At 36.9% G+C, this 144,179-nt stretch overlaps 3 protein-coding genes across 6 annotated transcripts in view; 1 reads left to right on the top strand and 2 right to left on the bottom strand.

The window, feature by feature from the left end:
• LOC127454542 (palmitoyltransferase ZDHHC11-like) overlaps window positions 1-9,907 on the bottom strand; it is a 15,257-nt gene extending 5,350 nt beyond the window's left edge. Inside the window, exons 1-5 of the mRNA XM_051721840.1 lie at window positions 9,651-9,907; window positions 5,522-5,743; window positions 2,323-2,501; window positions 2,077-2,178; window positions 1,867-1,991 (exon numbers count right to left, since the gene is read on the bottom strand). Coding sequence (XP_051577800.1) covers window positions 1,867-1,991; window positions 2,077-2,178; window positions 2,323-2,501; window positions 5,522-5,743; window positions 9,651-9,659 — 637 coding nt within the window. The 5' untranslated portion in view covers window positions 9,660-9,907. The remainder of the gene's footprint in view (window positions 1-1,866; window positions 1,992-2,076; window positions 2,179-2,322; window positions 2,502-5,521; window positions 5,744-9,650) is intronic.
• A 1,241-nt stretch (window positions 9,908-11,148) lies between these two features.
• On the bottom strand, window positions 11,149-44,625 carry LOC127453641 (bromodomain-containing protein 9-like). Of its 4 annotated transcripts, none has more exons than XM_051720190.1 (17): window positions 44,489-44,625; window positions 42,802-43,016; window positions 41,617-41,706; window positions 41,400-41,541; window positions 37,020-37,077; window positions 34,343-34,487; window positions 31,311-31,421; window positions 29,942-30,123; window positions 21,996-22,128; window positions 21,566-21,638; window positions 21,391-21,486; window positions 19,013-19,145; window positions 18,813-18,924; window positions 16,497-16,547; window positions 16,300-16,396; window positions 16,043-16,213; window positions 11,149-11,373 (listed from the first exon to the last, which is right to left on the bottom strand). In XM_051720190.1, the coding sequence occupies exons 1-17, from the start codon at window positions 44,538-44,540 to the stop codon at window positions 11,279-11,281; spliced, it is 1,956 nt and encodes a 651-aa protein (XP_051576150.1). In that variant the 5' UTR covers window positions 44,541-44,625; the 3' UTR covers window positions 11,149-11,278. The 4 variants fall into 4 exon arrangements, with proteins under 4 accessions (XP_051576150.1, XP_051576151.1, XP_051576152.1 ...); XM_051720191.1 differs by having other exon boundaries at window positions 29,942-30,063; XM_051720192.1 differs by having other exon boundaries at window positions 29,942-30,060.
• Window positions 44,626-62,142: 17,517 nt separating this feature from the next.
• Window positions 62,143-126,544, top strand: LOC127453659 (protein naked cuticle homolog 2-like). Its single transcript, XM_051720222.1, has 10 exons — window positions 62,143-62,368; window positions 62,582-62,608; window positions 62,697-62,782; window positions 112,509-112,569; window positions 112,738-112,859; window positions 115,382-115,477; window positions 119,030-119,180; window positions 122,890-122,965; window positions 123,087-123,199; window positions 125,560-126,544. Exons 1-10 carry the CDS (start codon window positions 62,344-62,346, stop codon window positions 126,147-126,149), a joined length of 1,347 nt encoding a protein of 448 aa, XP_051576182.1. The 5' UTR covers window positions 62,143-62,343; the 3' UTR covers window positions 126,150-126,544.
• Window positions 126,545-144,179: the final 17,635 nt, after the last annotated feature.

The following is a 144,179-nucleotide window of genomic DNA, read 5'->3' as shown; positions in this document are numbered from 1 at the left end:
ATGTTTTAAAGCATGGTTGCCAACTCTCACACATTTGGCGTGAGACACATGCTTTCAGGCTCTGTCTCATGCTCTCACTCTACCCAAGTGAATCTCATGCCAAATAACAAGAAAACGTCATTTAAAAATAAAATAAATATAACATAGCAACAAATCTTCAATTTGGATTTTTCCATCAGCACGAGACTTAAATTACCGGCCGCCAAAGCAAATTTACCACCGCAATGCACATCAGCATGCCCCAGAGACTGGATAACCAGAGCTCTCGGGTAGTACAGTTCACTCAACACGCATTCGATATCTCGCCGCACGGACGCCACAATACTAATGCACTTAATATGAATTCTACAGAGAACCATCTAATTTAAATCATTGGGGAAGAAGTAAAACCTCTCAAACTGCTAGACAGCCCCAACATTATAAACAGCACTGATAAGGTAAAGAGGAGACAACACCACACATCCACATCAATTATAAGGCTTTTTAAAATACAAATCATCACCCTTACTAAAATGTATCGTGTTTATTCTGTAGAAAGACAGTGACAGAAAAGTTATAGTTTCATATTAAATCTATTAGGTGGAATCCGTTTAACTTTATTTTTATATTATTTTATTTTAAGTGCTTTATGTACGTGTTTAGGCTGTTAGTTTTTTCCATGAAAAATACTGGTTTATTTTTTTTAGAAAGACTAGCTACATTGACCTAACTAAAGTCATGATGAAGAGCCATCCATTGTGGTTATGGCCCTATTATTAGGCTAACAATTAAACAGTGGAAGAACTATAACGGGCTAAACATTCATAAGGGCAAGTACAAATTGTAGAACAAAGTTTTAGATTTACAGGGATAGTGCACATCAATTAACATTTCTGTATTTGTGCCAGTTTAGCTATTACAGCTCATTTTCAACTGTAGTCCCTGGGTAGGTATTCTATTAATCTATTATTCTATTAATTAGCAATTGATGACAATTATGGAGTATGATCATAAAGTTGATTTTCTTTTAACCATGATTTTAAAGTGCATATGAATGAGCGATAGGTTTTACAAGCCCTTATAGGAGCAAGCAAGATATTCCAGGTCTGACTTGCTCTCACAGCAAAACTGGACTGTCCAAAAGCTGATCTTCGTATAGGTACTTCACAGTCCCCTCGAAAAGTCTTGTACTGCTCAGATAAAGGAACCCATTTTTATTAAATGAGGAAAATATCATAGGAGGGTTAAAAATGTGTAACGGATACATGTTTTTTTTTCCTCCCCTTTTCTCCCCAATGCCCAGTTCCCAATGCGCTCTAAATCCTTATGGTGGTGTAGTGACTCGCCTCAATCCGGGTGGCGGAGGACGAATCTCAGTTGCCTCCAGGTCTGAGACCATCAATCCACGCATCTTATCACGTGGCTTGTTGAGCGCGTTACCGCGGAGACCCACGCTATTCTCCGCAGCATCCACACACAACTCACCACGCGCCCCACCGAGAGTGAGAACCACATTATAGGGACCACGAGGAGGTTACCCCATGTGACTCTACCCTCCCTAGCAACCGGGCCATTTGGTTGCTTAGGAGACCTGGCTGGAGTCACTCAGCACACCCTGGGATTCAAACTCGTGACTCCATAGGTGGTAGTCAGCATCTTTACTCGCCGAGCAATCCAGGCTCCCCAATGGATACTTTTCTTAGCGGTTGACCTCACTAATCAACTAGTTTGTTCTTGCACGACTAGTCGACCATCCAGACTCATCCCTTGACATAACCATTTCTTTCCAAGGGGGAAAACAGCTCAAATTCTGCTTTGCAATGGAAAAATGACATGAGACAATATTTCCGTTGAAGTGCAACGACAGATAACAGGAAACTGTCTTACTCTGAAACTGTGGTGCAGTGCGCAGAACAGCTGGATTCACATAATGACCAATGAAGACAAACAACACCACAAGAGTGAGGAGAAACATTCCACAAACAGCAGATGAGATGGTTATGAAAAACAGCCTGGAGAAAAAGAACGACTTTATGAATATTCAGCCATTGTGAAATTTTTAAAAGAAAACAAACATCAAAAGGCACTTCTGCTCACCGGTAGTTCCTCCCTCCAACACAATTGTTCAGCCATTTACAATGATGATCAAAGTCTGCAATGCATTTGTTGCAGGTACTGCAGTGTTTGGCTTTAGGTCCCCTGCGGAAAGAGACTGCAATTATTCCCTAAAGCATGTAGTTCAAGAGAACATTTATATTTGACAACAGACACTGTCCTGATATTTCTATAATTTAGGGTTATTCCTTTTTCCATAGGATACACCACCATGATAATGCTACTTACACGTCCACCTCGCACAAGCTGCAGTGCAGATTGTCGATGACGTGTTGATGTTTGGTGTTGTCAAACACACGCATTGGGCTGGAGTAATCCTTCCTGGTGCGAACGCTGAGATCAGCAGGGTCGATTGTTACGGCCGCCACATGAGTGAACAAATGTAGGACAAAAGCTGCGCCAATCAACTATACAAGAAGTGTTAAGATTTAACAACACATGTGAACATGTAAAGCCTTCACTGCTTCTTATATTGAAAGACAGACAATATGCAATTTGCACTCCACCAAAACAGCTCTGTCCCGCCGAGTCATGGACTCTACAAGACTGTTGAAGTTGTCCTGTGGTATCTGGCACCAAGACATTAGCAGCAGATCCTTCAAGTCCTGTAAGATGCGAGGTGGAGTCGCCGTGGATCGGACTTGTTGGTCCAGCACATCCCACAGATGCTCAGTCGGATTGAGATCTGGGGAATTTGGAGGCCAGGGCAACACCTTGAACTCTTCATTATGTTCCTCAAACCATTCCCGAACAATGTGTGCAGTGTGGCAGGGCGCATTATCCTGCTGAAAGAGGCCACTGCTATCAGGGAATACCATTGCCATGAAGTGGTGTACCTGGTCTGCAACTATGTTTAGGTAGGTGGCACGTGTCAAATTGACATCCACATGAATGGCCGGACCCATGGCTTCCCAGCAGAACATTGCCCAGAGCATCACACTTCACCGGCTTGTCGTCTTCCCACAGCGCATCCTGGTGCCATCACTTCCCCAGGTAAACGGCACACAGGTGCACGGCCGCCCACGTGATGTAAACAAAAACGGGACTCATCAGACCAGGCGACCTTCTTCCACTGCTCCAATGTCCAGTTCTGACGCTCAAATGCCCATTGTAGGCGCTTTCGACAGTGGACAGGGGGTCGTCATGGTTACTCTGACCGGTCTTCGGCTACGCAGCCCCATATGCAGCAGGGTGCGATGCACTGTGTGTTGACACATTCCTCCCGTAACTTTTCTGTGACTTGTGCCACAGTAGACCTTCTGTCGGTTCAGACCAGACAGGATAGCCTTTGTTTCCCACGCTCATCGATGAGCATTGGGCGCTCAACACCCTGTCGCCGGTTTGTCCCTCCTTGGAACACTGTCGGTAGGTACTCACCACTGCTGACCGGGAGCACCTCACATGCCTTGCCGTTTCAGAGATGCTCTGACCCAGTCATCTGGTCATAACAATTTGGTCCTTGTCAAAGTCGCTCAGGTCTTTAATCCTGTCAATTTCTCCAGCATTCAACATGTTGACTATGAGAGCTGATTGTTCACTTACCATCTAATCTACCCAGACCTCGACATTTGGCCTTGTTAGGAGATGATCAACGATATTCGCCTTACTTGTGAGGGGTCATAATGTTTTGGCTAATCAGTGTATATATACAGTATATACAGACAGACAGACAGACGGAATACATGTAACAGGATTATGTATTTAAAATACAAAATATAAGAAACTGTATTTCACTACAGTTACAATTTAAATCATTGGTAATTAGAATACAGTTACATTCAAAAAGTATTTTGATTACTGAAGAGATTACTTTGACATTTTATTGTCATTTGTTTCATTTAATGTTTAGTCTCTTCAATTGGAAAACATTTTAACATATAAATGATGCAATCCGAGGAGTGTTTGAACAGCAGTGAAACACTCTCTTAAGATGTGTTACGGAGCAGACAGAGTAAGTTTGGAGAAGCAGAAATAGAAATAAACATTGTATAAATTCTCATGTGCTCAGTTAGCTTTATGCTAAGCTAAAATGCTTTTTCTAGCCATTTTACATGCACCTATTACCAGTCTTTTTCTTTCTTTCAAGAAAATCCACATTAGATCATAATTTTTCTTCCTCTTGTAAGACCTTTGATATTAGGGCAAAAAAGTTATTCTTGATAATAATTTTTGTATTGTTTTCCTGTAAAAATATCTAAAAATCCTTAAAACAAGATCAATTTGATTTATCTTGTTTTAGAAACAACACTGCGTAAGATATTTCGGTTTTTCAGAGAATGTATTTTTAACATGTGTATTTTGTCTTACTGTACTGGCAGAGTTTTTATAGTCAAAACAAGTGAAAAAATCTACCAGTGCGGAAGAAGTAATCCAAAGTATTTAGATTACATTACTGACCTTGAGTAATCTAACGGAATACATTACAAATTACATTTTACAGCATGTAATCTGTAATCTGTAGTGGAATATATTTCAAAAGTAACCCTCCCAACACTGACTCTATTTTAGTAATGAGAATCTAATGACAATAATGGGAATTATTATAAAAAAATAAAAATAAAAAATAAAAATCATAATATTAATAAAATATGTATTTGTTATTTATTATAAAATTAAATTAACAAAAGATTTACCTTTGAGAATAATGGGAATTATAACAAAAATACATAAATTATTATTAATAATAATGATAATACATATGAGTAATGTATTAAATGAAATAAATATTTTTTTATAATATAATATATTTTTTAATTAAATTATTTCACATATTATTTAAATCAATTCAAAACATCCGAAGGCATCATTGTAATGAGAATAATCGTCGGTAACGCGCTCAACAAGCCACGTGATAAGATGCGCGGATTGATGGTCTCAGACGCGCTAATTGTCTAAAATTACTGAAAATAATTTAAAAAGCAAAAATCTTTTAGGTGCTAAAAATGCTATAGAGTGTATATTTTGTCTCAGTGTGGTCATGTCAGTCTTTGGTTCATTCAAGTCACTGTCAGCAGAGAATCTTCACAGTGGTGAAATAAACAAACTGCTCGACTGCATGTAGAGTTTCACTGTTCAAGAGGTGAGATGCTGTCTGACTAAATCAAGCCTTCAATTAGCAGCATAAACACCCACTGCTGACATCACCCTGTAATTGACCCCATGCTGTTGTGTTAAACCGCACATCTGCGCTTACATAATTACTATCTATCTGTCTGTCTATCTATCTATCTATCTGTCTGTCTACCTGTCTGTCTGTCTGTCTATCTACAGTATCTATCTTGTCCAGCGCTACATAAATATAAATTAAAGAGCGGAACTGACAGTGAACAGTGAATGTACATGTAACAATCAGACACATTTTTAAGAAATATGCTATTTATTACCATGAAATCATTTTGTTTTTTGGGGAATTATTTGTAAAGGATACACCGTACGCTGCAAATCTCCATGGCGATGGCAGAAGAGGAATATAAATCCCGAATCCTACGATGGCCATGAAGCTGTACATGAGCCATGTGATCAGCTGGAAACCATGGAGCGGCAATGACCAGCCATTAACCCTGGAGTGCATCGGCGCTCTGACCAGCTCATTCCTACTGTCTGCATGTTGAGGGGCCGTTCGTCTCTGGTGACACCCAGAACAGTTCAGCTGGAATCACACAGTATGATCTTTATCAATATACAGCCTTAGCAAATGCCTAGCAACACCCTAGCAACCAACCAACCACAACACCCTAGCAACTACATACCTTTTAATCTTGAAGTCTCTCTTTAAAGTGTTTTCACGAGATGAGGAATTTTCCAACCAACATTCAAAGTTTGTCTTTTAAAACCTTTTCTTTTCCAGCTCTGACTTCATGACCTCAAAATTCCACATTTTGTACCGCACAACTGTGTATTTCAGCAGATAGTATTTTTATGGAAGCCCATTTCTGCCACATAAACAAACAAATTGCTTTGGTAAATCATAATTATCAGATACCAAGTCATAACTATGAGATTATTTTTTATCTCATAATTTCGATTTTTAATCCAAATCATAATTACGAGATGCTAAGTCATAACTATGAGATACTAAGTCATAACTATGAGATGACTTTTTATCTCATAATTTCAACTTTTTATCTCAAAATTGTCTTTTTATCTTATAATTATGACTTTTTATATCATAACTATGATGTTAATCTCAATTATGACTTTTTATCTCAAAAATAAAATTTGTAACACATTATTTTGACTGTATTTCAACATAATGAATTTGTATCTCATAATTATTACTTTTTATCTCATAATTATAACTTTTTTAATCTTATAATTGACTTTTTTAATTTATAATTATGACTTTTTATCACAATTATGATTTTTTTTACCTCAAATCATAATTTTGAGATGCTAAATCATAACTTTGAGACATCTTTTTATCTCATCATTTAGACTTTTAATCCAAATCATAATTATGAGATGCTAAATCATAACTATGAGATACTAAATCATAACTATGAGATACTAAATCATAACTATAAGATGCTAAGTCATAACTATGAGATACTAAATCATAACTATGAGATACTAAATCATAACTATGAGATACAAATCATAACTATGAGATACTAAATCATAACTATGAGATGCAAAGTCATAACTTTGAGATACTAAATCATAACTATGAGATACTAAATCATAACTATGAGATGCAAAGTCATAACTTTGAGATACTAAATCATAACTATGAGATGCTAAGTCATAACTTTGAGATACTAAATCATAACTATGAGATGCTAAGTCATAACTATGAGATGGTAAGTCATAACTATGAGATACTAAATCATAACTATAAGATGGTAAGTCATAACTATGAGATACTAAATCATAACTATGAGATGGTAAGTCATAACTATGAAATACAAATCATAATTATGAGATGCTAAGTCATAACTATGAGATACTAAATCATAACTATGAGATGCTAAGTCATAACTATGATACAAATCATAACTATGAGATGCTAAGTCATAACTATGATACAAATCATAACTATGAGATGCTAAGTCATAACTATGATACAAATCATAACTATGAGATGCTAAATCATAACTATGAGATACAAATCATAACTATGAGATGCTAAGTCATAACTATGATACAAATCATAACTATGAGATGCTAAGTCATAACTATGATACAAATCATAACTATGAGATGCTAAGTCATAACTATGAGATACAAATCATAACTATGAGATGCTAAATCATAACTTTGAGATACTAAATCATAACTATAAGATGGTAAGTCATAACTATGAGATACAAATCATAACTATGAGATGCTAAGTCATAACTATGATACAAATCATAACTATGAGATGCTAAATCATAACTATGAGATACAAATCATAACTATGAGATACAAATCATAACTATGAGATGCTAAGTCATAACTATGAGATGCTAAGTCATAACTATGAGATACTAAATCATAACTATGAGATGCTAAGTCATAACTATGAGATACTAAATCATAACTATGAGATGCTAAGTCATAACTTTGAGATACTAAATCATAACTATGAGATGCTAAGTCATAACTTTGAGATACTAAATCATAACTATGAGATGCTAAGTCATAACTTTGAGATACTAAATCATAATTATGAGATGCTAAGTCATAACTATGAGATACTAAATCATAACTATGAGATGCTAAGTCATAACTATGAGATACTAAATCATAACTATGAGATGCTAAGTCATAACTATGAGATACTAAATCATAACTATGAGATGCTAAGTCATAACTATGATACAAATCATAACTATGAGATGCTAAGTCATAACTATGAGATACTAAATCATAACTATGAGATACAAATCATAACTATGAGATACAAATCATAACTATGAGATGCTAAGTCATAACTATGAGATACTAAATCATAATTTGAGATGCTAGGTCATAACTATGAGATGCTAAGTCATAACTATGAGATACTAAATCATAACTATGAGATGCTAAATCATAACTATGAGATACTAAATCATAACTATGAGATGCTAAATCATAATTATGAGATACTAAATCATAACTATGAGATACAAATCATAACTATGAGATGCTAAGTCATAACTTTGAGATATTAAATCATAACTATGAGATACTAAATCATAACTATGAGATGCTAAATCATAATTATGAGATGCTAAATCATAACTATGAGATACAAATCATAACTATGAGATACTAAGTCATAACTATGAGATACAAATCATAACTATGAGATGCTAAGTCAAAACTATGAGATACTAAATCATAACTATGAGATGCTAAATCATAACTATGAGATACAAATCATAACTATGAGATGCTAAGTCAAAACTATGAGATACTAAATCATAACTATGAGATGCTAGAAATTACTTTTGGGTGGGCCTCAATAAAAATGGATGGATCAAGTTTTTGCCCAACTTTTATTTTTTTTACCACATTTTCCATAACAACAGAGACAAACAGTTCTTCACACTTTCAGAAACCAGAATGTATCTGTTTTTTAACGTTTCTATAAATATATATTTGAAGTCAAAGAATATTTCTGGTATTATGGGTAGGCCCAGGCCCACCCCGGCCCACCCTTAGCTACGCCACTGCTTGAACTTTCTAATGCACAAGTCGGAGTCATTTTGTGTGTTTCCTGCTCAACATGAACAAAATGATTGTGTTGCCTAGCAAATGTGTTCATAAATGCAACCTGATTATCCCTTCAGAGGAAAACCAGCTTTGCACACAGTGAGTAAAGTCATCAAACATTTGTGAAAACAGTTTAATGAGTAGGCTAACTTCCTCTTGTATTATAAATAAATAGAAAATTTACCCTTGAAGGTAGAGAAAACATGTTGCTTCTTTATTCAATAACTTTAATAACACTAATGGACAATTAAGTGATGAATAAATATTATAATAAAACATTTAACCATAAGTTTGTACACACATTTTATTTATTTATTTTTTAAGATTTACGCATTTCAGTTTCACAACAAAATTCCATCAAATTGAACGGAGTAACCTTAAAATAATAATAATAATAATATTTTAATTTGTATTACTTTATTATTGTTAAAACTTACACAATTAAATTTGATGGAACTTTTTTATGGAATTTTAATTTGTAAACCTTAGTGTCTACTTTTGTATTTTATATTATACAATATATAATAAAATGTGTTATATAAAATCAAATATATTTTATTGTATATGTATTATTGTGTACTATTATTATAAACACTTTTACAGCATTTACAAAATCTTGGCTTATGTTCATCATGTTGGTTAGTGCACAATGATCTTAAATGAACTAACACTGAACAATAGTATGTTTAGAACTTGACAATAACCAAGATTAATAAATGCTGTAAAATATTTTAGTTGATATCTCATGTTAACCAACGTGCTTTAATGTAAAAATAAATAAATAAATAAATGTACATTTAAACAATAAGAGATTCTAAGGAATATAAAAAGCAATACATCTGACATATATTAAGCATGCATCAAATGACACTCACATTCGTCATTGTAGAGCGTTCTGTTGTTTTCTGTTCTGTGTTGTTCTGTGTGATGTCTTGGATACAGTTTGCTGATCCATTGATTTCTTAATGATCACATCCACTCGAATACACTTTACAACACAGAGAAGAGTCGTTGTCAAAGGCTTTTTCCAGTCTGAAAACGTTTCATACCCTACCAAACTCTTTCACGTATCGTATCAAATCTTTACGTTTATTATTCGTAAAGAAACATGAAAAAACTACCCACGCGCGCAGTGCGCATCTATCTCCGATGTTACGAATATCACCAATGAGGATGCTCAACTCATGAATATTAATCACGTCAAACATACGTTATTTAGTAACCGTCCAATGGAGAATGCCACCTCATAAATATTAGCAGTATGATGACGTTTCTTGGAAACGTTCTATGAGCGTAGGCCTGGCTCATTAATATTAAGTGTCTACTGTGTTCATGTTCAACAAGAACAAAACAAGGCAAAAATGTTTAAAAAGAATTAGAATAAAATTAAATTTCATACATTTAGCCACGTTGTAACAACGCATTCACATCAAACTGCACGGAAATTCTCACACCTCTGTCAGCGTGTTAACATCATGAATACAAGAACTTTTTTCTAGTTTTATTCAATGTTTCCATTGCATTTATTTTAGATAAATTGTCATAGTGATCATGTTATGACTCTTGCACTGCTGCCTGTGTAATGGCATTACAGGAACATCTTATTGCACCCTTTAATGCTTTTTTTCCCTGCCAATGTGTGCATGCATATAGCTGTTTTGCATTCATTTGCTCTTAGGACCAAAAAGTCTGATTGCCCACTGACCTTCTAGACATTTAAGAGTCTCCTGTTTTGCATATCCCATTGTCTATATAATGCATCCAAAATGTCAGTAACTGTTAAAATGCTCAAAAGTCAAAACAGAATTTAAACTTCTGAAAAATGCACACTTATTGTGTTCCTCTGCAATGGTTTGAACAATGTGGAAGCAATAAAACTAACATGGAAGTTCTCTGGGTGGCACGTTTTTACTGTAACCTAGTTTCCACTAGAAAATGCAAAGCCGAATGTAAACGAGAGCTCTCTATGAATGTTAGGAGGGCTTAGCACATTTGATATGACTGAAGTCATTCCTACTTATGTCTTAATATATTAAGTGAAATATTAAACTCACAATTTTAGGGTAGTGAAATAAAGAGGCTCATCAACTTTTAAAGGGAGGAAAAAAACACATCCTATATCTTTTGTTGTTGATGTCAAAGGTCATGTCAATCAAACGCGACAGTATTTAGTCACCTCAGGAAAAACCATGAACACAACTACAAAGTAAAAGAAAATAACAAACAGTAGACATTAAATACAGGTTCGGTCTTATTCTAATCGTCTCAAAACACACATTCAAAACAAAAACTTTTTCTAGAGATGTAAAGTGCTCCTTTCTAAAACACAAGGTGAGAAAGAGAAGTGCCCTATTATAAACGTATATGTGCAGAAAAAACTCAAACAACCATTTAAAAAAGGAAACCAGGCACAGAGCTTTTATTAAAAAGAAAACAAATCACAAACAACACGTGATGCAATAAACCCATCTAACAGCACAGAAGTCAGCTGATCTTCACATCATCAGCTGTTGGCGGTGGATCCAGGCTCTGGAGACTGCAGGAACTCATACGGGTCTTGAACCATCTCTTGTGCAACCCCGAGATGAGCTGGACTTCCTGATCACAACACATGAGCAGCAAACAGAATGAGAGAAATTGCATGACTGGGCGAATCTCATTAAAACATGTTCACGTCACATTTTATATTACGGTTAGGGCTGCAAGATATATTAAATATTCATGATATAATCATACATTTGCTGGCCTTTTATTTCCTAAAGTACAAGTCATCATTGTTTCATAATTTGCGATTAACAGCATTAGGACAGAGTCTGTTTCGGTCACTCAGTTCAAACTGACTGTTTAAGTGACGCGGATTAAAACGCAGATTAAATTATTTGTTTCTATCACTAAATGCTTTCTTTGTGTGACACTTTTTAGGAATGGAAATGTTTTAGTAAAAATATATGTAGGTAAAATATCAGGGACTAAAAACTTAATTGTTTTTTATTTCTGTATTATTTCCGCTATTAGCGGTTAGGTCGATTTAACATGTTAAATCAGTGTGATTCATTATATAAAAAATAACGCGTTAAAGAAATTAACGCAGCAATTCAAGCTTGTAGTACCACCTGTTTCCTCCAGGGGGCAGTAAGCGAAACTCCAGCTGTATAGGCAACGTGCAGCTTATACAGAGAACAAACAAAACTCACCAACAACAGACAGAACAACAAACACAGCTTGATGGAGCGCAAATCCGAACACAGGGATCTCAAAACGCGTTTTTCAAAGTTTCAAACTTCGTTTAACTTGACACAGCGACCTAAAAATTGTGTTTATGATGCAACCCAACCAAAGTGAGACACACCAACAGCATCCATCTGACGCAGGTGAACACTGACATGCCCCGACTGATATACGAATTCAATTGCAAAATGGACTGCTGTGGACTGTAGATTAATAATAAGCTTATATATATATATAAACAATATATTGTATTCTTAAGACACTTTTTGTATTGTCTTATCAATGCTTAACTTGCCTGCCACAATAATGTAATGCATTTTAATTATCTGAATAATTATATATTTTATATTATACAGGGCTGTGAAAAAGTCTCCTGATTCCTTCAGTTTTTGTGTATATCTCATAATAAATTGTTAAACAAAATATAAAACATAAAACAAAGGCAATCTGAGTAAACGCAAAATACAGTTTTTACATTATAATGTTATTTATTGAAGCAAAAAAGTTATCCAATACCAACTGGGCCTGTGTGTAAAAGTATTTGCCCCCTTAGTTACTAAATCTTCTAATCTATGAAACTGCATTCATAATGGGGTTCAGCTGGACTAGACACACCCGGACCTGATTACTGCCAGCCCTGTTCAATCAAATCAACACCTACATAGAACTTGTTCAGCAGTGTGAAGTTGGCTAAAAGGTCTCACCCAGTATGCCAAGGTCCAAAGAAATTCCAGAAATGATGAGGAAAAAGGTGATTGAAATACATCAGTCTGGGAAGGGTTACAAAGCTATTTCAAAGGCTCTGAGACTCCAAACAACCACAGTGAGAGCCATTATCTCTAAATGGAGAACACTTGACACAGTAGTGAACCTTCCCAGAAGTGGCCGACCTCCAAAATTCCTCCAAGAGCACAGCGACGACTCATTCAGGAAGTCCCAAAAAAGCCAAGGACAACATCCAAGGAACTGCAGGCCTCTTTCGCATCAATAAAGGTCACTGTTCATGACTCCACTATCAGAAAGACACGGGCCAAAAATGCCATCCATGGAAGAGTGTTGAGACGAAAACCACTGCTAACCCAGATGAACATTAATGCTCGTCTGAATGTTGCCAAAACACACCTTGATGATCCTCAAATCTTTTGGGAGAATGTTCTGTGGACTGATGAGTTGAGAGTGGAACTGTTTGGAAGACAGGTGTCCCGTTACATCTGGTGTAAATCAAACACAGAGTTCCACAAAAAGAACATCATACCTACGGTCAAGCATGGTGGTGGTAGTGTGATGGTGTGAGGATGCTTTGCTGCTTCAGGGCGACTTGCTATTGAGAGAAACATGAATTCTGCTCTCTACCAGAAAATCCTAAAGGAGAACATCCGGTCATCAGTCCGTGAGTTGAAGCTCAAGCGCAACTGGATTATGCAGCAAGACAATGATCCAAAGCACAGGAGTGTAAGTCCACCTCTGAATGACTGATCTCCAGTTATCGGAAGCGTTTGGTTGCAGTTGTTGCTGCTAAAGGTGGCACAACCAGCTATTAAGTTTAAGGGGGCAGTTAGTTTTTCACATGGGTGATATAGGTGTTGGATTACTTTTTTGCTTCAATAGAAATATGTATTTATATATATTTGAAAAGTGTATATATTATATATATTTGAAGAGTGTAAGACTCAGGTTGCCTTTGATGTTGTATCTCATTTGAAGATCTAAAACAATTTAGTATGAAAAATACACAAAAATAGAAGAAATCAGGACGGTATATATTTTATTTATAATTATTTCATCGTGATATATTAAATTATTGTTATTTAAGGGACTTTCTCTGCAAATATTTATGCAATTAACTGCAATTGATTCGATTAATTAATCGGCATACCATGTAATTAATTTGATTAAAAATGTTAATCAATTGACAGCCCTATTTTAAAATCATAGCAAGCATAGTATACAGTAGCCTATATAAAATAACATAAAAAAAGATATTTGAAATATATATCTGGCCATCTAAAATCAATTAATATCCTAAACCTCTCTCATGCATACACGCACACACTGCATAGGCATGTTTGGACTAAACGTCATCTTATGCAAATTATTAAATAATTGTTTAATGATTTTATTTTGTTTTAATTACAGATCTGCTTCTCAGTCAAAACTCAGCAGCATCAAATCAATATTAATGCTTCATATCTAACAATAATCCAGTGAAGACTTGGAAACAACTGAATACCTCCATATTTTTCCTTGCATCTGAATCATGCATGTATATGTAGTAATTATATATAGCTGTCTAAAAGGTCTTTAGTATGTCACGAAGAGCTACATCCAAAATGTGCATTAAAGGAATATTCCGGGTTCAATACAAGTTGAGCTCAATCGACAGCATTTGTGGCATAATGTTGATTACCACAAACATTATTTTTAACTCGTTCCTCCTTTTCTTTAAATAAAAGCACAAATCTGTGTTACAGTGAGACACTTACAATGGAAGTCAATGTGGCCAATTTTTGAACATTAAAATACTCACTGTTTCAAAACAACAGACACAAGACGTGAAGTGTAAACATGATTTGAGTGTGATTAAATCACTTACAAACCTTTTCTGTGTAATGGTATCCACAGTTTTCCTGATCAACCACTGGGCAGCACCATGATGATTCTAATTGCCTGTTTTGTATTTCTGGTCTCGAGACGGCAAGTAAAAACTGCCAAAATGAGCGATCCAGAGGAGAACAGCAACCAGTGAAGTGTTACTTGGCGTAAAAATGAATTTCAGGCTCAACTTGTGCAGTTGTTGGCTGTCATAACAATTCAGAATAATTAATAAAATCAACAAGTTAATAATCTAAGTGCTTTAATAAAATTATAAGCTTCACATTTCTGTGTTTAAACCCTCCAAAAACTGGCCCCATTCACTTACATTGTAAGTGTCTCACTGGAACCTCGATTTTTCCTTGTTTTTTTCTAGTTTTATCCCCTTTTCTCCCAATTTGGAATGCCCAATTCCCACTACTTAGTAGGTCCTCGTGGTGGTGCGGTTACTCACCTCAATCCGGGTGGTGGAGGACAAGTCTCAGTTGCCTCCGCTTCTGAGACTGTCAATCCGTGCATCTTATCACGTGACTCATTGTGCATGACACCGCGGAGACTCACAGCATGTGGAGGCTCATGCTACTCTCCGCGATCCACACACAACTTACCACACGCCCCACTGAGAGCAAGAACCACTAATCGCAACCACGAGGAGGTTACCCCATGTGACTCTACCCTCCCTAGCAACCGGGCCAATTTGGTTGCTTAGGAGACCTGGCTGGAGTCACTCAGCACGCCCTGGATTCGAACTAGCGACTCCAGTGGTGATAGTCAGCGTCAATACTCACTGAGCTACCCAGGCCTCGATGTTTCCTTGTTTTAAAGAAAAGGAGGAACGAGTCTTTGTGGTAATCAACATTATGCCACAAATGCTGTCGATTGAGCTCAACTTGTATTGAACCCAGAATATTCCTTTAAGACAAACAAATGTCTGATGCAGCGGTTTCCTTCAGAATCAAAGCTAAAAAGAGAGAAGACCAATTTTTTGGGCAACAGGAAGTGGAGTAATTCTGAAAATGTATTGTGATAAACCCTTTGGTCTTTGGTTTACTTAAAATAATTATCAGAATGAAATTAACCAGTTAACAGCATTTACAAATTACGTTTTCACTTCAGAACAATTGAAAGCGACTTTGTTCCCGTTTTTGTTCCTTTTCGGTTTTCGTTTTCATTCCTTGAACCATTTTTAGTCCCTGATTATTATATTGGTGCTAATTTTAACTACATTTTTACTGTATTTTACTTCATGCGATAAACATTTGGAAACTGCTTGACAACAGTAGCTGATTGGTTGAAATTATGGTTCCTCTTATTCAAAAAAAAAAGCAATTAAAACCCCTAAAAATACTCTTTAACCCAAATACTATTCAGTACTACAACATGAGTACATCACCCTTGTGAGCACCACCTGATGTCAACATATAGCACTGGAAAGATGATCGAGTACCTAAATGGTGCTGGTCCCTCTCTGAAGAGTTTGACAGGGAAGACAGATTTGAGGACGGTCTGGATCCGACCCGGTCCACCGCAGCGTCCTGGAACTCCTGCAGAAGTTTTGCTGTGTCTTCAAAGTGCTGGTGGCCGTCATCATGATCGGGCTCCTTCTTCACACATTTTCCTACAGATGAGAAAAACACAAATATTCAATGGAGAATGTAAGTGGTTTTGATGTGTAATATAAGAGTCCACCAGCAGAGGGTGTACCTAACGTGTTGAGCAGATCTAAAGACATGTCTGGGTAGCTCTTCATGGACATGAAATCCAGCACAGATCCAGCTTCTAAACCACTTCCATCTGCTCCCTACAGAAACAGTTTACAAGAGAAAAATGTCATTAATTGGTACTTAAAGGTGTTTGACACTTTAGTACATAAAACAAATGATTTCTAGCAGAAAGCGTACCGGCATGTCACATAAACCAGACTTGGCATCATCAATCGGCAGGTTCCTTTTCTGAAATACAAAAATTATTTACCAAACGGACAGTTCGGACTCATTTGAAGCAGTCGTGAAAACATCAATAAACCCACACATTATATTACTTGGTGGACAAATTGCTTATCCCGAACTATTTTCCATTGGTGTCTTTAATCATACTGATACGATGGTTAAAACTTCAACTCTGGTGTATTTTTGGGCTGCCGCCTGCAATTTTTTACACCCAAATTTAAAAGCTCACCTTACACACGTACTGTGGACTAAATGCAAAAAAATTGGTCTAATTTTACAGAAGACCCTGCAAATTTTAAGAAACAATTGCAATAATTCATAAATAATATTGAATATGTTTACAGTCTTATGATGAACATATTTTGTATTTTTTTTGCCTAAGTTTGCAAGCATGTAATTCTGGTTTTGTTTGCTCTATCTCCCTGCAAAAAGTCTTATTTCATTCCAATCGATGGCAGCAAGTACTAGGAAATTTTTTTTTTCCTCTTTCACCTTCCCTCACAATATACTGATCTGAAATGTAGGTGGCGCTCTAACACAACTGAGCACTCACACATGCGCTCCTCCATAGACATCCAGTGTATATTTTGAGCACATAGAACTTCCTCACCGTTTCATCGAATATCTTTGCTTCTGAGTTTCCTAGAAGCTCAATACTGGTGTCAATGGAAAGCTGAGATCCTTAGCTTTGCGATGATTTATAACATTTCATCATCAATAGTTAAAGGGATAGTTCAACCAAAAATGAAAATTCAGTCATTGTTTACTCACCCCTGTGTTGTTATATCTCTATATGATAAAATGTTGTGCTCAGTGATGTCATACAGTGGCAGTTTATGGTGACCACCTCTTCAAGCTTCAAAAGAACACAAAAGTATAATTCAGAAGTCTAATAAATTATAGGACATGAGAGCAACAGCTCACCCAGCCCCCTTGGGACATTGGGGCGTTCAAGCCAAAACTAATTTTGTTTATCTAAAAACAGGTCGTCCACAGAGATAGTGACAACAGAACACAACACAGCTGCACACAAACAGAGAACAAAACTTACTAAACATGTCTGAAGAGTTTGTAGTCCAAGAATTGATGCATTTCTATGCCCAGCCTTATTTTTATAATTTTTTTTTGGACGTGTGCCAGTTCACAGCAGAAGGAGTTACCCGTGCGATACCGAAAATTGAAAACAAGCGATCGATAGAATGTCCCGTCGCTCGTCACTGCTGGTTAAGACAAAAACTCTGATTAACATAGAGAATATAAATTTTATCGTGTGTCGTTTGCCGTCAAGTTAGGACACGGTATAACTGTGGCTGCCTGTAGCCTCTTCTATGTTTCTGTTTGATTTCTGAAAACTCTATATATATAAAAAAAATAAATAAATAAGGCTGGGCATAGAAATGCATCAATTCTTCGACTACAAACTCTTCAGACATGTTTAGTAAGTTCTGTTCTCTGTTTTGTGTGCAGCTGTGTTGTGTTCTGTTGTCACTATCACTGTGGACAACCTGTTTTTAGATAAAACGAGTTTTCGCTTGAACGCCCCAATGTCACGAGGGTGCTGCGTGAACTGTTGCTCTCGTGTCCTATCATGAACGCACACAGGAGATCAACGGTCAGTGAACATTTTCACTAAATAATACATTTGATTTCAGTTTGTTTCTCACCAAATCTTATTGTATGCTTTCATAACAATCATGAGTCTCATGAAATAATTTATTAGACTTCTGAATTATACTTTTGTGTTCTTTTGAAGCTTGAAGAGGTGGTCACCATAAACTGCCATTGTATTACATCACTGAGCACAACATTTTATCATACAGGGTTATAACAACACAGGGGTGAGTAAACAATGACTGAATTTTCATTTTTGGGTGAACTAATCCTTTAAGAACATATTTTGCCGATGATTTGTTTATCATGTTTTTTCTACTGGACTGCATATTTTGTTCTGAACTTCTAAGACATAACATTGAATTATTTGCCTAAACAAGCTCTCAAACAAGTAAACAATGACTTGTTTTAAAGAAAACATCCTAAGGTAGGAGTCAATATAGAGTTTGTTGCTATTTGGGGCTTAAAGAAGCAGTGATAAGGACAGACATGAGACGTTTGTATTTACTGTCTTACAGTGAGTTAAGTGCCTTGCTCAGGGACACAATGGTGGTGGCTGTGGGGATTGAACCGGCAACCTTCTGCTTACCAGTTCTGTTCTTTATTAACCATAATAGTAGTTAGTCAAAAGCACATTTCTTGAATATAAATCAATACCTGTCTGATTTGTATGACTGCCTTTGAGTGATCACCAGCGGTCATTTTATCCAGCAGTTCATCAACGATTCTCTTGGTGAAACTCCCACAACCCTTCACAAACTCCTGCAGACTAAAATACACAGACAATCCCTTCAACAACACAGTGTAATGAACAACAATCCAGTTTAATAAGACTGAAACCGGTTTGGAATAAAGACCTGAGAGCGCACTGGACGCCAGTCTCATCTCCATAAGCGGAGTACAGTGTGCCCATTTCCTCTGGCATCAGGTCAGGATAAATTGAATTGTTCTGAAGGGTTTGAGTGTTGTAAGCACTGCTCAAGAACGTCACTGAAACAAAACAACAGGCAATATTTGTTGCACAGAAATTCTTTGATGCAGTATTCATTTTTACACAGTATTTTTGTTTTAGTAATAGTTTTAGACCTTAAACAAAAATACCCTTTAACCCTTTAAGCTCGGACGGACCAGCGAGAAAAAAAAATTGCCAAAATATTACCAACTACAGTCTTGACCAACACAAAATAGGTATAGTTTGAAAGCTTAGAAGCTCTACTTCACAATGCATGCAGGCATTATGTCTAAAACTGAAGAAGTGCTTTGAAATTTGCAGACAAATCAGACGTGTTCCGTTTTGGTAATTTATAAAAAACAAATTGCACTGTACAAATGACTGCAATCAGTAAAAATATCAGACTCGTCAAATAGCCATGTATTGTATGTTGTTGGAAAGCACCCAAAAAGTAGAATACAACCTATTTATTTTACTCACAGACAAAAATATAGTGAGTAATAGCTGTGTATGTATATGACAATTATGTTAATGTTGCTTGTATGCCGCGTTTTCGCTTATAACTTCACGAAAAATAAACAGAACATAAAATATGTTTAAAAGCCCAAACACAAGGTAATCAGATGCATAGATCATTAGATAATCCACATGAAGCACAATGTTACATTTGGCCACCAGGAGATGGCGCCAAATACACGCCATAGACTCAATGATGACTCAAATGGCACCGAATGAAACTCATTCTGTGAAATCTCATTAATAAAATCATGTCTCCATGCTATGCAAACCTTTATTTACTGTTGTGTTTGCATGTATAATTAGTTCTTATGTACAATTATTATGTTTTATTTGTTTGGAGAGGCTTTGTTTAAATTGGCTTCAATTTGTTTATTATATCACTCTGTCATTTTGTTTGTTTGATCTGTAAAGCACTTTGGGTCAACTTCTGTTGTTTTTAAATGTGCTCTATAAATAAAGGTTGACTTGACTACGGTGTTTGGCCTGTACAGCGTTCCTCCAAATCAGTTGAAAGCAGCGCTGCTCTTCCGGGTGTGTCGCGCATGCATCACTTCTCGCATCAACATGCCAACGCCAATACGTCACACGAGAGACCACATGACCTCAGCCCTATCGTGAACGTGCATACTGCTGCTTACCGGACGCGATGATTTATAGTTAAAAAGTAGTTAAATATTGATCTTTTTCACACCAAAAGTGACCGTATCGCTTTATAAGACATTCATTTAACCACTGGAGTCGTATGGATGACATTAATGCTGATTGTCTGTGCTTTTTGGAGCATCAAAAATTGTGTTACCATCCACATCCATTATAAGGACCTACTGAGCTGAGATATTTTTCAGTTTTTCTTAAAATGTGTTCTGACGAAGAAAGGAAATAATATACATCTGGGATGGCATGAGGGTGAGTAAATGATGGGAGAACTTTCATTTTTGGGTGAACTATCCCTTAAAGTCTCACAAGTCTTAAAGGGACAGTTCACCCAAAAAAATGAAAATTCTCTCATCATTTACTCACCCTCATGCCATCCCAGATGTGAACTTTGAAGCTTCCGAAATGCACATAAAGGCAGCACAAAAGTAATCAATAAGACTAGTAATCAATCAATAAGTGGTTTAATCCATGTCTTCAGAAATAATATGATAGGTGTGGGTGAGAAACAGATCAATATTGAAGTCCTTTTTAAATAAAAGGACTTTAAAAATATATACTGTATATATCTATGTAAGAAATATGTATATTTCTATAAATCTCCACTTTCAAACAGCCCTCCTAAGCGCTCTTCTCTCCAAAGTGGTGTTCTTCTTTTGTTTTGGCAATTCACACTCTTCGTGCATAGCACCACCTACTGGGCAGGAAGGAGAATTTATAGTAAAAAAGGACTTGAATATCTATCTGTTTCTCACCCACACATATCATATCACTTATGAAGACATGGATTAAACCACTGGAGTCTTATGGATTACTTTTATGCTGCCTTTTTGGAGCTTCAAAGTTTTAGCTGCCATTCACATGCATTGTATGAACTTACAGAGCTGAGATATTCTTCTAAAAATCTTCATTTGTGTTCTGCAGAAGAAAGAAAGTCACACACATCTGGGATGGCATGAGGGTTAGTAAATGATGAGAGAATCTTCATTATTGGGTGAACTATCCCTTTAAGCGCTTAACTAAGCCCAGACAGAATCTGTGGATTTCTTTCTGTGCTGTTTTTGAATTAAAACCTCTAAAAATGAGATTTGGCTCTAGAGTTTCTGTTACCTTTGTGTCTTTGGTCGTCTTTAAAGCCCAATGACGTGAGTCCAGGTATCAGCTTATTTGCCAAAGAGCTCAAATCCACAGCATGAGTCTCTACCTCTGTAAATAACCACTTGATCATGATTAACATATCCTTCATATTCAATTAGTTTTAGATTTTAAAGTGTGATGACTGTACCCTCTGTTTCAGGATCCTGATTCACAACAGTGTATATCAGCGAACCTTCTGGGTCCTTTTTAAGGTAGCCAATCTACATAAAAAATAAAGACACACATGTGATAGTTGGGGATCATTTAACTCTATTTATATTGCTATAAACATGTCTTTAAAATCGATATTTATCTTACATACCTGTTAGATTAGTCATTGTATATTAGGATAAATTAGAATTAGGCCCAGATATAATGTTTTTCACATTTTCTACTCTAATTTTGGGGGGAAATCTGCAGAATGGATTTAAACTTGTGTTTAATGGAGCTGAGAGTACTATACTCTTATTGATAGCTGAAAAAACAATCAAATTCAACAAAATATCCAATAAACAAACACAAGGGACTTCATGAAGATTCTGTGCTGCACTTTTTATAATGTCACAGCGTAACTTCACCTTAGAGTTTGGCATCAATCGGTTGATTCGATCCTGCGCTTCATCCGCTGCATGTTCCACAAGTGCCAACACATGCTCCTCCGCCGTGCTGTCCGTAAAACTGCAAGCGTTACCCTCCAGTTCATAGAGATCACTACACAATAAACACATGCCCTGAGTCACACACCCGCAAAACGTTCCCTGAACTGCCATGGAAATTCTATGAGTATTTACTCACCCTCATGTATTTCCAAACCTGTATTAACACAAAAGGTGAATTTTCGAAGAATATTCTGGCTGCTGCTCTTTTCCATTAAATTAAAATCATTAAGGTGGCACATTTACTAGTGCACTCTGTTCAAAGTCTATTAAAGTCATACAATAACTTAATGTGTGGGAGAGACCAAAATTTAACCCTTCTGCTCTGTGTTATAGTCTCCCCCATTCATTTCCTATGGTCGGTCAAATTTGACCGCAAACAACACGTGTCGTTTTTTTTTTAGCATGCGGCCTAAATTCATCAAATCCAGTCCAAATTTTATTTTGTGTGTGTTGAGATGGCAAATGTAGGAAAAGTAACTAAGCCTTGATTCACTTAGATAAAGTATAACATTTTTATTAAAGAAACAAAATTGATTTTGGTCAAAACAGTATACAAGGGTTAAGTTATTATTTTTATTTTATTTTTTTCTTCCCTTTTTCTCCCAATTTGGAATGCCCAATTCCCAGTGCGCTCTAAGTCCTCGTGGTGGCGTAGTGACTCGCCTCAATCCGGGTGGCGGAGGACGAATCTCAGTTGCCTCCGCGTCTGAGACCGTCAATCCGCGCATCTTATCATGTGGCTTGTTAAGCGCGTTACCGCGGAGACGTAGCACGTGTGGAGGCTTCACACTATTCTCCACGGCATCCACGCACAACTCACTACATGCCCCACCGAGAGCGAGAACCACATTATAGTGACCATGAGGAGGTTACCCCATGTAACTCTACACTCCCTAGCAACCAGGCCAATTTGGTTGCTTAGGAGACCTGGCTGGAGTCACTCAGCACACCCTGGATTCGAACTCACGACTCCAGGGATGGTAGTCAGCGTCTTTGCTCGCTGAGCTACCCAGGCCCCCCAGGTAAAGTTATTATTAACTGAAAATCTTAACATCTGTTCTAGCTCTCCATGGCATGTTGATGAGAGAAGTAACAATTTCCAATTTGTAAATGAACGATTAGTTTGAGTCGAATCTCTTTCAATGATAAAATTGATCCAGTTTACATAACCGGTCTGAATGATTCATTCATGAATGATTATAAGTGATTAAAGATCTCAATTCTCAGTCTCTAATCCACATATTCTAACAGGTGTATCCGTGTTCGCTGACAACACCATTTCTTAATATGAATGCGAATGCTAATGAGATTATTAGTGAATAACATATATTTCAGTCTGTTCTTAACACTAACCTTTCATCTGACTTCAAACTAGGGATGCACCGATGTATCGGCTGCCGATATTTATCAGCCAATTAATGACCAGATTAAAACCATAGGCAAATCGGTTTTAAACATGAAAACGCAGATATGAAAAACCGAAAAGGTTCATTTATATTTAATTATCAACACACTTTATAAAAACTCTTTGAATTTAAATGCACAATCCAGAAATAATGATAGACACAGACTTTGGTATGGTATCCATTAATGCTGCATGACTGATTGAGTTAAGTTTGAAATCGAAATAAGGTCTTGTGCAATTATAAAGGCTTGAAAGGCTGTGTTTACAAATAGACTGTAATCAGCTCTTCAGTCAGCATTGTGTAAGCAAGCGGCGCCCTCTAGCGGTCTGGATGGCATTTTCCCTTATCCATTACACCACTGTAGAATTTAAAAGGCCGTTTTGCTCCTTGTTTTTATTTCTAATTGATGTGGTTAACATTTCAGAGGAATTGCCCAACATAATATGTTTTATTTTATGTAAAAGAGTGGCCAGGATATTCTTTAAAAATGTACCTTTTGGAAGTCACGTGACGCCATGCAAGAAGCAGACGTGTGAGCGACGAGCTCTGCGCACTTTGCTAAATTTTTAATTATTTTCATGTTACAATCTGGTGAAATTCGATACACCCAGTTACACATTTGCTCTTTGAGGTAAAACATGGCAAAGAAGTCAAAATCATCAGGCTCTGGAGACATTATAAGACACTTACGTGTTCAGGATGAAAGCCCCGACAGGCCTACAGACCGGAGACTCGATTTAGATGGCGTGGCGGGAGAAGAGATCCAGCGTCAGTTGTCCAACATATCAGTGATGATGACAAAGGTTCTTGCTGACTTGGGAGGATCTCGCTGTAATACGTCGATCGATTACGGCAATGGAAATAAAATTCACTGAGTTAGTTACAAGAGTGTCAGACACTGAGAAACGAATCGATTATTTGGAGTCTTCGGAGAGGGAATTATTCGCTAATCCGCCTGCGACCAAAGTTGATCTGGAACGTATTCTTGAAAAGCTTGAAGATCTTGAGAATAGAAGCCACAGGAATTGTTGGAATTCCTGAGCATGAGGAGGGCATAGATATGGTAAAATTCATAGACGAGCTCTTCCCGAGTCTGCTTGACATAACAGGCCACAAGCTGGAAATCGAGCGAGCTCACAGAGTCCCTGCTTGGAGATCTGTGGGAGAAAGGCCCCGATCGATCCTGGCCAAATTTCTGAGGTCATCCGATAAAGATCTCGTGTTGCACCAAGCGAGGAGCAAAGGGAAGTGTTCTTGGAGGAATCATAATATTTTCTTGTTCCTGGATTTTGTGAGTTCGACAAGAGAGAAACGAGATCGGTTCAGGGAATGCAAGAAACTCTTGTATCAGCGTAAGATCACTTTTGCATTGATGTTCCCGGCCAAACTGAGAATAGAAACAAAGGACAGTCGCAAAGTTTTTACATGTCCCAATCAGGCAATGTCTTTTTTTAGAATCAATGGGTGAGTAAACCATTGGATGTTTCTCATGTGAGTGGGTTGACTCGCTGTACTTACTCTGGCTTTTGAGGAAGCTGGGTGTCATTTTGGTTTCTTTTTGCATTGACTCCGTCTAGCGGCTGGAGTTTGCTTTGTGAATAACACTTTCCTTGAAGAAGCTTTTGCATTGACGGAAGATTACTTTTGCATGGAAGTTCCCGGCCAGTTTGAGAGTGGACACTATGGGTGACTGCAATATATCTACATGATCACACAAAGATGTCTTTTATAAAGTTGATGGATTGTGTAAGTCATGGTATATACTTTTATGCGGACTCCGAGTGAATTGACTTGACCATCCGGGGAACCGGGATGTCGGTTTTGTTTCTTTTTGTGTTGGCTCCACCTAAAGGCCGGAGCTTGTGCCGTTTACGGGACACTGGAATGATTATGTCATCCGCTGAGCTCATAACGGCTGGCTCACTGAACATTCGTTTGTCTATCCGTGAAACTGAACGGTTTTATATCAGCTGAAATTTGTTTTGTGGAGGATCACACCTTTAAAACAGTTCTGTAAATTAATCTACATGTTCTTTGAGTTCATTCTTCCTTTTGGCTGGGGTTTATTTTACAAAGTATTTTCTGTTATGTAATTTTGCTTCACAAATTTGTGAGGCAAAATTGTGCAATCCGATGGCAAAGTTATCGTGGGGGCTCGTGGGCGTTCATGGACCTTTTGAGTTTAGAGGGATTGTCGCCGGTTGGCGCTCTCGTACGTGGGGTTAATGCACACATTTTTCTTTTTTCTGTTTGTTTTGTTCGGGGGTAAGTTTAGGGTTTGATTGTTTCACTAATGGGGAATGTGGTCTGTACAGTTTTGTTTTTGACACACAATTTATTTTTTCTACTATATCAAAATGTCAAATGTTAATATGAGTGTACTATCTCTCTCCACATGGAATGTAAATGGTTGGGGCACCCCATAAAAAGAAGGAAGGTTATTACTTTTCTTAAACGTAAGAAATATGATATAGTGTTTCTTCAAGAAACGCATCTCTCCCCGCAGGAAGCGGAAAAATTTGGGAAGATATGGGGTGGACATGTTTTCTTTAGTGCTGGCTCGAGTAAGAGCAAGGGAGTCATTACACTGATAAGTAAACATTTACAATTCAAATGTCTCAAACAGATTAAAGATAAATTAGGAAGAGTCATTATTGTTTTAGCTGAAATTCAGGGGCAAAGGTTGATTTTGGCTAATATTTACGCACCTAACGCTGATGATCAGGGTTTTTTTTAATAGATCTTGAAGGGATGCTGCAAACCGCTGGCACCTCTCATGATATAATTTTGGGAGGAGACTTTAATCTTTTGATGGACTCAGTCCTTGATCACAGTGAAGCAAAAGTGTGTAAGCCCCCTAGAGCAACATTGACACTTCACAGGATGTGTAAAAATCTTGGTCTTACAGATATCTGGAGACTTTTGAACCCATCTGGTAGGGACTATACATTTTTTTCATCAGTCCATAAGATTTATTCTAGAATAGATTTTTTTTTTTTTATATACAAATCCCTCATTTCATCTGTTGTGGATTGCTCAATTGGAAACATTTTAGTCTCAGATCATGCCCTGGTGAGTTTAGAGGTGATGCCACATATAGAGAAAAATAAATCATATAGTTGGCACTTTAATGTATCCCTTTTCCAAAATCCTGAATTCCAACAATTGTTAAAGACTGAAATCAGTGTTTATATGGAGACCAACTGGTCCTCAGTATCCTCTGTGGGCGTGGCTTGGGAGGCACTTAAGGCGGTTCTTAGGGGCCGGATCATACAGTATGCCTCATTCATCAAAAAATCCAAAGCACGAGAACTCGTGGAATTGGAAGGAAATATTAAAAATGCAGAAGCAAAGCTGAAGCACCGTATGTCAGCTGATGGCCTCAGAGAATTGACCCGATTGAAATATAGATATAATACTATTTTGTCGCAGAAAGTGGAGTTTTGGCTATTCAGGGCAAGACAGTCATACTTTGAGTCGGGGGACAAAGCAGGAAAACTTTTGGCTAGATATATAATGCAGAGAGAGTCTTTTTCTACCATTCCCTCAGTGAAATATTTACCTCGGCCATTGATATTAATAATGCTTTTAAAGAATTGTACTTTGATCTCTATAGTTCCATGTCTTCGTCTACTGATGAAGATATTAGAAACTTTGTGGAACCATTAGAATTCCCTAAACTGACGACTGAGCAAAACAATTCTCTTGATTCTGAGATAACCTTGGAGGAGCTTGGCGAGGTTATTAAGGCCCTACCTACTGGCAAGGCTCCGGGGCCTGACGGCTTTGCCGCCAAGCTTTTCAAATCTTATGCTACAGAACTGGCTCCACTTTTGTTAGAAATTTATACTGAATCATTAAAGAATGGAAAGCTTCCGCCAACCATGACACAAGCCCGGATCAGTCTGATTCTTAAAAAGGACAAAGATCCTTGTGTAAAAGTTACCGTCCAATTTCCCTGATCCAGTTAGATGTAAAAATTTTGTCAAAAATTCTGGCTAATCGATTAAGTAAATTTATATCTCTTATACATATAGATCAGGTGGGGTTTATTCGGGGCCACAGCTCTACTGATAACATTAGGTGTCTCATCAATATCATGTGGTCAGTGGCGAATGATCAGTCTCCGGTCACTGCCATCTCACTTGACGCTGAAAAAGGCGTTTGATATGGTAGAACGGGATTATCTTTTTAAGGTTTTGGAAATATACGGGTTCGGGAGTACGTTTATTGGATGGATTAATTTACTTTATAGACACCCAGTAGCAGCGGTACAAACAAATAGATTAATTTCAGATTATTTTACTCTGAATAGGGGCACTCGGCAGGGTTGCCCTCTTTCCCTGTTATTGTTCTGTCTTGCCCTGGAACCATTAGCAGCTGCGATAAGAAGGAAGATGATTTTCCAGGGGTGGTGGTGGGAGGTATGGCGCATAAACTCTTGCTTTACGCAGATGATATTTTATTATTCATCTCGGACCCCACTAGATCTATGCCTTGCCTCCACAGAATTATTAATTCCTTTTCTAAGTTTTCAGGATATAGAGTCAATTGGTCTAAATCCGACAGCATACTGCCCAGAAACGGCTTTCCAGCCGGGTGCTTTCCAGTGGCCCAAACAGGGCATTAAGTATTTGGGAATTTTATTTCCAGCAAATTTGTGTGATTTAGTTAGAGTTAATTTTGACCCCTTAATAAAACGGTTTGAGCGATGTGGGCAGGTGGGATTCATTACATTTATCGATGACTGGGAAGGTTAATGTTATTAAAATGAATTGTATTCCAAAATTCAATTACTTACTGCAGTCTCTCCCTGTAGATGTCCCCCTCTCTTATTTCAAGCAATTTGATAACATAGCAAAGTCCTTCATTTGGAATGGTAAGCATCCCAAATGACATTTCAATAAGTTACATAGGCCGATTGACGGGGATGGGCTAGGCCTACACAAGATTTTATTTTATTATTATGCATTCAGTCTCAGACATTTGGCTCATTGGTCACTTCCACCTGAGAGAGCCCCTCCCTGGTTCTGTATAGAACAAGAAGCTCTTGCCCCTATTTCGCCACTGCAGAGCCTTTCTATCAAATTAATCGGAGAAGCTAAGTTACATCCCGTTATCTCGCACTTGAACTCGGTATGCACAAAGTGTCCAGACTGTTTAATTCTGACATTTTTTTAAATGTTGCCTCGAGCATATGGCTGAATCCCAAATTATGCATCAACAAGTCCCCTTTTTGCTGGTCAGAGTGGATTGGGAGGGGGATTACTACACTCGGTGACCTATATGAGAATGGAGTGTTGAGATCCTTTCAAAATTTGGTTCAACTTTTTGGGATTCCTAGATCTCAGTTCTGTAAGTATTTACAGCTGTGCCACCTGCTCTGTACTGTTTTTGGGAGTAGTTTACACCCTCCTAAAGCGGCAGATACTCTGGGAGTGGTGATTACTGCTTTTGGAAAAGTTCATGAGGCATCGGTGTATTACACTCTACTAATTCAGAGTTTGGGAGACGGAACTTCAACTTCTCTTAAGAGACTATGGGAGAAAGATCTACATTTGGTATTGGAGGAGGGAGAGTGGGCTGGGATTCTAAAAAACTTCGAATCTCTAGAGACGCAAGGGTTCGCCTCATGCAATTTAAGATTTTACATAGAGTCTATTGGACCCCCTCTAGATTGCATAGGCTTGGTCTGAAAGACACACCCACCTGCTGGCGATGTCAATCAGAAGATGGAGACACAACCCATGTCTTTTGGGGATGTGTTAAGATGCAAGAATTTTGGATGAGGATTCAGAGTTTTATGTGCGAAGTTTTGGCCTCTCAAATTTTATTTTGCCCCAGACTCTGTATCTTAGGAGATAGGGCAGTCATTAATTTGGAGAATAAGCACATGAAAAACTGGGTCCTAACTAGTATTATGATCGCCAGATAGATCACTTTGAGGAGTTGGAAGTCGGCTGGAGCGCCCCCGTTTCAGGAGTGGTGTTCAGAGATGGCCAGAGTGGCAGCTCTTGAGGAGGGGGTATCCAGAAGACTTGGGAGTCTAGACATGTTTGTGAAGAAGTGGGGCAGATATCTGTCTTTTTTGGAGGGCTCTCGGGGAGGGACAGTGGAGAGAGAGGTGTAGGGGTTTTATGTGTGTGATTGTTTTATTTATTTTTGTTGTGTGTCTATGGTTGTGTGACCACTGGAGTGTTGTTGGGAGTCGGGTGGGGGGGTAGTGGGGGTTGGATATCGATTCTGTATATGTGTGTTCTGCTATTTATATTTAATGGTTGAATCAATAAAAAATGTTAAATCGCAAAAAAATAAAATAAATAAATACATAAATAAATTTACCTTTTGTGTTCCACAGAAATAAGAAAGTCATACAGGTTTGGAAGAACATGAGGGTGAGTACATAATAACTTTAATTTTCATTAAAGCACCGTAAATCATCATCAGCTTGAGCTTTACCTGATGATAGGCTCTTTGGCGGGCTGTTTTTTGGATTTTTTGGGGTATTCGGTGTGGATGGGAATGGTCTCAGGCACAGGTTCCTCAGAAGCGATTTCGTCGTCTCCCAGTATGGCAGCCTGCTGAGAGAAATCCATGTCCTGCATGAAAGACATGCTGCGCTTCAAAGCTAACAGCCGCTCCTGTGAACATAGCACAAATACAGCAACAAAGCACCCATTTACTCCTCCTGCGGGAGGCCTGAGGAATGCCATGGAGATGGGAGGGCGAGGAATGGCCAGTGCGGAATGGATTGAGAAAAAGAATGAGATTTTATGTTTTTTAGGCACAATACACTCGAGCCAAATTAATCACGTCACGTGCATCAAAACAGTGGGATCCAGTGGGGTCTGCACTGAAAATTTTGATTTCTTTTTCATTTCATTTAAACTTGGAAACAAAGTTGTAATATTTAGAAAAATGCAAAACAAATTAAAGTCCTGACAACAAACATTTACAAATCTGCACTATTTCCTTGGTCTTACTGAGTGCATGCTGTTATTAAAGCAAAAAGGGACATACCAAATACCAAGAAATTCTCAAATTAATTTCAGTTATTTACTCAAATTGTTATGCTGATAGTATTATATGTAGGGATGCACCGATACCACTTTTTCTCTATCTGGACTTTAAAGGATTCAGATCTCTTTTTTGTTTAATTTAGTTGTAAGATATCAGTCCACTTTACATTCAGATTTTTTGGAACCATTTAGCTTAAATTTTGCTGTAATTTGTAAACAAATATGAATGATTATAATAATAAATTATTATTATTGTTGACTTTTAGATTTTTAAAATACAACAGTAATTTATTTCAGTCTTGCACTTTTAACTTTAAAACTCTCTGGCTTTTATTTTGACGGTTGGGACACTCCAGGAAGTCCAGTAAGTGTTAATTTAATTCGCTTCTTATTCAAATTCTGGTAAAATTCTCCTCCGGTGCCGCTCTACATGCAATAAGTGAACCGAACTACTGAGCATCTACATCTGAGATGCTGTTCATGAGTAGCACTGAATTTGGATTTGGATCGGGCTCATCAGACCAATACCCGATCCGTTTAAAAACGTCAGTATTGGAGCCGAAACCGATCCAGGTATCGGATTGGTGCTGGTATGAAAAATGTATATTTAATTATAAAAATGCAAAATGGAAGCATTTTTGGACCCCACTGGATATATCACCCTAACCTTACACTAGATTTACGATTATTAGTATCGTACTCATTACTCAATCGTGCGCATTAGAATGGTATTTTATCTGAATGGCAATGAAGTATTGGATGATGAACAACAAACAGTTGAGAATAAGAAACTGCATTTATCATGTTACTTTGCTCATCATTTTGAAGCCTGTGTGGAGGAGTTTCTTTGCAGCCTTGTAGTAAACCGTCTCTGGTCGGTTATAAACCATGGCGTTATCACACATCAGCTTGAAGTCTGCCTGGAGATGTTAGAGACACAAATTTATAGATCAGATGAAAGTTTTTTATTTATTTACAGTTGTTAATCATAAATTAGAAAGTACAGCATGCAACATATTTGAAAGACCCCATGAAATCAAAATTGGAGTCTTGTGGCATTTGGTCCGTCTTTTAGCAAGTACACTGTAAACCCTAATGTTGCCATTACTGGATAAATCAAGTTGGCGCCCGCTGGCGATCCCGCGAGAATAAATACAGTCTTGACCAGCACAAAATAGCAAGAAGCTCTACTTTACAATGCATGTAGGCATTATGACCAAAACTGAACAAGTGCTTTGAAATTTGCAGACAAATAAGAAGTGTTCTGTTTTGATAATTGATTAAAAAAAACTGCACTGTATATATTATTGTAATCAGTTTAAACATCAAACTCATCAAATAGCCAGGTGTCATATGTTGTTGGAAAGCTCTCAAAGAGTAGAATACAACCAGCTTATTTGTTTTACTCGCAGACAAAGTATAGCGAGTAATAGCTAAGTATATATCTTTGACAATTATGTTGGTGTTGCTTTTATGGCGTGTTTTTGCTTAAATATTCACAAAAAATTAACAGAACATATAATATCACATATCATTATTTAAAAGAGGTGATTATCTTTCAAACGAGTCCACACACAAGGTAATCAGATGCATAGATCATAAGATAATCCACATGAAGCACAATGTTACATATGGCCACCAGGAGATGGCGCCAAATACATGACACAGACTCAATGATGACTCAAATGACACAGAATGAAACTCATTCTGTGAAATCTCATTACTAAAATCATGTCTGCATGCTAGTCATTGTTGCGTTTGCATGTGTAATTAGTTCTTATGTACAATTATTATGTTTTATTTGTTTGGAGAGGCTTTTGGACACTATGATAAATTATTTTTATAGTGCTATAACTTTTGATTGCTTTGTTGTATCAACACAACATTTTTCTCAGATACAGTATACATGATTGGGAACCTAACAAAATCAGTTTTTGAAGCCACCTTATTGTACACCTTACATACATAAAGTCCTTATATACACCTTACACCCAGAGATACATTATATTGCCAAAAGTATTCGCTCATCTGCCTTTAGACGCATATGAACTTAAGTCACATCCCATTCTTAATCCATAGGGTTTAATATGATGTCGGCCCACCCTTTGCAGCTATAACAGCTTCAACTCTTCTGGGAAGGCTTTCCACAAGGTTTAGGAGCGTGTTTATGGGAATTTTTGACCTTTCTTTCAGAAGCGCATTTGTGAGGTCAGACACTGATGTTGGACGAGAAGGCCTGGCTTGCAGTCTTCGCTATAATTCATCCCAAAGGTGCTCTATCGGGTTGAGGTCAGGACTCTGTTCAGGCCAGTCAAGTTCTTCCACACCAAACTCACTCATCCATGTCTTTATGGACCTTGCTTTGTGCACTGGTGCGCAGTCATGTTGGAACAGGAAGGGGTCATCCCCAAACTGTTCCCACAAAGTTGGGAGCATGGAATTGTCCAAAATCTCTTGGTATGCTGAAGCATTCAGAGTTTCTTTCACTGGAACTAAGGGGCCAAGCCCAGCTCCTGAAAAACAACCCCATACCATAATCCCCCCTCCACCAAACTTCACAGTTGGCACAATGCAGTCAGACAAGTACCATTCTCCTGGCAACCGCCAAACCCAGATTCGTCCATCAGATTGCCAGATGGAGAAGTGTGATTCGTCACTCCAGAGAACGCGTCCCCACTGCTCTAGAGTCCAGTGGCGGCGTGCTTTACACCACTGCATCCGACGCTTTGCATTGCACTTGGTGATGTATGGCTTGGATGCAGCTGCTCGGCCATGGAAACCCATTCCATGAAGCTCTCTACGCACTGTTCTTGAGCTAATCTGAAGGCCACATGAACTTTGGAGGTCTGTAGCGATTGACTCTGCAGAAAGTTGGCGACCTCTGCGCACTATGCGCCTCAGCATCCGCTGACCCCGCTCTGTCATTTTACGTGGCCTACCACTTTGTGGCTGAGTTGCTGTCATTCCCAATCGCTTCCACTTTGTTATAATACCACTGACAGCTGACTGTGGAATATTTAGTAGCGAGGAAATTTCACGACTGGACTTGTTGCACAGGTGGCATCCTATCACAGTAGCACGCTGGAATTCACTGAGCTCCTGAGAGCGGCCCATTCTTTCACAAATGTTTGTAGAAGCAGTCTGCATGCCTAGGTGCTTCATTTTATACACCTGTGGCCATGGAAGTGATTGGAACACCTGAATTCATTTATATGGATGGGTGAGTGAATACTTTTGGCAATATAGTGTATATAATGTCAAATAAGTAAAAAAACAAAAATTATCAAAACATCAAAAGCCACAACATGTATGTTAGATCCAATACCAACTAAGCTCTTAAAAGAGGTATTCCCTGTAATCTCAGAACCTCTTAATAATTATTGTATGATCTAAATTTGAGTCTAATTAAAATTAGTAGAAACAACATTTAAACAGCAAATCTGAGTTAAATCTACTTGCATCTAGTTACCTTATATAGTTAAGTTCATTCTATATGATCACCAAGTTAAGTGAACTCAATTACACACGTTTTCGAGACACCATTACTCAGTTAGACTGAGGGAACTAGTTTACTCAATCAGTTGAGTAAAGTCAACTTATTAGGGTTTTCAGTGTAGCAAATCATGGTTCATGGCTGTGATGTAAACTAAAGCCTATTGGCTAAAAAGGGGATGAGCCCTTCAATATGTCCCACCCCAACTTTCTGTTTTATTATGAAATAAAAAAGTGCTCGTTAAGTGACTGAACTGGATCTTTACCAAGTATTTGTATCAGTTTGAAAATGAAATCTTGCATGATCTAATCAGCATCTTTGATATGCAGGACACTTGAGTATCAGTACCTTGAATTCTGTGATTGTTTTGTATTCGTTTCCTGTGATTTTGTCCTTCATTGTGCTGAAGTCCATGGGATGTTTGATTATATTGGAGTAGCCCGGAGCGATGGCGTCTGTTACAGGGAAGGCGAAGAATCCGTGTTGATCTTTCCTGTTGAGAAACAAACATTGTCCTCATATAATCCAGATCCGATGAAAGATCTGAAGTTTAAAATCAGGGACTAAAAACTAAAAGAAAATTCATTTATGTTCATTATGAGCAGAAACTGTATTTTTTCATTCCATTTCTGGCATTTTGCTGCCTCCTTTCAAATACGTAACCGGTTAGAGTGAAAGAAAAGATCGGTTAATAACGTTCTGTTTAAAATCATAGCAAGCTTAGTATACAGTAGCCTAAATAAAATAAGGTATTTTCAGTAAATGTATTCTTAATATTAAATATATCCCAAACATTTTTTTTAATTATTTCAAATATACATCTGGCCATCTAAAATCAATTAGTACCATAAATCTCTCTTCTCAAATCTCACGTTTGGACTAAACATAATCTTTATTTTGTTTCAATTATTTGTTTTAATTACAGATCTGCTTCTCAGTCAAAACTCAGCAGCATCAAATCTACAGGTGCATCTCAATAAATTAGAATGTCATGGAAAAGTTAATTTATTTCAGTAATTCAACTCAAATTGTGAAACTCGTGTATTAAATAAATTCAGTGCACACAGACTGAAGTAGTTTAAGTCTTTGGTTCTTTTAATTGTGATGATTTTGGCTCACATTTAACAAAAACCCACCAATTCACTATCTCAAAAAATTAGAATATGGTGACATGCCAATCAGCTAATCAACTCAAAACACCTACAAAGGTTTCCTGAGCCTTCAAAATGGTCTCTCAGTTTGGTTCACTAGGCTACACAATCATGGGGAAGACTGCTGATCTGACAGTTGTCCAGAAGACAATCATTGACACCCTTCACAAGGAGGGTAAGCCACAAACATTCATTGCCAAAGAAGCTGGCTGTTCACAGAGTGCTGTATCCAAGCATGTTAACAGAAAGTTGAATGGAAGGAAAAAGTGTGGAAGAAAAAGATGCACAACCAACCGAGAGAACCGCAGCCTTATGATTGTCAAGCAAAATCGATTCAAGAATTTGGGTGAACTTCACAAGGAATGGACTGAGGCTGGGGTCAAGGCATCAAGAGCCACCACACACAGACATGTCAAGGAATTTGGCTACAGTTGTCGTATTCCTCTTGTTAAGCCACTCCTGAACCACAGACAACGTCAGAGGCGTCTTACCTGGGCTAAGGAGAAGAAGAACTGGACTGTTGCCCAGTGGTCCAAAGTCCTCTTTTCAGATGAGAGTAAGTTTTGTATTTCATTTGGAAACCAAGGTCCTAGAGTCTGGAGGAAGGGTGGAGAAGCTCATAGCCCAAGTTACTTGAAGTCCAGTGTTAAGTTTCCACAGTCTGTGATGATTTGGGGTGCAATGTCATCTGCTGGTGTTGGTCCATTGTGTTTTTTGAAAACCAAAGTCACTGCACCCGTTTACCAAGAAATTTTGGAGCACTTCATGCTTCCTTCTGCTGACCAGCTTTTTAAAGATGCTGATTTCATTTTCCAGCAGGATTTGGCACCTGCCCACACTGCCAAAAGCACCAAAAGTTGGTTAAATGACCATGGTGTTGGTGTGCTTGACTGGCCAGCAAACTCACCAGACCTGAACCCCATGGAGAATCTATGGGGTATTGTCAAGAGGAAAATGAGAAACAAGAGACCAAAAAATGCAGATGAGCTGAAGGCCACTGTCAAAGAAACCTGGGCTTCCATACCACCTCAGCAGTGCCACAAACTGATCACCTCCATGCCATGCCGAACTGAGGCAGTAATTAAAGCAAAAGGAGCCCCTAACAAGTATTGAGTACATATACAGTAAATGAACATACTTTCCAGAAGGCCAACAATTCACTAAAAATATTTTTTTTATTGGTCTTATGATGTATTCTAATTTTTTGAGATAGTGAATTGGTGGGTTTTTGTTAAATGTGAGCCAAAATCATCACAATTAAAAGAACCAAAGACTTAAACTACTTCAGTCTGTGTGCACTGAATTTATTTAATACACGAGTTTCACAATTTGAGTTGAATTACTGAAATAAATGAACTTTTCCACGACATTCTAATTTATTGAGATGCACCTGTATATTAATGCTTCATATCTAACAATAATCCAGTGCAGACTTGGAAACAACTGATTACCTCCATATTTTTCCTTGCATCTGAATCATGCATGTATATGTAGTAATTATATATAGCTGTCTAAAAGGTCTTTAGTATGTCACGAAGAGCTACATCCAAAATGTGCAATTAGGCAAAGAAATGTGTGATCACCTTCAGAATCAAAACACATGCTCATGTTCAACTAAAAATAGTGAAGCCCCATTTTTAGAGCAACAGGAAGTGGCTTAATTCCGAACATTTACTGTGATAAACCCTTTGGTTTTTGGTGTTATTAAAAAACAATTATTGGAATGCAATTAACCAGTTAACAGCATTTAAAAAATAATGTTTTCACTCCAGAACAACTGAATTTTTTGTTCATTTTTGTTTTTTGTTTTCGTTCCTTGAACCATTTTTAGTCCACGTTTAAAATCACAATTGTCTGCTTTTGCAACATCTCACCTCTGCAGCAGACGCAGGAAATGCTCCAAGAGCTGCTGGCGAGGAGTGGATTCATTGTCTAGGAAAAGCAAAGAAGTGAAAAGGTGTTAATTTATCTGCAAATAAATATAAATATACTGTATATATAATTTTAAAAAATCAATAACCTATAAGAACCCATATTTTGGTATTTTGATTTCTTGAGTGTTCTGCACCATTCAGAAAACAAATCTGAATTGAGGTAGCAAACAGAATGCAGTATTGTCATTTGAATTTAAGGCAACTGAATTATATTTACAGGGATGGGACGATATGGTTACCTCACGATTCAGTTCGATATATGGTATGAGGTTCACGATTCGATGTAACACTTATTACAGATTTATTTATTTTTTTTAAAAGAGCAAAATGCTCATTATGTCTCATCAAAATAAAGTTATTTAATACACAATAGAAATGTCAAAGTTTAAATCATAAGAGTTACTCTATAAGAAAAGATCACAAACAAATAAGCTTTCATGCTGATCAGGTGCAAAACAACCAATAGAACTGAACAAAACACGTCCTGAAAAAAGTATGTGAAAGTGTACATTTACATTTTAATAACTTGTTTGTCATCATTATTAGAATCAAAATGTAACTTTGGAAAAATACAGAAACTCTACATTATATGAATTATTATTATATCATGAAATAGAATATATAATAATGATATGAGCTATCATTGTTTAAAATAATGTGTACAATTTACAAGTTTACATTCATTTGTACAAGAAACGCTAAAAAGGTCACTGTCACTTTAAGTGGCCATGTTTACATGCAACCAAATAATCCGTTTAGAATCTCAATTGGATTAAATGCCTTCATGTAAACACAAAAGTGACCCGATTGAGCTGGATCCGAATGAAATTTCCATCCGACTGAAGGGGATTGGTGTAGACCTAAAATAATGAAAAATATTAGTCATGTAAATGTTTGAATCCGACTACTTTCTCAATCGTATTCTAAAAATACCTAGCGCTCATGCGCACAGATGTGGTGTGTATGAATGTTTATACATGATACTCTTCACGTGAACCTAATTTATACAAAGCAATGACGAAACGGGGGCCTGGGTAGCTCAGTGGTAAAATACGCTGGCTTCCACACCTGGAGTTCAGTAGTTCGAATCCCAGGGTGTGCTGAGTGACTCCAGCCAGGTCTCCTAAGCAACCAAATTGGCCCGGTTGCTAGGGAGGGTAGAGTCACACAGGGTAACCTCCTCATGGTCGCTATAATGTGGTTTGTTCTTGGTGGGGCATGTGGTGAGTTGAGCGTGGTTGCCGCGGTGGATGGCGTGAAGCCTCCACACACGCTATGTCTCCGTGGCAACACACTCAACAAGCCACGTGATAAGATGCACGGGTTGTCGGTCTCAGACGCGGAGGCAACTGGGATTCGCCCTCCACCACCCGGACTGAGGCGAGTCACTACGAGACCATGAGGACTTAAAAAGCACATTGGGAATTGGGCATTCCAAATTGGGAGAAAAAAAAAAGCAATGACGAAACACATTATTAAGGGTATGCAGGCTCACACTGAATATTCTGCAGGGCACATATTTTCTTTCATGACATCACAAAAAGCAAAAAAGGACATTGTCATTCTTAATAGGGACTTTAACAGCAGGTGCGGTTTTCAGCGTTCTGTGTTCCATTGCACGTACTCGACATCACTTCCTGACGTCGAAACCATCATTTCTAAAGCATTTCTTCTTTGCCATAGTGACAGCCGATCGTACGCGACAGATTAAGAAAGTAAATGTTAGATTATGTTTTACAAGAGATGATGCAAAGTGAACACAGTAAATAGCCTAAACATCCACCTCAAAACTTACTGTATGTTAAATTACACACGATTATAGGCTATGAATAAAAAAAACCTCAGAAATATCAGTAGCCTATTAATAATAATATCTAGGTTTCAGACATAGGCTATTAATATCGTACAAGAGTAAAACTCTTCTTCTGACAGTTATTTTACACTGCGAGCATCCCTTCTCTTGCTGTTTTAAATAGCCTACCTTTTTTTTCTTGAATGATTAAATGCTCCGTTACGGCGTCATTATTGCTTAGTGATTTTTCCGTTGCGTACCGTCCGCAGATGTAGCTTAAAGTCCCTATTATTTTGTTTCCATTCCACATCTGTAAACTCCTTTAAGTACAACTCTCAAACACCTATTTTCACTTCATGCTCGCATCCAGAGAAGCCTGCGGTTAGATTGGGGGAGGAATGGGCATGAGGCAAATACATGGTTAAGTCAGACAGGGTATTAGATGCTGTTTCTAATTCTTCGTTTGCCAAGTAGAGTGAGTAACACTCTAAAGATGAGTCGCCTCATCTTTGATGGACACACATTACACGGAGGAAACGGTCTGTTTTAATCTCAAGCACTTTTCATCAAAACAAGGTGATTTTCCAGGTATTCCAGTACTTACATTTCAAAAAGCTAAATTCAAGCACTTTAAGGACCTCGTGTGAACCCTGTAAACAGTGTAGAAAACTACGCAGTAGCGGTTAAATCAAGCAATAGAGAGATTATGATGGTTGACGGGTCAATTCATTTATGATCACATGGACAGAAAACAATGTTGCAAATTTCGAAATACTGAGTTATGCCACGATACGGTTCGTTGTGTTTTTGGTTCGTGATATATATCGAAATTTGATATATTGTCCCATCCCTATATATTTACATTTATACATTTAGCAGACACTTTTTTCCAAAGCGACTTTGGAGTGTAGGTTTTGATAACACATGTTATTTTTCAATATGAATTACCCATAAACATTATAATTTACCCCAAAGTCTGTCAGAATTCATTCACTTTTATTATTAGTACACTTGCGTAATTATAGCTCAATGCATCATATAACCAATACACTCAATATTTAGTAGGGATGCACCGATCTCCGATACTGAAGCTTTTAGACGGATCAGGTATCGGTCCGACAATCCCGATCCAAATCCGATACTGTGTGTTAGTCATGTTCGTTACTGTCAAGCTCCAAAAATTACATAAAAGAACCATTAAAACACCATTAAAGTAGTTCATATGACTCATTTGCATTTTATTCAAAGCCACTTGAAGACGTGTGATAGCTCTGTCAGTCACAAAAGGCTGTGTTTAATAAGTAAATATATAGTATGCACGTGCAGTGCCAGCGTGTTAGTGAATGGCGCTACTCTGTTGACACACACACACAAGCACGTAAACCGCTAGCACTCGCAGCTATATTTAGCCTTCACGCGTGTGCAATATTTGAGCACTACTCACGAACAGCATCTCAGATGTAGATGCTCAATAGTTCAGTTCATTTATAATATGCATTTAGAACGGCACCGGAGGAGCATTTTACCAGAATTTGAATAAGAAGTGAATTAAACTACTGTGAACTTGATTACAAACAGACACATACAGGACTTCCTGGAGAGTTCAGAATGTCAAAATAAAAGTCAGATGGTTTTTTTTTTAAAGATAAAGGTGCATGATTGAGATATATTATTATTATTATCATTTGTTTATAAATTATAATAATATTTAAGTTGAATGGGTTCCAAAAAATAACTGTGTGAATGAAAAGTGGACTGATACCTTACAACTAAATTGAACAAAAAAGAGATCTGAATCCTTTAAAGTCCAGATACAAGTTGAAACAAATTTAGCAAAAGAAAAAAGAAAAAACAGCTTATTTTCTACTAAGATGTGAAGACTGGAATTACTGTTAATTTTGCTGCTACATTATCCAGTATACTATTTAACAATAAAGTGTTTCTTAATAAGCTACACATTTATATTGAAATAATGTGTAGTTAGAGGTTTGTGTTTCTTTACATATTAAAGAGTACTCCCAATTAGATCCACACAATAATGTAAAGATATTCTAAACTGATTATGCAAAAAAACAACACTGGTATCGGCTTGTGATCGATATCGGCCGATACTGAGATTTCCGATATCGGAATAGAAAAAGTGGTATCGGTGCATCCCTAATATTTAGTTTTATAGTTTTATAAAGTTATCTGATATAATTTTGCAATGCTGACTAACAAATAAAATATGTTTTGATGGCTGTGTTTATTGTTTTGACAAAAGACGTCTAGCCAGTTGAGTTAAAAAAGATATTATACATAGCAGGCAATTAATAAGCATAATTTATCAAAATCAGTGATAAATGAACAATTATTTAAGGTTGGTTGACAAAATTGTGAATGTGTTGAATTCTTTAAATTGCAATTCAATAAAATTCCTCTTCCTGTCATTCCAATTCAACATCCTCTGGGGTGAGGCCAATCCAAATTCACACTAATGAACTGAAAGTGGGTCAATTCTTAAATTCTGCATTTCAACACTGTTGTACCTTGTTGAGTTCGACAGGCTCGTACGGGCCAATCCTCTTGTTGATCCACTTCCATTTTCACTTTCACTCCAGGGGTAAACTCATCGGCCTCTGGTTCAGATTCAAATTTCTCCCTTTTCCTCTTCCTGTCCTCTACAACCACCTGATATATAAAAGTTCCTTTAGTAAAAGCACTCATCTGACTTCAATTAATCAAACAGGTCATCAGTGTCATTACCTCCACAGGCTTGGCCAGGGTGAAAGGCTCCACTGGCACATTAGCAGCATTCTCTAACTGCTCGCGCTCACGTTTCTTCCTTTTTTCCTCCTGGATGAGATCCATACAGCAGTAAGAAGAACAGTAAACAATAAGCTCAAGACAAACTGTGAAATTGGCCTGACAAAGCCTAGCCTGAAAGCTTAATACCTCTTCAACTCTGAGGCATTTTTGGGCTGCCGTCTGCAATTTTTAACTCTCAAATGTAAAAGCTCACCATTTACACATACTGCTGACTAACAGTCTCATTTTTTCATTCCAATTAGTCATAAAAAATATTGTATATGTTTACAATCTTATGATAAATAGAAAAAAATAACTTTTTTTTTGTTGTCCTAACTTTGTAAGCATGTAATTCTAGTTCTGTTCACTCCAGCATCCTCCGAAAAGTCTTATTTTATTCCACGAGATGGCAGCAAGCACTAGAAGCGTTACAAAATGCCGATCTGAAATGTAGGTGGCGCTCTAACGCATTTAAGCCCTAACAGATGTGCTCGTCCATGGACATTCAGTCTAATTTTCAGTTCAAGCACCACCCTCATTGTTTCATTTAATATCTCAGCCTCTGAGTGGACTAGAAGATCAATCTAGGTGTCATTAGCAAGCTGAGTTCCTCCCTTTTGCGATGATATCATCAATAGTAGATAACATATTTTTCAGATGACTCATTTAGCAGGCTGTTCCTGCTGGACCCCATATTTTGCTCTGGACTCTAAGATATAACATTGGATTATTCACACAAGCAAGCTCACAGACAAGTGAAAAATGGCTCATTTTTAGAAAACTGTTTAAAGTAAAAGCAGATATAAAGTTTTTAGCTATTACAGCAGCAGTTATCAGTACACAATTTCTTGAGTGTTTTGGGTGGTTGCTAGAGCATTGAAATGTGGTTTACACATTCAATGAACTCTATGGGATTTTGGGGGGTAAATTTGATAGTCAGCTACAGGAAAACCGTTAGTCTTATTTGTTATAAAAGATAAAGGAAACTACATCAGAACAGGCTGAAGATCTGTGCAGAGTTTGGTGGGCGGAGCTTGAAATCTCTAGGATGAATTACATTCAAAACAGAGTTAGGGTTTTTGTAAAAACTCGAATCCAGGTTTGTACAATAACACTGTGTTTTGGTTTTGTCAAGTCACACACCTTCCTCCTCCTCCTCTCATCATCATCCAAGTACTTTTCTTTCTCCGATTTCTTCTTCTTCTTCTTTTTCTTTTCTTTGTGGCGCTCCCACTCGTGGTCTGAGCGGTCATCAAAGTAACTGGAGTCATGTCCGGAACCCGACAGCTCGGTCACTTCACTGCCGCCCACCTTGAGCACCAGCTTCAGGGACTTCTCTAAAGGCTTGTCCTCATAATCTGACAAAAGAAACACAGAACCATTAAGAAGTTATTCCCCAATTTAGGATATGTGACCAGACAATCTACTACAGTATTGATTAGAATAGAATAGAATAACTCAACCATTCACAATTCAATACACAAATGACAAACATGAATACAGTCCTGCCTTGCAAGAAATTGCAAATATAATTTAACATATTATAGTATAATCTATATTTCCATTTGGTAAGGGCTGGTGGAAATTGTTGTAGAGATACAGACGTGCAAAATACAAAACAACGCAGATTATAGCTACATGAGACAAGCACTGTACAGAAACATTTGTTGAAAATAAACAACATAGACTGCAAACACAGACCAAACATACTGTAATACAGGTTATTAATGCTTTCCACCTCCTTATTAACCCTTTGGGACATTTATGTCTTTTTCATTTTTGTTTTTTCTATCATTTTAGCTGTGTTCATGCCAATGGCATAAGTGTTGCCAAAGGTGTGTATTTTGGGGGGAATTTTGATATTTCAACCTCAGTTCCTATAATACATCTATAATACACTGTGTACACAAAGTAGTTACACTCAGGACCTTCAGGACAAAAATGTCCCCATTGAAACCCATTAACACTGCAATATTTGATCCCAGTGCCATTAAAGAATAAAATCATGAATTCTATGATAGTATGCTTTCATTCCGGAGCCCTGGCTTCAAAATAAAAAAATGTAATATTTTCCAGCAGATGGTGCCATTTTTCTGATGTTTAGCCTATGGAGCAAATACAAGCTTTTCCCCTATTTTCTGTTTGCTGTATTATAGAGCACTGCAGGCCAATTGAATAAATGATGCAGATAAAATTGAGTCAGAGTGTGTTTTGTATGTGTGTGTGTATTGAGAAAATTGTGTGTGTGTGTGTGTGTGTGTAAAAAACAACAGTGGCTTTATGCAAAACAAACTGGCATTTAAAGGGTTAAAATTCTGAAAATTAATGAATATTTGGTAGTTATGATCAGGACTGATGTTGGTTAAAAAATATAAGTCAGTGAAAGTGGAAAATAATATTAATATATAATATTTTTATGGCAGTTTTTTGACGTGGACATTTTTGTCCTCTAAGCACCTCTGAGTAATTATTGTTACTGACGCACAAGGGTTAAAACCAGAATATTTCAGATCATGTAGATTTTAAGGGAGTTTTGAGAACAATATTTTCATCGAACTAAAGATTATACAAAGCATCATGAATTCTAGTGTTAAAGTCAGAACTGTTGTACACTACAGCAATAAAACATAAGAAAGGCAAATTAAATCAAAACACACGAGTAAATGACTGAATGTCCCCCCAGAACATGCCCAGAATGAACAATATAGATTAAAAATAACCTTGAGACCACAACATATATTTTACTCCTCATTTGAAACAATAACACACTTTCAAAACACTCGAAATGAATACAAATTATATTCTCACACGCATATTCCACAACACTTACCTCCTTCAACCGTTCTCCATTCGGGTCTGTGTTTCTTGTGTTTTCTCCCCATTGTTTGTCTTTATTTGTGTGTGTTTAGAGATATGAGTGTATTTCTGGGTGAGTACGACAACAACACTAGCGGCTACTGTTGACTTCCGGCGCCAGGCTGACGTCACTAAAATCTCAGGCTGACGTCACCGTCGTCGCGGGAAGCTCGAGTTTGTTAGTCAGTTAGAATTACTGAGGTAACATGAAATAAATGTATTTATTTACATGATATATTCAAACATATTCATTTATAATAACAATTAACTCAATACATGAGTAGAATTATGCCAACTGAAAACAATTATGTCGTGTGAGATTTGGGGATAGCGCGTGATGATTCAAAACCTAGTGAGCTGCCTAACTAGTAGACCAGCCCAAAAATGCTGACTAGGTAGGCAGCGCAAACACAGCCAAATAGGCCTTACAAAAAGTAGTGTGAATAGTACCATGGTAAACTGATGTACTGAATGATTACTATGTTAATGTACATAAGTAATTAATTACTGTAATCAGATTACTTATTCATTGGGAAAAAAGTAAAGGGATTACTCTTACATTTTCAGAAATTTAATTACAGTTACTTCTGATGTAATTGTGTTAAATACTGTATAAACTATAGAACAATACTATATAAAACAATAGTGAATTTAAAATCGAAATTTATCGTCTAATGTTAAAATATATGTTTTCTAATTTAACACTGCCCCCTTAAATTCTTGTGTGTCAATAAAAATAAGTTGCTCAGAGGGCCTTCGAGGACAAAAATGTCCACATCAAAAAACTGCCATAGTAATATTATATATTAATATTATTTTCCACTTTCAATGAATACATTTTTTTAACCAACATCAGTCCTGATCATAACTACCAAATATTCATTCATTTTCAGGATTTTAACCCTTTAAATGCCAGTTTGTTTACATAATGCCACTGTTGTTTTTACACACACGCACACACACATTTCTCAATACACACATACAAAACACACTCTGACATCCATACCAACACACCCACAGCAAACAGAGAATAGGGGAAAAGCTTGTATTTGCTCCATAGGCTAAACATGAGAAAAATGGCGCCATCTGGTGGAAAATATTAAAATGTACATTTTGAAGCCAGGGCTCCGGAATGAAAGAATAATATCTTAGAATTCATGATTTTATGCTTTAATGGCACTAGGATCAAATATTGCAGTTTTAATGGGTTTCAATGGGGACATTTTTGTCCTGAAGGTCCTGAGTGTAACTATTTTGTGTACACAGTGTAATATAGATGTATTATAGGAACTGAGGTTGAAATATCAAAATTCCCCCCAAAACACACACCTTTGGCAAAATTTATGCCGTTGGCATTAACACAGACTAAAATGATTGAAAAAACAAAAATGAAAACGACAAAAATGTCCCGAAGGTCACAAAAGGGTTAAATTCTTTGGCCAGTTCATGAATAATTTATTAGATTTTATATGATTTATTTGATAGAATTAAAAGAACAGTTTCATGTCTATCCTTGTATTTTTCATCTGGTTGAGGTTGATCAGGGTTTTAGAAAGTAATTAGTAATAAGTAATGCAATTACTTTTCAGACAGAGTAATTAGTACAGTAATCTAATTACACTGTAGAAGATGTAATTAGTAGTTATTAATTACTTTTTTTTAGAGTAACTTACCCAACACTGCTAGTGTACCATAGTATTTACATAAAAGAATACTATGATACATATCCAAAACACACAATAGTGTCATGGTATTTCTGTTGTTGTTGTTGTTGTTGTTGTTGTTGTTAGTATAGGGCAGGGGTTATTAAGCTTTCTCAGCCCAGGATCCAAATATGACATTTTGTGTTTTCCCGGGACCCAAACAAACAAAACCATGAAACATGTTGTATTTGCTATATCCATTAATTGACTTGCTTTTTCACAAGACATTTCTGATTTTAGACAGACTCTTACAGAAAGTTTTGTAATTGTAGACTCTCGAATTGTAGAAAAAAAACCAAAATAAATCTTATGTTGAAAATCAATTGAATGCAGTGTGAATAACACTTACAAACATGTACCATGGCAACCATAGTTCTGCCCAAAATATCAGTGACTAAAACTGTTGTTAATAAAATAATATGTACATATATATATTTAACAGGAGCCAGCTGGTATGTGATAGCTGTGCCGTATGTGTAAACCTCACTCTAACATGGAAAAGCGGATCAAGTTGGGTTCTGAACTCGTGACTACATTGGTACAGCTAGTAAAAACATGCATCAAACATCCACACCAACCCAGCCTTGTTTTATTATATATGCAGCCAAAAATTTTTTTTCCTTCTTTTGAATGGCATTGGAAATAAATTGATAACTTTAAATTCCTTGTGTACATTTGTGATCTATAAATTGAATTTGCTTTTGGTACAGCATGTCACAGTCAGTAGTGAATTTTTTTGTCCACCCCAATAAAATCACTGGGACTAACCTGGCCACCCCTGAAAAAAAGTTCTGGCTACATCCCTGATCAAAGCACAAGTAAGACACATTCATGCACAGCGATCTTCACATGTCACAGAATGAATTGGCCTACTATAACAAGATGTTGCCTTCACATTGTTCTCCAGCTCTTGGATTATGTTTCCACAACAATTTTCTTCTCTGACAAAAATGTTGACAGCAACTTGATTGCCTGGAATGGTGTCGTGGACTCCACACAATCACAGCTTGTTTAAAGTCTCAGCAATCTTTATTGAATATCAGCTCATGGCGTGTTTACACAATTGCTGTATCTCTCATAAACCCTCAGGGCCACCTGGCACAGGAAAGACATCTTTGTGTAACGGACTTGCCCCAAAACTCTCCATCAGACTGTCTGGCAGGTGTGTGGCATCTTACATAACAACAAAAGCAGCTTTTGAACATCCTTTATCTAGTCACCATTCGTTCACATGTGTGTCCGTGCTCCTCAGATATCCGTACAGCCAGTTTGTGGAGATCAGCAGTCACAGTCTCTTCTCGGAGTGGTTTTCTGTGGTACAACTGAATTCATCACACCTGAAGTTACTCTTTGAAGTTCCATATGTGAAACTATATTAACTGATGTGGCTGTTTTACAGAGTGGAGAACTCGTCACAAAGATGTTTCAGAAGATCCAAGAGCTTATTGATGGTAAAGACACCCTGGTGTTTGTCTTAATAGATGAGGTTCTGTCTTTTTTTAACTCAATGTTCTTTCTTTTGGAAATGTAATTTATGGAATATTCCGGGTTCAATACAAGTTAAGCTCAGTCAACAACATTTGTGGCATAATGTTGATTAGCATAAAAATGAATTTCGACTCGACTCTCCATTTCTTTAAAAAAAGCACAAATGTGTGTTCCAGTGAGACATTTACAATGGAAGTGAATGGGGGCCATTTATTTGCAATACTCACTGTTTTAAAGGTATAGCTACAAGACGTAAACAGTACGTGTGTTAACATGATTTTAGTGTGATAAAATCACTTACTAACCGCATCTGTGTAAAGTTATAGCCAATTTTGCAACTTCGTTGCCATGATGATGTAATGTCAACAAACTCTAAAACCCTGAAATGACTGTAAACATGGTCAAATAATAAATAAGAATTAATGTAAGTGCTCTTACAAAATTATAAGCTTCACATTTCTGCCTTTAAACCCTATAGAAATTGGCCCCATTGACTTCCATTGTAAGTGCCTCACTGTAACACAGATTTTTGCCTTTTTTAATGAAAAGGAGGGACGAGTCGAAATAATTTTTTGTGGAAAATCAACATTACGCCACACATGCTATCGATTGAGCTTAACTTGTATTAAACCTGGAATATTCCTTTAACCCCCTTATTGGCTTAAGAAACCACACCCTCCTTTTGTCCTTCCAGTCATTTTTGACCCGTATTGAATACCATTAAAAATGCGTAGATTCTTGATTAGTGTGCAAGGACACTAAAGACCCCCCTTTTATTGTGGTCCCAAAGTATATACTTATAGGGGTCATGAAGTGCTATTTTGTTTATAATTTTATTATCTTCCCTGAGGTCCACTGATAATGTTATGATTTTTATTTTATTTTTTTGCCCTAAAACAGTCACAATTTAGTAATATATGATAATTTTCCAGCCTGTTTTTGGCCCTCTGTCTGAAATGCTCTATTTTGGCCTAAGCGCCTCATTAAAACTTCAACGTAAACGCCCACTGTTCTGACTGGAAAACATCATGCAGCCCCTCGAATACAGGAAACTCAATCGGAAGAACATTATAAAACAAAATTGCAGGGTTTACACATAACGCACATCCAACACATTGCATCTGAATATATTAAACTGTTAATCTCAAGCACAACTGTTAACACTCCGCACCATAAACTATCAAACAGTCATGACATTTGAAATATTCATGAATGAAACGCTTACGTCTTTGAAGGGTTTTTAACTGCCCCCTCCTTCAATAACGGTTCCTTTGCACAGCTTGAATAGTATTTTATCCGTTCACAAGCAATCCATGCTGACATGAGCCGAAAAAACCCCCAAACATACATAGTCCAAAGAACGGTAAAATTACGCACACACATACTGAAGGCACACTGAGGTGCACATTGGCGGAAACGCACCGAAACGGTCGAAGGCGTCTATCGTTAAAGACGTCTTATGTTTACGTACAACAACAATTAAAAATAGCACAGATGGGTGAAAGAACGCATCCATGACATGTTTGCGCTCAAAGCAACACAGGCAGCAGCTGAATGAAAGAGAATAGTTTCTCCCTTTCAGAGTTGTAACTTGACACCGCATCTTTTAAAAGCAGCACAAGATATGTATCAAGCGGTCAAAGATGTCTGTCTAGTGCATGAATATATTCAAAAATAATCCCAAATAGTCAAAATGGTTCCCCTTAGGTGTTATATTAGGAATAGTTAGCCACGGAAGGCCTGCTCTCTTTTTTATTTTTTCCCCTTTTCTCCCCAATGCACAATTCACACTACTTAGTAGGCCCTCGTGGTGGCGCAGTTACTCGCCTCAATCCGGGTGGCGGAGGACAAGTCTCAGTTGCCTCCACTTCTGAGACCGTCAATCCGCGCATCTTATCACGTGACTCGTTGTGCATGACACCGCAGAGACTCACAGCATGTGGTGGCTCATGCTACTCTCCGTTATCCATGCACAACTTACCACGCGCCCCATTGAGAGCAAGAACCCCTAATCACGACCACAAGGAGGTTACCCCATGTGACTCTACCCTCCCTAGCAACTGGGCCAATTTGTTTGCTTAGGAGACCTGACTGGAGTCACTCAGCATGACCTGGATTCAAACTTGCGACTCCAGGGGTGGTAGTCAGTGTCAGTACTCGCTGAGCTACCCAGGTCCCAAGTCCTGCTCTCTTAACTTGAACTGCGCGCCAGTGGGCGGGGCCAGTGGTGCGATGATGCATGTGTAAATACAAATGAGCAATGTTTCATGACGTCACAAACAGACAGATTTCCAAACGAGATGTTTCAGCAGGATGGCAACTATAAATGCTCTTTTTAGATTGGGGAGGGAGTTGTGAGTTCTGAAATTTACAGTATGTTTTTATAGTACAGTTACCTCTTATATGTCTAAATATCAAGGAAAATGTGATTCTCCATTTCATGACCCCTTTAATATTCACTGAGTAACATAATTATTATAGAATTAAAAAAACTAATATTGGCCAGTGATGTCAATTATTTCAATCACTTTTGGCATTTTGTAATATCTTGACTATATTACATCAATTTCTGATTTATTTTGCTTGTAGACAATCAACAGTGTACAATTTAGAGTTATTTTAGTACATGCCAATTTCACAAATTAATCTGTTTTGTCTTTTCCAGCAGTCAAAATGAGCCTACTTTGCACGTCCATTGCAACAAATCCATTCCTTTCCACTAATGTCAAACAATTTGTCTTTATACTTGTTCAAAACTGTAACAAATACTCTCTCTGTGGGGGGGGGGGGGATAGAGAACAGGGCTTAATTTGAGATAATTTGAAATATTCTTAGGTCACATTTGATTCATAGATGTACAAATTAAAAGTTAAATAACATCCAGAAAGTCTGAAGGTGAAAGGTCACGACTGGTTCTTCCCATACGGTTCAAAATTGACCACTGCAAAATTATCTGTTTCTTTGGATTTACAGTTGAAGTCAGAAGTTTACATACAGCTTAGCCAAATACATTTAAACTTAGTTTGTCACAATTCCTGACATTTAATTGTAGAAAACATTCCCTGTCTTAGGTCAGTTAGGATCACTACTTTCTTTTAAGAATGTGAAATGTCAGAATAATAGTAGAGAATAATTTATTTCAGCTTTTATTTCTTTCATCACATTCCCAGTGGGTCAGAAGTTTACATACACTTTGTTAGTATTTGGTAGCATTGCCTTTAAATTGTTTAACTTGGGTCAAACATTTTAGGTAGCCTTCCACAAGCTTCTCACAATAAGTTGCTGGAATTTTTTCCCATTCCTCCAGACAGAACTGGTGTAACTGAGTCAGGTAACTGAGTCGTGGTGACTCCTTGCTTGCACATGCTTTTTCAGTTCTGCCCACAGATTTTCTATCAGACTGAGGTCAGGGCTTTGTGATGGCCACTTCAACACCTTGACTTTGTTGTTCTTAAGCCATTTTGCCACAACTTTGGAGGTATGCTTGGGGTCATTGTGCATTTGGAAGACCCATTTGCGACTGAGCTTTAACTTCCTGGTTGATGTCTTGAGATGTATATATTCAATATATCCACATAATTTTCCTTCCTCATGATGCCATCTATTTTGTGAAGTGCACCAGTCCCTCCTGCAGCAAAGCACCCCCACAACATGATGCTGCCACCCCCATGCTTCACGGTTGGAATGGTGTTCTTCAGCTTGCAAGCCTCACCCTTTTTCCTCCAAACATAACAATGGTCATTATGGCCAAACAGTTCAATTTTTGTTTCATCAGACCAGAGGACATTTCTCAAAAAGTAACATCTTTGTCACCATATGCACTTGCAATTGCACTTTGGAGTCTGGCTTTTTTATGGGGGTTTTGGAGCAGTGGCTTCTTCCTTGCTGAGCAGCCTTTCAGGTTATGTCGATATAGGACTCGTTTTACTGTGGAATAGATACTTGTCTACCTGTTTCCTCCAGCATCTTCACAAGGTCCTTTGCTGTTGTTCTGGGATTGATTTGCACTTTTCGCACCAAACTACGTTCATCTCTAGGAGACAGAATGCATCTCCTTCCTGAGCGGTATGATGGCTGTGTGGTCCCATGGTGTTTATACTTGCGTACTGTTGTTTGTACAGATGAACAATACCTTCAGGCATTTGAAAATTGCTCCCAAGGATGAACCAGACTTGTGGAGGTCCACAATTGTTTTATTGAGGTCTTGGCTGATTTCTTTTGATTTTCCCTTGATGTCAAGGAAAGAGGCACTGAGTTTGAATGTAGGCCTTAAAATAAATCCACAGGTACACCTCCAATTCAGTACACCTCCTATCAGAAGCTAATTGTCTAAAGGCTTGACATCATTTTCTGGAATTTTCCAAGCTGCTTAAAGGCACAGTTAACTTAGTATATGTAAACTTCTGACCCACTGTAATTGTGATATAGTCAATTAAAAGTGAAACAATCTGTCTGTAAACAATTGTTGGAAAAATTACTTGTGTCATGCACAAAGTAGATGTCCTAAACGACTTACCAATCTGAAATCTGTGGAGTGGTTAACAAATGAGTTTTAATGACTTCAACCCAAGTGCATGTATACTTCTGACTTCAACTGTTCTATTTATAGGTATGTGTTTGAGTAAAATGAACATTTTTGTTTTATTCTATAAAGTTCTGACAACATTTCTCCAAAATTCTAAATAAAAATATTGTCATTTAGAGCATTTATTTGCAGAAAATGACAACTGGCCAAAATAACAAAAAAGATGCAGTGTTTTCAGACCTCGAATAATGCAATGAAAACAAGTTCATATTCATTTATAAACAACACAATACTAATGTTTCAACTTGGGAAGAGTTCAGAAATCAATATTTGGTGAAGTAACCCTGATTTCAATCACAGCTTTCATGTGTCTTGGCATGCTCTCTACCAGTCTTTCACATTGCTGTTGGGTGACTTTATGCCACTCCTGGTGCAAAAATTCAAGCAGTTCAGCTTTGTTTGATGGCTTGTGGCCATTCATCTTCCTCTTGATCACATTCCAGAGGTTTTCAATGCGGTTCAGGTCTGGAGATTGGGCTGGCCATGACAGGGTCTTGATCCAGTGGTCCTCCATCCACACCTTGATTGACCAGGTTGTGTGGCATGGAGCATTGTCCTGCTGGAGAAACCAATCCTCAGAGCTGGGGAACATTGTCAGAGCAGAAGGAAGCAAGTTTTCTTCCAGGATAACCTTGTATGTGGCTTGAATCATGTGTCCTTCAGAAAGACGAATCTGCCCGATCCCAGCCTTGCTGAAGCACCCCCAGATCATCACCGATCCTCCACCAAATTTCACAGTGGGTGCGAGACATTGTGGCTTGAAGGCCTCTCCAGGTCTCCATCTAAGCATTAGATGACCAGGTGGCCACCAGTTTATATATTTTTTCTCAATTGCTTCTGTTTTCTTCTTCAAGCTTGTTCAGCATGCATCATGTAATGCCTTTGAGAATGTATATCTTCACTATTCTCTCTGGACAGTAAGAGTGTTGGACTTAGTGGAAGGACTTTGAGAAAAGTCCAGTTTCTGGATCATGCACTCTACGGAAAGGAACATGTCTTCAAATCAGTTTAAAATAAAGCTATGAAGGTACATTTATGCCTACTAAAAAATTGTAACTAAGATTTGTGAGAATGTTTCTGGAAATTATTATACCCAGAAACACAAAAGATTTGCACTTTTGCAATAGTTTATTTTTACACATAAATTGATTCTACGCGGTTTTTGGCCATGTTTAGGGGAAAAGCAGAGCCAAAAGGGTAAACACGAAGAAAGGAAATCAAGAATACAGATTAAATGTATTTAGTGTTAATATGAAGTTACAGATTCACAACATATGATTTACACTAATGCAAAGCATTTATAAACTGCAAATCTGTTTTCTTATGCTTGCAACTAGGGATGCACCGATGTATCGGCTGCCGATATTTATCGTCCAGTTATTGAAAACACAGATATGAAAAACTGATGGTTCATTTATAATTAATTATCAACAAACTTTGTAAAAACTCTTTGAATTCATTTATAATCATTCTCGTTCTCACATTGAGGGAAAACCATTGTTATGTGACAGTTGTGAAAGTGGCACTTACCTATACATGATGAGGTAAAACCATCCAAAACATTTTGAAACCGGCAGCAAACTTTGACTTCTGAGATATTGGTATGGTATCCATTAATGCTGCATGATTGATCGAGTTAAGATTGAAATCACAATAAGGTCTTGCGTAATTACAAAAGCTTGAAAGGCTGCGTTTAAAAATAGACTGTAATCAGCTCTTCAGTCAGCATTGTGTAAGCAAGCGGCGCCCTCTAGCGGTCTAGATGGCATTTTCCATTATCCATTACACCGCTGTAGAATTTAAAAGGGTGTTTTGTTCCTTTGGTAACTTTTTATTTACCATGATGTGGTTGACATTTCTGTGGAATTGGACATTTACATGATATGAATTTGTGATGTTCTATTATATACGGTGCAAACATTTAAAATGTGAGTGTCATCATTTTGAACTGAAAATACAAAAATTTTATCTTTCATTGTGGCTCTTCAATTTTGGCCTGTCATGTTCAGTGGAAATTATTTATTGAAGAGAGAAAAAGCTTTTGTAGCAGTGATCTGATGACAAAATAAGGTAAGTGGCAAAATATTGGCATCCGTATCGGCCAATAGGTTTTTGTTAAAATCGGTATCGTATCAGTCAAAAATTTTCATATATCGGTGCATCCCTACTTGCAACTTGATTTACACCTTTAAAAAACTTTCGGTACACATGACAATTTTTTTATGCTTGCAATTTTATTAACACATTCACAAATTTTACTCTGCGCATGCAACGTTTTGCCAGTAAATTATCTTGATGTAAAGCAATACGCCAAGATATGTTTGTTATTTGACTGTGTTCTTAGGCATAACACATATCAAAGTGCCTAAAAAACCCTTAACCATGGTGAAATTTGTTTTGTGTGTGCATGTGGTAAAACACATGCACACAGAAGTTTACTGGATAATATTGTAGAATGTGTTTTCACAGGTGTGTTTACAATATCTGCATTTTACAAAGACTCTGAATATGATCCATCCAGTCAATCCAGTCTAGAATGTTTTATCCTTTTAAATGTTCAGTTTTCATCTGATTTGTAAAAATGTCTCATCTGCTGTCTCTAAACCTCCACAATGACAGTCGAGAGTTTTCTGAACGCTATGGATCGTGCTGTGGTCAAACAAAGACAAGAACAAGCCAATTTGGTCAACTGTGTGTGAGAACGGAAAACAGCTGTTGTATCTAAACAGTTCTTTTGATGTTCCTTGTTTTTTCATTCATCACTTGAATATCACCGAACCTCTAAACATGGGCGTTTTTTGTCACCTGTTTTTTACACTTCCTATAACAAACCGGTGTTGACTTGTTTTACTTTTAAGTTTGAAAGTTTGAACTTTGTTCCTATTTGAGACCTTTATATTTTAAGTTCTGTTTTTCATTTCCATATTCGTATGTTGAAATTATGGCATTCTACTTGTAATGCAGGTGATCCGTACGCACATCACATACATAAAACAGGCTGAAATGTGCACCGTAGCAGCTGCGGTTTGCATATTTAAACGCTTAGTACTTTGTTACCTTTTATATATATAAGAATATATTTAAAACATTTGATTAAAATGAGCTAAATGTATTTGAAATGGTCAAATGAAACTGGTTGTCAAATGTCATCTAAAGTAATGACACACTTTCAGGTGTCTAAATGCTTTGAGGCCACTGTAATAAAGTGTCTGTCAAATGAATAAATGTCATGCCACGTCCCAAAAGACAAGAAAAATACTTTAAATCCGATCTGACTGTTCAGACTGAAACAAAATCCTTAAAAATCGGATTTATTTTTTGTGATATTTCTCCCCTTTTCTCCCCAATTTGGAATGCCCAGTTCCCAATGCGCTCTAAGTCCTCGTGGTGGCGTAGTGACTCGCCTCAATCCGGGTGGCGGTGGACAAATCTCAGTTACCTCAGCATCTGAGACCGTCAATCCGCGCATCTTATCACGTGGCTTGTTGAGCGCATTACTGTGGAGACGTAGTGCATGTGGAGGCTTCACGCTATTCTCCGTGGCATACACGCACAACTCACCACACGCCCCACCGAGAGCGAGAACCACATTATAGCGACCACGAGGAGGTTACCCCATATGACTCTACCCTCCCTAGCAACCGGACCAATTTGGTTGCTTAGGAGACCTGGCTGGAGTCACTCAGCATGCCCTGGATTCAAACTCGCGACTCCAGGGGTGATAGTCAGCGTCAATACTCGCCGAGCTACCCAGGCCCCCCTAAAAATCAGATTTTAATCGGATGAGGTTTTTGCTGTTCAGACTAAAAACAACCAAATGGATTGAAGTTCAGTGTGTCAATAAATTAGATTTTGCTGCCTGTCTGAACAAAGCTCATTAAAACATAGTGAAGCTGAATTCTAACCAAATTTAAAACAGTTTTTGTGTAATTTTAGGGCATTTAAATCATAAAACACAAACTGAGATATTTAACACGTTTAAAGGAATACAAGTTAAGCTCAATCGACAACATTTGTGGCATATGGTTGTTTACCACAACAAATAATTGACTCAACCATCCTGTTCATTTTTTTATTTATTTTTTAAAAACAGAAATCTGTGTTACAGTGAGACACTTACAATGGAAGACTCGTAACAAGAGTAATGGAGAAAACACAGGAGTTCTCCCGTCTCCAGGTCCCAGCACTGCAACAAGCACAGGTCCACACAAGTTTGTTACTTTATAACAGTGGGGTTAACATAGAAATAGGCTTCGGAAGGGGACAAGGCCAAAATAACAAACAAAAGTCAATCTTCCTAGAAAGAGGAGCAGCAATAACTTACCAAGGATGGAAAGAAAGTGAAAATAAACAACAAACTTCCCTGACTCCCTTTCTGTCCAACAGGTGATAAGAAGTATATACTCAAAGCAAACTGGCATACTGGCAAAGCGAACTGGCATACTCCCTACAAGTTATCCCACAAAATCATAACTGGTAATATTACAAGAAACACTGCTTTTATGTTTAAGCCACTAAAAATGAAGTTATCAGTACAACAATGCAACACTGACCACACTCTTCAACAGACAACTTTTAGTGTGCCCATCAACACTCTGAGGGCAGCCCTGTGTGAAGGAAATATCCTCAGTCTCTTCTTGAATGAAGGAACTGTGAGCTTCTTGCACTCCAGCACTCCTTATCAGGGCGAATCACAGCAGTCTCAGCTGATGAGCAGGAATGGACACCAGGTGGCACACATGAACCTGTTGCTGGATAGGAGGAGTGGCAACAAAGAATGGAGCACAGAGATAGAACATACAATAATAATAATAATAATAAATAAATAAATCTTATTCACGAATGTGACACCAGCTATCATATTAAATATACGCCCTGGGGCATAACAGGGGCCAATCTGTAAACTGTAAAATACCCACCATTTCAAAAGTATAGCCACAAGACATAATATGTGTGTTAACATGATTTTAGTGTGATAAAATCACTTACTAACCTTTTTTGTTTAAAGTAATAACCAATTTTACAATTTTGTTGCCATGATGACATAATGCCATAAACCCTTAAACCATAAAACAATTATTTAAAAACTTTACATCTCAAATAATACACAAGTTTTAACAGAAGGATTAATGTAAGTGCTTTTATAAAATTATAAGCTTCACATTTCTACCTTTAACCCTTATGCTGTGAGATAACGACTTTGTTTCTTACAAATTGTTCTTTTTTAATTTTTTTTTACTTAATCCAATTGGAATAAAATTCCTTGACTTTGTTCACATATGGTATCTGTAAAGACAAAAAAAATTAAATAAAAAATGGACCATTTTCTTTACATTTGTTTGGCTTTACTTCACTTTGTAACACTTATTGTGTTCCCGGTCAAAAATGACCGGCCATTGGAAGTGAATGGATTAGACTACAAAATATAGAAATATTAAATGTTCAGAAGCATCACAAAACTTTAGATGAGCACATACATGTGGATGTGTGTTAGTACACACAGTCCTCGGACATGTGCATACACACAACACACACACAATGTGTGTTGAGTGCCCTTTTGTGCATCGTCTTTTCATGTACACTCTTTGAGGAATATTTGAAGATCTCCTCATCATATTATGCTGTGTTTGGGCTCGTTTGAATCGGGATAGTCTGCTGTAAATTACTATACGTCATTGTCTATGTTATATGTATGTTTCAGGAAGTAATAAGGAAAAATGTGACAAAAAGACACTCCTGATTATTATATTTATGTGTGTCATTGGGAATTTCCCAATATTTTTCCCCTTTTTCACCCAATTTGGAATGCCCAAATGCCTCAATCCGGGTGGTGGAGGACAAATCTCAGTTACCTCCGCATCTGAGGCCTTCAACCTGTGTATCTTATCATGTGGCTTGTTGAGCGCATTGCCACGGAGATATAGTGCGTGTGGAGGCTTCACGCCATCCACTGCGGCATCCACACACAACGCGCCCCACCGAGAACGAACCACATTAGAGCGACCACGAGGAGTTTACCCCATGTGACTCTACCCTACCTAGCAACCGGGCCAATTTGGTTGCTTAGGAGACCTGGCTGGAGTCTCTCAGCACGCCCTGGGTTCGAACTAGCGAACTCCAGGGGTGGTAGCCATCGTCTTTACCACTGAGCTACCCAGGCCCCCAGATTTGTACTTTTTTAAAGAAAAGGAGGGATGAGTTGAAATAAATTTTTGTGGTAATCAACATTATGCCACAAATGCTGTCAATTGAGCTTAGCTTGTATTGAACCCGGAATATTCCTTTAATTTGACCAGTTGTGCATTTATTCAAACTTGATTTGTTTTTGTTTTTTTCACACAGTGTTTGACCTTTGGTGTTCCCGTTTGGCACCATATTTTCATTTATCACTGGCTGCTTTGATGTGGCATTTGGAAAGTTTGATGTGGAGTTTGTTTTATGTGCGTCCCAAAATCACAAAGAACTTCTTGACATGTGCCATCGGTGGGTGATACCTGATCAAACATGTAAACACCTGAAAATCATCATTGTACACGTATATGTGTGGCATTCTTTGGATATGATGTGAGATTCAAACATGTCAGGCTGTGGCGGTGATTGCAGACCAGATAAACAAACCCATAATTGCCATGTCTGCAGACCTGACAGGTTTTCTTCCAAAAACATGCAGCTGTTTAAATGTAATCAGTGGAAGAAGGGGGGAAATGTCAAAAGCCTTATTGTTGTTGCATTTTATAACACTTCTTTGGTGAGAAACTGCCAGCAAGTTTCTAAACAAAGTAAACTTTATAATGCTGCTGAATATCTCAACAGTTTTTGTTTTTTTTTAGGTTTCTGGCCTCAAGCGATGGAATATTGATGTAGCTGCCAATAGTAATGCATTAGGTGAAGACTTAATAGACTTGTGGGCAAGTATCGCACAATAACACAAGACGTTTGACGTTTAGGGTAATTAAAAAGGATTGCAAAGAGAGCTTTTGTATGAAATAAAATAATGACTTACATTCCATAATGGCAAATCAGTACTGCACATCTTTCCTGCCTTTCAGGATAGCAAAAGTTCATTTCCTTTAATGAATATTTGCACATGCTGTTTTAATTACCAGCTTATTCTAAAGAAAATACAAGTGGTGGGTGGTATGACAGCTTTTTGCGGCATTGCCACTCTAGCTTAAAACTGGTGCGTTTTTGGGCTGCTGGTGAAATTTTTCACACTCAAATTTAAAAGCTCACCATTCACACATACTGTGGACTAATTGCAAAAAATTGGTCTAATTGTACAGAAGACCCCCCAAATAAAATAAAAAAGACTCTGATTATTCATAAATAATATTGTATGTGTTTATAATCTTATGATAAATTGAATAAAAAAATTCTACATATATATATATATATATATATATATATATTTGTCCTAACTTTATAAGCATGTAATTCTGGTTCTGTTTACGCCAAAATTTGAAAATAAGTGCTGGATGAGCACATCTGTGAGGGCTAAAATGTGTTAGAGCGTCACCTACATTTCAGATCTGTATATTATGATGGAATTTGCTTTCTGACATCTAGTGGAATAAAATTAGACTTTTCAAAGTGAGATAGAGTGAACAGAACCTGAATTACATGTTTACAAAGTTAGAACAAGTTAGGGGTTCTCTGAAAAATAAGACTGTTGTCAGTAGGTGGCTCACACAGACCCAACACTTACAGTGCAGTATTAATATAATACAGTATACACTGATCAGCCATAACATTAAAACCACTGATCAGGTGAAGTGAATAACATTTATTATATCATTACAATGGCACCGTCAAAGGGCTGGGATTTATTAGGCAGCAAGTGAACAGTCAGTTCTTGAATTTCATGTGTTAGAAGCAGGAAAAATGGGCAAGCGTAAGGATCTGAGCGACTTTGACAAGGGCCAAATTGTGATGGCTAGACAACTGGGTCAGAGCATCTCCAAAACAGCAGGTCTTGAGGGGTGTTCCCGGTATGCAGTGGTTAGTACCCACCAAAATTGGTCCAAGGAAGGACAACCGGTGAACCGGCGACAGGTAGCACATATTGCTGAAAAACGTAATGCTGGCCATGATAGAAAAGTGTCAGAACACACAGTGCATCGCAACTTGCCGCTTATGGGGCTCCGTGCCCATGCTGCTGTTAAAGTCTTGGTGCCAGATACTACAGGACACCTTCAGAGGTCTTGTGGAGTCCATGCCTCGACAGGTCAGGTCTGTTTTGGCGGCACAAAGGGGACCTACACGATATTAGGCAGGTGGTTTTAATGTTGTGGCTGATCGGTGGATATTATTATTATGGAAGTATGATATAAGCATTATATTAATATATAAGTATTATTTACTTTTAATATTTGTACTATTTTAAGGATTCAAGTATTGCAAAATTTTGCTAAATTAGCTGCAAAAATAAAGGGCATCTTGTGGAGCACCTGCTTCTGTTTCACACATGACAATAAAAGACTGAGCACAAGCTGGTCCTGAATGAATTATTTAATCAGTTACAATAATGACAAGTGTGCATGTGCACAATTGTATTTATTACTCTGTGCATTGTGGGATTTAAATGTATCCAAGTGGCTCGAGTGTTTCGATTACGTTCACCAACATTCATTCAGATCCATTTAATGATTCACTGACCATTTCTGGTGATGTCAGAAGGTGACAAATGAGTGTCTTGTGTGAAATGAGTTAGTCACTGAGTTTCTGATCATTCAGACATCGGCCACACTGCTGTGGGAGGCGTTTAGAGGAGCATTTAAATATGAGGATGCTACATGTAAAATCTTAAAAGTGTGATATCAATGACTTTATGCCTCATTCTATGAGTACAATTCACACGAGGTCAGTAAAAGAAGCTGTTTTAACCACTCGATGATGATTTTAAAGTAATATATATGCAGTAGAAAATGTTTAATTTATTTAGCATGCAAAACAAATCATCAGAAAAATATGTTTTTGACTATTGATGATAAAATCATTATATATCATCACAAAGGGGAGGATCTCAGCTTTCTAATGACCCCTAGATTGAGCTTCTAGTCCACTCAGAGGCCGAGATATTCAATGAAATAATGAGGGTGGTGCTTGAACTGAAAATTAGACTGAATGTCTATGATGACGAGCACATCTGTGAGGGCTAAAATGTGTTAGAGCGCCACCTACATTTCAGATCTGTATATTGTGATGGAATGTGATTTCTGCAACCTAGTGGAATAAAATTAGACTTTTCAAAGTGAGATTGAGTGAAAAACATAGATAAATGAACATTGTTGAAAGCAGCTTTGTAGAAATGAACGGAGTCGTGTTGATTAGACTGTCTGACTGGCGGCCTGTTACGTAAGGGTTGTTTCGGCTCATGAAACTCACCTGTGATTGGCTGGATGGTCGCTCAATCAGCCCAAAGTAACAAAACGTGAAGAATATTGTATACAGATCCACCATTTGGACTCGCTATGGGTTTAGCTTGGAAAAGTGCGGGGGACAAAAATCACCTTTTTAAAGAGTGCGGTCCCCACGTCCGCCGCGGCTGCTACGCCCTTGATGGTAGAGCTTTTATCAATATGCCATTTTTGCAACTTTTAACTAACTGGTCATTTTAAGTGGATGTATGAAGTCAGATGACGCATCATAAAAAATAAAAATAAATTATTTTAAAACAAATGAACACTTAATTTCATATTTTATCAAATTCATTTACATTCAGTATTGACTGAGGACTGTCAGGTGGCCACTGAACTGCAGCTGCATGTATTGTAGGAGTCAATGGGGGGCAGCACTGCAGTGAAGGGGGCAGGACCGACAGTCCCGCACCTCACACATCTTCAACATCGCAAACACAAGATCACCTCAGCAAACTCCAGCCATAAATCATCCTGCGCTGTTCTTCTCCATTATTCTCTATTCAGAGCGAATGCGACTTCGTCTAGGCGCGCGCTAAACGCTCGTCGGCATCAGGAGGATTGATCTTTTTCAAACGGGATACAATGTAACATGATTGAGTCATGCAGAAGTTCTCTTAACTGAAGAAGTGATACGATGGGGAAACTTCACTCGAAACATGGTGAGTCGCGCATCTTCTCCGCATTACATAATTCACAAACAGGCTATTGTCTCAATATTGAAAGAAAAATATATTGCCTATATCTACTGGAAATATATTGGCTATACATATAAATAAAGCCTAACATAATATGCTAAACATGTGTGAAAGCAATAGATAAATATGTATTTATAAACAATAACTCCGATTTATGTTTTTGCCATTTGGATGCAGCTTGCAAACGTCGAGAGAATCCTGAAGGTGAGTTTTTAAAACATTTGAATTTTTGTGTTTTTATAGCAACTATTGCTGACTTGGATTATGCTGAACATTACTTCATTGTTTTCAGGGGATAGTTCTGTTGTGAATGCTTTTATATCAAGAGGAGAGGGCGAGAGATTTGGCACATCTGATCCCAATCTGAAAGATTATCAGGTAATACGTTTATTTTTGTGCATTCTAACAGTTTGCCTATGAAAACACTGGATGTGTTTATTTAGTTGGTGATTCAGCCTAAGAATAATTTCATGCAGTAAAATGAAAATGTGAGGAACATTTGAATAATTCCTGACATCCTGATGGAGTCAAAGTTTTACTCACAAGTAAGCTGTTCTGTTTAGTATGCATTCAAATCTTAAATATCTTGAAAAGAGAGTGTATTAATTGCAGTCTCTGTATTGCTACACTAAAATGATACGAATCCTTGCAATCAAAATTGTGTGTAGTGAGAGATGCATGCTGTTGGTGTCAAAAGCATCTGCCTGTTACAGCAAGATTAAAATGCAATTGCTTTTATATATATATATATATATCTACAGTACTGTGCAAAAGTTTGATGCACTTGTGAAAAATGTTACATAGTGAGGATGTCCAAAAATAATGACATAAATAGTTTTCATTTATCACTTCATGTCATACAAAGTCCAGTAAACATAAAAAAGCTAAATCAATATTCGGTGTGACCACCTTTGCCTTTAAAACAGCCCCAATTCTCCTAGGTACACCTGGACACAGTTTTTCTTGGTTGTTGGCAGATAGGATGTTCCAAGCTTCTTGCAGAATTCACCACATTTCTTCTATCTATTTAGACTGTCTCAATTGCTTCTGTCTCTTTATGTAATCTCAGACTGACATGATGTTCAGTGGGGGCTCTATGGGGGCCCTGTGGGGGCCATGACATCTGTAGCAGGGCTCCCTGTTCTTCTATCTATTTAATCTGTCTCAATTGCTTCTGTCTCTTTATGTAATCTCAGACTGACACGATGTTCAGTGGGGGCACTGTGGGGGCCATGACATCTGTTGCAGGGCTCCCTGTTCTTCTATCTATTTAATCTGTCTCAATTGCTTCTGTCTCTTTATGTAATCTCAGACTGACACGATGTTCAGTGGGGGCACTGTGGGGGCCATGACATCTGTTGCAGGGCTCCCTGTTCTTCTATCTATTTAGGCTTTCTCAATTGCTTCTGCCTCTTTATGTAATCTCAGACTGACACGATGTTCAGTGGGGGCTCTGTGGGGGCCATGACATCTGTTGCAGGGCTCCCTGTTCTTCTATCTGTTTAGGCTTTCTCAATTGCTTCTGTCTCTTCATGTAATCTCAGACTGACACGATGTTCAGTGGGGGCTCTTTGGGGGCCATGACATCTGTTGCAGGGCTCCCTGTTCTTCTATCTATTTAGGCTTTCTCAATTGCTTCTGTCTCTTCATGTAATCTCAGACTGACACGATGTTCAGTGGGGGCTCTGTGGGGGCCATGACATCTGTTGCAGGGCTCCCTGTTCTTCTATTCTAATCTATTTGCAAAAGTAATGTTTGGGAGTCTAACATTTATATTTCCTATTAACACACTAAAGCTGAAGATATAATCATCTTAAGACAAATGTTTTTGTGAAGCATCTTATGTGCCTAAGACTTTTGCACAGTACTGTATACGTATATATATATATATATATATATATATATATATATATATATATAAATGCATATATTTTAATTTATATTAAACAACCAAAAGCAATTAATCTTACGGAGGCTGTTGCATGAGAAGTTGCAATATATTTCAGGCTAGTGCTGTGTATTATGAGTGTTTGTGATATTGCTTCAGATATCTGAAAAATGTTGTGAACATGCTGTGCAAGTGTAGATGTGGGCACTAGTGTTTACTGCCTACATAGGCAGCTACCTTCTAAGGCAGCATCCTAACTGGAATTGAACCTCATTAATGGGCAATTTGGAGTGCTCTACATAGGCAGCAACTCTTTGCGTCATACCTTACATGAAGTGCACAAGAAGCTCAGAATTGATTTGAGTGGTTTGGCGTTAGCATATTGCAAAGCTCATGACAGGATTTTTTTAAGCATAAAAAAAAAGTTCATTTTAATTATACTGTCTATGTTTATAAATATGTTTTTTTTTTTTTTTTGGTATAGAGTGAATTTTAAGTATGTTTATATTTAGAGGTGTGCAAAAATATTGGTTGTCCGATGCATGGCGAATTTCATTTGAAAGATCCTGATATCGATTCTTAAATCCCAAGATCGATTCGAGTAAATCACTCGCATTTGCAAGCAAATTTTGCGCTATACGACTTAAAATGTCTATGATGTGCCACTGGCTGGTAACTGTTTAGATTTTACTTTCAAGTAAAGAAGTTCAGCAGCAAGGTCCTTTCACTGCGTGTTAATAAAAGTTAATAATCCTTTATGTCTCTTTTAATAATCTTTCTGTTCTTTACAGTAAGTTGTTGATCAAAAACATAAAAATAGAAACATTTCATTCTAATCACACATCAGCACGGATGCGGTAAAGAAGCTTTGCGACTCTACTCTTGATAATTTGCGCTCAACCAAAACACTTCTGTGAGACGTTCGCTGAACTGACCCTATTCTTAAAGAGACATTACCGTTTTAAGACCCCTGTATACTTCCGTAGTTCTCATTCGTTATTCTTTCAGTGGTAAAAAGAAGTTCTAAACAGCCGAGCAATGATATAATGTTTCCAAACTTTCAGACACCCGCCACACCGCTGTGGGAGGCGTTTAGAGGAGCATTTACATATGAGGACGCTACATGTAAAACCTTAAAAATGTGATATCAATGACTTTATGCCTCATTCTATGAGTACAATTCACGAGGTCCATAAAAGAAGCTGTTTTAACCACTCGATGATGATTTAAAGTAATATATATGCAGTAGAACATTTTTTATTTGTCTTGTTTACATTCTGAATTCATTAGGCTAATGCGCTAGCATGCTATACGCTCTGTTATTGACATGATACAAAGATGAGCGTGTAAAAGTGTTAATGTGAAGAATAAAGACAAAAGAATCGAATGATGTTTGGCTTACTTTGGGCAGATGTGTACATGGCTTTTACTGCAGATGGCACATGAGTGAATGGGCACTTGAGAGTATTTGAGTAGGTTTGATTTCTTTTGTGGACTAATTAAACAAGCATAACAAAAAATCGCTGGACATAAATTTCTCTACATGAACGATCGTATAGATGTAGGTAAATTTGCACCAGCTCGCTAATAACTTTACACGCCGGTGTGTTCTTGACTGAACAACATAAACAGAATGAGCTGTCGGCCTCAAGGTAGGTGGAGCTTCAGGTCACACCTACCAACAGTAGCTGTTCTAGCTTGTATGGCACCCTGGGCAAAACCCGCTTCAACATGCCCCCAAATTTGTTGACCGTTTGGGGGTATGTGTGGGTGCCTCATGCCGCCCCCACGCAAGATGCCGCCCCTGGGCAACTGCCCATGTTGCCCATGCCTAAATCCACCACTGCCTACCGATGATGTGGACCAATGACAGTAAGAAGGTGTTAAGCAGTCAGTTGGAAGTTTTCCTAAAAGTTCACCCTGGCGAGCTGTTACGAACAACCGAAACGAACGCAAAAACACCTTCTTTTTAACATCTTGACATTATTTGTATTAATAAAAGACACCTTGACTGTTGTTCTTTATTGTATTATTTAATTTTGTTTCACGAATGAAGTTCTCTTGAACATTACGTGACCCTGGCAAAATAACGTGGCCTTATTACACGTTTTGCTGCAAGTTCTCAGTGAAATGTCCAGCGGGGGGCACCAAAAGCGAGTGAAATGGTGTTGAAATCAGACGAGGCCGAGAGTTTTTAATGAGTAAAACAAACTTCCCTAACTTTAAACTCTTAACCTAGACACGAAACAGACATCCTTAACCTAAAGCAACGCCTAAACCTAACCGATAGTTTCCAAAAACAAAATGCGAAATGAAAAGCACATTTTCTGAATCCGCCAAGTCATCTCGTGTCGCTTCTACGGCACTCTCGTCTCACGTGTCCCTTGCGTGTTTGGCTGGGCTCGATCCGTTGACATCCGATGAGCCACCGCAGGAGCTATTCATGATAGGATAAGTGTGTAAATGTAAAATGAGTCTGTAATAAAAGCGTTAAAATGTATCGTTTTTTCAAATGATGCGTTAGAGTAAAAGTGTTTAGATATAACATATCAGTGTGTGAGTAATAGTATGAAAAATAAGTGTTAATAAAGTCATAAACCGCCATAGTACCCATGATTTGTGTGAAAGTAAATGAAACGCAGAGGTGTTGCAGCGTAGTGTTCATTTCACCAGGAAACGTAGAATGCAGCCACGCAAAAGTCTGTACGCAAAAATGTAGTTATAGTAACATTCATTCTATGACACTAGTTAGTTGTAACACCAGTGATGATAAAATCAGTGACAAATTCATTTAAAAGATGATTTTGTTTTTGTCAATAGCATCACAAAACATGCACCACTGATCAGACTAAAATCAATAAATCATAAGCTAAATGCATTCTTTTCCCATAAAAATCTTTCACATGAACATGTAACACCAATGACCTATTGAAGTGAACTAAGTGAAAAAAATCACAGTTAAAATGCAAATTAATAACTTGTTCATTTTGGCGAGAAAGTCCCTATATGCACATTTGAGCAGCCTCTTGTTCCTCTGAACTTTGACCTTGGATGTTTTTTTATTTTTTCACAACGTATTGTATTTTCAAAATGCATTTTTTTTAATATCATTGATAACATCAATGACATGAAATCAAGGGACAAACATTTTTTTTAAATTATTGATTTTTTTATTTTTTTATTTTGGTGTTGTTGCACGCTTGTTAGGTTTTAAAAGTCAAATGACATGTTTGTCACCATATTTTGATAATGACCCGTAAATTCTTGCAAATAGTACAGATAATTCACGGAAACAACATGTAACTATATATATATATACCTGTATACTCTATATAGAGTATATACCTGTGTGTGTGTGTGTGTGTGTGTGTGTGTGTGTGTGTGTGTGTGTGTGTGTGTGTGTGTTGTGTGTGTTTGTGTGTGTGTGTAAATATATGCTGTGTATATTCAATTTCAAAAAAGGTTTATTGATTGAATACATGGAATTTGTACATTTTTAAAAAGCTAAAATGTGACCAAAATGATGAGTCTAATGATCAAATAAAATTGGTAAAATGTATATTTTCGTAATGTACCATGTTAAAAGTTCCCATGTATAATTAACAGAATTAGCTGGGAGACAATTTATTTGATATGAAATCAAAAAAGGACATTATAACTAACAAATACCCAAATGATCTGAAATCAAGAGCTTGTGAATCTGAATCGAATTAACAATTTATAGTAAACATTTATAAAAACATTTTATAGATATTTTCCATTGGAATTATGGGCAGGGTTCCCACGGTCATGGAAAACCTGGAAATATCAGGGAATTTGAACAAGCCTGGAAAAGGCAAGGAAATTAATTCAATCTGAAAGGTCGTGGAAACATCTTGGATAGTGAATATACATATTTCTAGTTTTTTCCTGCTCTAAAATATTTTCTCAGCTGAATATTGCTTTTGTGTAGGGCAAAACTCCAAACCTTGCCATAACTGTTCTTTTCTATTAAATAGTTTAAACGGTTCTTAAATGAGTCTAAATTATTCATTAGCAAATCGGTCTGAATCATTATTCAGATTATTACAGTTCTATATCCAGTAGTCACAAACGCCTGGAAAAGTTATGGAAATTCATCAGTCAAAAAAGGTGGGATTGCCTTCTCTCTGAAGGATACATGTGATGCTGCCTTTAAAGTTTGGCCCGAAGAGTTATCTTCAAAGGCAGCATAGTCGTGCCTTTTATACACAAATTTTAAGCATCTCAAAATATACTATCAGCTGTAAACTTTTTCCCCGCATCATGGTCGATTTGCTCGAGAATCTAGAACGGAGCAATACCGCTGAAGTAACAGCTTGCGGCGAACCGTGCATAATTCTGCTGCCAAAGACCACATTCACACTACTGAGAAATCATCATTACACCAACTCAAACAAACACCTGCGAGTGTGTGTTCACAGGGCCGTGCAACGACATGTCGAGTTCCTTAAGATGTCAAACGCTGCTGTTGATTTTGTCATCTTTGGCTCTGGGACAGCACCTCGGTGGTGGTTCCCAAGAGGTATGGATGGGTTTTGACAGCTTGTTCCCTGTGGGGACATTTGGCAGTGGGACATCCATCCATATAGGCACTGTTACATCAGTGTAGAGGACATGCGCTCAGACGCTGGATGTTGGCAGAATGAGAGGCTTCTATGTCTCTCAATACATCTCATTATCATGTCCGACTGTGGCATTTCATTTCATCACTTCCTGTTATACCCCTTTTCCATTCTGAATTTTGAAAACATATTTTTTACATTAAAAATAATCTGATTCAGTGTATTTTAGGGGTGGGAATCAGCAGCGACCTGACAATAAAATAATATATTGATATCTCGGTCATGATTCGATATTATTGTGATTCTTTGTTTAGTGTATTGTGAATTCAAACTGATATATTGCAATCTTTTAAGTGTTGATGTGGAGTAGTTTACTAAAAGTAGTGACACTACTAACAGTAGCTCAGCTCAGCTGTTTTCATAGTAGTGCCACTTTTCGAGTAAAGAGCGACATTTTCCATTCTGTTGTGGATTTACTTTGATGTTTAGAGTCATTGTTCTGCTTCATCACCCAACTTCTACTTAGCTTCAGCTGGCACACAGCCACCCTGATATTATCCTGTAGGATATCTTGATTAACTTGGGAATTCATTTTTCCCTCTGATGACAAGCGTCCAGACCCCGAAGCAGCAAATCAGCCCCAAATCATGATGCTCCCTCCACCGTACTTCACCGTTGGGATGATGTTTTCATGTTGGTGTGCAGTGCCCTTTTTACGCCATACGTAGTGATGCGTGTTCTTCCCAACAATTCAACCTTAGTTTCATCAGTCCACAAAACATTTTCCCAGTAGCGTTGTGGAGGGTCAAGGTGGTCTCAGGTGTGCAATGTTTTTGTTGGAAAGCAGCGGCTTCCTTCGTAGTGTCCTGCCATGGACACCATACCTTTTTAATGTTTTCCGTATAGTAGACTCATGAACAGAGATGTTAACCAGTTTCAATGATTCCTTCAAGTCTTTAGCTGGCACTCTAGGGTACTTTTGTACCTCATTGATCATTCTGCGGTGTGCCCTTTGAGTCATCTTGGCTAGACGGCCACTTCTAGTGAGAGTACCCATAGTACTAAATCATGTCCATTTATAGACAGTTTGTCTAACTGTGGACAGATGAATATCTAAGCTCTTCAAGATAACTTTATAACCCTTTCCAGCATTATGCAAAGCAACCATTCCTGATCGTAAGTCTTCTGAGGCATGGTCCACATCAGCAGACGCTTCTTGTGAATAGCAAACTCAAAATGTTTGAGTGCGTTTTATAAGTCAAAATAGCTCTAACCCACACCTCCAATCTCGTTTCATTAATTGGATGCATAGGGGTTCACATACATTTTCCAGCCTACACTGTGAATATTTGAATGATGTATTCAATGTGTACAAGAACAATACAATAATGTGTGTGTTATTAGTTAAACAGATTGTGTTTGTTCATTATTGTAACTTAGAAGAAGATCAAACCAGATTTTAAGACAAATTTACACATAAATGCAGGTAATTCCAAAGGGTTCACATACTTTTTCTTGCCACTGTAACTATAGTTATAATTATTTTATAAAAATAATGTTTCATCTTTATTTTTCCTTAAAAGTATCATCCTCAAGCTGTAATAAAAAATACAGTTTCTGGTTGGAGACCAGCATGTTTTGCCGCCCGATGCGGATTTTTCAGGCTCAGAACCGCCTTTTCTGCAGTGCAAACATGCAGAACACTTACAGATTAGGCACCTATATGGAAAAGGGGGCATTAGTGAAGGCTGAGAGGTTAGTAAGGTCTCTATTACTCCATTAAAAGTATTTTCCCGACAAGAATGGGAGAGTTATTTGGGAATATTTGACAGTGCCCTTAAGGGGATACCGCCACCCGCACAGGGCACATCTACATTAGTAGGCAGGACCCAGGTTTGATTTAATCAAAGTTTTGGCACCAATTTATGTTTTGTCAGTCATCAACTACCTGAAAGACTCTTTGAATGTGTGAGTAAGAGTTCAGGAGGCGTTTGATTGAAGATAAGAGTTTATGTTGTTTATTTAACTTTGTAGGGTTGAAGTGAAAGATGTGACCGTGTTATTAAGAGCATTGTCACACCATAAAAGTATTGTAAAAGTGGTATATGCAACTATACACTATATTCCAAGTCTTCTGAAACCATATAATAGATTTGTGTGAGAAACAGACCAAAATTTACGTGCACACATTCACTTGTTGCAGTCATTTAAACTGTGATTGTCTTTGTAGTTCTGTTTATAATAATGCATCTTGCATTACCTACTGGCATAAAAGTGTGATTTTCAAAAATTGTTATGAAAAAAATAAATGAACAAATCTGAACTAATCTTTTTATATATATTTTTTATTTTATTTATTTATTTTACCAGGGTTATTCTGTTGCAATTAAAATTTCTCTCTCAAATTACTGATAATGACACACAGACAAACATCATCTGGAGTTAATTCACTCCACTAAATGACGACCATAGAAAAATGTGACATTTATTGTAATAAAAAAAAAAAGGAAAACAAAGTTACGCTTAAAACATTAAAGTCCCTGTATACATATGTTAGGCATATGAGGTATCATTTGAAAGCTTAGAATCTGAAATGTTCAGAGATAACCATCTTTTCTGTATTTATGTTATTTAAAATAACAAAATAAGCCCTAAAATCATTTGCGTTGAAAATTAGCGCCCCCTAGTGGTAACGGGGTAGAAATATTTATATGAAAATAAAAGCCTCTCACATAGCAACTAAATGGACAAGTCATATATCAAATGAAAGCTCTCATTCTCAGGAATGTGACTATAAAGGTAATTTTGTTGCACTAATACCACAGTTCGAAAGATTTTCAAAAGAATCACAAAGTGAAATATGAAATAATACAAATCTCTTTTATGCTCCGATAACTGCCGCTGTAAGCCCCAAATATCTAAAAACTTTATATCTGATTTTACCTTAGAAAGTTCTCTAAAACATTTGCCATTTTTCACTTGTCTGTGAGCTTGCTTGGCTGAATAATCCAATATTATATCTTAGATGTCCAGAACAAGATATGCCATCCAGCAGGAAAAGCATGCAGAACAAATCATCAGAAAAATATGTTATCGACTATTAATGATAAAATGTTGTGATGGAATATGAAAGAGCAAAAAAACTTTTTTCTAGTGCTTTCTGCCATCTAGTGGAATAAAATGAGACTTTTTAAAGTGAGATATAGTGAACAGAACCTGAATTACATGTTTACAAAGTTAGGACAACAACAAATGTTTTTTTTTTTTTTTTCTCAAAAAAACTTTGTTTATCATAAGATTATAAACACATACAACATTATTTATGAATAACTGGAGTCTTTTTTTTAAATTTGGGTGGTTCTCTGAACAATAAGACCAATTTTTTGCAATTAGTCCACAGTATGTGTGAACGGTGAGCTTTTACATTTGAGTGTGAAAAATTGCGGGCGGCAGCCCAAAAATGCCCCAGAGTTTAAGAGGTTAAACAGTTCTTTTTATATATAGTTTTATAAGTGTGTTTATTATAGAAAATGACAATATTCTGAATGAATATAAGCTGGCTATCTTGAATGATGTAAAAATAGTAAAAGAATAAATAATAGTTCTATGCTAAAGAGTGAAATACATTAAATGTGCACATCTAATAGTGTCATTGGGGGCTGAGCCCCCCTAAGATTGAAATCCTAGAATCGCCCCTGTCAGTGACATTTGGAAGTGGTCGATAAAACACGTATGACCACTTCGAACTCGTAGTGTAAACACTAATCAGTTCAAATAGCGTTCCAATAGCAGCGAAGTGCAGCTTACTCAATTGTCAAACAACCACTGCACTAAAACCAGAGCTTATCTGCGGCTATAACAGGAAAAAAGATCCCATCGAAAAATATAAAAACGCGAAAACACGTTCATGCACAAGAACTTCATGGAACTTTTTTAAGTGTGTCTGATATCAACTTGTGGTGACAAAGATGCAAAGCACACACAACTGAAGCTCAGTTCATACAGGTTATCCACTCAAATAATGGTGAAAACGGCTCTAAACGTCATGTTTGCGCTTATATTAAAGGAACGGTCTGGGTTCAATACAAGTCAAGCTCGATCAACAGCATGTGTGGCATAAAGTTGATAACCACAAAAATGAATTTTGACCTTTTCCTCCTTTTCTTTAAAAAAGCAACATACAAAAAAAAATCGAGGTCATAGTGAGGCACTTACAATGGAAGTCAATGGGGCCAATTTTTGGAGGGTTTAAAGGCAGAAATGTGACACTTATAATTTTATAAAAGCACTTACATTAAATCGTCTGTTAAAACTCTGAGCTGTAAAATTGTTTAAATCATCACTTTTGCAGGATTACAGGGTTACATCGCCATGGCAATGAAGTATAATATTGGATATAACTTTACTCAGAAAAGGTTAATAAGCAATTTTATCACACTAAAATCATGTTAGTTAATATCTAGAATATGTAGTATAATTACTAGGGCTGTCGATTTAACGTGTTAATTCAGTGCGATTAATTATATAAAAAATAACAATAACAAGTTAACAAAATAATAAGGAATATTCCTGAGCAATTCAAGCTTGTAGTACCACCTGTTTTCTCCAGGGGGCAGTAAGCGAACCTCGCTGTATAGGCAACGAGCAGCTTATACAGAGAGCAAACCAACCTTTCAGCAGACAACATAAGATGAGAACTTGTTCTTGTGTACAAACACAGCTTGATGGAGCACAAATCCGAACACAGGGATCTCAAGACGTGTTTTTCTAAGTATTAATCTATGTTTAATTTGACACAGCGACCTAAAAATGGTATGTTTATGACATAATGCAACCAAGACGCTCCAAAAGCATCCGTCGGTCTGACGCAGGTGTAGATTGACGCGTCCTTAAACAAGCCCTCATAATAAATCTCAAACTGATTGATGAATTCAGTTGCAAAATGGATTGCTGTGAACTGTAGGCCAATGATTGGCTTATGTTCAATAATATGCAAATAAACAATATATTGAATTCTAAAGTCACTTTTTGTATCGTCTTATCAACTCGTCTGCCACAATAATGAAATGCATTTTAATCATCTGAATATTATGTTTTTATAATATATATATTATTTGTAATTATTTAAATATAACTATTTATAATTATTTAATCATTACAGATTTAATTATTCTTATTTTAGGGGCTTTCCCAGCAAATATTTATATATGCGATTAATTGCGATTATTTCTATTATTAAACGGCACAGCATTTAATTAATTCGATTACAAATTTTAATTGATTGACAGCCCTAATAATGATCTAATTATAATTAAGTATAGAAAAATGTATAATTAATTAGTATAATACCAGTGCACCACTTTTTTTGTGCTTTATTATATTTCAGTACTACGCTGATATAATGATTGATGTTTGTCGTCATGAAATCAGAGACCCTCCTCTAGAAAACTAAACAGAAGTGGTCAACAAAGACGCGTATGAAGACCTGGTTGAAACGGTGATGTGTCTCGCATCCTAACACCAGGTGTAAACACAGCCAGTGCTGCTGTGTCGCTTTTTTTATTTGAGGTTATTTTTAGTACTGATGGACATTATGCCACAAATGCTGTCGTTAGAGCTTAGCTTGTAAGTTAATGGAGACGAGGGAATGTGTCCAATAATTGTGTCTGACTGCCTTTTAAAGTCAGCTTTAGGATTTGGGAGGCAGGTAAAATCCCGATGGCCTCAGATTAGAAAGGGCCAAATCCATTGTTTGGTCAGACCTCCTCCCCTCCGGCCCATTGTCAGAGAAGTAGAGAGCGAATGGATTCCCGAGCTGCCTGACTGCAACTTCAAAGCGTAGAGCTGCGAGTTATTAAAGCTGTGATATCATTGGAGCCACAGGGGTGTCGTCCCGTGTATCGGGGGGGTGGGCAAATGGACGAACAACCCCGGGGGGTGAGACAGACGCTTGAGTGTCCCGAGGGTCTTCCTGGTTAGGATTACTCCCAAATATTAACTCTAAAAGCCATTTGTGTTCAATGGTCAGTAATGGCCTTTTCATTAGCTGCAGTCAGATGTTTACTTTGAAGGAATAGTTCATACAAAATTGAAAATTCGGTACAAATACTTTGTTACTGTACTTGGGTACAGTTTTTGAACATTTCTACAGACGCTTTCGTTACTTTTGCAACTGAATATCGAAAAAAAAAACATAAACTGTATACGGCTCAGTGATAGTGATGTCCGTTACAGTGTTATTATCGTTAATAAAACAAAATGCAAAAATATTTTTTTAACTGAAATAAAAATGACAAATAAAAAAATAAAAAAATGAACTAAATTAAAATACTTTTTCATCACTCCAAAATTAATTAAAATCTAATAAAAATGACCTTGAATCAATCTGAGTTTTAACCCTCCTATTGCGTTCGGGTCATTTTTGACCCAGGAGAGGTAGATCATTTTTAAAGACCACATAGTTTTTAGTGCGGGAACCAAACTTTGAGACTTTGTCAAGACTATTAAAATACACATAATAATTTATTTTCAAATTTTTTATTAAAACTGTTTAAGAGATATAACCATTAAAAATAAATAAATAAATAAATAAATGCATTCACGGGTCAATTTTCACAGTTGTTTTGATAAAGTTTAGTTGAAAAAATAAATACGTTGACCACCAAGTTGTATGAAGCAGTTATAAGTAATAGGAAATTAATTCAAATAACTAATACATCTCATATTAGATGTTAATATAAATTGTATATTATGTTATATTTACCACTGAAATAAAGATGTCTTCACAAGTGTCACACTGCTTTTGCTGTAGTTAATGTACATTTTGAAATGTAAAGAATTTATACACTTTATTATTTAAAAAAAAAATGGCATATTAATTAATAACTTTTATATTTGACAGTTAACATGCCAAAAATATGAATACATGTATGAACAGTTAAGGACTTATTAATGACTTACAATATAGTTTAAGATGAAAGTCATCGGGTTATGAATCATTTATAAGCTTGAATTCCACCGGGTCAAAATTGACCCGCAAATGCAAAAGGTGTATGCAGATAGGAGGGTTAACTTTTGATACACAATAGGGTGAATATGGGCAAATTTTTGGAAACTTTACTTTTCTTGGCACTTTTAATTTTGATTCAAATGCCACATAACCTGACTTTATACCTTAGTGAAGAAATACTCAAGACTGGAAAGAAGAACCTTTGAAGACCTTCGTTTGACCAATTCCCAGATTTTTTAAGGCAGTATTGGTAAAGTGGGACACAGAACAATGATAGGAAATATCTACAAATCATTTGGAATTAATTTTTTACATTTTCTTACACACTTTCAAGTCATAAACCATCATATGTAATATTTACAAACATTAAGTCGACTTTTACTTTTTTATAATTTCAGTCATTTTCTTTACCGTTGCTTTTCCGGCCTGTGGTCATATGCGCTCTGCCACAAATCCCAGTGTAAAAATCTTCTGTTTAAAACCTCAAGAAGTTAATTGTTTACTTCCCAAAGATTAGTTTAGTAATGGAAATTAAAGGAAATACATATGGATACAATGAGGATCAAGCTTAACTGTTCCACTTTACCCATCTCCGTTCTATATTATAACATTTGAAACATTTACAATCCACCTTAATTAAACATGAAAATGCCAGTAGATGGAGTTAACACAGGACCACCCTGAGAAATGTAATGACCTTAGACATTTTAAATTATATCAGTGAACGCTTTAGCTTCGGCAGCTATAAAATACTAAAACTAAAATAAAAACTAAAACTAGAAAACACTGAGAAAACGAAAACTAAACTTAAACTAACAGAAAATGACAGATATGCAAACGAATCGTTTAGATTGAGTGTTTTGTTCAGTTTGATTCTTTTGAATCGGTCAAATTGATTCAAAAAGCAGACTGAATGATTAATTTAGCGAATCGATTCAGGAATCTGATTCGGACAGCACATGTTTTGACTTCACTTCTGAATCTAAAGAGACCAGATCTATGTTTTTGACCAGAAATTAACTTGTACATTTTTGTCTTAAACATTATGAACATCGTCAAATACTACTGAAGTTATGCGCGATAAGGTTTGTCCTCGAGAACGGTTCATATCTGTGATATTTAACCGATTATAAAATGCAGTTACCATTTTACCAAGGCACCATGAATCAATAATGCACTCATGAAAAATGATTATCTTACTGTAAAGCCATTATTTTTGATGCTTAAGTATATTTAAAATTGTAGCATTTTTCTCGTTAACTACTTTTACTTAACCCTTTAAACTCTGTCCTAACTTTGTAAACATGTAATTCTGGTTCTGTTCACTCTATCTCACTTTGAAAAGTCTCATTTTATTCCACTAGGTTGCAGAAATCACATTCCATCACAATATACAGATCTGAAATGTAGGTGGCGCTCTATCGCATTTTACCTCTCACAAATGTGCTCGTCCATAGACATTCAGTCTAATTTTCAGTTCAAGCACCACCCTCATTATTTAATTGAATATCTTGGCCTCTGAGTGGACTACAAGCTCAATCTAGGGGTCATTAGAAAGCCCGTTGTGATAATATATAAAATTTGACCATTAATTGTCGAAAACATATTTCTGATTATCGTTTTTGCATGCTTTTCTTTCTGGATGACATATCTTGTTCTGGACATCTAAGATATAACATTGGATTATTCACACAAGCAAGCTCACAGACAAGTAAACAGTGGCTCATTGTTTAGAAACCTTTCTAAGGTAAAAGCAGATATAAATCTTTTAGCTATTTGGGGTTTACAGCAGCAGTAATCGGTGCATAAAAGAGACATTTGTATTTGATGACTTACAGATATCATATTTCACTTTGTGATTCTTTTGAAAATCTTTCGAACTGTGGTATTAGGGCAACAAAATAATCTGTACAGTCACATTCCTGAGAGTGAGAGCTTTCATTTGATATATGACTTGTCCATTTAGTTGCTATATGAAGGACTTTCATTTTCATATTAATATTTCTACCCTGTTACCTCTTGGGGTGTTAATTTGTGACGAAAATGTTTGAGGCCTTATTTTGTTATTTTAAGTAACATAAATGCAGAAGTGATGTTTATCTCTAAAAAGGTGAGATTCTAAGCTTTCAGATGATACCTCATATGCCTGACTTATGTATACGGAAACTTTAACGTTTTAAGCGTACACTTTTTTTTGCAATATAGCGCCCCCCTATGGATCCGCTGGCAAGTCCATAGAGTTTAATATCGTTACTTTTTACTAAAGTATGATGATTAGGTGCTTTATACAACACTGTTCTGAATCCGTATGACTTTTTCCTGTGGAACTCAAAATGAGTCATTTTGAAGAATCTGCGCACAGCTCATAGTGACCATATCTGTCAAGCTTCAAAAGGACTGTAAAGGAGCATAAAAGTATCCTAAAAGTGGTCCATATGACTCGGAATCTATATTCCAAGACTTCTGAAGTCATACCACAGATTTGTGTGAGTTACAGACTAAAATGTGAGTTGTTTTTAACTGAAAACTTCTAAAATAAAAAATAGTGGCTGTGGCACCACCTGGATTTCAATCTCAATGGTCTCATGACGCCAAATCTGATTTGTTTGGGAGAGGAAGATTTTCAGTGAATAACTACTTAAATCTCAGTCTTTTCTGCACACAAACCTGTTATAATGGCTTAGAATATAGTCATATGGACTACTTTTATTGTGCTCATATAGAGTTTCAGCCATGACATGGTCACTATTAACTGTTGTTGAATGAAAATGTTCTTCAGAAATTATTTTATGTTCCACAGAATAAATAGCAGCATGCAGGTTTGGAACGACATGAGGGTGAGTAAATAATACCGGAATTTATATATATATATCTATTTGTTTTTACAGAGAGCTGTCAGGGAGGTACGTGCTTCAGATTAAAGCATGTTGAGTGATAGTGGCAAATATACGGAGCAGCAAATGTGGTAATTATGGACTTGGTCACAGAGGTGACTGTTGGCTGATCAAAGACATTCACTGGAAAAACAGTCTTTGTTTTTGTTCCTCAACAGAGACCACGATAGGGAAAGAATGAGTTGGCGGGTTTCGAAAGAGGAGAATTTGAACGATCATCGCAGGTGTTCAAATCTTACCTGTGTAAACACCTGGCTCGAGGTTAGAAAGATCTTTAGAGGCAAGATCATAATGAACAGTCAATATGAGAAGCCAAAATAGCAGTCGCACAGAATGTTGTTGGAAGCCTGGACAAGAGGCGCCTCTGTGAAAACCAGCGCTTGATTCCAGCCCGGTGCTGAGGTGGAGACCGCCCTCCAAAGACTCACCATTCTTAAAGACTCTGTGAGGGTGCAGTGTACTTCAATACTGGAAACATCAACAGTCCGACACACTGGCTGCTTCTTTGCCTCGCTGGATGCCCAAATAATGACACACACCAGCTCAACTTTTCAACGCCCCTTTTGTCTTAAAAGTTCCCAAAGCATGAAGCTGTTAACACAGACGGGACAGGCGTGTGCACAATCTGAAAGTGCATGGGTGGGTGGGCACGTTATAAACCCTATCATATTGGCTCATGAATAATAATGCCCTGTTCACAATGACAGTAAGTTTATTACTGGAGGTCTCTGTACTATTCTAACATCATTGGTGGGCTGCACAACTGACCATAGTGTTAGAAAATCTGATTACACACGAAATGTATTGCTGATAAAAATACAATGTTATTCTAATAATATGACAAAGAATCGATTTTCTTGCTGCTAATAATGAGCATTCTGGAAGGTAAAAGCGTTTGGTTATCAATTTCAGCAGTACATAATATAAACAAGATGAACGATTATCTATATAAGAAACAAACTCGCTCAGAATTAAGAATTAATTTTGATGTTTTCCATGCATAATTTCTAATCATATCCATGTGTCTCTCATGAAAATGAGATAAGACGTTGCGCACAAATGTTGCGCTGTGCCAAGCCCAACATCACATTATTTCAATAAGCAAATAGTTGTGGCAGGGCGGAGGGCGGGGCCGGGTCGTGATTCCGCACATCCGGCCCCTAACTAGGCTGATTAAGCCCGAGAGGGATAAAGCCGACCGGAGATGGCAGTGCGACAGAGTGAGAGTTACGGACAGCTGTCCGACACCTGGGTGTGTTTGTCTTTTTGGTTAAGTTTATTATTAAAATATTATTTATATTGTCAAGCCGGTTCTCGCCTCCTCCTTTCCATTGATGTGTTACACTGGTGCCGAAATCCGGGAAGGAGGAGGGATGCGCCGTAGTAGAGTCCTCGCCACTACCATCCACCCCAACGGAGCAGCCGCGGCCATCTGCGGGGGGACGGAGGAGCCCGGCCGCCTGAGAGTGGAGGAACGGCCACCGACCACGAGAGGAGGAGGGGCTCCTAACCAACTGCCTGGAGCGGTCAGGGCCACTATCAGGGGCGGAGGAGACCCCTACCAGCCGCTGAAACGCGACGGGGTCTGAGACCGCCGACCGAGAGCGGGGAGGGGCTCCTGGCCGACCGTCAGGAGTGGGAGGACCGTTGCCAGGGGTGGGGGAGACCCCTTCTGTCCACCGGAATGTGGCGGGTCGTTCCATCAGGGGCCAGAGGACTGCCTCCGATCCGTCCGGGTTGACGCGGCTGTCGTCCACTAGAGAGTGGAGGAGTGGCCGAGGACCAGGCTACGGCGTATCGGAGAACCGGTGAGTAAATTTTTTTTCCTTTCTCTCTCCTGCTGCCGCTCCGCGTTGGCCTTTCCCTTTCTTTTAAATATTATTATTATTATTAATTTTTAAGTTGGTATCATCACCGTTACGGTGTGTATGTACCGTGTTTTTATTATTGTTGTTTCCCTCCCCTTGTCCCCTCCCAGTTCCAGGAAGATGGGGATGACCTGCTGGCAGACGGGGCCGGAAGGGCACGCACCCCCCCCCCCCCCCCCCAGGGGAAAGGGGTGGGGGGGGTGTACGTCATGCTGGGGGCACCCCGGCCTGAGAGAATAAGGGAGGAATGTGGCAGGGCGGAGGGTGGGGCTGGGTCGTGATTCCACACACCCGGTCCCTAATTAGGATGATGAAGCCCGAGAGGGATAAGGGCAACCGGAGACGGCAGTGCAACAGAGAGAGAGTTACGGACAGCTGTCCGACACCTGTGTGTGTTTGTGCTTTTGGTTAAGTTTATTATTAAACCTTTATTTATATTATCAAGCCGGTTCTCGCCTCCTCCTTTCCATTGAACAGTGTTACAATAGTTTTTACTTGTTTTGAGCTTAAACTTTACTAAATGTTGTTAGATTTATATAGTTTCTCTTCAGCTTCTTAAGTAAATGTATTCAAGGAAGTTTAGACATTTTTCTGGAAAACGAGACAAAAATACTGAGTTAGAAAAGTTTATTTTATTTTATGCAGTGCACTAGTTTCTTTATATCCTAGATATTTCAAGATAATGTAGTTATCTGTTATCTGTAATCTCACATTTATATTTTGAAATGAGATTTCTCATCTTCAGTCCAATTTTTTTTTTTAAAGAATTATGCTTGAAAAATGGAATAAATAAATGCATAAATTAAATCCATGAAATTTAATCGAGTAATCTTCAAAACAAAATATATATATATATATATATATATATATATATATATATATATATATATATATATATATTAGGTTATTAATTTTATTTTGTTAAAAATTTAAAAAAAAATTATGAAATTGACATTTTTTTACAGAACTGTATACTGATACGATAACTGATGCCTCTGGCATCTTACTCATATGTTAACTTTGATTCAGCAATATTTGCTTTGGAAAAGTGTTGTGGATATCTGGCCTATTTTAAGAGTGTTATATCTTTCTCCTTGAGCTTTTCTCATGTTCTCTGACTTGGATCAAATGGAGGACTTCTGAATAAACTTTTCAGAGAAATCTAACAAAATTTGGTGGCTTTTTTGCTTAACACAAGAAAAGAATATTTGCCAAAGCAATAAGAAAAATAAACTTGTTTTGCCTTTGAATCGAGTTTTTTTTTCCACACCCCAATGGTAAAATATATATTTTTTCCTCCCCTTTTCTCCCCAATTTTGGAATGCCCAATTCCCAATACGCTCTAAGTCCCCGTGGTGGCGTAGTGACGCTCCTCAATCCGGGTGGCGGAGGACAAATCTCAGGTGCCTCCGCGTCTGAGACCGTCAATCCGTGCATCTTATCACATGGCTTGTTGAGCGCGTTACCACGGAGATGTAGCGCATGTGGAGGCTTCACGTTATTCTCTGCGGTATCCACGCACAACTCACCACGCGCCCCACCGAGAGCGAGAACCACATTATAGCGACCACGAGGAGGTTACCCCATGTGACTCTACCCTCCCTAGCAACTGGCCAATTTGGTTGCTTAGGAGACCTGGCTGGATTTGAACTCGCGACTCCAGGTGTGATAGTCAGCGTCAATACTCGCTAAGCTACCCAGGCCCCAATTTTTCTTGTTTTAAGCATAAACCTCATGAAATTTTATTAGATTTTTCTGAAAACAAGGCAAAATGTCTTATGTGATTTTGCTTCTCAAGAAAAGTGGTCTTTTGATTAATAATGCATTAATAATTTTTTAATAATGTTTTATTAACAAAAATGCTCTGTACTATTACTCGTAATTAATACTCGGTATTATTTGATTAATTACTGCTGTCATAATCAACAGAATATTAACACAAAGATCTTTTTTTAATAAAAGAATTGCTTAAAAAAACTGTGTGGGTGATTCTCACAAAACCTGTCTAGAATAAATGAAACATTAAATGTACAGAATTAAGACTATTTTTAGAGCCATTTAAGATTTTTTACATTGTGACATTATTTTCGTGACAGTTACACACATTTTACCACCCGATTCTTATTACCGCAATGCGAAAAAGGACTGTCATTGTGACATTTTCATTACTTTAACATGAAAGAAATGATCAGTGATTTAAATTGTAAAGTATTCATACTTCGTTGTGGTACTCCCTTGGCACTGCCTTTCATTTTCACTGATTTCAATTAAAAATTGTTCAACAGCATTGTTTTTTACTGTTATACTATAAAAAAATATCTGTTATGGTAATGAGAATCATGATTACAAACAATAGGAAATAGGGACAGACGGATATATCGGTTTTACCAATTAATCGGTGCCGATAGTTGCTTTTTGGAAATGTCCGTTATCGGCAAAAATGTATGCCAATATTTTATTTATTTTTTGATGGGGGGAAACGTGCCCCATCAGCACATAAATAGTGTGTATGCACATACATAAATGAATATATTGTGAATAATAATAAACCTTATTCCTCTAACCTCATCTGGTGAAATATAAATATACAAAACCCTTTATCTGGTGAATAAATAGGCTATAAAATGCTAAATGTTTACATATAGTGCACTGCAATGGAGCCAAGTCTATATCATTTCAAAATAAGAGTCCCCAGTGTATTTTGGGCTTGTTTATATTTGGTAATGCACCAATTCTTAATTTATTTTTTATGCTCATTATTGGGGTTTGTGCCCATCATAGAAAGGAAAGACTAAGACATTTTTTCTATTTTAAAAACTATTGGCTGATTAATCAGTTATCAGCATTTTCCAACACCTTAGTTATCAGTATTGGCAAAATCCACTATCGGTCGACCTCTAATGGTAATAGTAAAAGTAAAGCGTCCAGACACTTTGCAGTAATGAGAATTGGGGGTAAAATTGGCCCTACAAATAGGATTCATTTTCTATATGTCAAATATAATATCAAATTGATGGGTTAAATATGACCAGGACATTTACTTGACAGGTATCGTGAGACTCACCTGTGCGCTGAAGTAGTGCAACTGCACGGCTGATTTTGCACCCAAAATTTACTGTAATTGCAGGTTCTTTTGCCTTGTTATTGACCCTGGCGCTCCACTTTTATTCAATAATCGAGATTCTCTTGGTCAAAACAGCTTCTGTCATAGTTCCGAGGAAGATTAAGTCGTGTTATGTTTTTAAGAGTTTTTTGTACTTTTTTGATTTTTTTATTTTAAATTGGCTCCACTAAAAGGAGAGCTGCGAGCCTTCATCTCTGAATGAAAAGCATGTGGCAGCCGTCCAGAACAGCGGGCTGTTTCAGCACGGCCCCAGCGCACATCTGTTCCTGGTTTGCACAGCAGAAATCCTGTAGCAGCGAGAGGGGCAACAGGGCAAGGGTGAGGGGCGGCTTATTTTCTGACGGCTTTGTGGTGGTGGGGCACAATGAAGGGTGTTGCTTTGGGGGGAAGAGGACATGTGGAATGAACAGGGATTGTACAACCGATGTTGGCACTGACATTTATGTTCTCATTTGTTTTGTTTTTTTCCTGCATGGAGTTTGATGATGGATTATTGGTGGTACTTGCTTGATATTGCTTATAGGGGGTTAGCCATTTGAACAAACCCCTGACTCCAAGTATAAAACTTAAACACATATGGTAGGTTTTCCTACTTCGTTTGTAGGGGTGGGAATTGGCAGGGACCTTGTGCAACAGTCTGGTTCCGAAAGTAAAAATCCACCGAAAGTAAAAATCCCATTCGTTTTTTCCATAGGCTAATTAATTTTTAATTATAACTTATAAAATTTTAACAACAGACATACCGTGAGCTCCAAGGTTGTTAATCGATGGAATATTCTTCAATTGAAGCCATCAGTCCACGTGATTTCAACATTATTTTTTAGAAATCTTGTTTAATAGTGGAATTCCTGGGGCCTGGGTATCTCAGCGAGTATTGAAGCTGACTACCACCTCTGGAGTCGCGAGTTCGAATCCAGGGCGTGCTGAGTGACTCCAGCCAGGTCTCCTAAGCAACCAAATTGACCCGGTTGCTAGGGAGGGTAGAGTCACATGGGGTAACCTCCTCGTGGTTGCGATTAGTGGTTCTCGCTCTCAGTGGGGCGTGTGGTAAGTTGTGCGTGGATTGCGGAGAGTAGCATGAGCCTCCACATGCTGTGAGTCTCCGTGGTGTCATGCACAATGAGTCACGTGATAAGATGCGCGGATTGACGGTCTCAGAAGCGGAGGCAACTGAGACTTGTCCTCCACCACCCGGATTGAGGTGAGTAACCGCACCACCACGAGGACCTACTAAGTAGTGGGAATTGGGCATTCCAAATTGGGAGAAAAGTGGATAAAAAAAATAGTGGAATTCCTGGTGAAGAACTACACTACCCATAATCCTGAAGAGAAATCCACCAATCAGAGAATCGCGGTAAACAAAGCCATCAAAAGAGCACTGCAGCGACCGCCTACTCCCATGATGCACTGTGAATGATGCAATAGAGTCGTTCTATACTTATAATCATTCAATTTAAATCAGTGGTTATAAATTTTTCCATTGTTTTCTAAATCATTAGCCATTTTTTACTTGTCGGTGAGCTTGTTTGGCTGAATAATCCAATGTTATATCTTAGATGTCCAGAACAAAATATGTGGTCAGGCAGGAAAAGCATGCAAAACAAATCATCAGAAAAAAATGTTATATATCATCACAAAGGGGAGGATCTCAGCTTTTTAATGGCACTTGAATTGAATTTCTAGTCCACTCAGAGGCCGAGATATTCGATTGAACAACGAGGGTGGTGCTTGAACTGAACATTAGACTGAATGTCTATGGACGAGCACATCTGTGAGGGCTAAAATGCGTTCTAGTGCTTTTTGCCACCTAGTGGAATAAAATGAGACTTTTCAAAGTGAGATAGAGTGAAAAGAACCAGAATTACATGTTTACAAAGTTAGGAAAAAAAACCACAAAATAAATCAATAAAATTGTTTATCATAAGATTAAAAACACATACAATATTATTTATGAATAATATTGCAATTAGTCCACAGTATGTGTGAATGGTGAGCTTTTAAATTTGAGTGTGAATAATTGCGGGCAGCAGCCCAAAAATTCACCAGCGTATATGGGGTTTTAATGGGATTATAGTTTTTGGTTTTCTAATACTTTTTTGCTTCAAATCGATGTTTGTAATGTAATACAATCTTTAACTCACTAGAATCTATACGGACATCATAGTCTTATGAGTAGATTGCAGTTTGACAAGCTATAGTTTCATCGTAGCTTCCTTAATACTAGAAGATCTAGTTTTTTTGTAAGTATTAAACATTGTAGTACCTATATAAGCGCCCTACCTTTTTTCTTACGATCTCTGACGCCCCTCTTCAGTCGTTCTCCCCCTCCCTACTTCCTTTTCTCGTGTTTCATGGCCAGTGTTTCATGGAAAAAGACATTTTAACACTGCAGGCAGATTGTATGTTTATTTATTTGAGGATATTTATGCTGTGTTAGGTGCTTTGAAGATGTTGGCTAACTCTCTTCCAGTGTTTTTTTTTCCCCGAGCGGGGTGAGGGTTCAACAGCTTCAAGGTGCCATCACTGGATGGTGACTTTAAAACGCACACAGATCACTTTGATCCTCGCTAGACTCCCTCAATATTTCCTTTTTCTCCACTCCAGACTTTTGACTTGCAATTATTCATAATTAAGGGAATTTATAGTTTTTTACGCTGTTGAAAGTCATCGTGGTTACTATTTCAATGCATGTTTCTGATCTTTTTATGCACGATTCATCTGTGCATGTTATTCCAAAGAAGACAATGTTTGTTTTTGTAATCTTTCAAAATGTAGTAACTTGCGCCACCTCTGAAATTACTTTCACGAATCCCTTTTACTGTTTAACTCGACTGGTATTCTCTGGTATGTAACGCCCACTTTTCACAATCCTGCATATGTCTGATTATGGAAGCTAAATGGTTTGTGATCGGCATTTCATGAGGACTATTGAACAAATGCAAGACGTGATATTATTCATTTTAAAAGTTTGTTAGTAGCTAGGGCTGTCACAATTATGAAATTTGGCTGGCGATTAATTATTAAACAAATAATTGTGATTATGATGATTAATTGTCTGTTTTAGGGCTTTCACGACTAATTGTCTTATATATTGTCGTATTTCTTAAGGCGCATGTGTGCTTCATACACCTTAAGTCATTTTTACATATTGAACTTCAAGTATATAAATCAAATAATAAAATAGGCATATTTGATTTCATTTCAAGGCTTTAAAAACATGAACAATAATAACATAAATATCAAAATATTACTACATAAAAATAATGTCTCTCTTTGGTCAACTTTAGTTTTGGTCAATTTTACATTTTGTTTCTGAAACGTATATATTTTATATTATTATTTTATTTTTTTTTTCATAAAAAAATACTATAATTTTTGACATAATATATTATATTACACTATAATATAATATCCAGTAGTAATATATATCTGTCCTAATTTCTTCACTTTTACACGTTATTTTAATGCTCTTTGTTTTAACCCATGAGCCCTTATTTCTCATGAAGCAAAACCTTTTGAGATTTCTTTTAATTGTTTTTTCACTCTACAGAAATAGAGTAAGTGTGCGTCTCCTCCTCCATCACTGTGTGTCATTAACACTGCATGCATGAACCAGTTATGACCAGGAATATTTGCCATTGCACAATCGTTTAAAGTGAAGCCAGAGCGCTTTGCGTTCACTATCAAAGTGTATATTTGTTCGTTTATATTTTCATAAGCCTGCTGACGGCACGCTCAGGAGCTGCTCTGGTTGACGTCCGCGGTGTGCTCAGTGGAATTTGTAATCGCGGTTATCTAAAATAGACCAAATAACCGCGATCAGACGATTATTTTAATAATCGTGACAGGCCTATTCGTAGCCTAATTTAAAGCTGATGTAACTTTTATAATGTTAAAATACTTTCTTCTGTCTCAGCTTAATATGCAGAAATAACTAAAAGTAAGCCATTCTGTGGTTAAAAATGGTAAGCACTGTGTCTCTGTGGCACTGTAAAATTTCCTGTTTTTGTTTTGAGTGACCCGCTCCAGGCGGAGGGCGTATTTAGCGTATATAAAGCGTTTTTTTTTCTTCCCTTTTCTCCCCAATTTGTAATGCCCAATTCCCAATGTGCTCTAAGTCCTCATGGTGGCGTAGTGACTCACCTCAATCCGGGTGGCGGAGGACGAATCTCAGTTGCCTCCGCGTCTGAGACTGTCAATCCGTGCATCTTATCACGTGGCTTGTCGAACGTGTTACCGTGGAGATGTAGTGCATGTGGAGACTTCGCGCTATTCTCCGCGGCATCCACGCACAACTGTGAGTGGTGGTGGCGTAGTGGACTAAAGCACTGAACTGGTAAGTAAAAGGTTGTTGGTTCAAATCCCCACAGCCATCACCTTTGTGTCCTTGAGCAAGGCACTTAACTCCAGGTTTCTCCAGGGGGATTGTCCCTATAATAAGGGCACTGTAAGTCGCTTTGGATAAAAGCGTCTGCCAAATGTAAAAATGTAAATGTAACTCACCACGTGCCCCACCGAGAGCGAGAAAACGAGAATACAAGACAAGCTCTATTGAAAACAATTGTGGCAAATTATCGATTGCCACAGAAAATAATTTTGAGCCAGTACAATTTACAAGTGCTATTTATTACTATATTATTACAATTTAAAAATGTTAAACTTTATGATTATGTAACATATTAAGTGCAAGGATACCCGAAAGTGACTGTTTACATGGAGAAAACCCGCCCGCAGGAATTACATCACTAATGCATGACCAGCAATAGTCTGGTCACTTAGAAAAGTCGTCGAACCTGATTTAGACAGTTAACAGCTTAAATCAAAATGTCAACCCTCTGGAGCGCTGACCCCATAGACTTCCACTGGAAATGTGTTACTGTTGCTGTGCTTTCCATTTTTTTAAACGTTGTTGATGGTGCTTAGCTTGTATTGAATTCCTTTAATGTATTGCCAATGCCATTGTGCAAACAAACATAATGTAAGACGTCATGCATTTGAACACATTCAGCCAGTGTGAGCGAGGCGTTTGAAGTGCCGCCATCGAGGTCAGTCTGTGCCGAATGAGTGAATGGAAATGGAGCGTTTGTGGTGGATGTTATGGTGAGCGTTTACTTTGCCGTCGCTTACAGCAGAAGTAAAGAAAATACCTGCAGTTGGAGTCGAGAGCGAAGAGTCTGCTGGACTCAAGTCAGCGTTTGATGTTACGCAGCTCTTAGCCAAGTCAAACACTGGGCGACTCAAAGGTTATTACATTTTAGTGTGTAAGGTATGTTTCCATATAAACCGCTGTTCCCCCGCAGAAAGCTTCAGCCCTTCTTCAAGTGGACTTCAGCGCAGTCATGGGAATATTTGACTGTGGTTGTTATTAAGGGGGGTCTTAATTGAATACCCCTGTTTTAATCAATCATTTCATGACAAGGCATTTGGAAAACTTTGCATTTTAAAGGAAACATTCACACAAAAATGTGTTTTCTTAAGAGGGGTGGACAGTATCACCAAATCTTATATCATGGTATGAGTAATTTAAATCACGTTAACAATATTTACCATTTACATTTTGTCATTTAGCTGATGCTTTTATTTAAAGCAACACAATATATCACGCAATATACTTTAAAATGTTTAAATATGAAATAATCAAGTGGTAATATCTGCCTTTGTACCATACTATTAAAACTAATTAAACAGCCAAGTTAATTATATTTTAGTCATAACTTTTGTATTTAAACATATTATTGTTTTGTCTTTAACCTCCTCAACTATGGTGCATTTTTGGGCTGCCGCCAGCAATTTTTCAAAATCAAATTTAAAAGCTCGCCATTTACACATACTGCCAAAAAATAATCTCATTTTTATTTTTTGTCAGAAAACCCCCCAAAATAAAAAAAAGACTCCAATTATTCATAAATAATATTGTATATGTTTACAATCATGTGATGAGTAGAGTTTAAAAAATTTATTTTTTTGTTGACCTAAATTTGTAAGCATGTGCTTCTGGTTCTGTTCACCCCACCTCCCTCCAAATAGTCTTATTTTATTCCACTAGATGGCAGGAAGTACTAGAAAAAAAGTCTGTCCAAAAAATGGCTGAAATGTAGTTGGCGCTCTAACGCATTTTAGCCCTCACAGATGTGCTCGTCCATAGACATTCAGTCTAATTTTCAGTTCAAGCACCACCCTCATTATTTCATTGAATATCTCGGCCTCTGAGTGGACTAGTATGCTTTTCCTGCTGGATGGCATATTTCGTTCTGGACATCTAAGATATAACATTGGATTATTCACACAATCAAGCGCACAGACAAGTAAAAAATGGCTCATTTTTTAGAGAACTTTCTAAAGTAAAAGAATATATAATTGCGCAGTAGCTCAACTGGTAGAGCATTGCACTTGTGATGTAAAGGACCGGGGTACGAGTCCTAAGTGAATGGTACATAAAAGAGACTTTTGTATTTGATGTCTTACAAATATCATATTTCACTTTGTGATTCTTTTTAAACTGTAGTATTAGTGTAACAATATATAATAAACTGTACAGTCACATTCCTGACAATGAGAGCTTTCATTTGATATATGACTTGTCTATTTAAGTGCTATTCTAAAGACTTTTATATTCATATAAATATTTATACCACATAACCACTAGGTGGTGCTTATTGCGATGCGGATGTTTTAAGGCTTTATTTTGTTATTTTAAGTAACATAAATGGAGAAGTGATGGCTATATATGAAAAGACCAGATTCTAAGCTTTCAAAAAATACCTCATATGCCTGATGTATGTATACGGGGACTTTAACGTTTTAAGTATTAATTTTTTTCGCAATATAGCACCCCCACATAGTTGAAGAGGTTAATTGTGTCATATTCATTCAATTTTACTCTGACTAAAATATCATCATTTAGTTGACTATAATGTGCAAAATGACAAAAACATGTATCAAACTGTAAAAACCAAACTTTAACCAAATATTCAAATATTTTGAAAAAAGTATAAGCTGTTTACAAACATTTAAACATGTATCAAACATTTTGTATCAAACATTTTGAAGATTGATACGTTTAATATGTAAAATTAAACAACATGAGATGATACTATGACTAGATTATTTGGATCAATTCTCTCTAGATTTTTCTTTCCTAAAAAATATAAATAAATAAAAACAGTGTTAGTGCAATGTAAATATCTTGCATTTTCTGTATATTTTCATTGACAGGTTGTTTTTATCATCATGATGCATATTTTTCATCTCGTCTTCAATATCGTTTTTTTTATTATCCCCTTTTCTCCCAGTATGGAATGCCCAATTCCCACTACTTAGAAGGTCTTCGTGTTGGCGCGGTTACCTCAATTCGGGTGGCGGAGGACAAGTCTCAGTTGCCTCTGCTTCTGAGACCGTCAATCCGCGCATCTTATCACGTGACTCATTGTGCATGACACCGCGGAGACTCACAGCATGTGGAGGCTCATGCTACTCTCCACGATCCACGCACAACTTACCACACGCCCCATTGAGAGCGAGAACCACTAATCGCGACCACGAGGAGGTTACCCCATGTGACTCTACCCTCCCTAGCAACCTGGCCAATTTGGTTGCTTAGGAGACCTGGCTGGAGTCACTTAGCACACCCTGGATTCAAACTCGCGATTCCAGGAGTGGTAGTCAGCGTCAACACTCGCTGAGCTACCCAGGCCCCCGTCTTCTTTATCGCTGACAAAATTAAAAAACCTTCGTCAACGATATTTTCATCAGTGACTAAGTTGACAAGATTAACACTGAAAAATAGATTGGATGAGCCACATTCTTAAAATGGACACCTACTACACGTAAATCCAAATTTCTGGCATGCATGGTTACTGTTAGCATGGCGTATGCACTTATGAATGTACTGTATCTCCTTGAACAAATGCAGACACTTTTAAAGCCTCAGAAACCTACTTCTTTTTCCACACTCTCCTCAAACTGAGGGCTACAGACAGACACCCTAAACCCAGTTTCCTGTCTGCACGCTAAACAAACACTAAAACAGCGAGAAAAAGAAATAGAAAGAATTTGCTGCCCTGTTGTGCAGCTTGATACAATGCACCTTTTTTGCAGTGTCGGGCAGCTTAAAAGCAAATGGCACTGCATGGAATTTTGTGCATTGTTGCTTTGAAAAATCTCAATAACTGCGGTCGTGTTACAAGACTTTGTATTTTTGCCAGTGTTGTGGGAGCTACTTTAAAGCTGTAGTTTGCCGAGCTACACATAATGTAAAATAGATAAACTACATTCAAGTTACCATTCTGAAAAACGCTTACTGCATTAAAGCTATTTAAAGGAATACTCCAGGTTCAATACAAGTTAAGCTCAATCAACAGCATTTATCGCATAATGTTGCTTACCACATTTCGACTCATCCCTGATATTTTATATTGATATTTTATTTAAAAAATTTTCACTGTACATATTATTGCAGTGAGTAAAAACATAAAACTGATCAAATAGCCATATGTAGGGTTGAGAACTGAGAACCGGTTCCATTCTTTATAAAATACCGGAATCGGATGATCTTCGTGACTTTCGGTTCCATTAACGGTTCCCTTGCGTTAATTTTCCTCCAATGCGGCTGGAACACCGTACTGAAATACTCTGACAGTGTTTCTAGTGGCGCAGTTCTGCAGCAGTGCTGCCCTCTGCTGGGTCAAAAGCATAAAACACACAAACAAATGACTCTTTTTAGCCGGCTCTGTTGAATCTACAGCACAAAACATACAGCGCTTCCGGTATGGTCCGATTCGCGAAAGAACGATTTAGATGAGCAGGTTCTTTTGAATCTAAAGTGCGAAACATACTGCGCTTCCGGTCTAGTCCGGTATGGTATTAATCTTACACTGAAGTACAAGTTATGAATGTCCAACTCGAAATTAAATAAGAACTGTTGAAGCCTTACAAGCTTGAAGTAATAGATAACAGAACACAGCCTAAACTGTCTCTGGAACTGTTACTGTTATGTCATTGTAACAGGGTTCAATGGAAAGGAGGAGGCAGGAACTGGACGAAGCATCAAAGTAATGTTTTAATAAACTCAAACACAAAAACACACAAACATAAACGCATACAGGGCAGCTGCCTGTAGCTCTCTCTCCCCCGAACTGCCGCATCTTGTTGCACCCATCCCTCTCCTCGGCTGATTATCCCAATTGGGGGCCGGGTGTGCATAGTCACGGCCCGCCCTTCTCCTTGTAACACTCCTCCCTCATTTGCCTCAGGCCGGGGAACCCCCGGCTTGACGTGCATCCCCCCCCCCTCTTTCCGGGGAAGCTCTCTCTCCCCCGAACTGCCGCATCTCGTTGCACTTATCCCTCTCCTCGGCTGATTAGCCCGTGCTTATATGCCGTGTTTTCGCTTATAACTTCACAAAAATAAATGGAATATAATGTATCACATACCATTATTTAGAGGAGGTGATCATCTTTCAAACGAGTCCACACACAAGGTAATCAGATGCATAGATCATCAGATAATCCACACGAAGCACAACGTTACATATGGCCACCAGGAGATGGCGCCAAATACATGACACAGACTCAATGATGACTCAAATGACACAGAATGAAACTCATTCTGTGAAATCTCATTACTAAAATCATGTCTGCATGCTATGCAAACCTTTAGTCATTGTGTTTGCATGTGTAATTACTTCTTATGGACGATTATTATGTTTTATTTGTTTGGACACATGGTGACGTTTTTGGACACTAGGATAAATTATTTTTGTAATGTTATAACTTTTGATTGCTTTGCATATCAACATAAAAAAATAAGAGAAAAATGTATTTTTGGCTCAGTTTTATTTGTGATTTTCCAGCAGTTTCTTAGGCTCAGAGTCTCAGAATTTATCATAATTTATATCATTAAAAATTAGCAAAGTTTTCTTTACAGCAATACGCTGATAACTAACTAAAATGAACTTATTAAAAAAAAATCTGACAACACAAGCAAAACAATAAGTTTACTTGAGAGTTGAAATCACCTTTGGACGTCAAAACAAAAACAGTCATGCGCACAACACTTACGCACGCTGGATAAGCCGGTAAGTGCAGCGGTAAATAGAAAAATCGAGGTAATAGGCAAAAATCTACATCTGCTGTTCCGTTTATGCTTTAACTGTTGATGACCGCATTTACATGACCTTACACGTTGTCAGCTTATTAAGCATAATCAATGTAAGATCATGCATTTAAACACGCTCACTGTCATGGTTGTTAGTAGTACACAACAGTCTAGTTGAAAGGTTAAAAACTGCAAGAATTGCCCTATGTTCTTGTGATATAAGAAAACCAGAGTTGATAGTAAGCACATTTTTCTCTTGTTCGGAAAGTCGTCATTTCAGATGAGACTCCCTGTTCTGGACCTCAAGCGCGCACATGTGTAGGTATCGCTATTATTGAAGCCATAAAACTACACGGCCACATCTGAAAGTGTTTAGCTGTGGAAACACACAGGCAGCTTCAAAGCGAAGGGTTTGGGGCTGCAGACGGAGTGGGGCTGGCTCGCTTCCTGCATTCCTCTCAGATTGGGAATAGCTGCAAATGGGGCTTTGTTACTTGGATGAGCTCTCTCTCTCTCTCTCTCTCTCTCTTTCCATCAAAAGCCACTTCCAGATGCGGCTCCAGCACAAGAATAAAATGTTTAAATCATTATCTTCCATGAGGCTCATTGGGGTTGATGCAGTCTGCACATTTGAAGCAAAACTGTCAGGGTTTGTCTTTGAAATGTAAGCGCCTTGTGTCCATTTGAGCTCTGTTCTCAAACCTAGTGAGCTGCCTACAAAAACAGTATTTTAATGCATAATAGGTCCGCTCATAATTATGCTACAACAACAATTACTTTTATTCCCTGTCACACGAATCACGAGTAAAACGGCAGATTATCAGTTCAGAAACACATACTTTTTGCCCTGTTCTTCAACAATGCTATCTTATGACATCTAAACACTTTTACTATAGTCCTTACAAAACCAACTGCATTTACAAGCTTGTTCGAGTGTGATCAAATTGCACGGTAGCTCAACTGATAGAGCGTTGCACTTGGGATGTAAAGGACCGGGGTACGAGTCCACATGAGCCAAAAGTATAATAGAAGCACCACAAAATGATGTGGCTGTGTTTGTCATCTCATATTAGCTTTTTATGACCCTATCAGTTAGGTTTAGGTTTAGGGGAGATTTAAAACTCGATAGAGCATTAAAGGGATAGTTCACCCAAAAATGAAAATTCTCTCATCATTTATTCACCCTCATGCCATCCCAGATGTGTATGACTTCCTTTCTTCTGCTGAACACAAATGAAGATTTTTAGAAAAATATCTCAGCTCTGTAGGTCCTTACAATGCAAGTGGATGGTGACCAGAACTTTGATGCTTAAAAAGCACATAAAGGCAGCATAAAAGTAATCAATACGACTCCGTTGGTTTAATCCATGCCTTCAGAAGTGATATGACAGGTGTGAGTGAGAAACAGATCAATATTTAAGTTCTGTTTTTACTATAACTTCTCCTCCCTGCCAAGTAGGTGTCATTATGCACAAATAATGCAAATCGCCAAAAACAAAATAAAAAGAATGTGAAAGTGATAGTGGAGATTTATAGTAAAAAAAAAGGACTAATATATTGAACTGTTTCTCACCCACACCTATCATATCTCTTCTGAAGACATGGATTAAACCACTGGAGTAGTATGGATTAATTTTATGCTGACTTTATATGCTTTTTGGAGCTTCAAAGTTCTATAAAAAATATTTCAGTGTATTTAAAAATGTATTATATTACCCAATTTATGAGTGTGCTATGTATTGGAGTATAGCTGGGCTAGCTTATTAACATGATAACACCAAACTCTATAATGAAATTAGTTTCGATCTGTCAAGTCACACGTTCACTTTGTCAGTGTAGAGCGTTCCAAATCAGTCATTTCTGAGCTTCATGTGTAGGTAGGATACTGCCTTATTTCACTAGGTTTTGGAGCAGAACTGTCATGTGATAGTTTGTGAAGTACTGGCTTTGCTATTTAGCACATTACTGTCTATTGCGATTCTCAAAATAGCCACAGGGCACTATTCTAAGGAATGCTGGGGTCTCATCATGAGATGCTCCCTCTTTAACAGTATAAAGGGTTTCGAAAGTCCTAAAAGAAGCCACTGTTTCATTTTCCTCCTAATAGTAAAGGCGCCCACTTCCACGGCAGGCAGCGTGACTTCAAACAGCCGTCTGAAGTCTGTGCTGTTTAACGCACTGTTGACCTGCAGGTTCCTCTCAGATAAACAGCGGGTTCCGTGAAGCTTGCCCTCTATTAGTGATTCAGACGGATATTTAATACTCACCACGGTCCGAGAGAGAAGGCGTCAGATGGAGAGAACGTGTCTTTTAAGTGACTCTTGCTCTTTGATGTTTGAGTGGGTTTTAGACATTAGAGGAAAATGGGCAGTTTCGTTCCAAAGACACTTGGAAACCCAAGATTTTGCAATAAACCGAAACCTTTAGAATTTCCACTGAAATGTCAAGTTTTTTGTTTTTTTCTTTTGCATGATGCATACTGTACTGCACTGATGAGAACTGTCTCTTTTCCAAACGGCAAATCTCCACTTTTAGTACGGCACCTCTGCTTCATGTTGATAAGGGTCTGACTGATGCTATCTACTCAAAAACATCACTGTATCATAAAATCTGAACTTTTAACCCCCATTTTCATACCACCATGTCATGGCTGTGAAGCTCTCAATTTTCCTGTTTCTTCTCAAACATCACGTTATAATCTTATAATAAACATGCAAAAAAAAAAAAAAAAAAAAAACATTTTTAGAGCAAATAGTTTTCCTAATAATATATGTCCACATATGTGGACAGCAGGACTAAGTCTGATTTTGTTCATCAAATTTATTATGTTTCCATGAGTGTTGATTATTCATGTTTTTGAGATGTTACAGACATTACATCAGAAATTAGCATAATTAATTCTGATACAAAGTAATGTCCAGCATCATCCAATCACTGCCAACCATGTTAAAATAAAATGATACATTATAAATTCTGAATCTTTGTACTGATTATCATTGTCACATGTCTGTCAAACATGTTGAGTGATCCAAACATCATCTGCAGCCTGAAACTGAACTTTTGATCAGATTTTAGGAGTGAATGCACTTAACTGCATAGAGAGCTATAGGATGCTCCCTTGCTCCCTATTTAGTGAATGACTTCACCTCCAGTGTGCTGTCTGTCTGCACTGGTCTCAGAACAGTTCGAAATGCATCTTATTTTCATCCTAACTCCATATAAAGACTCTGAAAGCAAAACATTTTTCTCAATGTGATAATGCACAGTTCATTTCGGATTTCTAATGAAAAGTACACATTAGTGTACATAGTGTTTTTATCAGCATGGTGTTTCACGATAAATCGCTCAAATTTTAAAAATGGCATATCGGATGGAACTAGAGACTCTAATCTTTTGACTCAAACAGGTTTCAATGTAAAAACTTAATTAGGTTTCTTACCAGATGTAGTTTTGTTGGCATTTCTCCCAAAGACAAACTCTGCTGTGGTCTGCGCCATGTTGTTCTGTCACATGACTCTGTACGTTTAACCCTTTAATAACAGCCTAGAATCTCCTGAACTGAGATCAGTCGGTTTAAATGAATTTAAATTATGCGTTGCGTATAGCGAAGTCAAAATACAACTTCCACGCATGTGTAGTGGGGTCGCACGAGGTTTAAGGTAAAGTGCATTATTTTTATTGCAATGGTGGCCCCAAAAGGAATTGAAATGAATTTGAGCGTCCTGACTGGGCCAGACTTAACAACATGGGCTCAACCAATGGCATGAGTTTGGGGCGGGACTAGAGCATTTATTAACTAACAGCATTTATTAATCTCGGTTAAAGTTAATTAATAAAAATAGGGATGCACTGATATAAAAAAAATGTTGGCTGATGCGATACAGATTTTAACAAAATCTATAGGCGATACCAATATTTTCCACTAAGCTTATTTTGTCATCAGATCACTGTTTTACTTATGAATGGTTAAAAAAATTATAAAGGGGTACAAAAGCTTTTTCACTGTTTTAACAATTTATAATTTTCAATATACTGTATATAATTTCCGATATCTCAGATGTTAAAATCTGTTGGTTTCAGATTGTTTTAGATGGTTTTACTCATCATGTGGTCTATAGATAAGTGCCGCTTTCACAACTGTCACGTCCGTTTATGGTGTTTTTTCTGCATTAACGTGACAACGAGACAGAAACAAAATGAAATATTACATGTTCTTAAGAGTGCCAACCCTTTTGCATATTGTGGCTATTATTATTTCTGGATTGTGCATTTTAATTCACAGAGTTTTTACAAAGTGTGTTACTAATTATTTATAAATAAACCATCGGTTTTTCATATCGGTGTTTTCATGCTTATTACTGTGTAACAGATAAAGGACGGGCAAGGAGGAGGCGGGAACCGGCTGAACAGTAAACAGAGTTTAATAAGAAACTCAACATAAAACAAACATAAACAAAGACAGACACACATGCAACATGGCTGCGTGCGTCTCTTTCTCCCTCGAACTGGCGCCTCCGGCTCCCCTTTATCTCGCTCACCCGCTGATTAGCTGATTCAGCGCCGGCCGTGTATCATGATACACGGCCCGACCACGCCCTCCTCCTCGTCACATACCGATATGTTGATGGTTTTAATTTGGTCAATAATTGGCCGATAAATATCGGCAGCCGATATTTTGCATAGTTTTTAATTCAATTACGTCATTTGCAATGCTTCATGGGATTGCAGTTCATTCCCTCATTAAAGACGTTGAGTACACAGTCTTGTTTCTTTGATTTTTTTAACAATTTTCTGCTTCAAATCAAAGTTTGTGATGTTGTGATTCACTTCGGATATGCTTGGTTTGATTCAAGGCTTATAACTCTTTTATGAAGGGTTTTATGATATCCCAATGGAATGAACTGAATGGGAAAAATTCTTCCGGAACCAAGACGGCTGAAAAAGTGGACAGGCACTGATATGCTCTATTATATTCAAAATGTTAATGCAAGAAGTCATGCATTTGAACTCTAGTTAAATAATATTTTCCACACTGTTTTTCCACTACATGAACACAGAATTATATTTAATCATTTGAATATGCATGGACCAAAACAATAACCAGCAGTATTTACCAACATATAAAGTATACATAAACATTTATGAGTGAAAATGCATGTTTCAGATTGTTTCATTGAAACTTACGAGGTTCCATTTGAGCTTTGATGCTACCTTAGAAGGTGGCTGCCTATAAAGGCAGTAGACAGCAAGGCAGCTCATTAGGTTTTGTTAGAGTTTTTGTGTCAGTCTTGTCACAGTTCTGTGTTTCAGGAAAGAACAGGAAACACAGGAAAGGAGGAGACCTTTTGATTTGCCATGGATGAAATACACTGTAGAATTTCTAACAGGAGAACCCTAGTGAAGACACCCACATCTGGGCTCCTAAAGGTCACTAAGGTTCAAGAAACCCTGATGTAAATGATGGGGAGCAAAATAAAAGTTCACCTTTAGAATATCAGGAAGCCACCACACAATGATGTGTATATATATATATATATATATATATAAATATACTGATATACAATCATCTGGTGTTCCTTCCTTTTGGTCTCTACGTTTATATTCCTGCTGTGTATGTCATTGTTTTGATCCTGTTCGTTTCCTATCTTGGCGAGGCATTATGTAACTCTTAACACCGGTCGTCCACTGACATCGCTCCATTTGACATACTGCATCTGATGTAAGGACGCCTTTACTTCCTGTGGTTGGCCAGAGGTGTATTTTTAGGTTGAACAAGGAGCAGGGCCACTGTTGACCTGGAGGTGACCCCTGGCCAATGCCACGACTGTGAGGAACTGTGCGGCTTGGATTGAAGTCTTTTCTTGCATAAGTGTCAAGAATGTCTGCAGCCAACCGCGCGGCTCAGGGGGCGGTAAACGCGTGCACAACGCAGACATAAGAGTTGACAGACAAGCGCTCCAACCGGTCTGGTGAGGGTGTCGATACAGAGATAACACTCACATGTCAGATGCTCTCCGCACTGGATACGGGTCAGGCTCTTCAAGGGAGTTTAATCTGCGGGTGGAATTGGTGCCACAATTTCTCAAATGCAAATTTACATTCGCTCAGTTGTGTGTTGTGTGTGCAAACTTAAAGGAATTTTCCAGGTTCCATACAAGTTAAGCTCATTCGAGATCATTGGTGGCATAACGTTGATTACCATAAAAAACTATTTTGACTCATCCCAATTTACATTTTTTTTTTTTTTTAAATCGAGGTTACAGTGAGACACTTACAATGGAAGTGAATGGGGCAATTTTTGAAGGGTTCAACCCTTTAAGTTCGGACTGGCCTGCAAGAATTTGTTTTTTTCAAATTATTAATAACTACAGTCTTGACCAACAGAAAATAGGTATCGTTTGAAGGCTTAAAAGCTCTACTTTCCAATGCATGTAGGCATTATGACCAAAACTGGACAAGTGCTTTGAAATCTGCAGACAAATCAGAAGTGTTCCGTTTTGATCATTTATTAACAAGTTTGTAATCGGTTAAAACATCAAGCTCTTCAAATATCCATGTGTCATATGTTGTTGGAAAGCTCTCAGAGAGTAGAATACAACCAGCCTTTGTCTGTTTTAATCACAGACAAAAATATAGTGAGTAATAGCAAAATATATGTCTTTGACATTTATGTTTCTTGTGAACAGGTGTTGCTTAATTGCTTATGATATCAAGAAAAATAAACAGAAAATAAAACATCACATGCCATTACTTAGAGGAGGTGATTATCTTTCAAACAAGCCCACACACAAGGAAATCGGATGCAAAGATCATTAGATAATTGACACAAAGCACAGTGTGCACACAGCATCTGGCTATCTGGCATCTTGCAATCTGGCTGAAAACACATTAGCTTTCCTGGCTCAGATGACGTCATCGTAAATTATGTCCTGTTATGGAATGCTAAACCAATCGGACTGGGTTCAAATCGGTGCAAAAATCATCCATATTTTGGCAGGAAGACATATGATTGTTGACTGTTACATATGGCCACCAGGAGATGGCGCCAAATACATGAAACAGACTCAATGATGACTCAAATGACACAGAATGAAACTCATTCAGTGAAATCTCATTACTAAAATCATGTCTGCATGCTATGCAAACCTTTTAGTCATTGTTGTGTTTGCATGTGTAATTAGTTCTTATGTACAATTATTATGTTTTATTTGCTTGGAGACATTTTTGGATACTATGATAAATTATATTTGTAATAACTTTTGATTGCTTTGTCGTATCAACACAATTTTTTTCTCAGATACAGCTGACATGATTGGTAACAAAACAAACTTTTTTCGGAGCCTCCTTACTTACACCCAGAGATATATTATGTCAAATCAGAAAAATAAGAATCTTTTGGCTGAATTTATTTTGTGATTTTTCAGCAGTTTCTTAGGCTGAGAGTTTCAGAATATATCATAATCTATATCATTAAAAAAATCAGAAAAGTTTTCGTTACAATGAAACCAACCACTTGTTTTTTTGTCAAGTTATAAGCCTTTAATTTTGGGTATGCCACTGAAACAGGAAATCTTTAAAAACACCTTCAGAGCTTAAAGGTTTTTATGGTAATCAACATTATGCTACAATTACTGTCAACTGAACTTATCTTGTTTATTTATTTATTTCCATCCAGTTCATCTTCTTGCCATTGTGTAAATAATCAAGTTAAAATTGATAAAGTTGAAGTTTCTGAAATGGTCAGATCATATTCCTGAAAGTCTGGTGTTCCCTTTTATAGAAGTGCCATTTTAAATTACATCACAAACATATTAATTTCTTAAGGAGTTACAGAGTTGAAATGGTACAACAGGAATGACCCTTATACATCTCTTAAAAGTTAGAAAATATGTACTAGTGTAGCACATGGAAAACCCAACCAATTTGAATCTACCTCAAGTTTGGCGATCTGGAATAACTGTAGGATTTACAACATTTAAAGCACACCATCTCTCTGAACTGTGTCTTTTGTGTTCATACTAACCTTTAAATATTATACACAAACCACACGGAAGAGCTCAGAAAGTGTGCAGCAGTGCACGTTTATGAGTCGCTTGTAAAAACTGTTTGAAAGGTTGCTGCTGATGGTGACATATTTGTTGTCCAAGTATGTGAGGAGGGGTTCACTCATAAAATGCTCAACATCTGCTAGAGGTTTTAGAGAAGAAGAGGTGGAAGTTTCAGGGTTTAGATCGACAGCCGTGTACATACATTTCTGGTGCGAATTACAAAAGGGTTTGGGGGTGTCTGAGCCCCCAAATTAAAGGGATAGTTCACCCAAAAGTGAGAATTATGTCATCATTTGCTCACCCTGCAATTCTTTCTTCCAAACATCCAAACATCATCTGCAGCCTGAAACTGAACTTTTGATCAGATTTTAGGAGTGAATGCACTTAACTGCATAGAAAGCTATAGGATGCTCCCTTGCTCCCTATTTAGTGAATGACTTAACCTCCAGTGTGCAGCTGTAACATTTGTTTCAACCTTTTATGGAATAATGTCCCAAATTCCACATATGTGGACGTCATGTTTATCAGCGTGCTGACATGTTGAGAATATATGAATTTTTTAAAGCGGCATATCAAATGAAACTAGAGACTCAACTCTTTCAGTGTTCAAGGATTCAATTAAAAAACATAAAGAGATTTCTTACCAGAAGCACTTTTGTTGGCTCTGCGCACGTAGAAGCGCTTCACGTAAATCAACGACATGTTGTTGTGTCACGTGACTTGGTGCAGCACAAGTTTAACCCTTAAATGACAGTCTAGAGTCTTGTGAACAGTATTCAGTCTGTTTTTATTCATTTAAATTATGCGTTGCGTAAAGTGAAGCCAAAAGACAACGTCCACACATGTGGATGTGGGGTCACATGAGGATAGGGGAGGCTGGGGCTAGATGTTACATGGAAAAGTTGAAACACCTAGTTCAAAACCCTCTTAATTAGAATAATTTTTGTGGTTTCTACCCTCCAAAGTTGATTTTCACCATTGTAATATTTGTGTTTTAGCTCTTGGGTGAACAAGTGAACATGATCAAACCACACTGGCATACATTCTGTCAAGAGTCAACTATATTATGATGGCAGATTTTAACCAAAAGGTTTAAAAGTGTTTTTTAGGATAAAGGTGTTTTCCATGAACGTCTGGATCTGGGTCTTATTTCAGTTTTTAATTTAATTTTATTTTTTTAAAAAATATATATTATTTTTGTTTTTTATACAATTTTCAAGTTTTTCATTTATTTTGCATGAATTGTCATTATTATTATTATTATATATTTTTTTTCAGTTTATGAAGATGTTTTAAAATTAATAATTTCAATTCATGCATCTTATCACGTGACTCGTTGTGCATGACACCGCGGAGACTCACAGCATGTGGAGGCTCATGCTACTCTCCACGATCCACGCACAACTTACCACGACGCCCCACTGAGAGCGAGAACCACTAATCACGACCACGAGGAGGTTACCCCATGTGACTCTACACTCCCTAGCAACCGGGCCAATTTGGTTGCTTAGGAGACCTGGCTGGAGTCACTCAGCACGCCCTGGATTCGAACTCGCGACTCCAGGTGTGATAGTCAGCGTCAATACTCACTGAGATACCCAGACCCCCTGAGTGCATATTTTTTACCTGCTGCCAAATAGACACTCGCGATCAAGTTGTTTTAGTAACTATTAGTGTTCTCACAATACAAACATATCAGTAGTCGGTACCAATGACAGTAAAAAATATGAAGGGTTACTTTTAAAATGTAATTTGTAACATTCTGTTAGATTACTCAAGGTCAGTAATGTAATGTAAATTTTGCCAAAGGTGTGTATTTTTTGGAGAATTTTGATATTTCAACCTCAGTTCCTATAATACATCTATAACACACTGTGTACACAAAATAGTTACACTCAGGACCTTCAGGATAAAAATGTCCCCATTGAAACCCATTAAAACTGCAATATTTGATCCTAGTGCCATTAAAGCATAAAATCATGAATTCTATTATATTATTCTTTCATTCTAGAGCTCTGGCATCAAAATTTACATTTTAATATTTTCCACCAGATGGCGCCATTTTTCTCATGTTTAGCCTATGGAGCAAATACAAGCTTTTCCCCTATTTTCTGTTTGCTGTATTATAGAGCACTGCAGGACAATTGAATAAATGATGCAGCTAAAATTGTGTGGGTGTGTTGGTATGGATGTCAGAGTGTGTTTTGTATGTGTGTGTGTGTGTGTGTGTGTGTGTGTGTGTGTGTGTGTGTGTGTGTGTGTGTGTGTGTGTAAAAAAACAACAGTGGCACTATGTAAACAAACTGGCATTTAAAGGGTTAAAATCCTGAAAATTAATGAATATTTGGCAGTTATGATCAGGACTGATGTTGGTTAAAAAAATTAACTCACTGAAAGTGGAAAATAATATTAATATATAATATTATTATGGCAGTTTTTTGACGTAGACATTTTTGTCCTCTAAGGACCTCTGAGTAACTTTTTTTGATTGACGCACAAGGGTTAAAGTTTAATTAAATTTCATCATCAAAAAGGTTTCAAATCAAATCAAATGAATTAATAAAATTTAAATCAAATGAAAATAACTTTTCAACATACCATTGCATTTTATCATCAAGTGCTTCAGTAAAGATCTTTACTGCATAATCTAAAACACAAAATTGGTCGTATTTTTATCAAATAAAGTGCTGCACAACAGAACATCACATTATAAATGAAAACACTGAAAACGTCTGTTCAATACGTACAGCTCTCTTGCTTTTGAGATATTGCTTAAATATAATAATTATTATTATTACAGCAAATATTACATTATATTATACAGTTGTAGTATATTTCTGTTGCAATTGTTTCATTTTATTTTGACGTCAAGGCTTTTGCGTTTTCTGTTTTTCTGGACTACCGGTACTGCACAAACACTGATATCGTTACATATTTTTTATTTTAGTATCGACTTGGGACCGAAGTACCGGTACTTTTGACATCCCCTTTAACTATAGCAACAGAATGATGCTCGACTGCTTTCCGTTAGGATCAATATCAGATGGTACATTGGCAAAACTTTTTCATTTATTATTTTGACATATGTACGCTTTCATCCAAAGTGACTGAGATACATTATACACTGTAAAACTAATGACTACTGAAGTGTCTCTATACATTTTACTACACAGTGTATCAGTGTATGTGTTTTCTGGGAATCGAACCCATAACATTGGCATTGTCAGTTCTATGCTCTTTCTGTTGAGCTACAGGAACACAAAACAAAAGTCACTATTTGTTTAATGACAGCTGATGTTAGTTGGCTAGTTGTTAGAAATGCCAACTATAATCAGTCCCGATCACTTTCTAAAACACCGCAGGCTTCGGACTTCTGTGGTGGGTATGATGTAATGAGCCTAGTTTTCTCTTCCAGATAATTATCAGTCCGTTACACTTTCAGAGGAAGTTCATAAGAGCGGTAATGGGCGAGCCGAAAGCGTCGATCACTCAGCGTGTGATGGCCATCGGTATTCCAGCAGTCTGAATCAAAGCAGAGGTTGAGATTAGCAGAAAGGGAGCCTGTGTTAAGTTTAGCAGATGTTGTCTGATTTACGGACCTGATGAGCTTCAAACGGCTGGCCAGGCCTCTGACGCAGACGGAAGAACAGACCCCCTCTACAGCTGTTGTTTCTCTTCGTCCAACGAGGTTTCTGTAGCGCTTCAAGTCTTGCCAAAAAACAGAGTGCCTCACGTTTGACCTCGGGGTGAAATGTCTCTCTGCGCCGGGGTGGAATCCCTTTGACCTTCTGTGACTAGTGCAGATGGCACGGTGACACTAGCTGTGTTCCAATCAACAGGATCCCTAAGCAGTGCTCCCTATACACTAAGCAGGGAATATCCTGCTTCATATTTAGAATGCAGATAGAGGTTGTTAGTTTGATATTAATCAATACAAACATAATATAATTAGGCATGCATTCCTACATATAAATGTGAATATTATATATATATATATATATATATATATATATATATATATATATATATATATATATATATATACAGTATATAGCCTCCTGAGCCCCAAGCGTGACGGCTGTGTCCATTTTCCATTTCGCTTTTTGATATGTAACTAGTAGGACCTAATAAACATGAAAACAAATTATATATCAAATAGTTTTCTTAAAAATTGATGTCCACATATGTGGACAGCGGAACTAAGTTGTGAAATTTAATATAATAATACCAAGCTATAGAGTCAGACTTTTTTTATCAAATTGTTTATTATGTATCATGACATGTTAGCATAATTAATCCTGATTCAAAGTAATGGCCAGCATCATCCAATCACTGCCAACCATGTTCAAATGAAATGATACATTATAAATTCTGAATCTATGTACTGATTATCATTGTCACATGTCTGTCAAACATGTTGAGTGATCCAAACATCATCTGCAGCCTGAAACTGAACTTTTGATCAGATTTTAGGAGTGAATGCACTTAACTGCATAGAGAGCTATAGGATGCTCCCTTGCTCCCTATTTAGTGAATGACTTAACCACCAGTGTGCTGTCTGTCTGCACTGGTCTCAGAACAGTTTGAAATGCACCTCGTTTTCATCCTAACTCCATATAAAGCCTCTGAAAGACACATTTATCAGTTTTTGGATGAACTCATTTATTCTCAATGTGATAATGTACAGTAAATAAAGGAATGCATTTATTAATGTTAATGAATAGAACCGTATTGTACAGTGATAACAAAATAAAATATAACAAAATGTATATTAAAATGAAGTGAAATGACTGACAGATGTGTACATGCTTAAAGTTATTCAAAATAACTACTGTAACATGTTTTTCAACTTTTATGGAATAATGTCCCAAATTCCACATATGTGGACGTCATGTTTATCAGCGTGCTGACATGTTGAGAATATATGAATTTTTTAAAGCGGCATATCAAATGAAACTAGAGACTCAACTCTTTCAGTGTTCAAGGATTCAATTAAAAAACAGAAAGAAATTTCTTACCAGAGGCACTTTTGTTGGCTCTGCGCACGTAGAAGCGCTTCATGGCAATCAACGTCATGTTGTTGTGTCACGTGACTCGGTGCGCCAGAAGTTTAACCCTTAAATGACAGTCTAGAGTCTTGTGAACAGTATTCAGTCGGTTTTTATTCATTTAAATTATGCGTTTGTAAAGTGAAGCCAAAATACAACGTCCACACATGTGGACGTGGGGTCACATGAGGATAGGGGAGGCTGGGGCTAGATGTTACATGGAAAAGTTGAAACACCTAGTTCAAAACCCTCTTAATTAGAATAATTTTTGTGGTTTCTACCCTCCAAAGTTGATTTTCACCATTGTAATATTTGTGTTTTAGCTCTTGGGTGAACAAGTGAACATGATCAAACCACACTGGCATACATTCTGTCAAGAGTCAACTATATTATGATGGCAGATTTTAACCAAAAGGTTTAAAAGTGTTTAAACATTTTCAAGTTTTTCATTTACTTTGCATGAATTGTCATTATTATTATTATTATTATTATTATTATTATTTTCAGTTTATGAAGATGTTTTTAAATAAATAATTTAATAATTTTAGCTTAAATTTTAAGCAATGATGATAACTCTGGTTGGCTGACTCTTCATTACGAATCTCTTCATTAAGGCCTCTTTCAGTTACTCTATCACACATAAAAAGTCTGGCAACATCTTAAAGTTGGAAGAAGTTTGGCAGCCGCTCTGCATGAAACAGGAACAAACAGCACGCTACATGATGCTGTTTTTGTACTGCTGTATGCTGAGATCTGATACACCTCGTTCTGAGACATACTTGAGAGTTGTCACGCGCTCCTTCCACATGTAGGTCATCAGAAGACACAGATTTGCCTTTAGATGCCCTTTCAACACACTTGGTGCCTTTGTTCCCATTTAACCAGTTTTTGCTGAAAGCATGTTAAATCTAGCAGTGTTAGACAATAATGAACTGTGGATTGGAACCAACCTTCTCTTAGTTGAACATGTGGTCCACACATTTCTTCTTAAAAAGGGCCTCAGTGGGTGATGGCTGTGTGGGTAAATTACCATGTGTTAGCCTTTAAAATGCAGAAGGCGGTCGGATCCTGCAAGCAGCTCTGTGATGCATCTGTTGCGTTGGGTGGTAATGAGCTCACTGGGGTTTTCATACCTCGAAAGACACATGACTTCCAAACAAACATGGCCACCCTGCTTTTGAAACTCAATGTCTACAAACTGCCCAACAGTGTTGCATTCTCTGTTTAAACATTTACGTAATTCAGTTTCCCTCCTGAGGTGTCCCAGAGACAGTTTAGCTGAGACGGAGAAATTGGGACACCCAATTGAGACGTCTCGCCTTACAGGTTAAAAAAACCAATCACCTTTTTGACAGAGACATCACCTGTCCGTTAACTTAAGGATGAGCATGAGATGGACCAGCCTGAAAAATAGCTTCTTTTTGCATGATTTTGCTTGAGCTAAAGAAGCACAATTTATATTACAGATTTTACTGCTGATTTGAAAAATGCTATTTGATCGCAAACTTGACCAACCGTTTTGGAGATTATGGTCTTTCCCCATTCAAGTAGATAGGAGCTGTACTTTTATGCTGCTTGCATCCATAGAAATAGCTGCCTGTGAGCGTTCCCAAGAAGACCGCCTAGTGGACTGACTTGTCCTTAACCATTCTATTCGGTCATTTTTGACCGAAATAATTTTTTCCGACATAATAAAAAATGGTTTCGTTTTCTGAGCGGGACAATGACTTTTCTACCACTTGCCGTCTGAACTAAACTGAAATATTTGGACTATAATTAATAACTATAAGTGGTTGTTTTCTAAGTGGCTTTTCTGTTCACGGTTAAAATTGACCGACCTAAACAGATACACTTTTTTATTGGTCAAACACAATATGTAAATCAGCCACAATGCAGAACACACACACACACACACAGATAAATGAAGGCACAACATGCAGTGTGCAAAACATTATTTACTCGCCATCATCTGTGAAAAAAAAAAAAAAATATATATATATATATATATATATATATAATTTTTGAAGAATTCCGATGACTTGGAATATTGCACAAGTCGTATGGAATATTTCTATGGTACTTTTATGGTGATTTTTGGCATTTTGTTGTCCTTTTTGGAGCTTGACAGACATGGTCACTATGTTAAATGGAAAAGAGAAGCATGAAGATTCTGCAAAAATTGTCCTATTTGTGTTCCATGGGGAAACAAAATGAATGGGGAAAATACTTCCTGAACCAAGACGGCTGAAAAAGTGGGCGAGCACTGTTGCACTCTATTGGGACGTAATAGTAGACTGGCTTAAAAATAAAATAATTCAAAAAATTGCGTAACAGTCTCATTGAAAGATTATACTGAAAATGTGTGTATGATTTGTGATCAGAATTTCTGCCCTTCCACAAGTTATAAGTCCTGATTATTTCACAGGCGCTACCTGGTACCTGGTAAACACATCTTTGTTGTGTAGCGCCAGCCGATCAGATTAGAACGTCCCGTCTGAGGCCGAGACTAAAACTTCTTAACGTTTAGTCGCATGACAGAGCGTCACTTTTGCAAACCCATGCATTTTTACTCCCAACTGAAATCAGTAGATTCACACGTTCTCTGGCGCAGCGTAAATTGCAACTTCGCAGTTTCTCTTTGGAGTATTTGAGATGTTTGTCTCAGTGACAGAGCTTCATTCTTGCTGGTGCTATCTTGTAGACACCGTCTAGACAGCAAGTGTTGTCCATTAAGGAGCTAAAAGAGTTAGATAAGAGGAGTCGAGTGAGGAGTGCACGGCTTAGTTTGCAACGATTTTTCACCCCAGTGGACCTGATGTTTGTAGTTTCCCTTTCTTCAGTAAAAAGAAACAGTTGACGATGTGCAACAGTGAGCAGGTTTGGATTTGTACACAAATATATGGCTGTGCATTTTTGTGGTTCAGAATAGGTGACAACAGATCATTTATTCAGAACAGAAAAGTCATAAACAGCATCAGGAACAGATTCAGTGTCAGTCATATTCCTGCAATTCCACATTGAATCATTCCCAGCCAACTCTGGAGGAATTACATCTGATTATTTGGCAACAAAACCTCAAAATCTTCCCGTCAGTGAGGTATGAGGATCTGTCTGCAGATAATGTCTCAGAAATAATCTTAGAATACTTATCAAAACTGCACAGAAATATAAAAATCTTCCTCCAGATCCATTCAACTTTCTTTCATTCCATCCCATTCCTTTCCTCTCCTCCAGAAATACTAGCCACAAAACTCAAAATGCCCAGATAGTGTTACATTTTCAAGACAATTAGAAAATAATTGAATAGAATATATTCACATTTATGCATTTGGCAGATGCTTTTATCCAAAGCGACTTACAGTGCCCTCATTACAGGGACAATCCCTCTGGAGCAACCTGGAGTTAAGTGCCTTGCTCAAGGACACAATGGTGGTGGCTGTGGGGATTGAACCAACAACTTTCTGCTTACCAGTTCAGTGCTTTAGTGAACTACGTTTTATTTTTAATATACAGTATCAAAGACATGACGCAACAAATCTAGAACAGGATTCATTACTTCCACACTAACAATTTATGAGATGCGACTGGCTGTAAACAAAATATTTGAGCAACACAGAACACATAAGATACACATAAGTATTTTCTCAGGCACTTATTGAGTCTAAATAGATGCACAAATATAACATCATTTCAGTAGTTCACCCAAATGACAATAGTCATATCATACTGATCATGTGTTACACTTGCTATAGTTTACTTCCATGATGTTTCTTCATCAAACTGCAATGTCAAATGTAAATCAAGTCAATCACTGAAACAACCACCTTGAGTAACAAATAGCATTTGTAATGTGTATAATATAATATGCATGAGTATACTGTCTTGAAATAAATACATTTATATCATATGACAGTAAACTTATATACATACGAAATAATCTTAAAAATATGATTTGTGGAAGCACAAAAAAGCGATAGGATTACATATCTCTGGTCTTTAAATTTTATGCTCGGATATAAAAAATAACTACAGTCTTGACCAACACAAAGTATGTATCGTTTGAAAGCTTAGAAGCCCTACTTCCCAATGCATGTATGCATTATGACCAAAACTGAAAAAGTGCTTTGATATTTGCACACAAATCAGAAGTGCTCAATTTTGATCATTTATTTTAAAAGAAATTGCACTGTACATATTATTGTAATCGGTCAAATAGTCACTTGTCATATGTTGTTGGAAAGCCCTCAAAAAGTAGAATACAACCAGCCTATTTGTTTTACTCACAGACAAAAATATAGTGAGTAATAGATAAGTATATGTCTTTGACAATTATGTTGGTGCTACTTATATGCCGCGTTTTCGCTTATTACTTCAAGAAAATAAACGGAATATAAAATATCACATATCATTACTTAGAGGAGGTGATTATCTTCCAAACGAGTCCACACACAAGGTAATCAGATGTATAGATCATTAGATAATCCACATGAAGCACAATGTTACATATGGCCACCAGGAGATGGCGCCAAATACATGACACAGACTCAATGATGACTCAGATGGCACAGAATGAAACTCATTCTGTGAAATCTCATTAATAAAATCATGTCTGCATGCTATGCAAACCTTTAGTCATTGTTTTATTTGTTTGGAGAGACTTTTGGACACTTAAATTACGTGATAAATTATTTTTTAACACTATAACTTTTCACCTTATTTACACCCAGAGATATATAATGTCAAATCAGAAAAATAAGAAATAAAGTTCATTTTTGGCTACATTTTTTGTATGATTTTTCAGGAGTTTCTTAGGCTGAGAGTCTCAAAATGTATCATAATCTAAATCATTAAAACATTTGAAAAGTTTTCTATACAATGAAACCAACACTTGAAACACTTGACACTACTCATTTTTTTCATTGAGTTATAAGCCTTTAATTTTGGGTATGTCTCTGAAACAGGAAATCATTAAAAAAACATTCAGAGCTTAAAAGGTTAATGACCCTATACACTTTTTGTAATTAAGAAGTTATAAAAAAAAAAAATATTATTATTATTATTTTTTTTTACAATTTTGCCTCTTTTTTTTTATCCTCTTCGTTTGAGGATAAGGGAAAAGGTGTTGGAATGAGGTCCCGGGTCACCAAAGACCCCAGGTATTCGTTTAAGGGTTAATTGTAAATTATAATTGTAATCGAATATAAACATTGCAATAGAAAACAACTGATTTAAAACATTGAATATGTGTAAACACAATGTATTTGGAGTTTATTGCAAAATATTACATACTGAATAGGGGGTTTCTTCAGCTTCAGCCAAGTTCATGTCCCAGGGGTTGATTTTTATTAAAACTAAGAGATTTAAACTTTTTTTTTGTTCTTCTTGTTGCATGAAGGTCACATTAAAACTGACTTGGAAACTTTTAACCAGGCCTTAATCATTTCTTTTTGGTACTTTTCAAATGTCTTTTATGTATAGATCGGACTGTTCAGACCCAGACTTTCAATATTAACATCTCACACCTGTTTGTTTCATGTTCTCCTGCAGGATCTACAGAGCTGCGAGCTGAAGGACAGACAGATATCAGCTCATCACTGTCCTCTAGAGGGTATGTAGTCAAATACACCCTGTAGATCATGATTAGTTGATGTAACTTATTGATAGAATAATTACTTACATTTACTTTCATTTGATTGGTGACCAATTGTAGAAATAGAGTAGAATCTGAAGTGTTTTTGAGTACTCACAATGCATGTGTGTGTGTGTGTGTGTTTAGTGGTTTTGCCTCCAGAGAAGGCCGAGGGATGTGAGAATTTTCTGCAGTATCTGCACGTTGAGGATGGAGAGAGAGAAACGCTGAAGGAAACCTGCAAAGCAAAGAAACGCATCAGTCTAGATGTGAGTCCAAAGCTGCTCCAAAACTGTACACCGCTAGCTACACACTACTCATAAGTAGTAACTTAACAACTACTGTCAAGCAACCCTTTTGAAAAATTAGCTAGCTATGATTCACCAGGGTCAATGATAGATTAGGATTTTAAAAGGCTATTTGAAAACTATAATTTCTTAGCAAAGTTCACATATTTTAACAGATTGTTACTCAGCAATTTGAATAAAAACATTTTAAAACATATATTTTAGTAGTACATACTAATGCTAGTTTTAAAAACATTTTAACCATTTACAATAAAAAAGAAAATACAGATGGACAGAATAAGAAGGCGTCATGTCATTGACCCACCAAAACACTATAGCTACAGTGGCAAGAAAAAGTATGTGAACCCTTTGGAACATGCTGGTTTTCTGCATTAATTGCTCATAAAATGTGATCTCATCTTCATCAAAGTTACAAGTATAGACAAACACAATGTGCTTAAGCTAACAACACATTAACGATTATAATCTTTCTTGTCTTTATAGAACACATCCTATTAAACATTCACAGTGCTGTGGAAAATGTATGTGAACCTCTAGGCTAAAGACGTCAACAAAAGCAAATTAGAGTCAGGAGTTGGCAAACCTAGCATTCAATTAGTGAAACAAGATTTGAGGTGTATGTTAGTGCGACTTTGATTTATAAGAAGCACTCAAACATTTTGAGTTTGCTATCCAAAAGAAACATCTGCTTATGTGGAACATGCCTCGCAAAACAGAGATCTCAGAAGACCTACGATCAAGAATTGTTTCTTTGCATAAAGCTGGAAAGGGTTATAAAGTTATCTGGAAGAGCTTAGATATTCATCTGTCCACAGTTAGTCAAACTGTCTATAAATGGAGATGATTTAGTACTATGGGTACTCTCACTAGAAGTGGCCGTCCAGTCAAGATGACTCAAAGGGCACACAGCAGAATGCTCAATGAGGTGCAAAATAACCCTAGAGTGACAGATAAAGACTTGAAGGAATCTTTGGAACTGGTTAACATCTCTGTTCATGAGTCTACTATACGGAAAACATTAAACAGGTATGGTGTCCATGGCAGGACAACACGAAGGAAGCCGCTGCTTTCCAACAAAAACATTGCTGCACATCTGGAGTTTGCCAAAGACCACCTTGACAATCCACAACGCTACTGGGATATCCTAAGAATATGGCTGAGCTGTAAGGAAGAATGATCCAGAATTCCTTCTGAACATTGTGCAGGTTTAATCCGCGGCTACCGGAAACACTTGGTTGAGGTTATTGCAGCCAAAGGAGAATCGACCAGTTATTAAATCCAAGGGTTCACTTACTTTTTCCACAGAATTGTGAATGTTTAATGGGATGTGTTCAATAAAGACATGAAAGATTATAATTGTTTGTGTGTTATCTTAAGCACATTGTGTTTGTCTATAACACCCGAGGGCATGCCGTCTGAAGCTGAGACTTGGGTTCGGGTTAGTTTTTCAAGTATAACTTCGGGTTTTGGTTTGTAATTAATACAAAAATAAATAGGCCTACATAACGAAGCTACACTATTTGAAAACAGCTGAGCTACAGTCATACTACTGGTAAGTTTGTAGCATCGCTACTTTCCACTGCATGATCCGCTTTCGGCTAACCCCACACCCAAAAAAAAAAAACTCTAATTTGACAAATTGAGGGCATTTTTGTCCTGAAACAACAACCGGGTGCATATGCTTGACTGCAAAAAAATGCAGTCCTGACAATATCAAATGTACAGTAAGAATGATATACGTGTAGATATTTAAGCACATTGCCAAAGGCTTCCGCGATGAGGTCACCGTTATACACTGCATGAGCACAGAGGACACGTATATTATCACACATTCACGAGAGTCTTCTCGCTTTTCTTCGCCCTCCATTCTGACGTCGTAAACAAGTTCGCTCACACTGTGTCAGCATCTATAGATGCCTGCAGCATCGCTGTCTGGCCATCAAACGTGTACTTGTCCAGTTAGAAGCATATTACTAGATACTAGAATCACAGTTGCTGCCAAAAAGCTGTAACTGAGAAATGTGGTTAAAAACCTTTTTTCTGGAGCAAGACAAAAGCGGTCTGTATAATCCCCCCCAAAGCTCCCTTCTATATCCTATCTGAACAGGTCGAATGGCATTTTAAGAGCTCACCTGAAATGTAATACCCGTACAGATGTGTTTTTGTCTATGTGAAAAGCAATTGACTGAATATTCTTATGTTTAAAAGGGTTTAAAGGGGTCATGTCAAAATTGTTATTATTGATTTTTCCCCCTGAGGTCTACTTAACATCAGTCAAGTTTTTAGCCCCGTCATGAATTTGTTTTTTGATATACTCACCCTTGCAATTATACTGGCTGTGTTTTTGCTCCTGTGCCACAAGGAAAATGTGATTTTTCATGGTCCTTCAAAAAAACACAGTTGGTGAAGAGTTGTTAATGCCTCCTGCGTGTGGCGCCTCCTGCTGTTCATGTGTGTAACTGCATGTTCTCATGATCTTCCAGGACCTCGAGTGTAACATGTCACTGGGTGATGACAACAGACAGGAGTGGGTCTTCACCCTCTACGATTTTGACAACAGCGGAAAAGTTACAAAAGAGGTAAAATATCATGTTACATGTAAATTATACAATAGTGATAAAGAGTGAGTCATTGTGAACTATTACAAAGGTGATCATCATGAAATCTAGTTTACATGGGGAGAGGAATCACATTTACATCCAAATAGTAAGCAATTTACACAGAACGGAAGCCAAACCCCAAAGTAGAGGTCGACCGATAGTGGATTTTGCAGATACCGATAACTAAGGTGGTGAAAAAAGGCGGATAACCAATTAATCGACTGATAGTTTTAAATATAAACAAGCCCAAAACACACAAGGGACTCTTATTTTGAAATGACTGAGACTTGTCACCGTAACAATGCTCTATATGTAAGCATAAGCTTTTATAGCCTATATATTTACCAGATGAAGAGTTTTGTGTTTATACAGTGGCAAGAAATAGTATGTGAACCCTTTGGAATTACCTGCATTTCTGCATTAATTGTTCATAAAATGTGGTCTGATCTTCACCTAACTCCTAATAACATTCATTGTCTAAGGTTGAAAATGTATGTGAACCTCTGGGCTAATGACTTCTAAAAATCGAATTTGGAGGCAGGTGTTACAGTCAATGAGCTGAGATTGTAGGCGTGGATCGTAGAGGTGCCCTGCTGTATAAAAACAGTACAGTCTGGGTACTGTTAGAGTCTGAACTCCTCAAGAAGCATGTAAACCATGCCCTGATCAAAACAAATGTCTGATGATCTTAGAAGAAGAATTGTAGAGATGTACGAAGGTGGAAAAGGCTACAAAATCATTTCTAAAGACCTGGATGTTCACCAATCCACAGTGCGATAAACGGTCTTCAAATGGAGGAAATTCAGCAAAGCTGCTATTTTCTCTAGGAGTGAACATCCTGCACATTTCACCCCAAGAGCACATAATGCAATGATACAGGGATTGAAAAGGAACCCAAGGGTAACAGCAAAAGATCTGCAGAAATCTCTTGAACTTGCTAAACATCTCTGTTTATGTGTCCACTATAAGAAAATCACTGAACAAGAATGGTGCTCATTGGGAGGACACCACGGAGGAAACCACTGCTCTCCAAACAAAACGTTGCTGCATGTCTTAAGTTTGCGAAAGACCATCTTGATGCTTCATAAAGCTTTTTGAAAAATCTTCTGTCGACAGATGAAACAATAATTTTACTTTTTGGCAAAAACGCACAACAAAAAAGGCACTGCACACCAACAAAAAACATCACCCCAACTGTGAAGCATGGTGGAGGAAGCATGATGTTTTGGGACTGTTCCGCTGCATCAGGGCACCTGGACAGCTTGCAATGATCAAGGGATTTTACAGGAGAATGACAGGGTAATGGTACGTCATCTAACAGCTGGGTGATGCAACAAGATAATGTCCCGAAACACACAAGCAAATCAACAACAGTATGGCGAATGGAATGGCCAAGTCAGAGTCCAGACAGATGTTGTGGCATGACCTGAAGAGGGCAGTAAATCCAAGAAATCCCAGAAATATTAATGAACTGAAACAGATTTGTAGGGAGGCATGGTGTTTATGGAATGGTCCTTTATCAGCATTGCTAAACATCTACAGGAAGCATCTGGTGGAGATTATTGCTACTAAAGGAGGTTCTACCAGTTGTTAAATATAAAGTATAATATACAATTTATTGTGTTGTTCTTGTACATATTGAGTACCTCATTCAAACATTGACAGAGTAGTTTGGTAAAAATATGTGAACCTCTAGGTCAACAAAAGCTAATTAGAGTCAGGAGTTAGAGGTTAGTGCTACTTTGATTTATAAAAAGCACTCAAACATTTTGATTTTGCTATTCACAAGAAGCATCTGCTTATGTGGACCATGCCTCGCAAAAAAAAGATCTCAGAAGACCTACGATCAAGAATTGTTCCTTTGCATAAAGCTGGAAAGGGTTACAAAGTTATCTCGAAGATTTGAGATATTCATCTGTCCACAGTTAGACAAACTGTCTATAAATGGAGATGATTTAGTACTATGGGTACTCTCACTAGAAGTGGCCGTCAAGCCAAGATGACTCAAAGGGCACACCACAGAATGCTTAATGAGGTAAAAAAGAACCCTAGAGTGACAGATAAAGACTTGAAGGAATTATTGGAACTGGTAAACATCTCCGTTCACTATACGGAAAACATTAAACAGGTATGATGTTCATGGCAGGACAACATGAAGGAAGCCGCTGCTTTCCAACAAAAACATTGCTGCGCACCTGAAGTTTGCCAAAGACCACCTTGACAATCCACAACACTACTGGGAAAATGTTTTATGGACTGATGAAACTAAGGTTGACTTGTTTGGAAAGATCACGCAGCACTACGTATGGCGTAAAAAGGGCACTGCATACCAACATGAAAACATCATCCCAGCGGTGAAGTACGGTGGAGGGAGCATCATGATTTGGGGCTGCTTTGCTGCTTCGGGAGCCTGAACCACTTGCCATCATCGAGGGAAAAATAAATGACCACATTTATCAAGATATCCTACAGGATAATGTCAGGGTGGATGTGTGCCAGCTGAAGCTCAGTAGAAGTTGAGCGATGCAGCAGTAAATCCACTACAGAACGGCTTCATAAAAAGAAAATCCATCTTTTGGAGTGTCCCAGTCAGAGCCCAGACCTTAACCCAATAGAGATGCTGTGGAATGACCTCAAGAGAGTCGTTCACACCAGACATCCTAAGAATATGGCTGAGCTGAAGCAGTTCTGTAAGGAGGAATGATCCAGAATTTCTTCTGAAAGTTGTGCAGGTCTAATCCGCAGTTACCAGAAACGCTTGGTTGAGGTTATTGCTGCCAAAGCAGGATCGACCAGTTATTAAATCCAAGGGTTCACTTACTTTTTCCACAGCACTGTGAATGTTTAACATTTATAATGAAAGATTATAATTGTGTTTGTGTGTTGTTAGCTTAAGCAGATTGTGTTTGTCTATACTTGTGACTTCAGTGAAGATGAGATCACATTTTATGACCAATTAATGCAGAAAACCAGCTAATTCCAAAGGGTTCACATACTTTTTCTTGCCACTGTATATGAATATTGTCAATGATGAAAGATTTCCCCAAAATGTGTCAGTGATTGTTTTTATTCAACTTCCAGAGGCTGCTGTTACTGTAAAACCAAGATGTTCTAAGTGTAAAATCCTCCAGTGCCCGACACAGTGTAACATTGAGGAATACAAAAAAGCGTCAGCATAGATTTTAGCCAATAACCGATAATTGCAAAATGCAACTATCGGCACAGATTAATCAGTTAAACCGATATATTGGTCTACCTCTACCCCAAAGTAAAGCTTTAACTATATGTATTATAGTTAAACTGCTTAAATAATCTGAAATCAGTCAAATACAGGCGGAGAAATGAATACACGCCGCTAACACGCTGCAGATGCAAGATGTGTGAAACAGGCCTGATGAATTTGATCTCATTTGTTCAAACATAGACTGCCATACAAACAAACATGCCAATACATGTTGAGTCTGAAGTCGACAGTCATCTCACTTAATTAAAATGTATGAGAATGTGAAGTATGTGTGTGTTATTTGTCAGGACATGTCCAGTCTGATGCACACTATCTATGACGTGGTGGATGCGTCTGTCAATAATTCCTGTAACAGCAAACGAAAGACACTCCGTGTTAAACTGACGGTAACGCCTGATCATGGAGCTCGCAGGAGAGATGCTTCACACGCCGGGGCTGGTGGGACTCTCTCACACACACACACACACACACACACACACACACACACACACACACACACGCAAACACGCATGCACGCATACATAACCATAGGTTTCACTAGGGCTGAATTTGCTGGCAACACAAAATTATGCAAAATCGTGAATATTACAATGATTTTAATGCTCTTTCTCTGTCTTGTCTCTCATTTAAACTTAATTTGCATATTGTATTAATCACTTCAAACTAGTGTTGCACGATTATGACAAATCATAATTGTCGATTATTGCCCTTGATATTGTAATCGCGATTATTAATTTCATAGATTCATAGAGGTTAAATCAAATACTTCGCACATTTGCCTCTGGCTTGCTCACTGTGGGCCTAAAGACAAATATTTTTAAGACAAAATCTACTATCACGTTATTCATTTAAACCGCACAATGATGACTTTAATACATTACAGACATTACAGCATCATTTTCTGTAAAGCTGCTTTGAAACAATGCTAAATAAAAATGACTTGACTACTTATTTGTTCATACTATATTTGTAGGCGTGTTGATTATAATGGGAGCGATGTCGTTTTTTGTGTTGCTTGTTTGCAGTGTATTTACCGTCTATGTTACAAGCAAGCAGCACGATATGTAAGATCTCTGATTCGCCATTGCCATTTCATTGCTCAACAGACATGTCTGGGATTGGTTAAGTTGGTTTGAATACTAAACTGCTACAAGTGACACATTGTAAATAGAAACCTTTAACACAACAGACATGAATGAAATGCTATTGTCGTCAGTTTTTACGTTTAGTTATTCGCGGCTGCTTTAAATGTAATCTCGATACTTTTCTCGATTCACTGTGCAGTGCTGCTTCAAACCATCCGTTTCCATGAACTGATTCAAAACTCTGTTTCAACAGTTCATTTGCATCATTACTCAATGGCTGTTTCATTTAAATGGTTCTTCTGATTGAAGAAAAATAAGCCATTTCGGAGCAAATACATAAAAATCGAGATATACTGAATATCCAATTCCATCAAAAGTCTGAAACATATTGAGATATAATTGTTTTGGTAACACTTATTTTAAGGGTCCACAATATTTCACAACTTAAGCATGTTTAAGACAGTAATTAACCCCTTAAACCCGCCTGTGGGTCCAAAGGGGGGCGCTATATTGTGAAAAAAGTTTATGCTTAAAACGCTGAAGTCTCCGTATACATAAGTCAGGCATATGAGGTATCATTTAAAAGCTTAGAATCTCATCTTTTCAGAGATAAATATCACTTCTGCATTTATGTTACTTAAAATAACAAAATAAGGCCCCAAAATATTCACGTTGAAAATTAGCGCCCTCTAGAGGTAATGGAGTAGAAATATTTATATGAAAATAAAAGTCCTTCATATAGCACATAAATGAACAAGTCATATATCAAATAAAAGCTCTCACTCTCAGGAATGTGACTATATAGGTTTGTCTTTTATGCTCTGATAACTGCTGCTGTAAGCCCCAAGTAGCCAAAAACTTTATATCTGCGTTTACCTTAGGCAGCTGTCTAAACAATGAGCCATTGTTTACTTGTCTGTGAGCTTGCTTGGCTGAATTATCCAATGTTATATCTTAGATGTTCAGAACAAAATATGTCATCCAGCAGGAAAAGCATGCAAAACAAATCATCATAAAAATATGTTTTCTACTATTGATGATAAGCTCTCAGCTTTCTAATATCACCTAGATTGAGCTTCTAGTCCACTCAGAGGCCGAGATATTCAATGAAATAATGAGGGTGGTGCTTGAACTGAAAATTAGACTGAATGTCTATGGACGAGCACATCTGTGAGGGCTAAAATGTGTTAGAGTGCCACCTACATTTCAGATCTGTATATTGTGATGGAATGTGATAGAGAAAAAAAATATTTTTTCTAGTGATTTCTGCCATCTAGTGGAATAAAATGAGACTTTTCAAAGTGAGATAGAGTGAACAGAACCAAAATGACAAGTTTACAAAGTTTGACAAAAAAAATAAATAAAAAAAAATCCTTCACATATATGGACAAGTCATATATCAAATGAAAGCTCTCACTCTCATGAATGCACCTCTACAGTTAATTTTGTTGCACTAATACCACAGTTTAAAAGATGTTCAAAAGAATCACAAAATGAAATATGATTTCTGTAAGTCATCAAATACAAACATCACTTTTATGCTCCGATAACTGCTGCTGTAAGTCCCAAATAGCTAAAAATTTTATATCTGATTTTACTTTAGGCAGTTTTTTTTAATGAGCCATTTGTTACTCGTCTGTGAGATTACTTGTTTGAATAATCCAATGTTATATCTTAGATGTCCAGAACAAAATATTCCATCCAGAAGGAAAAGCATGTTAAACAAATTATCAGAAAATATTTTTGACTATTGATGATAAAATGTTATATATCATCACAAAGGGGAGGATCTCTAGTCCACTCAGAGGCCGAGATATTCAATGAAATAATGAGGGTGGTGCTTGAACTGAACATTAGACTGAATGTCTATGGACGAGCACATCTGTGAGGGCTAAAATGCATTAGAGCGCCACCTACATTTCAGATCTGTATATTGTGATGGAATGTGATAGAGAAAAAAAATATTTTTTCTAGTGATTTCTGCCATCTAGTGGAATAAAATGAGACTTTTCAAAGTGAGATAGAGTGAACAGAACCAAAATTACAAGTTTACAAAGTTTGACAGAAAAAAAAAAAATCTGTTTATCATAAGATTATAAACACATACAATATTTTTTATGAATAATTGGAGTCTTTTTTTATTTGGGGGGGGTTCTCTGAAAAATGAGACCAGTGTTTTGCAATTAGTCCACAGTATGTGAAAAATTGCGTGTGGCAGCCCAAAAATGCACCAGAGTATAAGGGGTTAATGTATAACTGAATGTAAATTAAGCCAAAATGTACAACTTATTAAATGTCTTATTTTTGTGTAGAACTGCTCTATTTCAGATATAATATATATCATATATCAAGTTTACTAAACAATATTAAGTTAATTGGTATTGGCTTAACAAAGCTGTTACTAGTAAATTAATACCAACTTGACCCCCTGTTCTAAAGTGAAAATGTAACCTATTCAAGTTATTGGTTTGTTTTGCATTTATTAGGTGGTATTTTAAGTTTATTGATCTATATTAAGACAATAATAATGACTAATTACTGTATTATTGGTTTTTACAAAATTGTTACTGAAGAATTGCTAAAATCTTAAAGACAGTTTGATTCCTTGTTCTGAAGTGATACATTTAGTTACACAAGTTATTCATTTGTTTGAGATTTATTAGTTGATTGAATGTGCAAAACAAACCCATAACTTGAGTATGTTAAAGTTTCACTTTTCACAGGGGCTCAAGTTGTTATTAATTTACTAGTAACAGCTTTGTAAAGCCAATACTAATTAGCCTTAATTACTGGCTTAATATTGTTTAGTAAACTTGGAATATGATCTCTAAAATTGAGCATTAATTACATTACTACATTGTAAATTATAGCTAAGTTAGCCTTATTCTACATTCAGACAATTATTAATTACTGTCTTATTCATGCTTAACCCTTAAAATAAACTGTTACCCTTTTTTTCAGCTCTTTTGGCCAGCTCTAGGTTTCAGTGCTGTGTTAATATATTCAGCTTCTTTAACAGAACTGAATTGCTGACTTTGTGATTTTCTTCCCTCCTGCTTCAGAGAGAGACACGAGTCGTTTGAGTCATGTTGAGTCCTCTCACCCAGATCACGACAGACGGCAACAAACACACATCAGGTGAGCAGATGAAGTTGTCTGTCATACATCAACACCAACACTGCACATCTAGTCTGCTGAAACTCTTCTATATATCCATGTCCTATATTAAAGCATGATGAAATGTTTTCTCATGTGACAGGGGTCAGACTACTGAACCCGAGAGGAATCATTACTGTGTGGATGAGAACACGGAGAGGAGGAATCACTATCTGGATCTGGCTGGAATCGAGAACTACACCTCCAGATTTGAAAGTAAGTTTGTAATGAACGTGTGTGGCATTACAGAAGAATAATTCTTAACACTGACAGCAGTGAGATGTGAATTTTAAGTATTGATGCCAAACAATATCACAAAAACATGTCCAGGCCACATTTTCTCAAGCCTGTTTTTAGGATTAAGATTTTTTTGCATTGTGACATTATTTTCATGATAATTATGCATATTTACCCATACATTTCTTAAGAAAACAAACAACAAACACATTAAAATTTTTAAAAAAAAACAAAAGTATTTGGTATTTAACAAAAGAGTTAAAGTATTTATACATCATGGTAGTACTTAATGGATTGCCTTCGGTTTGTGCTGGCTAAAAAACATTGAATTGCAGTATTTTGTTTTAAATATAATATTTCTTAACAAATGTATTTAGTATTTAAATTGTAAAGTATTTATACATAATGTTAGTATTGTATTACCTCTAGTTTGTGCTGGTTAAAAAATATTAAATTGCAGTATTTTTAGATAATATTTCTGAAAATAATAATGAAAAAAAATTAACACTAAAGTATTTAGTATTTAAATTGTAAAGTATTTATACATAATGTTGGTATTTATTGTATTGTCATTCATTTGTGCTGGTTAAAAACACTGAATTGCAGTATTTTTATATAATATTTTTAAATAATAAAAAATAAAACAAACAAAAAAGTGTTTAGTATTTGAATTGTAAAGTATTTATTCATCATGGTAGTATTTATTGTATTGGCTTTAGTTTGTGATGGTTAAAAAACATTGAATTACAGTATTTTGAGTATAATATTTCTTACAATAATAATAAAAAACAAATACAAAAATATTTAGCATTTAAATTAGGTATTTACACATCATGGTAGTATTTATTGTATAAGTTTTTGCTGGTTAAAAACATTAAATTGCAGTATTTTTATATAATATTTCTGAAAATAATAATGAAAAAGAAAATGAATAAACACAAAAGTATTTAGTATTTTAATTATAAAGTATTTGTAAATCATGGTAGTATTTAATGTATTGCCTTTAGTTTGTGCTTGTTAAAAAAACATTGAATTGCAGTATTTTATATATAATATTTCTTATAATTAAATAAAACAAAACCACAAGTATTTAGTATTTACATTGTAATGTATTTAAACATCATGGTAGTATTTATTGTATTGCTTTTAGTTTTTTCTAGTAAAAAAAAAATCATTGCCGTTTTAAACAAATATATTTATTAAAATAATAATAATACTAAAATACACAAAAGTATTTCGTATTTAAAATGTAAAGTATTTATATATCATATTTGTATTTATTGAATTGACTTTAGTTTGTGCTTAAAAACATTGAACTGCAGTATCTTCAATATAATATTTCTTAAAATAATAATAAACAAACACAGAATTATTTTGTATTTAAATTGTAAAGTATTTATACATCATGTTAGTATTTAATGTATTACCTTTAGTTTGTGCTTTTTAAAATCATTGAATTGCAGTATTTTTAATATAAAATGTCTTATAATAAAATTAAAAAAACACAGATATTTAGTATTTAAATTGTAATGTATTTAAACATCATGGTAGTATTTATTTTATTGTTTTTAGTTTTTTTCTAGTAAAAAAATCATTGCAGTTAAAAAATATATATTTATTAAAATAATAATAATACAAAAATACACAAAAGTATTTCGTATTTAAAATGTAAGTTATTTATGTTATTTATTGCCTTTAGTTTATGTTGATTTAAAAAGAAAAACATTGAATTACAGTACTTTTTTATAAAATATTTCATAAAATAATAATACAATAAAAAGCACAAAAGTAAAACGTCTGGATGCATTACAGTATTTTTTTTTTTACTTTTGTGCTTTTTATATATGAAATATTCTGTAATTAAAAGTTTTTATTGTTATTATTATTTAAACCAGTTTAAACTAAAGGCAATTCAATAAATACTATCATAATGTATCAACACTTTAGAATTTAAATAATATGTTGTTGTTTTGCATTACGGTTATGAGAATTAGGGAGATAGATGTTCTTAAAGGTGCTGTAAGTGATTTTTTTTAAATGACATGCAGAAAACGTCCCTATTTCATGTCAGATATCACTGAAATAGGTGCCATGAAATATCACACCTGTCTCTGAAACAGCCCTAGGCTCAGTAAACAGTACCAAAAACATAGGTAAAAGATGTTAGCGGGCCGTGGTCAGATCGTTTATTTAGCCAATCAGAAGACTTTCTTCCTGTCAATCATTGGGCACGCGCACAAGGGCAGCCCATATATGCTTGTATTAGTGCCGGTACGGTGTACTGCTCCAACAAAACGTAATTTGTATTTCTTTCTTTTACATCCGTCTCTCTTTGCAAGGTTCCCCTCCGCCTGCAGCCCAAAAAGAGCAGACCTCACAAAGTTCACAATCCCAGAGTCGATCCCGGTCTCACGAGCCAGAGGGCCATGCCCACCAGCGACGCTCGCAGGTCATGGCGGACCACTGCATAGCTCTGGACCCACGCACGCGAAACGGGCCCCAGTTCATCAAATCCCCCAAAGGGACGTCAAAAGGAGCAGGTACCAACCAGTCAGTGGCCAACGGAGGAGGCAAGATGAGCAAGTGCCATGGCTACTATCCGCCCATGCATGGCGTGCATGCCCCGGGCAGCCACGGGGGTCAGGATGTGTATCACCTACTTCAGCAGAGCCATTCACAACCAGGTCATCAACACCCTCTCCAACACAGCCACAGTAAGAGATTGAGGGCCAAAGCCAGGGAACAGGCCATGTCGCCTTCCAAACAACCCTCACCCAACAGCCCGCAGGCGCTTGAGCGCGAGCAATCCCCTGGCATCCTTTCGGGCAGTGCCGCAGGCTTTGTGGTGCCAGTCGCCCAGCGGCACGAGCACCACCATCACCATGAACATCACCATCATCACCACTACCATCACTACCATCAGACATGACTTCCTGTAACACATCGCCCTGCTCACTGAAGGACTGCAGCAGAACGAGCTGAGCAGCCTTTCAGATGTGGTATTGTGTGGCAACGTCTCTACAAATATTTTCTACTATATGTGGATCTCAGGTGAATGGTGCTGCTTTGTAGCTTTTCTGAAAAAGGCTATTTCTCCATTAGGAGACCTGCCGTGGACTGAAGGTCTCCCACTCTTACTATAGAGGAAATATCACCACTGCCAGTTTTAATGCTAAAATATCTTCCTATATGTTTAAAAATAATAACTATATGAATATAAACATTTTACTGTATGATTATACTGCATATGCATATTTATCATGATTTATACATATGCATCTATGTTCTTGCTTTTTATATATATTTTAATAAAATTCTTAATATCTAGTGCATTAAGTATCCTTCTTTCCTTTTCTCAATTAAAAGACTGAATACACTAACTTTGGTCAAAAATCAGGATTACACGAGGCAAATTCCTCATTAGAATTGAATCAAAGCAAAAAGCGCTATACAAATCTGTCAACTTAAAAAAAACTTTGAAAATCCCTGACTTATAACACATTGTACACACTCATTTGTCGCAGAAATTGTGACTGAGCGAATCAGTGAATTAATTTAATTGGTCACTCACTGCAATGACTCAAAATCCCCACTAATAAACTGTAACCTTTATTGTAAGGCGCATCCATTTAACCACACACCCTCTTTCCAAACCCCGCCTTCCAAAGACATGCCAGCCAATCCGATGTCAGCAAACGTGAATGCGCAAAATGACTGACAGGAAGAGGGCGTTTCTGATTGGCAAAAAAGCGCGGGCCGCTCCCTTGCACTGACTGTCACAGAGATGTGTGATTTGTAATGTCATCTATTTCAGTGATATCTGTCAGGTAGTGTGGCTTTGGTGTCTCCTTCAATGCAAGTTTTTGGGATTTTTGACTCGTTTCATCATTTGCCAAGCAAACCTCGTATGTTTGATTGCTTAGAAAAGTAAACGCACAATCAGGTAGTCTTTCTTGTCTGTAGCACAAACGGTGCGGGTCAAGTTAGGTGCCGAAATTTAATATTTATGTTAGAGGTTTGTTCAAATGAGCCATTCGCTTACAGCACCTTTAAAGCTTTGGGCCTCGTTTCCCAAAAACATCGTAAGCCTAAGTAGATCGTACAATCCATTTTACGATTCATCTTAGTTTTGTGGCCCGTTTCCCAAAAGCATCATAACTTAAGTAGTACTTGAAAATGCTCGTAAATTAACGAGTGCTCTGGAGTAATCGTACAGCGCTAAGAGCATCATAGGACACAGACTTATGCAGACACCTGCAGGACAATCGTAAAATTACAGCTAATACAATTTAAATATCTATAGCTACACTTTATGCTCATTTAATATCAGTATACATACGTTTTATTTTATTATGAACCACGTTATATTCAATTAATACTTGTTGTGATTAGCAGGACCATACAGTTACGCACAAATATAATGAAGTTGCAATGACGAGCAGCACTATACGATCACATTTCAGCACTTCCCGTTTATGGACAGTGTAACAGGTAAGGATGGGCAAGGAGGAGGCGGGAACCGGCTGAGCAGTCAATGAAACTTTTAATGACATAAATCAACTTAAACACACAGACACACACACACAGCGGCCGTGTGTCTCTCTGTCTAACTGGCGCCTCCGGCTCGTCTTTATCCCCCTCCCAGCTGATTAGGACAATTCAGCATCGGGCGTGCATCCTCACGCCCCGGCCACGCCCTCCTCCTCGTAACAATCCTCCACCACCCGATTCAGGCTGGGAAAACCTCCGGTGTGACGTACTCCCCTCCCCTCCCTTCCTGGGGGGGAGGTGTTGCCCTTCTGGCCGTCCTTCTGCCGGCAGGTCTTCCCCACCTCTTTGGAGCCCTGGAAGAGATGAGGGGAGGGAGAGGGACAGAGAGAGAGAAAACTCGCTCGCCGGTCTCCGGACACGCCGTCGCCTGGTCCTCAGCCACTCCTCCGCTCTCTGGCGGACAACAGCCGCTCCTCCCCTGGCGGATGGCAGCGAGTCCTCCGACCCCTGGCGGATGGAATGGCTCCTCCCCTTCCTGGCGGATGGCAGCGGTTCCTCCGACTCCCGGCAGCCGGCAGCGACTCCTCTGTCCCCTGGCAGACGACAGCGCATCCCTCCTCCTTACCGGGTTTTGGCACCAATGTAATGGGTAAGGATTGGCAAGGAGGAGGCGGGAACCGGCTGAGCAGTCAATGAAAATTTTAATGACATAAATCATCTTAAAACAACTTAAACACACTGACACACACTGTGGCAGCATGTGTCTCTCTCTCTCAAACTGGTGCCTCTGGCTCATCTTTATCCCCCTCTCGGCTGATTGGCGTCCTCACGGCCTGGCCACGCCCTCCTTCTCATCACAGACAGCAACTGTCTTAAGAAGCACATTAAGCGAATCCTCACACGTTCATCTTAAGTGCTGTTTTGGGAAACGCACGTAAAAAATAACAAAAGTTCGTAAAAATCGCTTGGAGAAAACGCTCTTAATCGCTAAGATGGAACGTTATTGGGAAACGAGTCCCTGGTCTAGTCATAAACGAGACATACATGCGGTGTATTCAGCGTACTCCAGTGACATCGTGTGGTGACACTAGAGAATTACACTTTTCTAACACTGGTCCACAAATGGGGGTGAAATCTCCAAAAGAAGGCGGAGTTGCTTTAGAATGGGCGGGATTACACCGAAAGGGGGTTGTGCCAACTTTAAATAGGGGTGTCACTTATACACTATTAAGGGAGATGGGCCCCGCCCCTTTTTGCTATATCCTTCTCAACAATTTGTCTATACATTTTATTTATTTTTTTAAAGTTAAAAGTTTTAAATACGATTTTAGGTGGCAGATTTAGATTTTATAATCCATAAAACTTGCATCTTCTTTTTTTTTTTTTTTTTGGTCTATTAGCAATGGTTAAATAGAATTATATTTATTTTATAAAAGTTAATACATGGTAACTGAAAACTTTGAAATGTTGACCACGACTTTTATTTACTGACACATGTTGCTGTTTTGTCTCCATACATATTTAGGCTTTGTTGTTTACAACAACTAAGTTTGTTTGTATATTTGTTGTTGTATTTAGTTCAGATGTGTCATATTAGCAGACTGTATAATTGGTAATAACGCGCTTTTGAGCGCAGTCCCGTGAGGATTTAATCGGGGGGCAAATAAGGACCCCGACCGCGCCACACAATGACACCCGTGAAAAGCGAGGGGAGGGTCGGCCGAATGCAAATGTGCCCGCTTTGTGCTGCTCAAGAGACCCTCCTCTGCCATTGACAACTGCCTATTTCAGTTCGGAGTGGGGTGGAAGTGGTAAAATAATGCAAGTAAAGCGTTGCCACTTTCACACGGTTACCCACATTCCTTGATTTGCGCAAAAGCGCGCAGCGCAACAGGGACGCTGACGCGACCCAAAACACAAGGTAGGAACCACCATACTTAATTTTGGCACTTGACATTTTGTAACTCAACTTGCAGGGCAGAAACGATGTGCAATAGTGCATGCATAGATTTTATTGACAGCTGAAATAGTAATGTCAAACGTATTTTATGATACATATTCTCTGGAGAGAAAATATAGGTTGTATATATGTAGATTGGGGGGTTATAATTAGTAATAAATGTCTGTCGATAACTGGCTATTTTGAGATTAACTTTACCCAAATGGACAATTAACAGCAGCCTAATGGTCATTCCATCTGGTCAATTAAGGATGTCTGAGGTGAGTTCGTAGAAATATAATCTTTTTGTCTAGTTGGTTTCACAAATGTGTGAAAAACAGCATTTAAATAAATAAATACATTTATTGACTATACAAATGCCATGTGGTGTAACATCAAGTAAATGGTATTCAAATACTTTAAAATACTAAAACTGAACACATGAGATTGCACGCAGCTTACTCAGTATTTTCATTAAAAAAAATATATATATATATGTTTTTACAAATATCATGCATTTTTGAGTCAAGAATATCAAAATGTTTTCTCAGGGTTACACCGTACAGTATGACCTAAACTAAATGTGTCTTTTCATTAAAAAAGTCAAAATATTGATGTTTAATTTAATTGATTTTTTTTTTTTTTTTTTTTTTTTTTTTTGGTCAAAATGACAAAAAATGTTTTTTAAAATATATTAATCAATTAAAAAAATATTTTTAAAATAAAGTAAATATATATATATTTAAAAAATAAGTAAATATATATATATATATAAATGATAATAAAAATATAAAAAATTCTGCACTACCCATGCCAACTTCTTTTTTTCAAGAATTTCAGCTTTTAATGAGACTTTTATTATTATTATTTTAATTTTTTTTTTTTTACTGTCTCCGGACGGTTGCACCACATGACATTTTTATTTTAAGCCCCAGAAAAAATACCAAAATGACTTTGAACTCAGTAACTGAAAACATGTTCATTACAGAACAGGTTTATTCAAATAATTGTTTTGTGTTAATTGGATGTTTAATGTACTTTTTGAATAATTTAATAGATCTGGACCACAAAACGAGTGTCACGTCATTGACCCAAGTTCCAAAATATGCAGATGTCATTATCGGGTAAATATATGCATTGTATCAGCTATTGGCCTGCCTGTTCTCTAGATTTTGGCTATATCGGTCAACCACTAGATATGGTCACTTGTTATGATGATGTCATTAGACTACACTCATTCCCAGAACACTTTTGCAAGAGATGTTCCACTGATGTCTTCTCTTGCTCATATAGAGACACTTGCACTACTTTGCACGACTCAGCCTTTCTTTGGAAAGTGTGATTATCTGCAGCTCAGACTTGCATTCACACACATGCATGAGAAAAGACCTGCGACACAATAGAGACGCTGGGAGTTTGTCTGCATGCTTTTTAATTGTTGAAGGGAAAATTAGAAAGAAAAAGAACAGCTTAGGTAGTACAATACATGCATCTGCTGTTGCCTCTTTTAAACAAAACAATTCATTGTACAGCAACAGCACTAATGTACTTAAAACCTGTTGTATTGGGACCAAAGCCAAACTTTTGCATTTGTTTGAGTCGTTTAATCGCAGAGGCAATCACGCAGATGATTCGTTAAGGTCGAAGTTTTCAACTTGTGAGCAAAAGCTCAGTTGCATCTGTATATTTTTATTGGGGCTCATTGCATTGATATCAAAGCAAACTCAAAGAGTAAGTTGAACAATTGCCTCATTCTGCCCGAGTGCACGGCCCCTCTACCCCCATTGCCATCCCCAGTTTCCACTTGATTGAGCTCCAAGCCTCTTGAGTTGAATCCGTCAGGAAAATGGTTCACTAATTTTGAGACAGGACTGCCAAACAAAACAGGGCAACTTGTCTTTCCATACTAATTTGAGTATGATTGAATAAGGAATAATTTTCCCTCACCTCTCTATCTTGATCAATGTATTTGAAGAGTGTCAGGAGTTTGTAGGATGAATAAAATTAGACTCGACAGGGCAAAGAAAGGGCATTTCTGTGTAAATGTAGAGGCATTTGTCCTTGTTTGCTGAGGCTTGGCCTGTTGGGTTTCTACTATGCAAAATAAAAGTCACCTGACAGCTTTGACTGACTGCAATGTTTCATTTTAAACACAATTATTAATTATGTCTAGTGGTCGACCGGTATGTGTTTTCAGTGGCTGATATCAACATCAGGAGATCAGTGAGGCTGATGACTAATATAATACCCAAACAGTGGTCACAAAACTACACTTAAAAAGAAATGAATAACTTTGCATTATACATAATGTGTTATTTATTTGAAAGAAAAAGAGCATGAGTACACTATTCATACAAAACATTTGGAACACATATATAATTAATGCAATGAGTTGACTCAATTTATCCACTAGTTTGTTAAAAAATGTATTAATTGGTTAAAAATCAATTTAAACTTTTTATTTAAAAGATCTCAAACACGTGAAAAATTTGCATTATTCATTGACAAGGATGTTGCTTTTTTAAAGACCAAACTATACTGATGAAATGCATGTGCAGTCATTTCTTTATATATATATATATATATATATATATATAGTGTGTGTGTGTACAGTATATAAATACAGTATATACACAAACAATATGTATATATATATACTGTATTTATATATACAGTGTATATAAATTTTTTCAGTATATACAGTATACAAACATATATATATATATATATATGCATGAATAAATATGTATAAATACAATATATATATATATACATACTGTATTTATGTGTGCATATATATTGATAGTATGTTTGTATATTGTATATACTGAAAAAATATATATACACTGTTTATATATAAATACAGTATATATATATACATATTGTTTGTGTACATACTGTATTGTTTGCGTATATGTGTGTGTGTGTGTGTGTGTGTGTATATATATATATATATATATATACAGTATATAAACACAGTATATATATATATATACATATGTATATACATATTGTTTGTGTACATACTGTATTGTTTGTGTATATATATATATATATATATATATATATATATATATATATATATATATATATACAGTATATAAACACAGTATATATATATATATATATATATATATACATATTGTTTGTGTACATACTGTATTGTTTGTGTATATGTGTGTATATATATATACAGTATATAAACACAGTATATATATATATATATATACATATATGTATATATATGTACATACATATGTATATGTACATATTGTTTGTGTACATACTATATTATTTATATATATATATATATATATATATATACACGGTATATAAATACAGTATGTACATAAACAATATGTATATATATATATATATATATATATATATATATATATATATATATATATATGCACAATATAAATATATTTGTATATATATATACATACTGTATTTTTGTGTGCATATATAAATATATATAGTATGTTTGTATACTGTATATACTGAAAAAAATATATATATACACTATATATATAAATACAATATATATATATATATATATATATATATATATATATATATTGTGCATAAGTATATATGTATAAAAACAGTATACATATATACACATATATATATATATATATATATATATATATATATATATATATATATATATAGACAGTATGTGTGTGTGTGTATATATATATATATATATATATATATATATATATATATATTGTATTTATGTACTGTATATCTGTTTCAGTTATGACATAATTTCTTCCAAACCTGTTAAATTCAGTAACTATGCTAAGTAAATAAGATTCCAAGAATGGCCAAAACAGAATCAATTTTTCACTGTTTTCGCAAGTTTTCCACCAAACACTGTGCAGATTCCCTGTTTCTTCAAGCAGTTGCTTAGCAATGTGCAGTTAGAAGAGGATGAGGTGCAGTGAGACGCTCCCTCCCACCTCCTCTTGATCTTCCTCTGGCCACTGCAACCAGAATACTGATCAGAGTAGATCAGCGGAAAATATTAAACACACAAATAACTGCTCATCCTCGCTTATACGAACCATTACGAAAGGATGGTGTCCGTCTTTTTGTTCCTCATATTTTCTCTCAGATGTCCTGGAATGTTAAAACGCTTGGGAAAATGTTAATGGGGTGTTAATTTGCTGCCACAGAGCTCTTCCTGAACTGTAATTCTTTCTTTTTTGACCACTAGAGATCACTAGAGGTGTGTCGGTTTGGTTGTGGTTCAGTCCGTTGAAACTGGAACTTTCTCTATAATTTATAACGTCCCTCAGTGTCACTTGTAGTATTCCAAAATAAATCATCAAGGGAGGAGTTTTGCAGAAATGCATCGAGCACTAAAACAGCTTAAGACTGAACTGTACTGCTTTCAAAGGTCTGATATCTTCAGAGATTCTAACTGGAATTTAAACAGGAAATAGTCATTACGCAGATAACTGTACCAAACATCTTGTTTACGTAAAATAATCCCCTATGCAACAGTGTGCTACTAATGTTGGTTTTTTACAGTTTTGTTTGCTTTTGTTCAGTTTGTTGAACAATTTGTTTTTAGTATGTATAAGAATCGCAAATAAGATTTCAGAGCTTTTGCAGAGGGGAAGATTACAAGTTAATAACAGCTTAAATTTTGATCTGTTCCTCGCACAAAGCTATCATGTGACTTCAGAAGACTTGGAATTGAGCGCTTGAGTCATATAGTGTATACTATGAAGTGTTGTTATATGGAAAAGAGCTACGTGAATATTCTTTCTCCTTTTGTTTTCTGAAAAACAACATGAGGGGGAGTAAATTATGACAGAACTTTTAACTTTTGGTTGAACTCTTTCTTTAAAGGCTATATGAAATTAAATTTGAAATGCTAAATGTAATAAATATGCTATATAACCATTGTAATCTTGACGAGTAATAAAGCATACGGATTATGATTTTGGTTGATTATTTATTGTATGTGGGGTTGTCGCATTTGTTGTACTGCTCTTGTCACTGTCTTGAACTTTTTTTGAGATATATGTCATCCTCTGGAGACGAGGATAATTAACACAATGAAAACAGGAAGTACCTCGCCCACGTGCTGAATCTCTCTCTCTCCCCATGGAGGTTCATTTGCTCTGTCTTGCCTTTATGTTGTGATGCAGGAGAAACTCATGGGAGCGTGTTGTGTCGCATGTCTCAGACCCATTTCTGCAGCTTTACTGGAAACGATGTGATGTGTACTGGCTGGTTTCCTGAAAAACACTTCAATTATGTCTCTACTTGCACAAGTGGAATTGTAATATCCTTTGGTGGATTTAGATATTTCACAATTGGGCTGTAACATGAACAAATTGAAAGGGGGCAATTTAGTTTCCTAAGATATTACTAGTAAAATTATAGTTACAGAATATGGTCAAATACCTCAAATATTGTTATGTTATTTATATATATATATATAAAATGTTTTTTTTTTTAAGCTATATTTATCTTTTTTTTTTCAAGCAGCATGAAGGAGTGGTAAATTTGGTAGAATCTAGACTAAAATTCAAATGAATTGTGAGCTTCTATAGTTATAGTGTCCTATCACTGAGTATCCTAGTATCCGATGTTGTAGGGTTGGGAACCATTTTTTGAAAAATACCGGAATCCAATAATTTTTATGACTTCGGTTCTGTTAACAGTTCTCAAACGCACATTCTGTCACAGATGCAGACACAACACTGTGCTAAAATACTCTGACGGTGCAATTCTTTTGGAAATTTCCTGAATTACCATTCAGCGGCACTACAACACCGCTACTGAATCAGCAGTGTGAATCATACAGTGCGATCAGTGTAGTCCGATTCCAGGACGAATGACTCTTATGAGCCGATTCTTTGAATATTTAGCACAAAACACACAGCATGACCAGTGTAGTTCGATTCCAGAATGAATGACTCTTTTGAATCTTTAGCGCGAAACACACAGCGTGACCAGTGTAGTCCGATTCCAGAACGAATGACTCTTATGAGCCGGTTCTTTTGAATCTTTAGCGCGAAATACACAACGTGACCAGTGTAGTCCGATTCTAGAACAAATGACTCTTATGAGCCGGTTCTTTTGAATCTTTAGTGCGAAACACACAGCATGACCAGTGTAGTTCGATTCCAGAATGAATGACTCTTTTTAATCTTTAGCGCGAAACACACAACGTGACCAGTGTAGTCCGATTCTAGAACAAATGACTCTTATGAGCCGGTTCTTTTGAATATTTAGCATGAAACACACAGCGCGACCAGTGTAGTCCGATTCCCGAATAAATGACTCTTATGAGCCGGTTCTTTTGAATCTTTAGCGCGAAACACACAGCGTGACCAGTGTAGTCCGATTCTAGAACAAATGACTCTTATGAGCCGGTTCTTTTGAATATTTAGCATGAAACACACAGCGCGACCAGTGTAGTCCGATTCCCGAATAAATGACTCTTATGAGCCGGTTCTTTTGAATCTTTAGCGTGAAACACACAGCGTGACCAGTGTAGTCCGATTCTAGAACAAATGACTCTTATGAGCCGGTTCTTTTGAATATTTAGCATGAAACACACAGCGCGACCAGTGTAGTCCGATTCCCGAATAAATGACTCTTATGAGCCGGTTCTTTTGAATCTTTAGCGCGAAACACACAGCGTGACCAGTGTAGTCCGATTCTAGAACAAATGACTCTTATGAGCCGGTTCTTTTGAATCTTTAGTGCGAAACACACAGCACGACCAGTGTAGTCCGATTCCAGAATGAATGACTCTTATGAGCCGGTTCTTTTGAATCTTTAGTGCAAAACACACAGCACGACCAGTGTAGTCCGATTCCAGAACGAATGACTCTTATGAGCCGGTTCTTTTGAATCTTTAGTGCAAAACACACAGCACGACCAGTGTAGTCCGATTCCAGAATGAATGACTCTTATGAGCCGGTTCTTTTGAATCTTTAGTGCAAAACACACAGCACGACCAGTGTAGTCCGATTCCAGAATGAATGACTCTTATGAGCCAGTTCTTTTGAATCTTTAGTGCAAAACACACAGCACGACCAGTGTAGTCCGATTCCAGAACGAATGACTCTTATGAGCCGGTTCTTTTGAATCTTTAGCGTGAAACACACAGCGTGACCAGTGTAGTCCGATTCCAGAATGAATGACTCATATAAGCTGTTTTTTTGAATATTTGGCATGAAACACAGAGCATGACCGGTGTAGTCTGATTCCAGAACGAATGACTCTTATGAGCCGGTTATTTCGAGTCTTTAGTGCGAAACACACAACATGATCAGTGTAGTCCGATTCCAGAATGAATGACTCTTATGAGCCGGTTCTTTTGAATCTTTAGCGCGAAACACACAGCATGACCAGTGTAGTTCGATTCCAGAATGAGTGACTCTCATGAGCCGGTTCTTTTGAATCTTTAGCGTGAAACACACAGCGTGACCAGTGTAGTCCGATTCCAGAATGAATAACTCTTATGAGCCGGTTCTTTTGAATCTTTAGCGCGAAACACACAGCGTGACCAGTGTAGTCCGATTCCAGAACGAAAGACTCTTATAAGCCGGTTCTTTTGAATCTTTAGTGCGAAACACACAGAGCAACCAGTGTAGTCCAATTCCAGAATGAATGACTCTTATGAGCCGGTTCTTTTGAATCTTTAGCGCGAAACACACAGCGTGACCAGTGTAGTCCGATTCCAGAACGAAAGACTCTTATAAGCCGGTTCTTTTGAATCTTTAGCGCAAAACACACAGGGCGACCACTGTAGTCCAATTCCAGAATGAATGACTCTTATGAGTTGGTTCTTTGAATATTTGGTGCGAAACACACAACGTGACCAGTGTAGTCCAATTCTAGAACAAATGACTCTTATGAGCGGGTTCTTTTGAATCTTTAGCGCAAAACACACAGCGCGACCAGTGTAGTCTGATTCCAGAATGAATGACTCTTATGAGCCGGTTCTTTTGAATCTTTAGCGCGAAACACACAGCGTGACCAGTGTAGTCCGATTCTAGAACAAATGACTCTCATGAGCCGGTTCTTTTGAATCTTTAGCGCGAAACACACAGCGTGACCAGTGTAGTCCGATTCTAGAACAAATGACTCTTATGAGCCAGTTCTTTTGAATCTTTAGCGTGAAACACACAGTGCGACCAGTGTAGTCCGATTCTAGAACAAATGACTCTTATGAGCCAGTTCTTTTGAATCTTTAGCACAAAACACACTACGTGACCAGTGTAGTCCGATTTCAGAAGGAATGACTCTTATGAGCAGGTTCTTTTGAATCTACACTGCAAAAGTACAGCGTTTTCTACCAAATCAATGACTCTTATCAGCCAGTTCTTTTTAGTGAATCAAAAACTTACTGAACAGCAAGTCATTCATTTCGTCATGTCCGAATCTAATTGAACCAATAACTGTTACCGTAAGGCTGGTGAGACTTAAATCACAGTATTTTCTGGATGGTTGTTAATATGACAATGTGTATTTAAATATTTACATGATGAGTTTTTATGTAGTCACTGGTGTTTTATAAAACAATAATGGATAAAATATCTTCACTAAAATGTCTGTGCAAACAGAACTATTAAGGAATCAGAATTGTTCAATTCCGGATGATTCCCACCCCTATTTATTTTCATAGAAATATTTTTCACATTTATAAATAACATGTCAAATTTTGTTCTCGCTAGGAATTTAACATCTGAGGAAAAGATACTTTTAATCAAATCTATGTTAAAATAACACATTTTATTGTTCCTGAACTGAAGCAAAGGTCAACAGATGAGCTTCTTTAAATTACCCCAAAACCAGCCTGACATTTTTTTTTTTTTAACAAAGACGTCCTCCCAAGATATTTACAGTCTTTCTGACATGAACATGGAAGCAAATCTCTCGACTGTCTGAAAATCACTCGATCTGTTCATTCAGCCATCAGTGACTCACTCACAGTGAATGTTTGAAAGCCTTTGGCAAGTTTGTCCCGTATAAATTCTTCCTCCATTAGCCTGTAATTTTTAACTTTTCCTCCGTTGATGAAAGACTTGGAAGTCCAGGTGTATGATGAAGACCTGCCATTAGCTTCTGTTCCTTCACTCCTTAATCGTAGCCTTTGAAAATGACATACTTCAACTTAACGCCATATTTCACCCTGTGGTCCCTTCTCAGAGACCTCATTAGAAAGAAAATTCGGTTCCTGAGATACTTTTGTCTATTAAAGGGATAGTTCGCCCAAACTCACCTTTATGTCGTTCCAAAATAACAGTATACAGGTTTGGAACGACATGAGGGTGAGTAAATAATTTCATTTTTGGGTGACCTATACCTGTAAGCTGTCGACCAGTCTATGGTCTCTCAGACAGTAGTGAAGGGTTTTATTGATATAAAGGAGGGGTCGTCTGTCTGTAGTTTTGCTCTCATCTGTCGTGCACACCTGGACGTGTTTGCTGAGTGCTTCCTGTAATCCATGTGACAATATAATCTAACATCTGCTCTCTTCTCCATGACCACAGCGGAACAATGTGTGTGTTCCACTATTTACACATTTCAGTGATATTGGGGCTAAAATATTGGCCAAGATTATTGGTCGAGCATTATTTGGCCATTTTGAGATTATAGGTAAATAACCGAGCCTAAAAGGCTTTGAGCGTGCAAAATTATTTTGTTCACTGCGGCAGACAGCATATGTTATATGTAAATAATAAATCCCAAAAAATGAATAATATTCAAAATGTTAAATATACCGTCTCCATGGGGCCTGGGGAGCTCAGTGTGTATTGACGCTGACTACCACCCCTGGAGTCGCGTGTTCGAATCCAGGGTGTGCTGAGTGACTCCAGCCAGGTCTCCTAAGCAACCAAATTGGCTCGGTTGCTAGGGAGGGTAGAGTCACATGGGGTAACCTCCTTGTGGTCATGATTAGTGGTTCTCTCTCTCAATGGGGCGTGTGGTAAGTTGTGCGTGGATTGCGGAGAGTAGCATGAGCCTCCACATGCTGTGAGTCTCCGCGGTGTCATGCACAACGAGTCACGTGATAAGATGCGCGGATTGACAGTCTCAGAAGTGGAGGCAACTGAGACTTGTCCTCCGCCACCCGGATTGAGGAGAGTAACCGCGCCAACATGAGGACCTACTAAGTAGTGGGAATTGGGCATTCCAAATTGGGAGAAAAAGGGATAAAAATAATAATAATAATAAAATAAAAAAATAAATTAAATAAATAAATAAATATATATATATATATATATATATATATATATATATATATATATTTATTGTTTATTTATTTTTATTTTTTTAAATAAATAATTGCATTTGAATGGAAGTGAATGGAGCACAAAGTGTAGCGTGACCACGGCTTTTTATGTTCCATATGTTCTATCGATAATAATGAGTGAATAATAATATGTAAAATAATTGTCTGTTTCATTTATAGAATTTTGTGAATTTCTCATTTGCTGTTGTTAAATGATATGGGTCAAAGGTGTGATCTATTAAATTAAGTTATTCAAAAATACATTAAAAATGCAATTAACACAAAATAGTTATATTTTGTAACTATAATAAAATTTTGAAGCTTAAAGTAAAAAATGTCATGTGGTGTAATCATCTGGAGACAGCTATAAGTAATGCAGAATAATTAAGTAGTGCAGAATATTTTTTTTAATAATTATTATTTCTTAAAATAAGAAGAAAACAATTTAGCTGTTCTGTAAAATATTATTAATATTTGAAAAAATTTTGTCCACCGATTTAAAAACATGTGATGTTACTAATATGCAGATTCACATTTTTTTTGTCATCTTACAAAAAATAAAATAAATAAATAAATTATAGACAGGACAAGTCTTTAGACTCTCAAGTCTGTCAAGTTAAAAAAAAAAATGTATTTATATATATATATATATATATCTGTATTTTGACATTTTATGAAAAGTCACATTTTGTTCAGGTCAAATGGAGTCACCTGGAGAAAACTTTCCAATTTAATTTTTTATTATATTTCTATTTTTTACCTTGAAATATATGTTTGAAAACATATTTAATCTAATGATTAAGTTGTGTACACTCTCATGTGTTTAAGCTGCAAGGAAACTATTTGAATACCTTTTACATAATGGTTACACTGCTTGACAAATTTAATTCATTTTTTTGTAGAAAATGCTATAAATGTTTTTCAAAGATTTATGAAACTGCACACAAAGATTATATATTTACAAACTTGTCTCGTGTTTTAAACTAGATTTAATAATATTTCAAATTCGCCTTGAATAATCTTATTTTTCAAAAACCCATTACTAGTAAGATTTACATTAATTTTTATTTCTCAAGTAAACTGTAATGGTATAAAATGAAGTAAAATCTACTTCACGAGTAAATTTAAATCAAACATTTCAGTTAATACAGTAACTTTTACTTACAAATCCAATGTACATAGTACTTAAATAAATGTTGTAAAAATTCATTAACATTTTATTGGGACATTTATCATTTAATGCACGCTGTGTAGTCTCTTAGACAACTTCATCTTGCTTTAATGGCAATTGAAACAAGATACAGGGCTGTGCACACAGACCTCAACACGCGGTGAATGGAAAGGTCATTATTTTAATCATGAATGGTTAATTTTGAGTAGAAAATTAACTTCTGACTTCACAAAACAAGACGTAACAACAAAATCAACAATAAAAACGATGTAAATAAACTTCCAAACAATGAAACCATTATTAATTATTCAAGCCCGGTTTATGCCGGGAACATCAGCTTCGAAAAATTACGTAAGATGTACCTATTTAATTACTTGTGAAATTTACTCAAATGAGCGAATAATTATGACAAGGTTTTCTACTTTAGGACTGATACATGACGATGCGTTTTTAAGATAACAAACAATCATGCATAATATTTACTTATAAGCTAGAGTATTTATTTTTACATGCTTGACTTGAGTACGAATGTAGAATTTACTTAATATTTTCAAGTTCACACTTAAACTAACTTATCCAATGTAGAAAGTACTTTATATTTTCTGCTATATTTACTCCACCACAAAATATAATTTTTTCAATATATAACCAATTTCTTATTTTTATATTTTAATTTTTTTTGTCAAGTAAAAAAATCTAAACACCCTTAAAACAATATATATTTAGATATAGCATAATCCTCACTAAATTTAGTTAGGAACTCAGATGCTGAAAGTAAGACTTAATATCACCATACATACTTCATTATAATAACTGGTTGCTTTTATCAAGATAACGTTCCATACTAAGTGCGCTCACTTACACTTTACACCCCTGCTGTGATCAAATACTATAGGCTTTCAGACCGTATGGAAGAGAGATTGTTGAAACTGATTAGATGAGCGTGTCACGCCCACTGAAGACCCTGTGATGAGGCTCTGAGACTGATTGTGATGTTTTATCATGGACTCCTCAGACAGACACGAGTGACTGATGAAACACGTGTGGTTTGTGCTGTGGTTATACAGCTGTCGCCACAGTCCAGTGCTCCCAATCACTCCGACTGAGGGTTTTAGTCTGTGGAGTCAAAGGACAGCGACAGGGGAAGAAGGTGAGTGGCTTGAGTTTATTTAGACACAAATTATAGTTTGTTCAAATGTAACATTTGACCCTGAATCTGTAGATTTAAAATGTTGTTTTATGCGCAGTGTCATATATTAAGCTTGGAAAATATTCTTTCAGATACTCTGAAGGTGTTTTTAAAGATTTCCTGTTTCAGACACATACCCAGAATTAAAGGCTTATAACTCGATGAAAAAAACAATGAGGGTCAAGTGTTTGGTTTCATTGTAAAGGAAACTTTTCAGATTGTTTAATGGTATAGATTATGATACATTCTGAGACTCTCAGCCTAAGAAACTGCTGATAAATCACACACAATTTGAGCCAAAAATTTACTTTTTTTCTTATTTTCTGATCTGACATTATATATCTCTGGGTGTCAAAAAGGTGGCTCCGAAAAACTGCTTTTGTTTTGTTAGCAATCATGTCAACTGTATCTGCCTAAAATTTTGTGTTGATACGACAAAGCAATCAAAAGTTATAGCATTACAAATATAGTTTATCATAGTCAAAAAACGTCTCCATGTGTCCCAAAGTCTCTCCAAACAAATAAAACATAATAATTGTACATTAGAACTAATTGCACATGCAAACACAACAATGACTAAAGGTTTACATAGCATGCAGACATGATTTTAGTAATGAGATTTCACAGAATGAGTTTCATTCTGTGTCATTTGAGTCATCATTGCGTCTGTGTCATGTATTTGGCGCCATCTCCTGGTGGCCATATGTAACATTGTGCTTCATGTGGATTATCTAATGATCTATACATCTGATTACCTTGTGTGTGGACTCATTTGAAAGATAATCACCTCCTCTAAGTAATGGTATGTTGATATGATATTTTATGTTCCGTTAATGTTTTGTGAAGTTATAAGCGAAAACGTGGTATAAAAGCAACACCAACATAATTGTCATATATATATATATATATATATATATATACTTAGCTATTACTCGCTATATTTTTGGTTGTATTCTACTCTTTGAGAGCTTTCAAACAACATATGACACATGGCTATCTGATCAGTTTTATGTTTTTACTAATTGCAGTAAAATGTACAGTGCATTTTTTTATATAAATTGTAGTTATTCATATTTTGACGATTATGTTTTTTTCTCGCAGGCCCACCGCATGCCCATCCTAGCTTATAGGGTTAATATCCATAAGTTAATTTCCATTTATTTAAAAGAATGTTCCCAGATCAATATGGAAAATCTCAATTGATTGCCTCATTTGTAACGTATTCCGTTAGATTACTCAAGGTCAGTAATGTAATCTAAATACTTTGGATTACTTCTTCAGCACTGGCACATTGTTTTTGACTTGTTTTGACTATAAACAAGTAAATAAAGTAAGAAAATATACTTCACTATAAAAATACATTCTCTGAAAAAAAGGTCTAAATATCTAATGCAGTTTTGCTATTCAAGTAAATGTATCTTGTTTTAAGGATTTTTAGATTTTTTACAGGAAAACAATATTTAAATTATTATTAAGAATAAATTTTTTGCAGTGCATCTTCGCCCTAATATCAAAGATCTTACTAAAGAAAAAAAGATATGCTCTAACATAAATTTTCATCATAGAATTAATTATATAATATAATCGCGCCTGGTAACAGATGCATGTAAGGAAAGAAATAGCATTTTAGCTTAATGTTCAATTTACACAAGGTTAACTATTTCTGATGCTCCAAACAGAATGAACACAACAACATTCTTTTCTGATCGTATGTGGATTCTGTTCATATAATGAAAGTCTAAGGGATTTTTATCGCCTGTTTTAATGCTGTTCAGGTGAAAATCATAAGTCTGATCTTTTAGTAAAGTAACAGCACACCTCTCCTCATTTTGGCACTGTTTTTTCTGTGTTTACTGACCCTTTATCCTCAACATTCAGTAGCATGAACGT

The sequence above is a fragment of the Myxocyprinus asiaticus genome, chromosome 16, assembly GCF_019703515.2.
Source record: "Myxocyprinus asiaticus isolate MX2 ecotype Aquarium Trade chromosome 16, UBuf_Myxa_2, whole genome shotgun sequence".
NCBI lineage: Eukaryota > Metazoa > Chordata > Actinopteri > Cypriniformes > Catostomidae > Myxocyprinus > Myxocyprinus asiaticus.
This window is presented reverse-complemented; position numbering and strand designations above follow the sequence as displayed.

Excerpts from the sequence above, each read along its gene's own strand:
- LOC127453641 (XM_051720190.1), bottom strand. The coding sequence starts at position 44,540 with ATGGGGAGAAAACACAAGAAACACAGACCCGAATGGAGAACGGTTGAA. Across the intron at positions 34,488-37,019 it reads TTCCTGCGTCTGCTGCAGAG|GAAAGATCAACACGGATTCT; the intron begins GTGAGATGTTGC and ends GTTTCTCAACAG. Across the intron at positions 22,129-29,941 it reads GCCAAAGAGCCTATCATCAG|TGATCTCTATGAACTGGAGG; the intron begins GTAAAGCTCAAG and ends TTTATTGTGTAG.
- LOC127453659 (XM_051720222.1), top strand. The coding sequence starts at position 62,344 with ATGGGGAAACTTCACTCGAAACATG. Across the intron at positions 122,966-123,086 it reads CGGCAACAAACACACATCAG|GGGTCAGACTACTGAACCCG; the intron begins GTGAGCAGATGA and ends CTCATGTGACAG. Across the intron at positions 123,200-125,559 it reads CTACACCTCCAGATTTGAAA|GTTCCCCTCCGCCTGCAGCC; the intron begins GTAAGTTTGTAA and ends TCTCTTTGCAAG.